This window comes from Peromyscus leucopus, chromosome 3 (genome assembly GCF_004664715.2).
Source record: "Peromyscus leucopus breed LL Stock chromosome 3, UCI_PerLeu_2.1, whole genome shotgun sequence".
NCBI lineage: Eukaryota > Metazoa > Chordata > Mammalia > Rodentia > Cricetidae > Peromyscus > Peromyscus leucopus.
In genome coordinates, this window is record NC_051065.1 from 33,892,467 (window position 1) to 34,036,645 (window position 144,179).

The 144,179-nt window shown below is 37.1% G+C and overlaps 1 protein-coding gene and 1 pseudogene across 1 annotated transcript; both read left to right on the forward strand.

Moving 5' to 3' along the window:
* Positions 1-14,901: 14,901 nt before the first annotated feature.
* On the forward strand, positions 14,902-103,741 carry LOC119087687 (cadherin-related family member 3-like). The gene is made up of 20 exons (XM_037204289.1): positions 14,902-14,963; positions 15,885-16,052; positions 22,384-22,554; positions 31,536-31,630; positions 33,129-33,251; positions 34,876-34,979; positions 36,725-36,870; positions 39,287-39,469; positions 44,011-44,102; positions 49,141-49,253; positions 50,131-50,276; positions 52,774-52,954; positions 55,584-55,740; positions 64,285-64,390; positions 64,951-65,172; positions 66,320-66,465; positions 81,528-81,669; positions 81,850-82,103; positions 102,234-102,364; positions 103,648-103,741. Exons 1-20 carry the CDS (start codon positions 14,930-14,932, stop codon positions 103,739-103,741), a joined length of 2,808 nt encoding a protein of 935 aa, XP_037060184.1. The 5' UTR covers positions 14,902-14,929.
* On the forward strand, positions 46,745-46,853 carry LOC114688371 (annotated as a pseudogene).
* Positions 103,742-144,179: the final 40,438 nt, after the last annotated feature.

The following is a 144,179-nucleotide window of genomic DNA, read 5'->3' on the forward strand; positions in this document are numbered from 1 at the left end:
ATCTCCCCTCACTATCTACCACTCCCTTACATGTCTATCCTCTCTGCTTTTGGGATGTCTGCAATGTACGACTGTGCACATTCCAAGGTGAGAAAGGATACACCTTTGAGATGCTAAGTAGTGCTGCCAAACTGGGACATACCCATGAGATCTAATAGGGAATGCTACTCTTGTGTTCCCTAATGTCTTAGACTTTCTCAAAACTTCATCACCCTGTGCCTATAGGCCCTGTTCTTGTAGGTCATAAGAACTTGTCTCAGGGTATTAAAAATGTCTATGCATATGTAGACATGTCTAAATCCTTTTATTCCACTAAGCCTCATATAAATTGTATGTAATCATTACAATAAATGCAAGGGTTGGATCCATATTATTATAACTGTTATTGTTCCTGTTTCTCCAGTGAGAGGACTTAGCTCCTGTGTTCCAGCAGTTTCCAGAGTCTAGTGAAATTCTGCCTCAGATCTCTGAACCCAGAGTTCCCATACACACTCAATGTACTGCAGAACTTCTTTAAAGCCTAGATAAGAACAACTATGTACTGTCTGGTTTGTGTGTCGACTTCATAAAAGCTATAGAGTCATCAGAGAAAGAAGCCCCAGCTGACAAAATGCCTCCTTGAGATCCAGCTGTAAGACATTTTCTCATTTAGTGATCAGTGGGGGAAAGCCTAGTCATGGTGGGTGGTGCCATCCCTGGCCTGCTGGTCCTGGGTTCTAAAAGAAGATGGGCCGAACAAACCAGGGGAAGCAAACCAGTAAGCAGCTCTCCTCTATGGCCTCTGCATCAGCTCCTGCTTCCGGGATCCTGCCCTGTTTGAGTTCCTGTCCTGACTTCCTTCAGTGATGAACAGCAATGTTGAAGTGTAAACCTAATAAACCCTTTCCTCCCCAACTTGTGTTTTGGTTATGGTGTTTTCCTTACAGCAATAAAACACTAACTAAGACAAACTACATTCTTATTTTTTCTAAATATGTCTTATTTTTACATAATTCCCCACTCCTTCCCTTTATGTTGAAATGTCTACATTTCTTTTCACTAAGACTTTCAGCACAGTACCAGGGTGGGTTCTCATAGAACTTGCTGAATTGAGGGTCAACTTCATGCATTGGAAATGAATGGTACATTGTACAGGTAAGAAAATAAAGCTGAGACTGTAGTGTCTTGATTAGAAGATGCCACTAGCTGTAGGGATGAGAACTGTATTGCTGAATTTTAGGATTTTATGAGGGAGGCGTGGTTTTAGATTGGTATGTGCAATTAATTACTACCATTTAACTCACTTTTCTTTAAGAAAATGGACTTCTCATATGTAATGCTTGAATGTTATCTCTTTTGCCATTTGATTATTTATGGTAGAAAAATTAAGGACTGCTTTATTCACAACTGGTTATCTGACTTTCAAGGCATTTGTAACTTGAGACAGAAAAGAAAAATATCAATATACAATCAATTTTTTAATAAATGTAATGTACTAGTCATGTAAAAGGCAAAATTAGAATAAACTGAAAGGTGAAGTGTGTTCCTTTTCAAACTCACCAAATAACTTAAGGACTTGAAATGGGGCCCCAAAGAAAGCAGAGGACAAGTATTACCAACTTTGATTTTTTTCATAAATGTCTGTATCAATTTGAATTCCAGCCAAATGTTCCTCTCTCTCTTCTGGGACACATTAATTAGATGTAATATGTAGAGTAATTGGTAGCATGAGGAATTCAAGATCTGAATGACGAGACTTTCAAAAGAGCATGTAAGAAAAGCAGAGAGAAGAAAAATATCATCTGCCTTCGTTCCTCTCCTAATTCATACTTGCCAACATGAACAATATTAAGGAAATATAAGAACACAGAATGCCCATAGACTGGATCTATCAGAGCTAAGTTAGCAGGTTTTTTTTACAGTGAAAGATTTTTGTACATTTAAGAATAAAAGGTAACTAAAAACACATTGAACAACTAAATAACCAGTATATATCTGAAAGATCTCATAATCCTGCTAAAGTAAATTTAGTGGTCCTAAATAAACACATCAAGCAAGAAATGGGATGCTTCTTATTAAACATATCTTTTAGTCCAATATCTTATATGAGAGGATTCATATGATGGATGGGAATTTGTCTCAGTTGTGAGATTAAATAGTAATCCAAAACTAATTATAAACTGTCATTTCCTCCAAGGGTTACTAAAGCCCTTGGTTCAAGGGGCTTGTGTTCTTCACCAAGCTCTCTATTTTTTCAGGCATGCAACCAACGACTCAGGACTGATAGCAGAGCCTTCATGATATAAACCTCTTCCCCTTCCCTGCGTTCCCTGCTTTCCTCAGCTTCTCTAGAGAACAGACTAATTGGCTGTTTTTTAACATGCCCTTCTGTTGCTTATCTTAATTTTTGACTTTTAAAGATGATTTTAAAATATTATATTCAAAGGAATTAACAGATATTTTATATTATACTAATATAATGTTATATTCCAAATGAACTAAACTCATTTCTCATTTCCCCATATCCCCACTTTGCCCTTGCAGTGTGGCTCCCTAAAGAAAATTAGAAAATTAAAACCGTACCAAATCAACCAACCAAACAAACAACAACAACAAAACCCTCTTACATCCTGTCTTTCCTGTCTCTACAACACCTCCTCATTTGTCTCAGTGGCATTCAGAGCGAGGTGGGACGCCACCATGGCCCTGGGTGGCAGGACAGGCCACTCAGATAAGCATAGCTCTGACAGCAGCATGGCCCTTGGACATCCACAAGGCTACAGGTAGCAGCTGAGACCCTGGGCTACCATGTGGCCTTTGGTGGCAAGACAGCCCTTAGACTTCAACACTTGACCCCAGCTGAGGTAGGGCGACAGACCCAGATACATTCTTCAGCAGCAGCCAGGCCTGGATGTCACCATGGCCCCAGGTGGCAGAGCTGGCCACTCTGATCAGCATGGTCTCATTGGCAATGTAGCCTTGGACCCCAATATGGCCCCAGGTGTGTAGCTGAAGTTTTCCTGTGTTCTGGCCTGTCAGCAGTCAGGACAAATCTCTCCCATTCGTGTCCCCCAAGTAAGCACACAGAGAATTATATTACTTATAAACTATATGGCCATGGCAGGATTCTTGCTATCTATTCTTATATCTTAAATTAACCCATTTCTATAAATCTATACCTTGCCACGTGGTTCGTGGCTTACCAGTATCTTACATCATGCTTCTCCTCATGGCCACTGGCAGCGACTCCTGACTCAGCCTTCTTCCCCCCAGCCTTCTCCTCTCTCTTGTCCCACCTACACTATACTTCCTGCCTGGCTACTAGCCAATCAGCATTTTATTTATCGATCAATCATAGCAACATATATTCACAGCATACAGGACATCCCACAGCACAGGTGGTAGCCCAGAACTTGGGCATCCATGTGGCTTTTGATGGTAACAGGAGCCATGGATATCAACACAGACCCTGGCTTCAGTAGGGCCATGGGCATAATTTATTTACTTACTAATACTTCACATTTAAAATATTGAGGAGTTCATATATTTTTCTACTTGGTGCAAATGCTCAAAATTATAATTTTTTTCCAAAAAAGTATTTAATTCATTATTTTATGGGGTATACAAGTAAAATTTCTACAAAACTCCAGTTTAGTTCTCTGAGTTATTTAAAGATGTATCCTAAGAAACTTTTATGCCATTGCAAATTTTTGTTGAGTACTTTTCAGAAACCCACACACATGCATAAACACAATGTGTGTGTCACAGTTTGAGGATAAAAGATCTTCCTGGGCTCTCATGGGTTGAATTTTTTTATCCCCAGCTGGTAGCACTATTTGGGGAAGTTTGGGAAACTTTAGGAGATAGGTTCTTGTCTATTGAAAGTGAACCATGATAGCAGAACCTTGAGCACAACTCTTCATGTCTTGTCCTTTTTTTTCACTGTGTCTGTAAGCATTGCAGCTCAAATGGACAGGTATCACAAACTCACTCTAAGCATAGCAGTTACAGCCCTGCTCCACAGAAAGGTTTCCCCAGAGCCAGTGTAACAACTCTGCTCTAGCAGGGGTGGTGGGTGGGGGTGGTGGGTGGTGGGGTGGGTGGGTGGTGAGGGGTCAGGTGGGGATAGGGGCGTGTTCCCCCTCAAAGTTGTTATAGCTCTGGTCCACTCTGCTCTAGAGAAGACTTACAGCTCTGCTCTACTAGGGGAAAGTTCCCCCAGCAAAAGTGTTACAGTTCTGCTCTGCTCTGCTCTGGCTACAGTGAAAGTTGTTACAGTTGAGATCCATGCTGGTGACAGTGTCATGTTGTAGAATATTACTTTAAGGTGTGTTACTTTTGTTTATGTTGCATTTTGTTTAACTCCATGAAGCTGTGTTACAGTATATGTTTAAAACACCTGATGGTCTAATAAAGAACTCAACTGTCAATAGTAAGGCAGGAGAAAAGATAGGTGGGGCTGGCAGGCAGAGAAAATACATAGAAGGAGAAATCTGGGAAGAGAGAAGTAGCCAGAGAAAGAGGAAGACTCCAGGGGCCAGCCACTCAGCTACACAGCAAGCCACAGAGTAAGAGTAAGATTTACAGAAGTAAGAGAACAGGGAAAGCCCAGAGGCAAAAGGCAGATGGGATAATTTAAAATTAGGAAAAGCTGGCAAGAAACAAGCCAAGCTAAGGCCAGGCATTTGTAAGTAAGAATAAGCTTCTGTGTGTAATTTATTTGGGAGCTGGGTGGCAGGTCCTCCAAAAGAGTAAAAAACAACCAGCAACAGTGTCACATCACATGATAAACCTCACTAGAGAGGTTTACTAAGAAGGAAGAATCCAGGAGGGTGACTGCCTAAGCAGCAAACTGAACAGAGTACACACCTTATATAGGATTTCTTTGGAGGAGCGGCAAAGCTTTCCTGGGTGGCTTGGAATTGGTGCATTTTTTGTGGTCTTATTCTGGGGCAAGCTCAGAGATTGACATTTCATGCTTTGGGATTGGTGTTATTTCAAGCTCAGGGACCTCAGGGATTGGTGGGATTCTGTGTTCAGGGATTGGTGGGATTTCAAGCCCTGGTCCTGGGGTCATCAGGGTCAGGGTGTTTGTCCTTGACCCTTTTCACCCTACAGCGTCTCTTGTTTGGTATGAGAACCCCAATCTGTCACATGCTTTCTTGGCCATGATGTTTTTCATGAGTGCATAGGGTCACATTATCATTAACTGAATCTTCTAAGACTGGGAGAGAGAGGAATGTGTTCATTTGAAGCTGTTCTTCTAAGTGTTTTGTTCAAAGTGATACAAGGTATCACTATATATTAATATAATATAAAGATAAAATATCCATGATACAAACCTATGGTTAACCTATCTATCTACTTTGTCTAGCAACTATCACCTAGCTAGGTGCAGGGCATGCTGAATACATTTCAGCATCATAAATCAATTTCTTTCATATTTTACTCAATCCATTTTTATATGTGACACTGAATGCAAAAGATTATGCTGTGAAAATCATTTCTCTGGTTTTTACCCCAGTGATTATTTTAAATGACTGTACAGCCTGGGGTACTTTCAGTTCCTAATGATGATTTCTTGAAGAGAAGAAAAAATATCCCTTCTTTAAAATGGTTTACATAATAATGATTACTAACAGATCATAGATGCAATACTTTAAACAGTCAATAGTATGTTCAAGGATGGTGAGTACCATGAAAAAAATCAGACAGTGAGATCAAAATAGGAAGACGAAATCACATGGTCTAGAATAAACTTAAGAAAGGAATAAATGACTCAATCCTGAAGGAGTTCAGGAATTAGGACTTGGGAATATCCAAGATGAAAATGTTCCATGAAGAGAAAATATTCAGTTTCAAAGAACTAAGGCAATAATTTTTTGATGTGATTTCCAGGCAGTTGGAGATTTTAATATATTTATTGCCATAGAATTTAATTCACAGTATCGTGATAAACACAATTTTGTTGTTGTTCATTAAAGACAAAACAAATAGAAAGCAAACCTTTCCCTTTACTGAGACTTGAGGGAAAATATGTTGAACAATAAAGACTCATGTATGTTTCTCATTACACTCTACTTATATGTGCTCTCATGCGTGATAGGAGGAAGACATTGTCACTACTGCTGAAATCATAAATAGTTTCATGAATAAAGTGACATTTGATCTTGTTTCTGAAAAGATGAGTAAATTTCACAGGAGAGAAATGAAAGAGAAGAGTAGCATTTCTAGAAAATGAACCATATTTGTGATTGAGTGAAAAAAATATTCAAAAGCCCAGATTTTACTGGATACATTATGCCTGGGAAGTATAGTAGAATATTATGTTAAGGTGTGTTACTTTAGTTTTTGTTGCATTTATTTAACTCTGTGAAGCTGTGTTACTGTGCCTGTCTAAACACCTGATGGTCCAATAAAGAACTGGCCAACAGCAAAACATGAGAAAGGATAGGTGGGGCTGGCAGGCAGAGAGAATATATAGAGGGAGAAATCTGGGAGGAAAAAAGGAGAGTAGCCAGAGAAGGAGGAGGACTCCAGTGGCCAGCCACCTAGCTACACAGCAAGCCATGGAGTAAGAGTGAGATTTACAGAAGCAAAAGAATGGGAAAATCCCAGAGGCAAAAGATAGATGGGATAATTTAAGTTAAGGAAAGCTGGCAAGAAACAAGCCAAGCTAAGGCTGGGCATTCATAGTAAGAATAAGCCTCCGTGCATGATTTATTTGGGAGCTGAGTGGTGCCCCCCCCACCCAAAAGAGAAAAAAACAACCAACAACAGGGAAGGGAAAAGAAGAAACAAGTAAAGCGTAGGCTTCTACATTCTGAGTTGTTTGCAGTATTTTGTAGAAAGAAGATTTTAATGGAAAAGTAACATAGTCAGGTTTTCAAATTAGAACTATTTGATGGTGGGTATAGAGGGTAGATTGTACTCAGTCCATAAGAGGTCCCTGCAGACACATGTATAAAGAGCTGTTCATTCTTTAGGGAAGCTTTATAGCATTACATAGAAATCTCACTGCTATTGTTGATATAAAACAGAGCTTACAATAGGGTAGGTTACTTCTGAAAATATTTAAATCATGATCTCATGGGGTATATAGTATGAAGGAATACAAAATCCCACTGCAGAACTCGAGGTATTTAATGAGATACCCTAAGTTGCTCTAAAGCAACAGCAAATGTTTGTGGAGTCCCTTCACTGGCTGTGCTAGCTTCTTTTATGTATGACCTCATATTTTCTTCATAACAGCTCTGAGGTCATTGTTTTAAGTTACCATATATTATAAAGAGAGAAATTGATGTCTAGGGAGATTAGGCAATAAGGTCATAGATGAAACACTGTTTTAGACTCAGGTATTTTTAATTGCATATATGATGCTATGCTACTTCTATGAAAATTGAGCACATACTGGTGTTTATAGTATTTCACCATGAAGGCATGGTACACATCTGATATTTTCCTTTCTACATTTAATTTTTTTTCTTTTGTTTTTGAGGTTATAATATAATTTCTTCCTTTCCTCTTCTCTTTCCTCCCTCCAAAGTCCCCCCCTACATACCTTTCTGTCTTTCAAATTTGTGGATTTTTTCCATTAATTGTGGTTACCTACCTACCTACTTACCTACCTACCTACATACATAAACACATACATATTCCTAAATACATATGCACAACCTGATCATTCTGTATAATGTTACTTTTATGTTTGTTTTCAGGGTTGGCCCTTGTATTGAATAATCAAATGGCATTCACCACCAGCTCTCTAATTGCAATTACAGACTGATAAACAAGAAGGAAATTGTGCCTGGTACTGGAAACCCAGCCAACTACCCATGACTATTGAAATCATGGATCTCATGTTACTAAATTAGCATAATCCCTAACTACATTCTAAATATTTCTACAAGTTTTGGCCTGGATTATATGTGTTTATTATGTGTATTACTAGTATTACTAATATTTTGTGTATTATTATTTGTATTATGTACTGAGATAAAAGGTTCTCATGGCTAGAAACATACATTGGTATCTTCATAGTGAAATCCACAAAGGGTGTGATATTTTGTCCTGTTTTCCAGCTCAGAACTTGAATTTCCTTAGTTATTAGGAGACTCTTAAGTCATGCACAAAGGACATTGTTTATTATGGAAACTTCAGAAGTGATAATATCAGAATGTATGTTGATTCCCATGTTTAGTCCCATATCCTTGAAAATAAGACAAAGAAGGCCAAGTGATGCACACACTTGCTGTGGGGTAAGTATTGGGAACCTGAACTTTTTTTTTTTTAATTTTATTTTACAATACCATTCAGTTCTACATATCAGCCACGGGTTCCCCTATTCTCCCCCCTCCCACCCCCTCCCCTTACCCCCAGCCTACCCCCCATTCCCACCTCCTCCAGGGCAAATCCTCCCGTGAGGACTGTGATCAACCTGGTAGACTCAGTCCAGGCAAGTCCAGTCCCTTCCTCCCAGACTGAGCCAAGTGTCCCTGCATAAGCTCCAGGTTTCAAACAGTGAACTCATGCAATGAGCACAGGACTTGGTCCCACTGCCTAGTTGCCTCCCAAACTGATCAAGCCAATCAACTGTCTCACCTATTCAGAGGGTATTCAGAGGGCCTGATCCAGCTGGGGGCTGCTCAGCCTTTGGGAACCTGAACTTTTACAAAGGACCCAAGTGTGACTGACTATAACATATGTTGGAGCCTTTCTTATTCTGACTGATGAACAACCCCACCTCCCACCCCAGCCCATCCAGGGGATAACACTGCATCTTTTAAGACTGTCCTACAAGACTGTCTTCAAAGAGAACTAACAACCAGTGTGGTCAGGTACTAAGTTAACAAGATTAGTAGAGATAATAGAAGTCTATGAAAGACTGCCTTCCAGCATCTCACTCAAAGTGAATCTGTACAGAATAATGGGCCTAGAAGCTTACTTAACTGACCTAATATTATGCACCCCAAATCCCACAGAAGACTTCTTATACAAACATTTTCGGGAACTACTCTTGGATAGCTAATCAAAAGCCAAGCTTCAGCTCATTGCCAGTGCCATATGTAGGTTTGTTGGCTTTATTCTTTCATGATTTTGTTACATGTATTAATTAATATTTTATTTTATCAGAAATTTTTATATCCTGGTCAAAGTATGACTGTTTTCCAAAGTATTTCTAACAGTGTGACAAGCTGAGTTCTAGCACGAATTTTAAAAGTTCTTATTAATAAAATCAAACCCAGGCCAGATAATGGGGTGAATGATGAAGGATCAGAGAAGCAGAACAAGCCACAGCCACCTCACCTTGCCAATTCCTCAGCTGATCCTGTTTCCTCAGACTGGAAGCCTCTGAATCCTCATCCATAATGAATCTCAGCTGAACTGCTACACAAAAGCCTAAAAGTTTAACCAGCTCTAGTTCCTGGTTTTCACGCCTTATATACCTTTCTGCTTCCTGCCATCACTTCCTGGGATTAAAGTCTCTTGTTACCACCCCTGGCTGTTTCCAGTGTGGCTTTGAACTCACAGAGATCCAGATGATCTCTGCCTCTGGAATGCTAGGATTAAAGGTGTGAGTGCCACCGTTTTCTGGCCTCTATATCTAGTGGCTGTTCTGTTTTCTGACCCCAGATAAGTTTATTAGGGTGCACAATATTTTGGGGAATAGAATATCACCACACTGAGTCATCTATATCCTTCTTAGTCTCAATGGAAGACTGAATCAGCAAATTATTTAAAGTATCAAAGAACCTTTCTGTTCATTCTGAAGTTCTAAGGGTCTTGAATGGGAACACCATCTTTATTAAATTATCCAGGAAATCAAGAAATTATTTCAACTCAGTGTTGATAACCTTAGATGAAGTTTCAGTTTGGAGTGGCAGAGCAGGAGGAAATATCCCCTTGATAGGGAACAGGGTGTAGACTCCTAATCAAGGTTGTCATGAAAAAATCCAATACTCAATAGAAAAAAACAAATCCTTCATACTTACACCAGAGCCCATCAATGGGGCTTTTTGGAGGTGCTACAACTTCACTTGGAAACCTGTACATTGATAAAAATTGGTTACAGTTGTAGCCTGAATCAGTTTTTTCGTTGGAGTAGGCTTGTAACACATCTATCCCCCTTCAAGAATGGGCAGTTCCCAGAGACTCTGAGAATCATGTACCATCTAGCTGAGGGTTTGTTACAGTGACCGCGAGGCTGTTTCTATTTCTTCTTATCCACCTTTGAGCAGCACAGCTGCCATCCTAACAGTGAATGTACATAGAGTTCTAAAACTGGCCGGCCAAAGGCGGAGAGATCGGTGCCCCAGTCGGATGGATTTACGTTTGGGCCCGCCACTTTAGTTACTGTGTGGGTTTTGCATACCACTGAAAACATGCGCGCCTTTTTTGCTTGTAAGATTCAGGATAACAAAAGTCTGTGTGGCAACGGACAGTCTGAATCAACACTACCCAAACCTCTGGCAGCATAGTAGCATACTAGGACCCATTCATAGAGGGTAGGACAAATTTCTAAACACAAGACTTCAAGCTGGAATGTAGTGCTAATTCAGTAAATAAACCTTACTGTGCGCAGATCCTGACAGTGACCCCTGTGGGGTAGGCTGAGCACAGGGCCTCAAGCACAGCTCAGGGGCCTGTGGAAGGCATACAGCTTCCGCTGATGGAATTTCTACCCCAGCCAGCTACATTGTGCTTGGGTTCAGTAGTATTGCAGAAAATTCCATTTCAGCGGGAAGGTTTTAGTATGACTCCAGTGCCATGTTCTTCTTTATAGGTTGTTGGCCCAAAGTAAGACACAGCACAGGGACACTAGTAACCACAGTCATGATGCTGGAGCCTGGGGTTAGTTTATCACTGTCTAAAGGAAGGCAGAAACTTACACTGTGAACACAGGCCAGGAAATGCATGAGGCATCCGGGTTACTCACTCCTCAAGGTGAGGCTTGTAAGAACAGAACATCCTCTGTAGGCACTTTCCTGGTTCTTTCCGGAATAAGCACCAATAGTGCAGACCAGAGAAACTTGAACTTGGATTGCCCTCTAGTTCTGAAACAGTGATACTGCACCTCCAGAAGACACCCAGCAAATCTGAACCCAGAACCAGTGCTGAAGCAAAGGGAGCAAAAGCTCAGAGAAAATTAGCCACCTGCTTAGCATTTGTGCCAAGTAAGACAGAAACACACATAAACAACACACCAACAGCCAAAGAGAAATATTAGAATAAACAGCTAATTCTTCAATGCCCATACAATGTCAAGTCTTGTATTGATTTATTATTAACCACTATGCTTAAATATGAATTTAAATTATATTTTATTATTTTCCATAATATGCAAGCATCTTGTGTGTAATTATAAGAAACTGTACTATATCAGTCCTTTAAAGATAAATGTGTCATTTCAGGAGGAATAAGAGAGTCGCTAGCACTTAGGCATCTGTACTAGCCTTCTGTTATGGTCCTGACAGGATACATCCTCAGCTGCAGCCACTAAGAGGGCCCCTCTTTCCTTGCCCACCTCCTGTCTCTTTCCGGTCTTTGCCCCTTCTCTTCCCTCCCCTCAATAAACCTCCCATGTGGGCTCTGATGTATGGCGTGACTCCTTCCCACCATTTAAAAACACAGCAAAAGCAACTGCTTTTGTTATTATGAAACTCACATGACAGAAAGGCATTTTTGAAAAAGACATATATAACCATTCTATTTTTAATTTTTTAGTTTGTTTGTTTTGTTTTTCGAGACAGGGTTTCTCTGTGTAGTTTTGGTACCTGTCCTGGAACTCACTCTGTAGAACAGAGTGGCCTCGAACTCAGAGATCTGCCTGGCTCTACCTCCTGAGTGCTGGGATTAAATGTTTTACATACAATGTATTTTGGCCATATTCCTTCCCTCCCCCAAGTCTTCCCAGGTGCTCCCCACCTCCCTACCCACCCAAGTTCATGTTCCTGCCTTTCTTCCCCTCCTTCAAACAACAAACTTATAACAAAAAATGACCAAAAGAAACAAAAGCAACTAGTCAAAAGATACAAAAGGTGACAAGAAAATCATGGATTCGTTTTGTGTTGGCCAATTACTTCCTGGTCACAGAGTCTGCCCTGTAGTGGAGGTGACTACCCAGTGACACTCCATTGGAGAAAACTGATTTCCTTTCTCCATCAGGTATTAATCACAGAAAGCTTCTCAGTTGTTGTAGGACTTTGAGTCTACCTTCCCTCATTCATCACAGGAAATCCGAACTCTAAACAAGCTCTCATAGCACACCAGGGAGGGGGATTTTGAATGAAGCATGTCAGTAAGTTTTAAACCTCATCACTGTGGATATTACAACTTTTGATACTAAGTGCTTCTGAGTATTTGTTATGTGTCAGACATCACACTTCTTCTATTATGCCCTATTTCTGAGACATGTTTGGCACTCTTTCCAACAGTAGTAACCTCCAAGTATATACATAATCTGAATTTTTAAATATTAATTAGTATCTGTGTGAGTGTACATGTGTGTGCACATGTGGTTATGTCTGTGTTTGCCAACGGAGGCCAGAAGAAAGCATTGCATGGCTCCTTTATGACTCCCTGCCTAGTCTTTGAAATAAGGTCTCTGCCTGAACCCAGGGCTCTCCTTTTCTAGGCTAGGCTGAAAGCCTGAAAACTCCAGTGATCACACAGTGTCTGTCCTCTGCTTGGAGTTGAAGACATCAGTGTGCACACATCTGGCTTGCTATGTGCGTAGGGATCCAAGCTGTAGTACTCATTACTGCACAGCGAGTATTCTTTTTTTGAGGTTGCTGATTCTCTTTCTTCATTAAGAAATTTTTATTCATTTTTCATACCAACCACAGATCCCCCTCTCATCCCTCGTCCTGCTCCCTCCCACAGCAGCTTTCTTCCCCGAATCCAACCCCCCCATCCCCGAAAAGGTAAGGCCTCCCATAGGGAGCCAGTAAAGCCTGGTACATTCAGTTGAGGCAGGTCCAAACCTCCCCCGCCCCCAATCCAGGCTGTACCTTTTTTGTGCCCCATCATAGGTAATGGGCTCAAAAAAGCCAGCTCATGCACCAGGGATGGATCCTGATCCCACTTCCAGGGGCTCCTCAAACAAACCAAGCTACACAATTGTCTCCGACATTCAAAAGATCTAGTCCCGTCCCATGGAGGCTCCACAGCTGTTGGTCTAAAGTGTGTGAGTTCCCATCAGCTTGGTTCTGTTGTCTCTGTAGATTTCCCTGTCATGATCTTGATGCCCCTTGCTTATAGAATCCCTCTTCCCTCTCTTCAGCTGGATGCCCCGAGCTAGGCCATGCGCACAGCAAGCAGTCTTAACCACCAAGCCATCTCTCTAGCTCCATTATATGGACTTTGACCTCAGATACGAATATATAAAACCATTAAATAATTAAAATAACAGTCACTTACACAGAGAATAAGTGGCTATTGTGCATTCAGCCCCAAATGATCATTGATATCATCATCCCCTCCGTAACACAAGGCTCAGAGAGAATCATGGAAGAACTAATGAGACATTAAGCACTGGATGATGTGGAAGACAGCCACAATTTGCTGTCTTCTGGACATGGCCACTGCACTCATGACCTTGCAGCTATTGTTACCTGCACAAGATCAAGCTAATGAGACCAATCAACATTCCAACAGGCAGCATTAATTGAATTCAGTGAGAAATGAAAAAATTAGAGGCCATGAGGGAAAGGGGATATACAAGATTTGTTTTGGGTAAACCAGTCAGAAGTAGAGATTCAGTGTTCATATATTCAAAGTAAATTGTTTACATGTATTACATTGTTAAATGTATTATGCTAAACATATAAATCATACTTTAATTGGAATGTTTATTAATTTTTCAATATAAGCATTTTAAGGCATATAATGAGCTGTATTATCTCTGTATTCTATATGACATAAATACATGTACCTAATAAAATGTTTAGTAAGTAAATTCCTCTTTAAACAGTTAATGGGCAAAATAGAAATTAGTTTTTACAGAAATATTATTTGATTTTTATTTACTTCACTCTTCATCTCACTATTATTGCAAAATAATAATAATTCATATTATAAAATACATCATTTACAATAGCTGAGAGACAGAAAACATTTTAGTGTGCCATGTTTACATCATTTTCAATGTATTTATGAACATTGTTACACATTTAATTGGTACCGTTGGCTTGATCATTCTTTTATATTTATTCTAGCTTGTGTGAATAATTCTAAGTTATGCCAAATTACATATGAATAATTAAAAATATGTAAATGCATAAATACTGGGAAGAATAAGCAATCCTTTTTCTAACAGGATGTCAGGAAATTGTTGCTATAAAGTAGTGCCACCTCTCTGAGTATTTTTCTCTTTTTAAAAGTGTTTCTTTCTGATCTAAACTTTCATGCTTTTTGTTGACTCCTGCTTCTCCTCTGGGAGGTACAGTTACTTTTATCCATTCTTTATGCTTGCTAGGTTTTGAGCTGCCTAGGTGTGGGTCTTGTTGCTCCTGGCAATACTAAGCAGCCATAAGTACAGAGGTGATCACACAGCCGGTGTCAGCTGCAGTGTCTCAGGCAGGGTTTGAAAAAATGCATGGGGTTTCTAGATCAAGGAGAATTAAAGAAGAGATTGCCTGGCTTCTTGCCAAAAATTCTCCATAGGAAACCACCCATCAACTGGAAAAGTGTGAATTAAATGGGTGGCACATAGTGATCCTGGCTTTGCAGATAATCTTACCAGATTTGTGTGGGAACAAACACAGGAGCTGAAATATGACCTGTGCACATAATCACTCGGATAAACAGAGTAAATCTACTGTCATCATAGTTGAGTAACAGCTGACTGACCTGCTGGCTTAACTTGTATGAAGACTGAATTTATATAAGTATCCACAGTTGTTCATTTGTTAGGGGCCTTGGTGTGGACATTGGAGAAGGCAGCCTGAGTATGAATATCTTCAAGATTTTGTTAACGTGCGAAGGTGAGTTTAAGTTTGCAAATTGTTTGCCTTTAGAAGACTATGGGTATTGAAGAATTGGATCTGTGCTGGGATCCTTTTAGTTTCTGTTAATATTCCTCCACTTCTTGCTTATTCTTGTGTACATGTAGGTGTGTGTGAATAAGGAGAAAAACTTAATATGCCCTTAGGTTATTTCAAGCAAAACTCCACTTGATATTTCCAGAGTCCTCTTTTTGTAGCGCTATTTGCTTTTAACTCTTGTCTACTACATATTATCATATGATGCATTTCTGAAATTTATGGCTAATTTTCACACTAGGCTATTTCTTTGGATACTGTATATGCTCACATATTATCCTTTTGTTGTATTTCACAGTCTGGGAGAGAGTTTCACAATATTTTATTTCTGCTTTTTGCTGAGGAGACGTGGACTTATGAATCTATAATGAGTCACATATAAAGCAAAGCAGAGTCTTTTTTCATGATGGTGGAAAATAAAAAAGCAAATAAAATCAGAAAAGACAATGCATTGATGTTTTGAAGTGGTGCTTCAATTAAAAATGTGGTAAACTTTCTAATTAAGATGTAGTTTAAGTGAACACACATAATTCCTTGATTGAATGGTCAATGACAAGGAGGAAATTAGGGAAATTTCCTTTGAACAGGCATAGTCATTGTACTTGGTAATAGTTCAACAGCCAGACTGAATGAAGAAATAAAGATAGAATAATGATTGGATCTCAACTTGTTCTTTAGTCAAAATTCATATGTAAGGCCCAACAGAAAACATGTATTAAAATCTCATTTAAAGAGAAAACCAGTGCTAGTTTTGTTTTACATGAAGCCTTTTCATCAGCTACAGTCACTAATGAGCACAAGCCTACAGAATGATCATTTCATTGCTCTTGGTTTTACTTAAGTCTTTCTGTGTTACAGCTCTAGTGTTTTCCAATATTGTGGCAGAAATTCAGATATTAATCAACCCTGTGAATTTGCCTGAAAATAAGCTTCCTGGAACAGAGCTAAGCCGTGCTTATGACAAAGATGTGGCTGGAAAACCAAATGCCTACCACTTTTTGAATAAAACAAAAGATTTTGTCATCGATGCAAGTAAATTAATTTTAGCATTTATATATTTTTATTTATTTTGTAACTGTTACATTAAAGTGAGACTCTGAAGATAATGATGTAGTTACACTACAATGGTACATTAGAATATTTGCTCAAACTTTGCTTCAGATAATTTCAGTTTCTGAAGTTTCCTTTCTGTCTTGCTCCTCTTTCAGAATAAGCCTCATATTGCTGCAAGTGTTCTTTCCTGAGTAAATTAAGTTCTGTCCAATAACTAGCTTGAGAATTGTTTCTGCTTCTTCCTTTTCCAAGCAAAAAGTAGCCCTTGAATAAAAGATGATTTGGGATATATATATTGAGACCATTTCAAGGAAAACCATTTTGAAATTGTTTTGATTAATAAATTGAAAGTGTATTCATGAGGATTAGCAAAGCATCAGTTAAGGCAGGGAGCACACTTCTGGCACTGCCCAGCCAGGTAGTTTATGTGCTTGGAACTTGATAAAAAGTAGGAAGAGGTTCTCAGGTAAATCATTGAAGAAGCAGACAAAATTCACTCTTTCCCTCAATTAGCATGCAATCCAGGCCCACTTGAAAATACAGGTGATGCTAGTGAAAGATCATCAGCTTGTTTTTATCCATATGTTCTTTGTTCAAAGTGTGATTTTTTCATAACTTTATAATTTTACAATTACATATGAAGCTAAGGTAGTGTTAACTGTAAACTGAGTTGTGCCCTAGCATGGCTCCTTTTTATATTTCAGACACCTGTTAAAATGCATGTGCACATTTATTTGCATATTATACTCAAATGTGTCAAAGCACTGCCTGGTATAATGATGATAAATGTAAGAAAATAGGTTTTAAAAATAGAAATGGCTTTGTGTCTCAGCTACCGGGCATGTGTCTTCTTTAGAATGCTCTATTGAGAGCAGAGCATGCTCTACATTCTACAACAGCCCCATTTCCACAGAAGTCATTTCCAGCTTCTGATCATCAGACCCTCTCTTTCCACCCAGTCTCTGAGAATCTACATTAAACCTCAAATTTGCAATTAATTTATCCTGACTATAGTGTGATACTAGAAATCTTTCTGTGGCAATAGTGCCTCTGATTATTTTATTTACTTATTTATTATCTGTGTGTGGTGTTTGCAAATGTATGTAAATCAGAGATTGACAGCAGGGGTCCTTTTCAACTGCTCTTGGCCTTATTTTTTGAGATAGGCTCGTTCACTAAGTCTGGAGCCCATCAATTTGGCTAGGATGCCTGGCCAGAAAACTCCAGGAATCCTCCTGTCTGCCTTTCCATCTCTGGGATTAGAGGATATAAGGCTGTGCTCATCTTTTATGCTGATCTTAATCCAGATCCTCAGGCTTGTGCAGAAAGCACTCTGTCTGCTGAACCATTTTCCCAGATGGTCTTTAACTTTTCCTAGTCAGGTTGCCGCAAGACCCTCTCCTAAGTCTCAACTGTCTGCTACTCTTTTTTTATTTGACCTCTGACATCTGACCAAAGACATTCTTTTTTTCTATTTGACCTCTGCTGAAGCTACAGTGTTAATCTTGGCTTTCATCCCTGATGAGATAAGTACTCCATATTACTTCCTCACCATTTCTTTATAATACGAGTATATCTGAATCTAATTATGGAAAACATATGCACACCTAATCTTTCATTTCCTGTGGCCCTTGCAATTGCCTAAGATGGAAGCTTTTGCAAACAAGTATTATCCTCTCCTCTGTGCTCATCAGCATCCTACTCAGCTTCTTCCCTAAGGTAATCCCACATAGTCTTGTGTACCCAGATCTTTCCATCCTGTCCCCAATATGCTCCCAATATGATTTATGAAAAAATCATTTTTTAAAAAAGAATTCTTTTCTTAACCTATCTTGTGACATTTTTCTATCTCTTGGCTTAACCAAAACTTTTCATCTTCAGGAACAAATGTAGCATGTCTCCTGTCGATATTACTCACACTCCCACACATCTCATATCTCTGGGTCAGGAAGTGGGGAGTCAGCAAGCTTCTCCATCTGTAAAACTGATTCTTGAGTGTGGTTATGGTCCTCTTTGGAATTTCCCCTGCTTATTTTCAGCTCCAGATATTTTGCTTCTTCCCACACCCTAGTAGTCATTTCTCTGGGGGCTTGATTATGTCACTCATACTGTTTCTTCCTACTTCATGTTCTGCCACAGTGTTTCTTCTGTTTCTTTGATCCTCACACTATATCATATTCAGTGTCCCAAATGCTCCATCCCTTTTGTGAGCCAGTGTAAAACTTTGTACTCAAATCTCTATAACTTTAAAATAAATTGTCATTCATATATCCCTGTGGTTGTAGCCAGAGCTTTATCAACACCCAGTACAGTTTTGTTTCTGAGTATATATGTGCTCACAAATTTATAGCTGCGTGTTTATGTACAGACACTTGCAGCACGAATCTTAGAAGATCTTATTAATAAAATCAGACCTGAAGCCAGGTATTGAGGTGAATGCTGGAAGATCAGAGAAGCAGAATAAGCCATAGCCATCTCACCTTGCCAATTCCTCAGCTGATCCTGTTTCCTCAGACTGGAAGCTTCTGAGTTCTCATCCAAATGGATCTCAGCTGAACTGTGCTGCTCAAAGCCTAAAAGCTTAACCAGCTCTAGTTCCTGGTCCTCGGGCCTTATATACCTTTCTGCTTTCTGCCGTCACTTCCTGGGATTAAAGGCTCACCTCCTGGGATTAAAGGCATGAGTCTCCATGCCTGGTGTTTCCAGTGTGGCTTTAAACTCACAGAGATCCGGATGGATCTCTGCCTCCCAAGTGATAGGATTAAAGGAGCGTGTGCCACCATTTTCTGGCCTCTATGTCTATCTAGTGGCTGTTCTGTCCTCTGATCCCAGATAAGTTTATTAGGGTGCATGATGTATTGGGGAACACAACATCACCACAGACACTCATGCGCCAGTGCTGGTGGGGGGCCAGAGTTGACACTGAGTGTCTTCCTTCCCTGCTTTTGACCTATGTATTGAAGCAGGGTCTTTCACTTGAACTCATAGCTAATCAGTCTTGCTTATCTAGCTAACCAAGGTCTGCCAGGAATCCCTTGTATTTACCTTCCAAGGCTGGGAACACAGGTTGGCTATGTCTACCTAGATTTTATGTGGTTTCTGGGGGTCTGAACTCTGATCCTTGAAATTGAACAGGTTCTTTAACCACTGAAAAATCTCCCAGTCCCTTTTATTTTCCTCTTAATTTCAGAATCTCAAACAAAGAGTTTACTTTTTAAATTCTTTAAACAGAATTACTAATCACAAATGTCAAGGTCCATTGTTTTGTTTTCTTTCTTTTTGTAAATTACCTCTATACTTTCTGCAGTCATTGAAATTCCTCTATCCATCCCTTCCTGATAATGTGGTCAGGGAGTTTGCTATATGGTTCTTGGACATTTTACTTGAGAGAACTCATTCATTTGACTGCCCAATTGTTGTTGTTCTGCTATTCCTGGGCCAAGGAATATTTGGGAAAAATCACATGAACCATCATATCGATCCTAATTTATCCTTAGCTCAAAGGGTGTTTGAGTCACCCTTAAAGTGGCTGTAGTCAGATCTACTTTCATTGGCTAACGTGTTTATTTCTCAGTATTTCAAACCTCTGATACACCTAAAATCTTCTTTATTGTCAACTGAAATCACATCACATATTGGGAAATGACTATAAATCATCAGTAGACTTCTTTGGGTTCCTTATAGACAGTTGCTTTGCCTTTCTACCCTCTTGTCACAAGAGATGTGCTTTCTTTTACCTATTCCCAGCCCTTTCAAATTACTATGAATTCCCTTGTATTTTTATCCCCTCTCAGTGATCATGCTGAACTAGTTAATTATTAAACATTTCTTATATTTTCTTCATCTTCACTTTGGCAATGTTAAGCCATCATTTAAGCCATTCTTATCTTAGTAAAACTCATGTGTCACCCCAAAACATCTCACTTCTCATTAAATTGGTCAGTGTCTGTAAAGAATTCTCTTCAGTGTTGTTTTTAATTCTTGCCTCTGTCATATATTCTTGTGTAAAGTTCAGGATGAACTGTGATTTCACCAAGACATATCATTCTACTTTAATGATAGATTCAAGGATATAGTTTGGTCCTTGCTTCATATAATCTTATTTTTGTTGTTGTAAGTAAAAATTACCCTTTGCTTTTTAAAACACACTTATCTTTTTTTAAGTTGCATTTATTTTTATTTTATGTGTATGGGTACTTTGCCTACACATATGTCTATGCACCACATGTGTGTGCTGCTTCTAGAATCCAGAAGGTGTTGAATCCTCTAGAACTAGAGTTGCTACCTCTAAGACATGGTAGGGATGCATGGCAAGAAAAAGCAGCCCCCTTCATGGACAGAGAAAGAAAAAGAAAGGTAGAGAGAGAAGAGAGAAAAGAAGAAAAGAAAAGCTGGGCTCACACAATTCCCTTCTAGGACACTCTCTAATAACATGAAGATCTGCCACTAGTTCCCATCTTTTGAAGAATTCACCACCTCACAATATCACCAAGATGGAACTTAGCCATGAAAACATGAAACTGTACAGAACATTCTAGATTCAAAGTAAATGAGATGCTAAATCTCTATTACTGGTGACTCATCAACAAACATCTGGGACTATGCTAGTACCAAAGTATGAGCTATTATAAATCTACTTCTTTTTGTAGTTGGATCTTTAAACTCCAGATATAGCTAGATTTTATATGTTATCTGCACAGATACAGGCAATCTTGCATTATATCCTTAGCACCAAAATCATTATAAGGAATTAGAAGAAGACCCATAGAAGACCCAATTTCGTCAAGTTGGTTCAGTCTGATAAGAAAAGACCCATTAAGAGACACCATAGTAAATAAATCCTATCAATGATGTTACTGATAGTCTCTCAAGGTTGGATCTAGCACCACACTTTGAAATTATTTCTTGACTACTTAGGAATAATACATAAACTCCATTTCAATTTGAGTGATGTTCAAGTAGGGTTATGTGTATCTCCTGCTATGACCTGAGTTTATCTGGCACACAGAATTCCATAAAATTAAAAGGGAAATCTCTAAGAACTTATAGGAAGTTTGTTTCAGCAAACTTACCATTTGTCATTTTTAAATTCATAAGCTAGTATCAGTAAGTGCATATGTTTTAAATGATTATAAAAGATAGTCTATTGATAATAGCCAATTTCTCAGAATGTATTGTAGTTTTTCTCTCTATTCAGTAGATTTCTTCCTAAGATAGTATTATATTTAGTTTCAAGTAACTTATTTGTTGAAACATGTTTCTAGTTTCTTTCAAAATATCCAGACTTAATAAAACTGATATGCCTAATAATAAAAATATGTTTGAACTGTCTATATTTTTCTTCATTTCATCTATACTAGCTCTTCTTTCCTTGATTTAACTGATTACTTTAATGCTGAGAATTAGACTAGTCTAGCAGGAGCAACATATCTCCTTCCACAACATAGAATTCGTGGTAACAAATTTTATCTCAGTTTCAGGTCAAAATCTGCAAAACCCAGACCCCAGGGACAGGAGAGTTGGCTCTGTTGATAAAGTACTTGATATATAAATGTAAATATTTTGAGATCAGATTCTTAGCACCAAGTAAAAGCTGGGCATAGCAATGGTCATCTGTAATCCAGTGCAGGTGGGAAGGGGTAATGACAAAGAGATCCATGATGCTTTCTGGTCAAGCAGTGAATCCAGTCAGTTAACTCAAATGATGAGAATTCTATACAAGGCAATAAATGATCTAGGACAACATCAACATCAACCTCATGTAGCATACCACCAACAAACATGTATATACCACTGCCCCATACCCATATTATCAAACACATAAAAACTTTATGTCATGATTTTAGAGTCAACTTATTATAACTAGTGAAGCTTGATATAAATAAACTTTTTCCTTGTTTATATCAAGTGAGCATGAGGACAATGAAATCTCTGTCACTAATAGCCTCTGTGATTTCAGAAATGATTTTCAATGAAAATGTTTCAAGGAAAACACAGTTTACTAGATCAAAATGTGTGAATTACTTATATCTACTTGCCTGTATTTTTTCTTTGTAAATAATTTATTTTCATACCTATTTTCTTTTCTGTCCTATGAATCATAAAAGATTCATAGAATGACAGATAATTGTGCTACTTTGAATAGATCATGTCATTTCCAATTTAATTCATTTACATATCAATTATAATTTCTAATACTAGCACATTTCTAGACATTTAAGGTATATTTTTGTAGATAGAAAGATACTTAGGTATCTTACTAGCTAGATTGATAGACAGTATTTATGATTTTTAATTGTCTCTTTGTTAGATTCTGGTGTCATCACGGCTACAAAAATCTTTAATTATGAAACTGATCCAACCAGGTTTCTACTTATAGTTGATACTGGAGGGGTCATGAGACATGTTTTGACCATTAATATAATAGATGTTCCAGAACCTCCAGACTGTACTGCTGACCCCCTCTTTTCTTCGGGTTCAGGTATGATTCTTATTTTTTCCTGTTGTTTAGTTTCAATAGAAATATACAGTGAAAGAGATGAGACATACTGTTTAATATGGAACTATTTGGTGGTATTATTAAACAAAGTATGTAGTATATACAAATATAAAAAAACTATATCCCATTATACATATGTATAAGAAAACAAACCATTTCTCAATAGAATAGATTGAAAGTACATTTGCTAGGTAGAAAATTTCACTTATATATTGGGAGGTCAGAAAGCAAACACATTAAAATTAGAAAATAATTCTTTTTTTTAAGATTTTTTTTTATTATTATAAAGACAGATTCATTAAGATGTTTGAGCATGTTTGCTGAATTGAATCAGATCTAAGAGCATCGTGCTTAACCTAATTCTAGAAAAATAATTCTTAAGGACATTTATAAAAGAAGTAAGATATGATTGAGCGTTCTGTGGATATATGCCCAAGAATGGTATAGCTGGGTCTTAAGGAAGATTGATTCCAAATTTTCTGAGAAACTGCCATACTGAGTTCCAAAGTGGCTGTACAAGTTTGCACTCCCACCAACAATGGAGGAATGTTCCCCTGGCTCCATATCCTCTCAAGTATAAGCTGTCTTCAGAGTTTTTTTTTTTTTTTTTTAAATCTTAGCCATTCTGACAGGTGTAAGATGGTATCTCAGAGTCATTTTGATTTGCATTTCCCTGATGACTAAGAATGTTGAACTATTTCTTAAATGTCTTTTGGCCACTTGAGATTCTTCCTTTGAGAATTCTCTGTTTAGCTCTGTAGCCCATTTTTAAATTGGATTGTTGTTATTTTGATGTCTAGTTTCTTGAGTTCTTTATATATTCTGGAGATCAGCCCTCTGTCAGATGTGGGGTTGGTGAAGATCCTTTCCCATTCTGTAGGCTGTTGTTTTGTGTTATTTACTTTGTTCTTTGTTTATAGAAGCTTCTCAGTTTCAAGAGGTCCCATTTATTAATTGTTGCTCTCAGTGTCTGTGCTACTGATGTTATATTTAATAAGTGGTCTTTTGTGCCAATGAGTTCAAGACTGCTTCCTACTTTCTTTTCTATCAGGTTCAGTGTTACTGGTTTTATATTGAGGTCTTTGATCCAGTTGGACTTGAGTTTTGTGCATGGTGATAGATATGGATCTATTTGCAATCTTCTACATGTTGACATCAAGTTATGCCAGCACCATTTATTGAAGATGCTTTCTTTTTCCAGTAGGATCAGAATCTATCCCTGGTGCATGAGCAGGATTTTGGGACACCTCGTGCAACCTTGAGGCAGAGGGAAGGGCTTGAATTTGCCTCTACTGGATGTGCCTCCCCATGGGAGGCCTTCCCTTCTTGTGGGGAGTAGTGGGATGGGTTGGGAGGAGGTGTCTGGGGGGAGTGAGAAGAGGGAAAAGGGGGATCTTTGATTGGTGTGTAAAATGAATGGAAAAATGTTCTAAAGAAAAAAAAAGAAGTAAGATACGAAGGTAGGAGGGAGATATAAGTAAATGTATTAGTGAATTACTCCTTTCTTGGCTAACAAGTGAAATTTTCAGAATCCTGCTTTGGTTATATTATTTTTTTTCTTTTTATAAATAAAATCTGAGATCATGAAATGTTTCATCTAAAGTATTCTACTTTTTCTGATAACAATTTTCCAATTGTTAAGTGATCAGAGCTTAGTCTGTGTTTTCTGTCATGTGTCGGATTCTTTTAACTAAAGAGCTATTGTCTAATAAATACCTTTTTATTCAAAAATTTCAACAACAAAATAGTTCACATTCCTTAAAGGTGTGTCAGACATTCTACCTTCTCATTTTCTGATTGTAAGGAAGAGATGTGGGAATTAAAAATAGTAAGTTATTGAGAACTGAGTGCCCGGGATTCATGATTTGAATGATGAGTTCACTATCACTCAACTCTGCTCCTGTAGCAGATGCAGCAGTGCATAACTGACAGCAAGCAGGTGCATTGCTGGCATCATGAATACTGAAACATCAGTTTCATACAGCATTTTTGTGTCACAGAATATCTGTCTTTGTATATTTAAATAATTTTATTTTATAGAAACTTTTAACTTTGTTTTAGTTTAGATCATAGAAACACCAACACAATTACAGATGTAACTTATTTGAATAAGTTTAAAGATATTGAGAACAGATAGAGGAAGGCCAGACAGCAGTTTATTTTTCAGTAATCCAGGGTGCATTTTAGCTAGGGATGTGGTAGAAATAATTGGGAAGACTTGTCTTGTTATGCTTAAGTGCTAAGTGAATCCAATAACAAACAAACTAAAAAGGAAGAAAGAAAGCACTCAGGTTTCTGATTTGCAAAACTGAGACAGAGATCCTCAAGCATAAAAGGGAAACTGAGGAATAGACATCATTTGAAGAGAATTCTGAGCTGTTTGAACATGCTATTTGATTGTTTGTTTGGGGATTAGGTAATAAATAAGGACTCCAAGCAAAACAGGCAAGCAATCTTCCATAAATGGCACCCCCAGAACAACATATCATATTTGACATGCCTTTGGTACATGTATCAAAGCAGGGATTTTAGTTAGCAGTTGAGCTCAGAGGGCTTGCATAGGGCTATGAATGTTTTGTAATTGAAACCATGGATTTGGATGAAATTACTCAATCACAGTCGGGAATTAGAGGAAAGGAAGGCAGAGGGCCAAACCTTGAAGAACAACATTTAATGACATGGGGAAGAAAGCTAGCCTGCCAAGGAAAGAGAGGACACAAAGTGGTGGTAGACAAAGGAGGAGCTATTCCATAAACGACAGGGAAAAGAACATTCCAGGAGAACACTAGGTGCTTGCTGAGTAGAACTGCCTTCTACAATGAGCTGAATTTGGGAATTACAACGTCCATTGCTTCCCCCAGACAATATAAGGAAACATAACCAATGAGTCTAGGAGCTAGTTTACCATGTCATGGTGTGGAAGCCAGACTGTAGCAGGTTGGTTTGGCTAGTGAGTCCGAGAAAAGAAAACATATCTTTAAACATCTCAATATGAAACTGAAGAGAAGGCAGAGGCTGGGTTGTCTGGGATTGCAAGACTCTTGTCTGGTTCATTTCTTTTTAAAAGAAGACATTGGGGTAATTTCAGAAACAAGCAGAGAGGATTCATTTGAATGGGAGGTTGAGCACACGAGGAGGGAAGGACAAACGGATGGGATAAAATGCACAGCTGTGATTAATGAAGCCTCTATCACTGTTTGTATCTCCCTTTTGAACAGTTATATGTCTTTATTTATCATTTTAATTTATTTTCTGTTTATCAAATTAAAAGATGCCTTGAAATTTTATATTTTTTCATTTCAAATTATGCTTGTATTCTACATTCTGAGAACATACTAGTGACCCAAGTGTGTCAGCTTGAGTATCTACTTGAAAGACATTTTTATCACTGTAATTAAAATGTAGTTCTATAAAAATATAATTTACCTCAATTTTGAAGATGATGAATTTGAACTATAAATTTCTTTTGAAAACATAAAGTAATTTTTAATATACCATTTTAAAGTTTAAAATGTACAAAGCAAAATCCAGTGTTCAATTTACTAAATTAGTCATATTATTTTTTTAAATGATCACTAAAATAAATTAGAATTTTTGTATATGAAAATATCTTTTATATTTTCCTCAACTACTGCCTTTACTTCTTTCAAAATCTTGGTTGCATATATAAATGTAATGTATATTCCATAAACTCGATACAAAAGTAGTCTTTTACTTCTTTTTACTATTGTGAAAAATATTCTCTGACAATCATGTGCAGTTTGTTTTGTTTTCAATAGGAACAAGCACATGCACACACACTTTCAATGGTATTGGCTGTATATTTAACTAAATAACTGTGTTCTTGTCATGTTTTATTTTCCCTTCCTATCGTAGTAAAGAAGTGAGGTATCAGATTATCCCTCCTGATCCCCCCGACCCCTGAGTTCTTGTACCCTATCTGGATCTGAAACTCCTATGACTCTTGAGTATGATGACTACCCTCTTCTTGCTTTGAATTCCTTCTTGCCTATGAGGGGATAATAAATGTGTGCTCAATGAGGACAGAATAAGGGAGATAGTTACTGGACATCTAGAATTGCTAAGACACTGTTGGACATGATCTGAAATTCTGTACCAGCATTTTGTCGTATCAAAGAACTTAATAGCTATTCAGGAGATTGCCAACAGGAGATTTTTTCCATAGATGCTGGAAGTTTTAGATCAATTCCTTCTTAGTGGTGCTCTTTTGTCTGCCAAGTGATGAAAGAAGTATTACTTGTATAAATGTTGATGGGAAATCAATAACATGAACACCAAGTTTGGTCCATTCATCAGGCAAGCATGGATGTACAAATAAGTTTTGTGAAACTGTTTCTGCTGTAGAATGGATTTAAGATTGAGTAAGAGGTGAAAAGATAACATAAACCCTGACAATGAAGGGTAGCAAAGAATTGGGGCCAGAGGTAATCAGTGTTTTACAGAAATGAGTGTGTTTATATGCTAAAGAGTAGTAGGCAGAAGTGAAAGAGTGACTGAAAATGTAGGATAACCCAGTCAGAGCAAGGGAAGATCAAGGGAGGTGCCAGACAGTGAGCAGGTTTGTCCCTTGTGGAGAAATGCTTCCATTTCCCCAATACAAGGACAGAACACGCAGTTAGTGGTGGTGCAGAGCCTCTGGGGAAAGTTCAGCTCTTACTAGCCTAAGCGGTTGTTTACTTTGTGATAGGTTGATAGCTCCACTCTGGACTTCAAAATAGATGAGAAGGGGTGAAGGCTTTTGGGGGGAAAAACAAAGTTTGAAGAACATAGAAAGTTAAAAGAGTGCACTAATGAACAATTGCTTCGGAGCTTTGAGGGTTCAGTACAGTTAAACCTTTAATAATTCTCTTTGTAGATAAAAGCTTGAGCTAATAAAGACTCAGAAAAACCTGACAGTTGGCCAACATTTGGACAATTCAAAAGGACATTAAGTCCAATGTTCTGATCATTTGATTCAAGCTGAAGTCTAGATGCCTGCATCTGTCTAGTTATGCTTTACTTCATCTATTTTAAATTTTGATTATTATCTTAGAGTAATTTTGTTTTGGTGAAATTATTAAGGCCACTCCACATAGTTAAAAGGGAGGTTTATTTAGTGGGGAACTCACAAGTGAAGGGATAGGTTGCAGGGTCTGCGAAAAGTGTAGCGCAGTCCGGTGATGTTCTCTGGAGAATTCTATTCAGTCTACCTCTAGTGTCCAGGGTCCAGGAACCAAGAGGGCCGGCACATCTGGATCTCAGGTCTTCAGGGTCCTCTCTTGGCCCTGCCTTGTAGGCATGACAGTTACTGAAGCCTCAATGGGGGTTGGAACTTCCAGATCAAAGCTGGAATGGCTACCCACTACATCCCCTCTTTTGTCTAAATAAGAAGGTTCTAATGTAATACAAGATTATATACAAAGGAATGGCTATAAATATTGTTCAGGAGTAATGAGGGATAATGACCTAGATAAGATGGAACTACTACCAATGCAAACAATATCAAGCAAGAAACACATACAAAAATCCAGAGATGTCAGAGCGTAGGTACATGCATGTTACAAAGATCATTCCAAAAGGTGTCCTCTCCTAAAGAACTTGAATCTAATACTTAATATGTTCTATCTAAGATTATATATATATATATATATATTATATATATATATATATATATATATATATATATATATATATATATATATATATAAAGTTGTAACTATAACTGCTAGTCTTCAATCCCATCAAAGACCTGAGAAAATATAATGGTACCTGAGAAATGGAAGATGGTTGCAAGCAACTTTTGGGAATCTTGCAAGAGTAGACCAAGACAGCTGGCAGCCTGGACAGTCACCTAATGTTTCTCAGTATTGTGGGTGCATTCAAATTGGCTACAGGCCTAGAGTATCTGACGGACCATTTTCAGAAGCAGGAATTCTGAAAGACCCTCTTACCCTGTCTTGGCAGAGTTCAGAAGTCACTTTTCCTTGTGTCCTGCTTATCCAGAAGGATAGCATTCATCTGTCAGCAGTTGAGGCAAGGGCATTTCTTTGCCCAATAGGCTATTTTGTGCCAAGAAGACAGACTTCCAAATGGAAATGTCTTAGAAGCCCAACATTCTCTCAGGATCAAATTGGTGCTGCCAGGAGCAATTGTGTCCCACGTCAACAGAATTCTAAGTTATTTAAATGCCATATTCTCTAGGTCCATGAAGTGTTTGAAGACTACCTGTCCATCCGACCTATGTTATCTGTGAATCTGGATAACCTAACTAATATAACTATAGAGATGACAAGCATAGGTAACTATAAATCTATAAGTCTTATCTACCTAAATCATCTAAGGACTAAGGCTTCCCATAAACATGGTAAACAGTCTATAAGCAAATGTATGGTAAAGGACGATGTCTTCAAAATTGTGACAATACACAGGATATTTATAACAGAGGTAGGAATGTATAGTGCAATATGCAATATGACAATAATCTTAAATGGTAAACAGTCTATAAGCAAATGTACGGTAAAGGACTATGTCTTCAAAATTGTGACAATACACAGGATATTTATAACAGAGGTAGGAATGTATAGTGCAATATGCAATATGACAATAATCTTAAATGTATATCAATATACATAATATCCTAAACAGAAGTAGAACATACATACTGTATGACAGATATAAATTTACATTTGTATCAATATATAAATATTTGAAATAAGAGTAGAAATATATGTACATTATAACAAATATAGTTCTGTATTTGTATCAATATACAAATTATCTTAAACAGAAATATACAAATAGTTTACATTTGTATCAACATATAAGAATCCATAACAGTGCAAATTACAGTGCAAATTATCTAAGGTTGCTATTTTACTAAATTCCTTTACTAGTATATACAATAATCTACCATAATATCTTATACCTATTCATTCCATTTCTTCTTTTCCTTTTTTTGAGACACTTTTTCTTTTCTTAAGGAGAGTACTCGGTCTAATATTTTCTTTCACCCCCAACCCTATAACCATCATCCATAAACCTGAGAAATATGAAACCTTAGGTAGAAGGGGCGTCATTTTCTTAGAATTGCTTCCTGCTGTTTAGGGGATGATGGTATCTCTGTTGGGTACTGTAAGAAAGCTCAGATAGTTACATCTCAGTTAGACTAACTGTAGATTCTGGAGCAATGGGTAAGATTGAAATTCTGGCAAGAAGTGAAGTATGATGATGATTACCACGGCATCATTCTGGATTGGGAAGAGTTGCTGTTGTTGGGGCCCCATTTTCCTTCTGGAGACTTCAGAGATTGCTATTGGAAAACTTCCAGATCAAAGCTGGAAATGCTACCCACTACAATTTTGTTATCATTTATTTGACTTTAATGAAAAAACAAGTTTTCAGGTGTGTTTTTAAGCATTTCTGTCCCTCCCTGCACTACTGTATACCCATGAGGCTTTGAACAGAATTTTCTGGTTTTGTACTTCCAATAGATTTGATTTTTCTGGTAAGAGTTTCACAGCATAATTAGACCTGGTATTTGCATTTTTTCTCTTACTGACAGTTTTTCTGTGTGATTTTTTTTTTTTTGCTTGACACATGGCATCAGAGTGAAATGAAAGCTTAAGACATCAATTCCTAAGTTTAATAAGATTTTATTCTTCATATTATTAATTCACCTAAGTTTCTTTAAAATTGGATGATGATATGTATTCAAACCATGCTAAAGTGTATTTGTGTGTGTTGGTAATTATTCTCTTCTTTCTTCTTGTATTATTTCTAAAGAAAATATGGGAGACATGATCCTGAGTACCAGCATTACCCTCCACTATGCCAAAATCTCTTACATTAAATGTTACAAAAATTTTAATTTAGTTGGGAAGTTTGGGAAAGTTTGGTTTTATTATAAGTTGAATTTAGTCTACTTATATAAGAAATAGGAAATTTAAAAATGCCTTGTCACTGATCATGAGTTCAAGTTTCAATAAGGTCTAAAGGAGCAATGCACAGGCACACATACCCTCATAACGCACACAACACGTGCACATACACACAGACACACACATATAGATGTAACTAACCATCTTATTAAATAAGAAACACAGAAACAATGTAAAGGAGAAAGCCGAGAGGTCAGAGCTCAGAGCTAAAATCTTACCCTTCCGCCTGCGGTGTCCCAGCTTCCCGAAAGAGACCTACTTCCTGTCTGTTCGTTTTTTTTATAGTATGTTGTTCTGCCTTCTCATTGGTTGTAAACCCAAACACATGACTGCCTCGTCACTGTCTGAATGTACAGCCCCCTAGGTCTTAAAGGCATATGTCTCCAATGCTGGCTATATCCCTGAACACACAGAGATCTATGGGATTAAAGGCGTGTGCCACCACAGCCACACTCTTGCTATGGCTCTAATAGCTCTGACCCCTGGACAACTTTATTTATTAACATACAATCAAAATCACATTTCAGTACAATTAGATTACCACACACACACACACACACACACACACACACACACACACACACACAGATGCACACATACACATGCAGACACTCATTTCAGAAATAAAGAAAACAATTTATTTAACAAATTTTTCCTGAGCCCACACAATTCATCCATGCCGTATTTTATATAAGTTTATGCATTTTTTAAAAACCTGTGTTTTAAAGAGATGTCATAAAGTATGTGAAACAGACCCTAGCAGATGTAGAAATACTTTGTGGCACCTTACTGGATCCTCATGTCGTGTTCTTTCTTACTAAGCTATAGTTGCTGACAATAATGCTACAGAGTAAGGAAAAGCACTCTGTGGGCCAGGAAAGATGATAAGAAGCCAAAGAGGGAAAGACTAAAAGGAGAAAAGGAAGACTAGCTGTCTTAAATTGTTAGTCCACCCCCACAATAATCCAAAATCCACATAAACATAACAAATATTTTGATATAATGTTCTTGATTTTTGCTTCACAGCTACATTTGAAATTGCTGAGGACTATCCACTCTTTCAATCCATCTATAAAGCGACTGTTACAGATGAGGACATTGCCCATGGTGACAGGCTAACAGTAGGTGGCCAATATTGTGGGAGATGCGTATATTTCTGAAGCTGGTACACAAGGCAAAGTACCTGAGTCTGTTTAGAAGAATAGACAACATAATTTAATGAATGAATAAAGTTAATTATTCAGTGCAATATTTGTGTTAAAGTTGAAAAAACATTTTAGAAGATTATTTTTAATGTGATTATACAATAAAATGTGAATATATGTATACAAACCCTACTGTAAACCAGTCTATACATATGTATGTTTGTGTTGTTGTGTGTGTGTATGTGTGTTTCTGTGTCTGTGTCTCTGTGACTCATAAGTATCTAACCTATAGAGATTTGTTTTCTAATAATTGATTCATGGTTAGACAGTTTCTCATAGACTTGGCAAGGAAGGAAACCTTCTAAAGTTCTATCTAGGGAGTGTGCTGGCATTTAAACTCTGAGAGTCAACATGCTATCCTAACAGCTGTTCCTTTTGAACACATACTGACATCCCTTACTACTAATTCAGTGACTCTCACTGTGAGCTAATGGAGCAGCAATGGCTGCTGGGCTGTCAGCTGACCTGGGCTGCTCTTGCTTTATCCCAGACCAGTGTCGTGATGTTGGCACAGTCATATAAAATCTCCTGCCTGTGCTTTGCACAATTAGAAGATATTTATTTCTTTCCCTACCACTCATTGATATTGTTGTCAAAGTAGTAAAATTCCTTATAGAATAGTCAAGATTATATTGTTGTAGACAAGCCAATATGAAATTGTTAAGAAATCTGAGATATTTCCCCATTAGATAATGTCTTTTCTGTAGATTAAAGAAAACTAACCTATGGTACAGCTGAAAATAGTATTGCCAGTCTGCCATTTGTAGGAACATGAGAGGAACCAGTGGGTGATAGTTTCAAAATATCGTGTTTTGAGAATTAGTTATATTGCTAGAGTAAAGGATTCATATCAGTTTAAAAATAAGTTCATAACGGTAACTGGAGCTTCCCCTAGCAAATTATTAACTTCTTTCACTTTATTGCCAGATACTTTTGAGAACAGATTTATCTAATTTAACCTCTCCTCAAATTACTGGAGAACTTTCAGTAAAGTTTTAAAACCTGCATATCCAGCTAGCTGTATTAATATTTGAAATTTTAACATGTGTGTGTAAATCTTGATTTCTTTTTGGAATTTAAAAAGTGGCAATAAATTTATTCTGTATGTATATCCTTTCACATATAAAATCATTTGTAGAATCAGAATTAGACATTTTCAAATTCTTGTAGGAAAATATGGCTGTGTAACTCCATTAAAAATTAGCAAAGGGAGTGTAGAATATTGCAAGCAAATGAGTTGATTTTCTTCTACTGCAAATGACAACATCCCAGTGATTTTAGAGCAGCTAGTCTGTAAGAGTGATTATGAAAAAATAAGGAACTTTCTGTATGTTTGTCCCATTGTTGTACATTAATAACTTTTCTGTACCTTTTGATTCATTTTGGAGTGAATAATATACATTTTATTTCCCAGTACAGCATCGAGACAGAGTTATCTGGACCAGAGAGGGGAGCACACACTTTTGGAGTAGATCCTGTAAATGGTGTCGTTAGTTTAAGAGGTGAAGATGCCTTGGACTTTGATGCTGGATATCATGTAATTTAATTTTACTTATTTCTCTATGAAGAATGGAAAAGAATTCTAAAAAAGTTTTGAACTCCTCATGAAAAATTAGAGACAATGTAACATTACAGAAAGGGTAACATTTTACAAGATTCATTTGCAAGGATTTGTGTAGTTAACTAAATGTCTAGACCAAACCCTTACAATTACCAAAGTGTACGGTTTGTACTTTAACTACATAAAAATTTCTAAAGACATTTAAGGCCAAATGACTACAGTTATCCCAGGCAAATGACCATTGGAATAACTGAGTGTGAAGGGTAGATAATTGTAAGTTATTACTGTTAGTACTACCATTGCAAAACTGCTCCTGTTCTAGAGATGATTCCAAATATGCTAACTCATGATGCAGTTGAAAAAAGACTGAGTAAGAAAATGCAAGACTCTAGAACAGAGGTTCTCAATCTTCCTAATGCTGCAACCATTTAATACAGTTTATTGTGTTGTGGGGACCCCCAACCATAAAATTGTTTCCTTGCTACTTCATTGCTGTAATTTTGCTACAGTTATGAATCATACTATAAATATCTGATATGTGCCATCAGGGGTCAAGAGCCACAGGTTGAGAATACCTGCTCTAGAACAAAAATAAAGAAGTTGCTGGTGACTTTTAGGAAGTAGATTTAGTAGGTGTAGATGACTTCAACTTTATAATCTGAAGAAAAAAATAAAAGGATGAGTAATGCAAATGAATCTTACTTAAACTTCAGTTTGGAAACGTTGAGTGTTGCAGAATAGTAGAGTAGGCAATTACAGATTTTATGAGTACTGTATGAGATTAAAGTTAGATGGGAAAGAGTGGAAGTTAGGTATATTTCGATGTGCATGTAACCAGTTCAGACCTAACATTCTGGTGCTCTCCTGCCTCTCTTGTCTTTACTCATACTCAACCCAACACATTCAGACTTCTACAATTCTTTCTTCTTTATCCCCACTATACACTTCATCAACTAATTTATGAGATTACACATATAGTCACCCACACAAATCACTGTCTTTTATTCAGCATGGAAGCTTGTATGATGTAGGTATGAATGTTTGTTCAAAGTTTCTTAAAGACCTTTTACTCTGTGTGTAGTGCTTGGTTTGTGTTCTGAAAGTGACACTTGATGATAGGAATGCATGACATCTAAGCAGTGAGAGGAGGGACAGGCTTGACTAGGAGCATACTCAAGTCTGATGACATCCTCAGCTTTCAGAAACTGCACATTGTTCTTATCCTGAAGAATAAGCTTGAAGTCCTGTGTCTCAGGATCAGCTCCAAACAGTTAAGAGCTTCAATTCACTATATTTTGTGTTTATGGTTAAATATAGATTTCATTCATGCTTTTGTTTCAATTGCCTCTATATTTAGGCCAGCAACCAAGCTACAAAGACCTCTGAGTGAAACTTTATGGGATATAAAATGAAGCTTTTTGAAATTTATTGCAAGTGTAGTTAAGGAAGTAATTATGCTTACTCTGAATAGTAACTCAGAATAGTATTTTTCTTCATATATACCCATGTGTGTTGTATACATCGCAGGAAATGTATAAACTATATAGGTATACCAGTTATCAAATGATATATTATAATTTTTCAAAAACCTCTCTTCCAGACTTTCCAGCTTTCAGTGAGAGCAACAGATTCTGCGGGTTTGTTCTGTCAAGGGACAATAATTATCAATATTCGAAACATAAATGATGAGACGCCTCAATTTGAGTAAGCACATTCATTTCAAAGTGTTAGCAGAGGGAAGTTGTTAAAGAAAACCTTTTGTATATTTTACAAATGACAATAAATAGTCTGTGATAATGGAAAAAAAATGATACCATGGTCTGTCAAAAACTGAGTAGCACATACCCACAACTCATGCATGCATGGATACAAAGAGCAATGTGTATGAGAAAATACTCAAAACAAGTTTAAAAGTGATCAACCTGCAATGAAATGGAAAGATTTGGTTGTGTTTTTGTTTTCATTCTCAAGATTTTCTACGCTATAATGCTAATTTTTAATAATTACACTAACTTTAAAAAGTTTAAAATATTTAAGTATTTCATTTTTATATTCCCAAGTACAATGTAACAGGAAATATTTGCAGATTGTGAATACATAGCTTTCAAAGTTCAAAATGTAGTAATTAAATGGTCTACTATAGTAGGAAAGTAACTAAATATTTCTTAGATTAGTAAAGAGAAAAAAGTAATTGTGTTATGGTCACTTTCCTTTTGTTACTAAGTTGTGTCTCAACAAATAGATAACTATAAGAAGAAATTTATTGAGTTCCTGAATTCACCTGGCTACAGTATCTGAGAAACTGAAGCAAATTTAGAGGCTCAGTAATCTCTTATTTTTAAAAATAATCATTCTTCAGGTCTACCTGTATTTAGTAAAAGCACCATCATTATTTTTCCCTATTTAATAAACATGAATTTATTATCCATTTAACAGAATTTATTACTAAGCACACATGAGCCATAACCAAATTATTATATAGTTTCTAAATATTTTTTTCATATCTGAAGAGACACAGAATACTAAGGAATAGGGAAACAGAAAAGGAAGGGACTTAAAGTGTTCCAGAATATAATTACTATAGGGACATTATGTTTATTATATTGGATGTGAAAGAGGAGCCAAGTGAGATGTAATCAGAATGTTGCTTGGAGGCACAGCATCATACACTCAACCCTCTTGTCCTTGGACCTCACATGACACACAAGTTATCAGCTAGATATGATTCCTTAAAGTATGCCAGATAAAGAGACTTACATTTCAGAAATGTTCTGGAGATGATCAGAGCCATTGTGTGAGATTAATGTTACAGAAATTGACTTAATGCCTTGCTCTAAGTTATAGCTTTAGCCAGCCCCTCATCCTAGAGATTATAAGATAAATGGATGCATTCAGTACCTTATGTTCATTTGTCAACTATTCCATGCATTGGCTATCTGGAACAATGGAGATGTATTATTCCATGCTGTTTTTCATTTTCCATCTCTCTTATTCCATGGTGTTCTTGACAATCTGGCTTAATAGCAGAAATTATATAAAAGGAAATCATATTAAAAAATCTGTGTAACTTTGCTCCACAAACAAATTTTCTCAAAATTTGAATACACTAGGAGCTCTTAAATTCTTGGGTTTTTGTTTGTTTGATTATTATTATTATTATTATTATTATTATTATTATTATTATTATTATTTTGGTTTTGCGAGACAGGGTTGTGCCTTTACTGGAACTAGCTTTATAGACCAGGCTGGCCTCGAACTCACAGAGATCCACCTGCCTCTGCCTCCCGAGTTCTGGTATTAAATGCTATGCCACCACTGCCTGGCTTGGAGCTCTTAAATTCTTGACAAAAGGTAATGGTTTCATAAATCCAGAAGTTTCTTTAGTTATAATTCAGTAATTACATTGTAAGAGTTGTTCCCAAAAATTTTCTTTACAATTTTATTCCTAGGCCATTTCCTATGGATTCAATTAATGTGACTGAAAAGAAACCCATTGGAGATTTTGTAGCAAGAGTCAAAGCAACAGACCGTGATCAAGACAGCAGCATCATATATTCCTTTAAAACCCACCAGGAAATGTTTGCTTTAGATCCTTGTAAGTTTTAGATAAATACTTTTAGACTACTTTAGCTAAACATACACTTACCTCTACACTTCCTTTAGAGCTTGGGCTGGTAAATTACTCTTCTAAAATTAAACACTGAGTAGGAAACAGCAGAAACATGTGACATTATACTTATGACTTTCCTACTTGTTAAAAGAGAGCTTCATGAAATAGAGAGTTAGCTAAAACTTTGCCTCTACTATGAGCATTATCTTTCAGAGATAATTAGCATTAATGTGTCTGTGGAACACATAGCTATCTCTTTGGTCATATTTGTAAAAATTGAGACTTTAACCAGGTAATTTAATGTTAAATATTTGATTGGGGATAGATTTTTGTCTACGTGGACAGCATAGTTGCTCTGAAATACTCTTCTTGTGGGGTTTTGTTAGACCTGGTATCATCAAATATAGTAACTTAACAACAAACCAGAAGCACCAAGAACATATTGCAGAAGCTGACTGTGTAGTTTCCTATAGGCTGCAGTCATTATCTAATTCTAGAATTTGAGTCAGGGAAGGAAGGTGGACATAAAGTGGGGAAATTTAAGATAGATTAGAACACAAGAGGATGAGGATTCCATTAGCATGACTTGGCCTGTGAGAGTTCTTCTTGCCTCTGACTGTGATGGTGTTAGTGTCCTACAGAAGGTGGGTCCTTCCATCTCAGATTTAGTACACACACCTATTCTAGAAGTCAGAGAAGCTGAAAGATCTCCCAGATATGTCCAATTGGAGGCTGAGTATAGCTATGAATATGACAACACAAAATTATAAACCTACTTAAAACATTATGGGACTCTCTCTCTCTCTCTCTCTCTCTCTCTCTCTCTCTCTCTCTCTCTCTCTCTGTGTGTGTGTTTCAATTTTAATATAACTCAACTGCATAATTTTTAACCTGAACTTTATAGAATACAGTGTGTTGCAACAATGTGCAAAAATTGGAAAGGCTGAGGGGAAGATAAGGTAGTTACAGATTCAGTAGTAGCCCGTTCATTTCAGCAGCAATGCAGTAGATCAGCCAAAATTTATATAAGAAGCTAAACTTCCACAAAATAAGGTAAAAGCCTACTGCTACCATTCCAGCCTCCAAACTGACCAAGTATCTCCCTGTGGGGCCACTAAAATGAGAAGCCCATGAGTATAGACCAATCAAGTTGGCACATTACAAAACCATAGTACTGATCAGCTATTATTTGAGAAGATTTATTTGAATCCATAGTTTTCAATTTGTTCACAAATCTTCAAATTCAGATATTGGTTGAAGAATGTAAAGGGATGTTAGTAGAATTCTAAATCTTGTGAAAGTGCTGAAGATGTTCAGAATAAGGTCAAAGTAAATCATTCTAGAGCAAAAAGAGGAAAGTCTTAGAGCGAAAGCAGGTGGTGGCACCAGGGATGAGCAGTTACCTTATTTCAGCAAACTTCCCTTAGTTTGATCTCCTTCCATCTTTATGTGTAACAAGATGGCTGAAGCTTAGTATTAGAAGCAATAAATGATAAGGATGAGTTTTCACACTCACTACTACAATATATTATTATAATCAATATCAAATGTGACCCCTAAAATTTAGCAATTTAGAGTAGGAATGCTACTTACTGTGTTTGGTAAACAAATATATGATAATTTAGATATTTAGAGGAAATATGATGACATAATTTTAACATATAATTACTTAAAATAAACATGTAGTAATAAAAAGGATGTTGTAGAATATTATTTTAACTATGTAAAGACATGTTACACTTGTTTATGCTGAGGAATATTAATTTCACAGTCTAAAGGTGTATTACTTTGTTTATGCTGCATTTGCTTAATTATGTAAAGATGTGCAGCATTTGCTTCACCTTGCCTGTCTAGGATACCTGATTGGTATAATAAAAAGTTGAACAGCCAATAGACAGGCAGAGAAAGGGATAGACAGGACTGGTAATCAGAAAGAATAACTAAGGGTAGAGATCTAGGTTCAAGAAGAATAAGAGAAGATGGAGAAGAGAACATTAGAAATAGAGAGGGACACACCCCAGCAGGAAACCAGGCAGCCATCAGATAGCCAGACACAAGAAAGAGTGTAAATAAGACATACAGAAGGAAAGAAAGGTAAAAAGTCCAGAGGCAAAAGGTAGATAAAGAGAAACAGGTTAATTTAAGTTAAAAGAGCTAAGCCGAGAATTCTTAACTACTAAGAAGTCTTTGTGTCATGATTTGGGAGCTTGTTGGTGACCCCAAAAGAAAAAGCCTGGTATGAAAAGCTTTAAATATAAGCAATGGATATATACTTGGTAAATATCACCTTTCTTAAAAATGAAAATTGTATCTTTATATAAGTTTAAAAATCACCAGTATAAACTATCAGGAATAAATATTTGAGTTTAATAGTTTTTATTTATTTTATTTCCTTCCTTAGTCACAGGTATAATCACTGTTCTTCAGTCTTTGAATCTTGACAACCCAAGTAACTCCAGAATCTACTCGTTAGAAATTGAGGCCAGGGATGATGGCAATAACACCAACTCGTATATGTTCACAGTTTTTGTGGAGAATGTTGATGATCCAATCTCCTGTGATCCAAATTTTTCAACGGGTGCAGGTATATGACGAGTCAATTTCATTTTTCAGATTCAGGAAACACTGTTCTATAAGAAGTATTACAGCAACACAGCTGAGTTTACTTGTTGAATTGACTTAGTGTGAAGGGTGCTAAGGATTGAACGTAGTCTGATGTATGTAGTGGCATGTTCCATCATTGAGCGAGAGTTGTAGTTCTCAGGTTTTTTGAGACAAAGGCTCACTTCATAACTCAGGCTGGACTTGAATTTGTGTCATTCTCCCTGTGTGTGTTACCAGGTCATTCTCCCTGTGTGTGTTACCAGGTCATTCTCCCTGTGTGTTACCAGGTCATTCTCCCTGTGTGTGTACCAGGTCATTCTCCCTGTGTGTGTTACCAGGTCATTCTCCCTGTGTGTTACCAGGTCATTCTCCTTGTGTGTGTTACCAGGCCATTCTCCCTGTGTGTGTTACCAGGCCATTCGCCCTGTGTGTTACCAGGCATTCTCTCTGTGTGTTACCAGGTCATTCTCCTTGTGTGTGTTACCAGGCCATTCTCCCTGTGTGTTACCAGGTCATTCTCCTTGTGTGTGCTACCAGGTCATTCTCCCTGTGTGTGTTACCAGGTCATTCTCCCTGTGTGTGTTACCAGGTCATTCTCTCTGTGTGTTACCAGGTCATTCTCCCTGTGTGTGTTACCAGGTCATTCTCCCTGTGTGTGTTACCAGGTCATTCTCCCTGTGTGTGTTACCAGGTCATTCTCCCTGTGTGTGTTACCAGGTCATTCTCCCTGTGTGTGTTACCAGGTCATTCTCCCTGTGTGTGTTACCAGGTCATTCTCCCTGTGTGTGTTACCAGGTCATTCTCCCTGTGTGTGTTACTCATTCTCCTGTGTGTTACCAGGTCATTCTCCCTGTGTGTGTTACCAGGTCATTCTCCCTGTGTGTTACCAGGTCATTCTCCCTGTGTGTGTTACCAGGTCATTCTCCCTGTGTGTGTTACCAGGTCATTCTCCCTGTGTGTGTTACCAGGTCATTCTCCCTGTGTGTTACCAGGTCATTCTCCCTGTGTGTGTTACCAGGTCATTCTCTCTGTGTGTTACCAGGTCATTCTCCCTGTGTGTGTTACCAGGTCATTCACTCTGTGTGTTACCAGGGCATTCACTCTGTGTGTGTTACCAGACCATTCTCCCTGTGTGTTATCAGGTCATTCTCCCTGTGTGTGTTACCAGGCCATTCTCCCTGTGTGTGTTACCAGGTCATTCTCCTTGTGTGTTACCAGACCATTCTCCCTGTGTGTTATCAGGTCATTCTCCCTGTGTGTGCTACCAGACCATTCTCCCTGTGTGTTATCAGGTCATTCTCTCTGTGTGCTACCAGGTCATTCTCCCTGTGTGTTACCAGGTCATTCTCCCTGTGTGTGTTACCAGGCCATTCTCCCTGTGTGCAAATGCATCACTCTCTCACTGTATGCTACTAAGCTTGAAAAACGTTATTAACAGGAATCATTGGAAAAAGAAGCTGTGAACTTAAAAATAAGCAAGGATAGGCACACAGCAGGGTTTGAAAAGAGGAAAGGGAATATGGTTTCAAAAGAAATAAAAAGCTGAAAAAATGTAGAGTTAGGCTAAAAAGTAAAAAAATAAAAATAAAACAGTATCTGTGTAGTTTGAATTCCAATTATGGTTATTAGTTTTTATGGTACACAAATGAGAATAGTAATGGAAATAGTATTCCAAATGAATCTGTAACATATGGGTTAGTATGTCCCTCACAGGTTGTCACACTCATAAATATCTAAACAATAAGATATGACTTATATGTCTGGGTTATAGGGCAAACCGTGAGTTTTGCAAGAATGAGGACATGTATTAAAGCCCCCAGAACCCATGAAAAACAATGAACAAACAAAAAACCAGCTGGTGCTTGTGTCTGTAATGTTAATGCTGGTGAGTCAGAGATAGGTGGATCTCTGGAGTAGCTTGGCCTGTCAGCCTAGGCAATAGGCACACTCAAACTTAGACAAAGAGTGCATGACACCTAAGAAATACTGAGGGCAGGAGAGATAGTCTTTTCCGAGGAGAAAGCACACAAATTGGTTAGCCCATACTATGTGGTCATCACCAAAAGCATATATGTACAGGCAACATTACATAGACTGTGAATTTGTATTTATGTATTTAGCAACACACACACACACACACACACACACACACACACACAATCAATAAAAAAGAGGCCATAAAATTGATAGAGAGCAAGGGGGTAGAGATATATGGAAGTAGTTGGAAGGAGGGAAAAAGAAGAAGGAAAATGATGTTATTAGAGTATAATCTCAATTTTTAAAAAATATAGTTAAAACACAAAGCAAATCTTAGATGGATCCTGGTGTAGACTGGATTTCTAGTTTAGTGTTCATGAAGATATTATCTTTTGGATGACTATGAAACGATTTGATGTTCTTGGTAATTTCATTTTAGTGTTTCCACATTATAGTAAATTCTTAAAAGATGCACATGAATCTCAAGGTCATTATGACCTGATTTCCACCATAGACTTGGCTGAACTGCTAAGGCACACTTAAGATCTGGAAGACTTTGTCCCATCAGATCACTGGTATCCTTGCAACTGAGGCAAAGCATGAAGAACTCACTTTGAATTAAATAAAGGGTAAAATCCTGTGAATTTACCCAAAAAGGCATTAATACAATTTTCCTGCTGTGGATTTGACATACTGTATAATCAATTCACTTACTGCTTCTAGTTTCGTAGAGGTGACAGTTCCCCAGAGTGAATCACTAAATCAGAACATCTGTTCACATACATCCAGTGTAGAGCAAAGGTTCAAAATGAACTGGTCCTAATTTATCCAAAAGATGTTCTGTTAATATTCCTAGAAATATCAAAAAACATGAGGATTCTGTGGGACTACTAAAATAGATTATAAACAATAGCCACAGAACCAGAGAGATTGCTCAGTGGTTAAGAGCACCTGCTGCTGTTGCATTTTGATTTCTAGAACCCATATAGTGGCTCAAAACCACCTTCGACTTCTGTTTCAGAGCATCTGGCCCTCTTTCTGGCATTCTCAGGTCCAGGCATACATGTGGCACATACACCTATATTCAGGTACTTGCATATAAACATGAAGTATATCTTTCAAAAATCCACCAGACTTGGTGTTAAACTGATGTGCACAGTAAGCAAATTCTCAAGTAGAGGATTCTACAAAATATTTGAATGTATTAAGGCCTTGCACATAAGTAGCCCTTAGCAACATAGACTAATTCATTTCATTATGACTGATCAATTGGATGTCAGCAATTATACCTTCTCACTTGTTTCTGCATTCTTTTCTCACTGTGTTTCCTTTTTGTTCCTTCTGTTCATGTTTATGCATATGGTGTGACTATGTGTATGCATGCATGCATGTATGTATCACGCTTTTAAATATGGGTCAGTTTTTCATCATATGAAGAAACTACCAATGGTTTACATACTCGTGTGTGCATCTTTCTTATTTTATTTAGGGATGAAACCCAATCATACTTGATTACATCAGAAACAAGATAAAGAGCAGTGAAGACAGCAGCATTTGTTGAGATGTGTGAGACATGTACATATTATACTTAATTATCAGAACCACACTAAGGTTGAAAATTTACTTTATCTCTGTTGTACACATAAAAAATGCAGCATAAATTAAAACACATTTTTCTTTATTTCACTGTTTGCAACTATTTTTATGCTTTACTGGGAAAAAAACTTCAATATTCTAGCATATGTGAGTGGAAGTGGAAGTATTCTTGTAAACATTAATGTTTCAGACACTTGAGCAGTTATATCTCATTCTTCACATCAACCAAATATTTAAATTTAAAAACAAAAACCTGAATTATATTGACTCTTTTAAATATCAAAATTTAAAAGCAATTATCTGGGCTGGGTGTTCTCATGTTAGATTCAAGGTACTCATGAAGTTGAGGCAGGAGGATTGCCTCAACTCATGCAGTGGAGACCAGACTAGAAAGCTTAGTGAGGCTTCATGTCCTTCTATGTAAAATATGGCGGGGAAGGTGGCTCCGTGCTTAAGTGCTGGGTCTTGCAAGCATGAAGACCTGAGCTTATTTCTCTAGCATATAAAAGTTGGGTGTAACAATGCCCATCAATGAACCCATTACTGGTAAGATAAAATTAAATCCCAGCAGCTCATAGGCCAGAGAGTACAACTGAAAGTGAGAGCTCCAGTTAAGTGAGGATACTTGTCTCAAAAAATAAGGAAAAACTATGACTGAATAACACACAAACCTCAATCTCCTGCTTTCACATGTGTCTGCGTGGGCAATTGTACCAGTAAACACACATACGCCCCCACCCCCAAGACATAAATAAAGTTGAAGAAAAAGATCAATATTGATGTTCATATGAATAAACATTTGTAGTGTTTTCTAGAGAAAGTATCCTTAAGGAATTACTCAATATAGACTTTTTACACAGCCTGATGACTTACATCAGTCACATGAAGCAAGGCAGGACAGACACATGTGCCATTTAATTATTGTTGATTACTTGTGTGATTGTATAGGTGTTTCAGTGTCTGTTGACGAAAATATCCCCCCCTCTGCTTTTATATATGCAATTCTTTCAAGAGATCCAGATCTGGGACAAGAAGTTGAAGTAAGTTTTTAATTGCCATTTATGTTTTTCCCAAAAATAAAAACAGAATGCATTGCTTAACTTTCAGTGAGCAAAAATTGTTTCGTTAGGCTTGAATTAAACTAGGCTTTGTATCTTATGATGTTTACTGAAGTGAGAGAGTGACTTTAAGCTTTTGAATACAGTAGCAAAATGAAAATGATAAGACAGAAAATGGAAGACATAGAACTAAAAGGATCTGAAAAGACTGTAAGTGAAGAGTATACTATTATTACCATTGATGATGCTGATTCACTCTAGAATGTTCTCTTCTGGTTTACTTCCTTTTATTTATATTTTCTTTATTAGACTCAGAATTCCATAAATGATATTTTAGATCTTCATACTATTTTGGTTTCAGCAATAATTTGCAAATGAGAATTAATGAATAATAGATGATGGAAAAGTTACAACTTAGTTGGGGAAGAAATTTATCATTGCATTTTCTCAAAAATTTTATAGTGTAATATAACCCATAGCATAATTATGTTTCTAAAAAGCAAGTTTAGTTTCTTGATAGTGTAATAAATCATATTAATAGATTGGAATATTCTTTTCTAATTTTAATGGTTTAGTCAATGTCTTGATAGGATGGGTAAGAGTTTTCTATGTGCTTATGCTGCTAACAACTAATAAACTTGGGCATGTGACTAAAGCTAAAGCTTGAGAGGGTAGCTCTTGGGAGACTTTATGGAGTTTTTTAAATTCTGATTTGATTATGAAGCATCGGTTAGTATACTCAGAGTTACTCATTTTTTCTATATCAAGATTTAGACTAAGAAAACCACACAGGAAAATATAATTCCTTCTTGTTGGACTCACAAGTCCCATTTGTGAGATTATATTGTGTTGGTGGAGGGAAGAATGTAAGAACATAGTCTTGTGTGCTTGAAGCTGTGGGATATCCATTTATGTATGTATTAATATATCTGTGTATATATAAACATGTATTATTTTCTGTAAATGAAGTTATTGTAATATTTGTGTTATGAGTCATTAAAATAAGAAAAAACAAAGATTTTGAACATAATTATTTTTAGCAAACCCAAAATCATCATAATAATAGAAGAAATAAATAATTTTTACCCATAAAAATGTTTAGTGGGTTCTAATCTATAGCAAGCCAACTTTGTTTGTTCAGAAACAGCCAAGGACAGTACCTCCATGTGTCCACCAACAAAGTAACTCAAAGGGTCCATCAATATGGCTGTCTTGTCTCTTTTGACACATTAATCATTGCACCACCCAGGTTTTGTTGTTTTTTTGAACCAAAATCAGGATGTAAATTTTTTGTCTTTGTATAGTTTAGTCTCTTAATAAAATTTTTTGCATCCTGTAGTATTTTTCCAAAGTCTGGACCCCATTACCCTGTTGCAAGTATTATAATAACAGTGGAGAATACTATGTCCTTACTCATGAAAACAATTTATTTGTTTAAAGTATTATTTCTTTTTTTTTCATGCCTAAAGTCAATACTGGGATGAGACCGAATGCTGTTTTGTGTACCTCTTTAGATACACTTCTTCAGTGTACAAAAGGGAATGAAGTTTTATATTGAAAAAAGCTGTGAATGTAACACTAGAAAGTAAACTAATTGTGAAACCAGTGACAGCTACTTACCAAAAATGCCCTAGTTCTGAAGTACAAATCAAAATATGGAAAAAGTGCAGCTGAAAATGTGAAGGAATGTTTGCATTGTTTTTGAAGTCTGGATACAAAAGCAAGTTCAGATTTTATTTATAGGCACCGTCTTCACAAATGAAGCTGAGTGTAGTTTTTGCCAAATAATAGCATCAAAAAATGTCAGTTCAAAATTCATGCTCTTACAATAATATGTCAGCCATGTCTGTGGTTTTTGTTCCTAGTTTTTGATATTAAATTCTTCAACCAACACCACTGCTTACTTTGCTTTGGATTCACATAGTGGTGTCATTTCCAAAACCTTGGAACCTCTTTTGGATTATGAAACAGATCCTAAGGTGAGAACAACCAGTATTTTAAAATAACAAATGCCTTTATTTACCCTTTAATCAAAATGTTTGAAATTTACTTAAAATGAAATAAAGCATAAAAAGCCATCTAAGTCATCTAGCTCAATAGAAATACGTTTAAAAACATATTGAGAAAGAAGCACGTTTGATGCATTTTATGGGGTCTTGGGCTGAGGCATGGTCATCTAGTGGTACCATCTAGTGCACTCCGTAGGATGGACAAAGACAGAAGACCAATGGACAGGAAGTGAAAGTGACAGAAGAATGGGAAAGCTGTGGACACCAGGGAAGTGAAGGGGACAGGTGCAGCTAGAGGGACGAGAGTTGCTTGTCTGCCCTAGTGATGTTTGTCTTTCCTTCTCCTTTCTCTCTATGGCTGCTGTTTTTCTCTACCATCCTTAAGGCCCTCTAGTGAAATTGCAGTTATGAAGTAGCAATGAGAACAATTATATGTTTGGGGTTGAACACAACACGAGGAACTGTATTAAAGGGCTGTAGCATTAGGAATGCTGAGGACCACTGGTCTATGAGGAGGGCCCTGTGAGATTTTCCCTTTCATGTTAGCATGTGTACCGGTGGTGTCATTATTCAGGTCTTGTTTAGGCAGCCAGATTGCTGAGGCATTATGGGTGAATTTCTTAGCCTTTTGGTTAAGATCAAGTATAATATCTGTTCTGATCAGTTTGCCAAGATTTTTTAACTGGAATTTGATTTGACATAGATATTTTCCCCTCCATCTGTTCAGATAATTGTATGGCTTTCTTCTTCCTTAATTTATTAATTTATTAATAGTCTGTGTTACTTAATTTTCCTGTTATTATGCCATCTTTGTTTTCCAAGTGATAACCAACCCTATATGAGACAATTTGCAATATAGCTTGCCAAATTAAATTTACTAATGTTTTAATTTATATCCATATTTTAAGCCTAATTATTTTTATTATGGTTGGCGAGCCAAAGTTCATGGTGATTTCTATATTCATTTGTCTATTTCTTAAAATAATCTTTAGGAGTTAATCTTTAGGAGGGATAGTCATTTACAACATCTACTTGGGCAATGTTGATGAGTCATGCCTTGAAAGGAACCTTTGGCAGCTTCTTAGACCGAATGTTTGATGTAACCATGACTTCTTCCCTGCCTTTAACCCCTGCCCTCCTGCCCCTCTCCATTATTTTACTCTGTATCCATATGTAATCTAACAATCAAACCACCACTTGATAAAATTTCATCTTTCTTTGTTTTATATGACCATCTTTCCCATTAGGATATGATGTCTATCATAGTAAATGCATTCTTACTACGTGAAATATAAAGAAACAATAGGTTTCTTTATCACAAAAACACTTTATTATATTTTTAATTTATTTTTATTTTTGAGACTTTTGTATGTGAATATGTATTTACATCATTTCTCTATCCCTACACCTCTCTCCTCTAGCTTCTCCCATGTCCTATTCACCTGCTCACTCTCAAATTCATGAATCCTTCTGTAATCACACACAGAGACTCATGCCCACGTGTGCATGCACACACATGCTCTCTCTCTCTCTCTCTCTCTCTCTCTCTCTCTCTCTCTCTCTCTCACACACACACACACACACACACACACATGCACACACACACACACACACACACAGAGAGTGAGAGAGAGAGAGAGAGAGGCATGCATGCATACACACTCACACATGCACACAAAAGCATGTACATCATTACTGTAGCTCACAGGCTTCACAACTGGGGAGGATGGTGATTACTTTTCCCCTCAGAGCATCTTGTAACACTATGAAAACAGCCAGTAAGGGTAACAGTTCTACATCAGTGCCTGCTTGATGTACACAGGTTTTATAACTCAAGTATGTGATGTCTTAAGCAATAGGGTTCTGTATCAAATTCTGTCAGGTAAACAATTGAAATGACAATATTCCATAATGTTTGAAAACCTATGGAACCCTACTTGACTCAGAAAGAGGTAACCCATTCCTGATACTGAGGTGTTTTTTGTTTTTTGCTTTTTTATTTTTAGCATATGCTGTCTAATTAAGGTACTTAAACTATTTTTATATATGGATTTATTTTACAAAACTTCTTTTTTGCTGTTCTTTTGATATACAGTCTCTCTATGTATTCCTGGATCTCCTAGCACCCACTATGTAGACCAGGCTGGCCTGGAACTCAAAGGTATCTGCCTGCCTCTGCCTCTCTAGTGATCGAATTAAAGACTTGTACCAACACACTCAGTAGAAGAGTCCATAGGGGCTTCCCTAAGAGTGTTTCAGAAGGCCCCTAGTTCTGGTTATCTTTCCTTACATTCTCTCCTATATTCTGTGCTCCATCCCTCAGTCCATTTAGTCTTTGACAGAAGGGGAGATAAAAGACAATGCTACAAATGAGAAAAGGGAAATAGTCAGATGAGCATTTAATGGGATGAGCTCCAATTTCTGCTTGCTCATGTGAAATATTCCTAGAGTAGAAGTTTCAATAAGGGATGTTCTCATTGGATTTAGTGTATTTTAATAATACTTTTGCAGATATATTTAATCTGCTTGATTACAGAATTAACTTTAATAAATAAAAACTAAAAACAGACTTTATCAGACTTATTATTATCTTGTAAGACTTTATTTCCCAATTGTTTGGTTGGCTAGAAATCACATTTTAAAGAAATCTTACATATTTGAAATTGATAAAAAATTATTTTTCTCTAAACAATGAGATTTAATTTACCATTTTATTTTAGTACTTCAATAAATTTAACTTGGATATGTTTTCTACAATGTAATAAAGTGATGTTTAAAATTGCAACCTAAAATCTATGATAATTGGAAGGTAGCATTTATTGAAGAAATACATATATAAAAATAGGAGATAATCCTTTCAACAAATGTTAAGATAATTAGGAATGGTAAAAGTATTGTTTCTAGTCTTTTTTTCATTTAACTTTTAAAACATTATTTTTAACGTAAGAGGAAATTGTATGTGCTCTGCATTCAAAGTGAAAAAACTAAAACATTCTGTCTTTTGCTCTTAGTTTTTTCATTTAGTAATCGCTGTGAGAAATAGGGACAGCCTGTCTCTGGAGTCATGTGTGGGCACCATCACTATAAACATCCGAAATGTTAATGATGAAATTCCTGTTCTGATGTAAGCATTGCTTAATCTAAATATTTAAGTGCTTGATTTAACCATTGGAACGTTTTTATTGCAAGATAAATATCACTGTTTTATTATTTTTTACATTGCAAAATTTCTTACAATATCTAGAAAGCAAACTTCTATGAGCTTGATAGCATTGAGCTTTGCTTTTCTCACGTGCACTAAACAAAATCACTCCACTTATATTTTTCTATTGAAACTACAGAAAATGATCATTTCTTTTTTTTTTTTTTTTTTTTTTTTTTTGGTTTTTCGAGACAGGGTTTCTCTGTGTAGCATTGCGCCTTTCCTGGAACTCGCTTTGGAGACCAGGCTGGCCTCGAACTCACAGAGATGCGCCTGGCTCTGCCTCCCGAGTGCTGGGATTAAAGGCGTGTGCCACCACCACCCGGCCAAATGACATTTCTTAATGAAACAGAATTCAAAATTCCACGTTTTTGCTATTTATGATTAATAAGAAAAGTAGTATAGAAATGAACATTGATATATTCGTACTGTGAGATCAGTGTAGCTACTTAGGAGAGTTGGGGCAGTAAATAGTTCTGACATAGATATCTGTCCAAATATATATATAAAGAAAAATTATTTCTAAAGTGTTTATAGTATTTTCTTATCTGTTATAGTTTATAATTTCTCAATCAGGTGAAAGCCTAAAGGAAGAGAATGGATAAAATAATAAGTTCACTATTAAATACATCAATAACAGCTAATGTATATACAGCTATTTTAAAGCTATTTGAACTTAGAGAATATAAATTGTCACAAAAGATGTACCACATGAAATTTTAAATATTTTCTATGTGACTTAGATGGAAAGAGACATTTGTTTACACCAAGTACTAAAAACTTCTCCTTTGTCCTATAGATACAAACCAGATGCACCTATAAATATTAATGAAAATCTGCCTGTTGGAACAAAGTTGGCCAAGTTCACAGCAACAGATAGAGATATAGAAGATGCCATACATTATGAATTTATAGGTACACAGAAAGTGTTTGCTATAAATGAAGGTATAATAATTTTCTTGGTCAACCATTTCAGAAAGCATACTGTAAAGTATTTTATTCATTAAACTAAGCTCTGAAGTCATTATATCTGAATAGAATGATATTTAAAATATGTAAGAGAGCACTTAGCATACTTTTATGAAGGAACTACTAATCCTTCCTTCCTTGTTAGAAGTATGGAGGGTTCTGTGTTCGTCTGCTCTGGCAGACTTTTCAACAATTCACATATGTAAGTTTGCACTGGAAACTTATTTTATTACCTTTCTCTGAGAAATCAATTTTCCCATGGAAACCAGAACATTAGTTATCATAAACAGAATATTCATTTTATGTCAAACATTCCTGTAAGTACATTACATACATAAAAGCAAGTTTGAATTATTACTGAACCAGTCTCCATCTGAAATGTACTGGGGAGGAGTTTTGTTTCCTTCTCTTACCACCATGGAGGGTATCAGAGGAAGGGCCTTATAAGTGCTAAGTAAGTGCTGCTCTATCCCTGAGCTACTGAATTCCTGGGCCTAAACACACTCAGTGAATTTCTGTGACATGGATAAATTTGAGTTCAGCCTGTTTGAGAAGCACACTTCTGGCTTTAAGTGCATCTCAGCTGCTCAGACGTTAAGAGGCTGTGTCCCTGACAATTTAGGCATAAAGTTAGAACATGTAGGAAAGAAATATTCCTCCTTGTTTTAGGAGGGAACATACCCATTCACATATGAATAGAGTATGATTAAACATGCATTCCCATCATCTCAATGCAAAGATTACCATGCACAGAATGTAGGATGGATAAGAAGGCAGGTGGCCTGTAGAAGAGACGCAAGCATGGCAGGGCAGAGCTTATGCAGAGAGGGAGGATGTGCAAAGGCTGCCTCTTCTGCCTGAGATATGCCTCATAAAAGTGGAAAGTGGGAAATCTGGATGAAACATACAGCAACAAACTAAAAGTGATAGTGTCAGAATGAACCTAAGTTTTTAATACATGTATTTAGGAAACTCAAGGGATAAATTATTTTTTTTAATCCAGGTAGACTAAAGAGACATGACAAAGAGTGCTTCTAAACTGTCTTTTTTATGAAAACGTGGAGCCAATCAGTGCAATTTGAAAAAGACTTTTGATATCGGGATGTTTGCTTCAGGACTTATTTTGTAGCTGTGTTAGAGAATATTTTGGTTTGGAAAATGCAAATTCTAGTGAAAGGAAATAATGAGGTCATATACTTAATCTCTTGCTGTTAGAAAAAGAGCATTCCCACAAACTTCTGGTTATTAAAAAAAAAAAACAAAACCAGTCACCATAACAACAATCACGAGGGAGAGGCATAATGGCTATCAAAGAAATGCAGAGAAGGTACTTGGATAATACCTCAAAATTCCTGAAGAAGTCAACAAGAAACACAAATATGACTAGTATTCAAATTTCCTTCAAGAAAATAGGCCTACAATAAAACATAAGAAGTTAGGCCTTTTCTAAAGGTAAGGTTCCAGTTTTAGTCAGTGCAGACGTTTTAGTAAACCATTACAAGTTAATTTTTTAAAAATATAGTTATGTTGGTCTTGGTAAAACATCGTATTTACTGTGGGAGTATTAATTAGATTATAAACAGATTTTCCTCCAGCACCTATTATGTAAGATCAAAATGTAAGATATTTAGGAAAATTGAAAACAGAAATGTGAATTCAAAAGTTTATATGTGGTATCTGGAGAGATGACAAAGTAGTTCAGAGTATTTTCTGGTCTTACAGAGCATCCAAGTTTCACTCCAGTGCCCATACTGGCTGGCTAACAGCCATCTATAACTCCAGCTCCAGGGGACTCATGTCCTCTTCTGGCCTACTTGGACACTTGTCCTTATATGCACTTCATCCCTACCTCCTTCCCTACAACTTCACATAATTACAAACAAACAAATACATTTTTAACAAAGTTTACATCTGGGAAAATAATAACTCCACAGAGAAGGAGAAAAGACGCGCAAGAGATGTAAGGGATAGAGAAGCAATCCTGCTGGAGATTTACCAGCATGATAATGAAATACATCAGTTATTTACATACCTATAGTTTGTAAAGCAGTGTATACCTTTAAAGCTTGCATGCTCTGCAAGTGCAGATGCAATACAAATACTTAGGAAGTTAATTCCCACTTGAAATATTCTTTTTCCTTTTGTTGTTTTTTGCTGCATGCTATCCCAAAACCACACTTCTTCAGAATCCCAGGTTTCTCCCTGCCTGCCCCGTGTTCACCATCCCACACTCATTTCCCACTGCAGCTGCCATGACTTTCCCGTGAGAGGACCTCTGTAATACAGGCAGCTTCTGGCTTCTGTCATACATTTAACCCATATTTCTCATATGTCACAATTGTGACGTGTTGATGACTTCATTAGGTCAGCAGCTGACCTTTATCCCTAGGAGTACTCTATTCATATCATGATTTAAGTGCACATCTTCTTTATCTTGTGGATGCAAACACATCTTAATCTGCTTGCCTTTTAGACTTGGGAGATGTCACTGTTGCCTATCCTTTAGACTATGAAGATGAAACAACCCCAAAATCTTGGGTATTATACATTAGAGTTTATGACAATGAGCGAACACATTCAACAACAGGGACACTCACAGTGATTCTACATGATGTCAATGACAACCCTCCGCAATGCTCCCAGGAAATTTATGTGTAAGTTATGTCAGCGATTGTTGGCTCTTCAGATATATGTATAGAGAAAGCAGCACCTATGAATGAGTGGGCATCAGTTATCCTTGAGCAGGCAAGGACCTTTCCCTTCATCTCTTACTTTATCCTTACACAGCACAGCTTCTGCTTTCAACTGCCCAGGACAAGTTGACTTGCTTTGTCACAAAAGGTAAAAATCAATCTTGAAATTTCCCCAAATCTAGAATGTTTAGAAAGCCAACATAATTCCAGACAAGGAATGTTCCATTTGTATGCAGAAAACCCAAGTGAAAGTTCAAAATCCTATTCACAGCATCCAAACATCAAGTACAGGAGAATCATGCCAGTTACTTACAGTGAAGTGCAAATGGTCTTGCAGGCTGGAAAATGAACACTCCCGATTACTGGAAATTTTCAGTCTGATTGCACAGACAACGTTTTCACACCTTGCAATGGGATTAGGGTAGTCTTCTCTTGAATAATTTGTCACTGCCTTAAAAGAACACCTTCCATATAAATAATACTGGCATGCCTTGATCACTTAAGGGACACAGTGCCAGCCTCCACATAAAACAAATAGGTCTACTCTGTTGAGTTTTAGAAACCAATGCTTGTGATCTGACAGATGTGAATAACTGATTGTAGCTGGAGGCCTGGGAGAGTGACATGACAGAAATAAAGAGTCCGAGTGCTAATGCACAGTTAATGCACAGTCGAGTGACTCTAGATAACCATAATGCAGTGTGTCTTGCCACAACTTAAAAGAATGCAACTTAAAAGTCTTCACCCTGAATAAATGGTAAATGTTTACCAAAGCAGATGTGTTCAACTCGATGAAAGCACAGCTTTCTAGAACATTCTTTATCTTAGCAAATTAGAAAATTTATCTTTCATTTCATTATTTTTCATGCTAAAGTGATTATTTTACTTTTCTTTGATTTGAGGGATTGTACTTACTACATTTCCCCCTTCCATTTCCTCCCTCCAATATACTCTTACTTGCTCTTTTTTAAATTCATGGCCTTACTTTTCATTGTTTTCATATGCATATATATGTATACACACACACACACATACACACACACACACACACACACACACACACACACACACACACACACATACATACATACATATATATTCCTAAGTACAATATGCTTGGTCTGTATCGGGTTATGTGTATCTATGTTTTTCGTGGATGACCACCCAGTATAATTAATTGGTGTGCTCTTACCTATGGTAGACTATTTCTCCCATTCTCCGTGTTCCTTAGTTGCCTGTAGTTCTTTATGTAGGGTTGGGGCTTTCTCCTCATCAACTTTGGCATGTCTACTGGTGTCATCCACATTCAGCTCAAGTTTGAGTTTCCTGCTAAAATGTAATCTAATGTTAAGTTAGTAACATCCTCCCAAAACTCATGGGAAACATCATTGTAGCTGTTTGCATTAGCCAGACAACTTACCACTGAATTACCATCAACAATGTAACTTTAACCCAATGAGCTTTTCTTTGCATTGATGAAAAGTACAGTAAAAATTTGTTGACTCTATTCTGATCCATGCATTGATGCAGGTATTCCTGCATATTTAGGTGTCTGGCATCTTGTTAATGTTCTGCTTCTAACCACAAGGAGAGAAGAGAGCTAAACATATAGATGACATTTCACATTCTAGTCATCTTAATCATTTTACTAGGAACTGTAATTTAACCTATCAATTTCCATTTCATTTGCCAGTACACCCCTACAAGCCACATGCAGAGGCTGTGGGGAAACTGGGATATATAGAGGAAAATGCAAAATTGGTAAGTGGAATAGTTAATATTGACTGTCAGCTTTACCAGATCTAGAATCACCTTGGATACAGTCCCTGGGCATGTCTGACAAGGAGTTTCTACCATAGGATAACTGACATGGACATATCTGCTCACTCTACCTCTAAAAAAATGTAAAAGAATGGGATTTTGGACTGAAGAGAAAAGAGAAGATGTGCTGGGCACTAGCACTCTTGGCTCTCTCTGACTCACTCCAAATGAAATAGGACCAGATGCATCACACTCCTGTTCCCATGACTTCTATGTCATAATGGGCTAGATTCCCATGAATTTAATCCAAAGCCAAAATAAACCCTCTCTCTTAAGTTGCTTCTTATCAAGTATTTTTCATCATAGTAAATAGAAAGTATTTAATACAAAATCAACAGTTCCAGCTCTCTCCTAAGTAAATCTAAGTAGTCAATAGTTCTCAGTTTCTTTATTTTTAAGGTTGGGAGAATGATATAGTACAAGTTTAAAGGAACAAGCATGGCCATTTCATGAGATCAGGTAGAACTATATGAACTGCAAATATAAAGTTACCAACCTGAGGAGGAACAAATTATCATTTGTTCAGTAATATTTGACTTGTTGAATTTGCTGTCCAGAAATCTAGCATAAGAGCAATGCCATCCATTTCCCTTGGTCTCCTCATGGATGCTAAGTCATGTCTTAGGCAATCTTTCATGGATACTATAAAATACTTATTGTCAAAGGGCTATTTAAATTATGAACACAACATTTCAAATGATCTAATCTATTAACTGTAATCATCTGCCTAAATCAAGTTCAATACATAACACTTTTTTTCTCATTGCAGAATTGAACTTCCTGAGAACATCCCAGTTGACACCCCTTTAGTGTCCCTAAGTTGTACAGATCGGGATGGAACTATTCCCAACAATAATATAACTTATCATTTGATTAAAGACACCTTTTCAAATAAAACATTTACTCTTACCAACAATGAACTGAAAGTAAGTATCATAAGTCACTCTCTGACTGTGGCTCTGTGATTAACCTGAGATAGAAAAAAAATTGTTTTTATTAGTATAAAATTGTTAATGAACTGCAGTAGTTCAAATAGCTGATGGCAGAATTTGTTCCTGGATTTCCAGCTGAACCTTAAATTGCTGAAAGCCTCACTTGCTTCAGCATGAAGGCTGGAATGTAGTTTTGATCATCAGGACTGAACTCAGAAGGTTATGAATTTCTTAGAACAATAGTTTTAGGATAAAATATTGTGAATTCATTGGAAATGTGTTGACATTCCTTTGACAAATATGTTAAACATGTTTTTAACAGAGACTATAAATAAAATAAGCATGCATACTTTATTATTGTATCCTATGTTATGCAGCAGCTCAAATATTTTGATCAGTTAGAAGTGTGTGTGTATGTAGATAGGTAGATAGATAGACAGACAGACACATAGATATAGATATGTTTTATTTCCAATACATTTTGAAATATAAGTCATGCTAAATGTAGTTATATTCATACAGTTTAAAAGTAGATAAACTTCTATCCAGGATACATTTTATGCAAACTTCTATTATCCTTGTTCCTTCACGTTCTGTGAGTGAAATGTAGAGAATCACATTCATGATCTAAATCAGATATCTTTCAGTTTTGTGTACTGTACATCAAACTAGAACATCCACCCCTTATTTTTTATGCCTCCATTACCTATGTACTTTTGTATAGTAAAAAGTTTCTGTAGACATTTCTCATATGAATCCATTCCTGACATTTCTTATATCTTGTGTCAATGTCACACATTTCTCCTTGGTTCTCTCAACATTTCTTGTCTGTGCCTCTGTAGCACTGGTTAAACATTTCATATGTCCCTAGTTAGGAAGTAAAAGAAAACAATGCAATATCAAATGAATGTCTGGAACATGTCTAGGGCTTGTTAGATATCTATTGATTATTGACTGAATTCATGATGGATAATAAGGGAAAACTGTAGGTGTTTGTTGGGTATAGCAACTCACTACTTCCAAAAATTGCAATGTGGTATGTTCATACCTGGAAATACTGAAGTGATCACAATATGAAAATAGATCTTTGAAATCTAAATATCTATAATAATATCTAGATAATGCTAGAAAATACAATATCAATATTCTTGAAGTAGGAAATATGAAAATGATGGAAATGTTTATAATTATTTGAATTATTTCTCTTCAAGGAATTCTAATGGGATACAAAATATATGAACAAACAACAAAATTATTGTTTTGAACCTATTCTAATGTTTACTAATTTCCTGGAAAAAAAATCACATACAATTTACAGGATCAAAACGATTTAACCAAATATAACAAGCTAGACACACGGATTAATTACACAATTCTTTTTTCTTTTTCTTCTATTTGCTATATGATTGGAATAAGAACAATAGTACTTTCCTCAAAGGATATTTAGGTTTGAAAGGTTATTAAAATGCCATGATCATTTTCCAAGGCAGGGAAGAGAAGCCAGTTCAAGAAAATGACACAAATTTAACACTTAATGAATTAAATAATATTATAGAACTATAGAAAGAAAATATACATGATTTCAAACAATACTCAACTCTTTACTACAAGATCATAATTTACATATAAAGTTTTTAAATGTAAAACTAAAATGGATTAGCTCTTAGTTAACCGAAAGGGTATATATATATTACAGAAAATGGAAAACAGAGTTTTATCAGTTATTCAAAACTCAGACTAAGAGAAATCATTAAAAATTCATCTTAAAATAATAAGAAAGGTTTTTAGTAGGAGCCAGCGGGATTGAGGACACCAGGAAAACACAGCCACAGAATCATCTAAGCAGTGATCTTAGGGGCTCACAGAGACTGACCCGGCAATCATGGAGCCTGTATGGGTCTGCCCTAAGTCTTCTACATATGTATGTTGTAATTATTTGGCTTTGGGCTCTTCTGGGACTCCTAACAGTGGGAGTTGGCTCTTGGTATCTTTTCTCTAGTGGGTTGCCATGTCCAGCCTTGATATGAGGGTTTGTGCCTTGTCTTATAGCGTCTTGTTATTCCATGTTTAGTTGATATACGAGGGAGGATTGCTCTTTTCTGAAGGAAAATGAAAGAGGAGTGGATCTGGGGAAGAGGGGAGGGGAGCCTGGGAGGAATGGAGGGAGTGGAGACTTCAGTCAGGATGTGTTGTATGAGAGAAGAATAAAGAAAAAGAAAAGAAATTCATACAATATATTTTGATCAAATTATTTCCTTTCTTCTAACTTCCCATATCCTTCCCTTCCCCACTCACCCAATTTCAAGGTCTTTGTCTTTCTCAACAAAAATCAAACAAAACAAAGTAAAAACAAACCAACAAAAATCGTATCAAAGAGACAATAAGACTAAAGAAAACACAAAACAAACAAAAAAAGAAACAAAAAGTTGACCTCCCCTCTTCCCGCCACATAAACAAAACCAAATGAAACATAGCATGAATTCGGTTTTGTGTAGGCCAAAGACTCCTTTGTCAAGGCCCATCCCTGGAGTGCAATTGATATACCCAGTGACATCACATAGGAGAAAACTGTTTTTTCCCCTTTCCCAGCACATATTAATTGCAATAGCTTGTTGGTTAGCATGGAACTTTGTATTTACTTGCCCTTCTCAATGCTGAGATTTTGTTTGCATCCTTAGTTGCTATCTAAACTCTGGTTATTTAGCTGGAAACACACATGTCTAAAGCTTAAAAGCCACATCCACAGGTAAGGGAAACATTCAATATTTGGCTTTCAGTGTCTTCTTGGTTACCTCAGTCACAATGACTGTTTTTAGCTCTATGTATTTACCTTCAAATTTCATAATTTAAATTTTCTTAGTAGGTGAATAATATTCCATAGTATAAATGTACAACATTTTTATTATCTATCCTTCAGTTGTTGGAAATTTAGGCTCTTTGCAATTTCTGGCTATTATGAAGAGAATAGCAATGAGCATGGATGAACAAGTATCTTTGTAGGAGGATGCACAGTCCATTGAATATATGACCAAGAGTGGTACAGCAGGATCTAGTGGTGGATTTATTTACAGTGTTTTGAAGAACCTCTACACTGATTCCTATAGTGCCTGTACAATTTTGTATTCCCACAGCAATGACTAAGTGCTACCCTATGCTTGCGTGCTTCTCAGTGTGTGCTGTCACTAGTTTGATTGATTCTGGCCATTGTGACTGAGAGAAAATGAGATAACAATGGAGTTTTAATTTGCATTTCCATTATAGCTAAAAATGCTGAACATTTAAAAAATCTGTCTCAGCCATTTGTATTTCATCTTTTGAGAACTCTCTGTTTAGTTCTCTAACTCATTTTTAATTGAATTATTTTCTTGATGGTCAGTTTTAAAAATTCTTTATATATTCTAGATACTAATCTCTCAGATGTACAATTGGTAAAGATTTATTCGCAGTCTATAGGCTGCCACATTGCTTAAATAATGGTACCTTTGCTATAAATAAGCCTTTGTATTTGAAATAAATATTTTAGCAATTGATCTTTCTTTTTAATAAATTTATCTATTTATTTATCTATTTATTTATTTAATTTGTTTGTTTGTTTGTTTCACATTCCAACCATAGTTTTCCCTCACTCCTCTCCTCCCAGTCCTCCCCCCAACCCCTCTGTCTTCACCCCCAAATCCACTCCTCCATTTCTGTTTAGGAAAGGGCAGATCTCCCATGTTTGTTGTGGGATAGTGCTTCTGTACACTGGTTTAATAAAACACTGATTGGCCAATAGCCAGGCAGGAAATATAGGTGGGATAAGCAAACAAGGAGAATTCTCAGAAGAGGAAGGCTGAGTCAGGAGACTCCTACCTGCCGTCCAGGGAGCAGCATGTAATGGCACACGGGTAAAGCCATGGAACACATGGCAACATAGATTAACAGAAATGGTCTAAGTTTTAAGTGTAAGAGCTAGTCAGTCATTAGCCCGAGCTAATAGCCGAACAGTTTTAATTAATATAAGCCTCTGTGTGCTTACTTGGGGGATGCGAGTGGAAAAGATTTGTCTCCACTGCAGGCTAGGGGGGACACAGGAAAACTTACAGCTACACATGATTATCAACAAAACGTGGCATATCAAGCTGCAGTAAGATTAAGCACCTTGGGCTGGAGAGATGGCTCAGCAGTTAAGATCACTGGCTGCTCTTCCAGAGGTCCTGAGTTCAGTTCCCAGCACCCACACGGTGGCTCACAACCATCCATAGTCATATTTGATGCCCTCATCTTCTGATATGAAGGCTTACATTTAATAGAGTAATCATATACATATATAAATAAATAAGTCTTAAAAATGATAGTTTCTCATATTAAATATCAAATAGTAAAAGACCTTAAAAAATGACTAAGCACATCCCCACGTATTAAGACTGGGCAAGGTGACTCAGTATGAGGAGTGGGGTGCCAAAAGCCTGTAAAAGAGTCCGAGTCAGCTCCTTCTCCCGCTGGTAGGAGTCCCACAAGAGGAGCAAGCTACACTACTGTAATATATATGCAGATGCCTGCGACAGTCCACTCAGGCTCCCTGGTTGCCGTTCAGTCTCCGTAAGCCCCTGTGAGCCCAGATTAGTTGGTTCTGTGAGTTTCCTGTGGTGTCCTTGACCCCCTTAGCTCCTATGATCCTTTCTCCCCTCTTCTGCAGGATTCCCTGAGCTCCACCTAATATTTGGCTGTGGGTCTGAATCTGTTTCCACCAAGCGCTGGAAACCTCTCCCATGACACCTGGGCTAGGCACCAATCTATGTTTAAAACAAAATGTCACTAGGCATCATTACACTGACATTTTTTTTTACTTCTCTTCATGTTTGGTTCTATCCTATGTCTCTGGGTCATCCAGCCTGTGGGTCCTGGTGCTCCATGCAGTGTCAGGGGTGGGCTTACCAGCCTGGCATAGGCTTTAGGCTAGACTATTCGTTGACCACTCCCTCAATCTTTAGGCCACCCTTACCCCAGCACATCCCATCAGCACGACAGACTGTAGGTCGAAGATTATGGCTGGGTTGGTTTCTCAATCCCTGCACTGGAAGTCTTGCCTGGTCACAGGAGAGGCTATGTATCTGCAATTGCTAGGAATATTAGCTGGGGTCATCCTTGTAGATTCCTGGGAGTTCCCCTTGTACCAAGTCTTTATCTGACCCCCAAATGCCCCCTCCTTTCCAGTAGTCTCTTTCAATACTCTCCCCCTCCAGCCTCCCTCCAGCCTGATCACTCATGTTTCCATTCCCACCTGCCTGCAGTCCACTCACAAAATCTCTTCTATTTTTCCTTCCTAGGTGCTCCCCCGCCCATGAACCCTCCTTGTTACCTAGTCTCTCTTTGTATTGTAGCACAGTTATCTTTTAGTTTATAGCTAATATCCACTTATGAATGAGTACATACCATGTTTTTCTCTTTTAGTTTGGGTTACCTCACACAGGATGATTTTTTTTCTAGTTTCATCCATTTGCTTGCAAATTCCCTGGTGTCAATGTTTTTAACAGCTGAGTAATACTCCATTATGTAAATGTTTCACATTTTCTTTGTCCATTCCTTGGTTGAGGGACATCAGGTTGTTTCCAGGTTCTGGCTATTAAAAATGAAGCTTCTATGAACGTAATCATGTGTCTTTGTGGTCTGACTGAGCATTCTTTGTGTATATGCCCAAGAGTGGAATAGCTGGGTCTTGTGGTAGATTGATTACCAGTTTTCTGAGAAACTGCCACACTGACTTACAAAGTATCTATACAAGTTTGCTCTCCCACCAGTAATGGAAATGTGTTTCCCTTACTCCACATCCTCTCCAGCATGAGTGGTTGCTTGTGTTTTTGATCTTAGCCATTAAGACTGGACTAAGATAAATTTCAGAGTCATTTTGATTTTTGCATTTCCCTGAGGGCTAAAGATGTTGAACATCTCCTTAAGTGTTCTTAGTCATTTGACATTCTTCTCTTGGAAATTCTCTGTTTAGATCTGTACCCCATTTTTAATTGGATTATTTGGTTTGTTAATATCTGGTTTCTTGAGTTCTTTATATATTGGAAATCAGCCCTCTGTCAAATGTGAGGTTGGTGAAAATCTTTTCCCTTTTGGCAGGCTGCCATTTTGTTCTATTGATGGTGTCCTTTGCTTTACAGAAACTTTTAGTTTCATGATGTCCCATTCTTTAATTGTGGATTTTAGTGCCTGTACTATTGGTGTCCTGTTCAGAAAGTTGTTTAGAAATAAAAAACACATGGTCTTGGTATAAAAACACACAGGTGGATCAATGGAATCAAATCAAAGACCCAGACATAAATCCACACATCTATGGACACCTGATTTTCAACAAAGAAACCAAAATTATACAATGGAATAAAATAAAGCATCTTCAACAAATGGTTCTGGTCTAACTGGAGGTCATCATGTAAAGAATGTAAATAGATCCATATCAATCCTCCTGCACAAAACTCAAATCCAGGTGGATCAGAGAGCTCAACATAAATCTGAATACACTGAACCTGATAGAAGAGAAAGTGGGAAAGAGCCTTGGGCACATTGGCACAGGAAACAATTGGTCTTTCAATTTTACATTGTTCAAAATGTAAAGAAATTGATTTTGTACTTTGGAGGAAAATAAAATTTCTATTTTACTTCTTGTCATTTAGAATATCAAAATCTCAAGCCTTGAATCTGAGAATCATAATTCCACAATGGCCTTCAACGCTATTGCTGTCATGCACAGAATTCCTATAATGTTTGTTCCAGCCTTGGTTATTTTCTTACAGTATCTGTAATTCCTTTCAACATTCATTTTTATTTTTACTTTTTGTATGATCAAACACAAATAGGGTTAGCATAGGCAGGAATTTTAGTGGAGCACTACCATCATGAACTAACTGAGTTATTGATGTTAGTGCCATTGCCAATATTTATTTCACCTCTCTTTATCTACTTAGAAGGCAGACTATCGAATTTTAACAGTGGCCTAAGTTCAGAAACCACCTAATATTTTTTTATTAATTCCTAAAGAAACTACCTCTCTAGTTGGTTAATATCCATGGTCTTTCATTGCTGTAAGTCTTGGAAAAAAAATTATAGAATCTTTAAAAAGCAACATATTTCTGTGCTAACTAATCATCTGATTGTTATACATAATTTCCCTGAATAGTGAATGTTGACTTTTAGGAAAAATAGCTAACATGGACACAGATAGCTATGGCATGGAAAAGACCTCAGGTAAGCTGGAGAAGCGAGCAGCAATCATGTGCTTTCCTTACATTTCTTGGAATGTCTCAGATGAAATCTAGGCTGTGAGCACTGTAAGGATTGTATCATTATGCAAGAGATGTGGACAAAAGACTCTTAGATTGCTTTACTTGTGTATTTAATGCTATTAAACATCCTGATGACATCATGTCTGCCCTATATATCCATCCTAGGAGAGTAAAACTAAAGAACAAAAGTATGAGGCACTTAGACCCTTAGTACAGGTGACCTCACATCTTATAGTAGCCTGATTTTGAAGCTTGCAGTTTAGTTTTGTTTTTGGGAGATTACTCTCATTAATTCTAATCCAGATTTAATTCAGTTTTGTAAAAAGGGAAATAAGTTTATTATAATGTCACTGCAAATATCTTAAATACAAAACAGTAATTTCAGATGTCCCTCAACTTAATATCGATATGTTCCAATTAGACAATTCTTTTTTTTTTTTTTTTTTTTTTTTTTTTTTTTGGTTTTTCGAGACAGGGTTTCTCTGTGTAGCTTTGCGCCTTTCCTGGAGCTCACTTGGTAGCCCAGGCTGGCCTCGAACTCACAGAGATCTGCCTGGCTCTGCCTCCCGAGTGCTGGGATTAAAGGCATGCGCCACCACCGCCCGGCTCCAATTAGACAATTCTTAAACTGAACATTTCATAAGCTGCAAATCCATTTTTCTGTAACGTGTGAATCATCATACTGCATCACCATGGTGTGCTGCAGAAAAGTAGCCATTTTCTCTCACGATGCTATGGCTGATGGAGGACTGGGTGCACGCCACTGTGCTGGTTCATAGAGATAGCTAGCCAGGAAGAGTTCAAACTGTCCTGTGGAAGCCAGTGGCTAAGCACACCCTTGAAAACCTGCAATACAACTTTTCTGGGTTGCACTGCAACTGTGAAGTAAGAGATGACCTCAATGAGATTCTTATTAACAAATAAATGTATGCACCTCCAGTATTTTCCATTTGTTACTTTTTGAAATACTATCACTTAAAATATGTTTGCCTGAATAAAGTATTTGTCTAAAATAAAGTATTGCCTGAATGAAATAAAAAATAATTTTATTAAAATTAATTACATGTTTTTAATTTTTAGTGTCGTTACTTTGTAAGCTAAAATTACATACATGACTTGTTCTTGTGGTTCTTAGGATATTCAACTGGACAGTAGTATTGTAAAGTAACAATTTTATTTACTGGTTTACTGTCTTCACTTTGGACCCATAATTGACAAACTTGGCATGTAATTCAAACAAAACTAATGATGTATTATTTTTCATTTACAGATTGGACCTATGCATCTAGATTATGATAATCCCATTTTTTCAGGAATGGACTTTAAATATATATTGTTTATAAGAGTCTCTGATGAAGGAATTCCTGTGCTCTCAAGTAAGAAGTCATAACTTCAGTATCTTAATATAGTTTTAATTAAGTAAGACACACCGTATTTTAAACATTAGTTCCTAGATTTTGTTATAGTAAAAAAAAGTTACAATTATAAGTTATAATAATGAATTAAATAGTTATAATTAAATTAACTTTTTAGCCAATATATATTACTATTTAAAAACTGAAAGCCAACATAGAACTAAAAATCAGTTGAAATAATGCTTCATAAACACGGAATACAGAACTTTGCAGTCACTTGAAAACTGTTGAATATAATCTTTCTATAATATTTTCATGTTTAAAATATTGAACAAGGAACCAGTTTATTCTACATTGGATAATATTAAAAATTTGTCAATAAAGCATTTTTATGCTAAACTTAGTTTTGAGCAATCTATAACCAGAAGTAAATAATTTACTAATAGAATATCAACATAAACATATTTATAAAGCCTATGCATATAAAATGTAGAATGTGATTGTTATAAAGTAAAAATAAGAATTGTTGAAGAAGACATATCATTGCTCTATCTGCACTCATGAATTTTTTTTCTCCATAGCCATCATTAGAATCATATTAAGGGTGATCCGTATAAATGAACTTAATCCTCTTGGGACTATGATGGCATTTACCTTCAGTATATTTGAAAACAGTCCAGTTGATACACTAGTTGGAAAAATTATGTATACAGATGGAGACTGGCCATTTAACAATGTACAATATGCCATTGTTGGAGGCAACTTTGGAATACCACCCACATTTTACATTGAATCAGATACAGGTAATGTAAAAGCACTGATATTAGTTAATAATAAAAGGGAGAATTGACTTTCCCCAAGGATGAGCCCCTGATAGGTTTCCTGCTGTGGGACATTCTATATGTTAAATGTGTTGCTCTGATTGGTTAATAAATAAAAGACTGATTAGCCAGTAGCCAGGCAGAAAGTATAGGCAGGACAAGGAGAGAGGAGAATTCTGGAAAGTAAAAGACTGAGTGAGGGAGACGCTGCCAGCTGTCGCCATGAAAAGCAAGATGTAAGGTACCAGTGAGCCATGAGTCATGTGACAACATATAGACTAATAGATATGGGTTAATTTAATATATAAGAACTAGATAACAAGAAGCCTGCTGTGGCCATACAGTTTATAAACAATATAAGTCTCTGCGTGTTTACTCGGTTGGGTCTAAGTGCCTGCAGGACTGGTGAGTGAGAGAGATTTGTCCTGATCATGGGCCAGGCAGGACTGGAGAAAACTCCAGCTACAGTTTCCCAATCCTAAGTGATCAACTTTAAAAACATATACATGCAGGTAACCCTAATTGGATTCAGTACATTATGTATATAATATATATGTCTGTATAAATATAATATATATGCATGTATTTATGTGCAACAATGATAGGTATAAAAGAAGAGGTTATAAGCTCAAAAAGGATATGGAAGGAGTTAGAGGGGGAATAGTTAAATTATGCTAACACAGTGTACTCATGTATGAAATTCTCAAAAATTAAAATGAAAAATAAATATCTAATTTTGAATGTAGCATTTTTGGAAACAATGGGAATGAAAACTTTTCATCAGAAGCCTTCCCTTGAACTCTATAGCATTCACCTTGCTTTGTTAGCTACATCCATAATTCTTAGCAACCACAGGAAGAGCAGTGAGGCTTTGATCTTTGATATACTGAAGTTCAGAAAGCCTTTGCACACATGTTCTTCCAAATGCCTGAGAATGTACAGTAGGTGACTGATGCATGAATTAGCATCCAGAATGATTTAACTGTACAAACAATGATACAAAAATGTAACAAAAGCTTATTATATCATGTAAATTATATTTGCTACTGTAACAAAGACTTCATTTCTGTAGATTATAATATGGCAATTGACTGTTTGAAGACAATAACTTTCCACTGTTTTGTGTTAGGAATGATAAAGCTGTTGAATTCCCTGGACAGAGAAGCAGTTTCTCAGTATAAGATAGCTGTGAGAATCACAGATGTGGCCAATGATGCTCTCCCTGACCCTCTCAGACAGAGAAGTGCTATTGCTCAGGTGACCATCCATGTTCTGGTAAGAATGCATCAATGTTCGAGGTATTTTTATCACTTAAGAGACAGGCATACTCTCAGAAAATGAAAATAAAGGGTAGATGGGAATGGGGTAGTAGAGTCTTTCAGCATTGACCTAAGGTCACAGTGATATGTGTGGTCTCACTACTTTTTAACTTCAATGAACAATGATAAAATTGTCAGTACATGCAAAATACTCTGTGGTTTTTGAATCACACAATCAGAATTTGTGTGAAGAGACAGCCTGGTATCACAAGTTGTACTTAATTTATTAGAAATATCATTCTAATAACCAAACATGTTTTTGTAAACAATCACACACACATTAATGATTTTGCAGGCTACTCTGATGCATTTTAATTTGTGTATTTGTTCATCTTAATGTTCTTTCCATATCTTACTTTCAGTGAGGCAATACCTTCATATTTTAAGTAGTAAAGACTATTGTATCAGTCAGAGGTTCATAGCATGAAGTGTAGACACAAAGACTTTTAAATATTCAATGCAAGAGTACATTTGACCTGACTTGTTTGAGCTTTACATCAATGTAATCAAATGCATCACTTTCATTGGTGGAAATGTGCAGAAAAATGAATTCCTTTTTTATAGATAGAGCCAAACTCCCTTTATCAAGTGCATTTTTTCTTTTTCCTTTTTCTTTCTATCTTTCTTTCTATCTTTCTTTCCTTCCTTCCTTCCTTCCTTCTTTCTTTCTTTCTTTCTTTCTTTCTTTCTTTCTTTCTTTCTTTCTTTCTTTCTTTCTTTCTTTCTTTCTTTCTTTCTTTCTCTCTCTCTCTTTCTTTCTTTCTTTCTTTCATCTTTTCTTTTTTGCTGCTTTGAGAACTGTAAGATATTCAACCCTGGATCCCAGACAAAAGGCAGTAATCTCTAAAGAAATGGTGATTTAAAGCTGCAGACCTTGAGTAGAGCCTTTGCATAATGCTTCATGTGAAGATTTTCATATGTGCTGGGGTGAGCTAACCTCTCAGTGCTGTGTCTGGCTTTGTGCTGTGATTCCCCCCACTACAGCCTCGTCATGTCTGGAAAGTGCAATAAACCAGGCTGAAATCTTTTTAGAGAGAAATTTAACAAAGTAACTTTCATTGTTTTTACCATGACTCAGGATGTCATAAGTTAATGAAACTTCTTGAATGTGCAAGGTTCCAGCAATATACCTTAACACACTCATATTAACAGTTTCTCTACTGGGAGGGCCTAAGTGTGAAGACTTCTGAACCTATTACTGTCATTGCATTCTACATGGAATGCCTAAGATCCAGTAGGTAGAGTGAGAAGAGTTTGCTGTCTTCTTCATTGATGAAGCATTCATTTATCTTTCTTTTTTGGAAATAGAAAGATACCATCGAGAAAAAAATACTTGATATCTTGAAATCAGGCAAAGTTTTTACATTTCTTAGAATTGCAAACCCTTTACTCTAAAAATATTTCAGAGAAAACTTTGTTTGAAGGTTACCAATGCTTTATTCAGAAAGTATAGGTTTTGAAAATAGTACCTTATTTTAACAGAGACTAAAACCCATAATGAAGGTAAATGTAGTAGTGTTCTATTACTTAAGTCAGAAGCATAAGAATGCATTTATACTTTATCTGTCAAAATGAACTAACAAAATTTATGCTTTATATAAACTGAAAAATTAGTGTTCTTTTGGACTGAATGATCATACACACCCAAGTTTCTATGTTGAGTCTTTATCTCCAGTGTGAATTTGTTTGGAGTTATTGGCATGTGTGGAACGTGGGGCCCTAGTCTGAATGGATTAGTATACTCAGAGAATAACAAGCAAACTCTCCAGGGAGTATCCTCTTCCCACTGTGTAGACATTCTGAGAAAAACTGACTGCAGTAACCATTCACTGGAACAAAAGTCAACTTCTGTTATTTCACCCATGCAAACTTTGTGTTTTGTTATGGCAGCCCATGGAGGCTTGAAGAAAATATTTGAAAGATACAATATTAAATCTATATCCATAGCAAACATATGGATAGATAAATGGTAGAAGGTTAAATGATGAATTAGTACATTAATGGGTAGAATAACTCAATAACTCATTTTGGAAAATGACAACCAGAGAAGGAGCCTGTCTTATGAATAAAGAGATCATTACAAGGCATTGTGCTCCTGTCCAGCCAAAGAAAAAACTTTCGTGTCCATAGCACTCAAGGTGAGCAAATCAATCTTTATACCAATAGTGTGCCTGCCAGAGTCTGAAGCAAAACAAAGCCGATGTTTTGACTCAAATAAAAACAAAACAAAGTGAAAAAATTCCCCAGGCAAAAATCATCTCATAGCATGATCATATATTGTATATTACCCCATAACGTACTTGCTGACAAGAATTTGCATACAAAACTGAAAGCTGTTTTGTCTCCTGCAAAGGGAATGATCAATTTCCTCAGAGGACAGTTTCTAAATCATCACTGTCTTTTTTGTGATTCCTTTTGAAGGAATTGTTACCAAACATATGCCCTTTGTTTCTAGACTGAAGTACGGCGGCTCTCACATGCCAGATGCATGCTCCATTTCTGGAACATGGAAAGATTTGCCATTCTCTTTACATCGCAAATAATAATTGAATAATGGCTAAAAAATGAGTGCCTTTCCTTCCTTGAAAGTGCCTTTCAGAGTAGTCACAGTCTCAAAATTCATTCCTGAAAGAAACCATTTTTCTGAAAGCATGCGATGTCCACATGAAATTGGTCTGGCTTTAGGGGGAATTACTTGTTTAGAAAGGGAGATTTAGTAACTTTCTTTGTAGCAGAAATGACCCTCTGAAGTGTGAAGGTTTGCACATGTATTTTACCTTCCTGCTAGTAAAATACGTACAAAGATCTTTAGGTTGGCTCTGTTAGCTCCAGAACTTGTGAACCTGAATGGTGTGAACTGTATGCCTTCCTAATACTATTGTGAAAACAGGACAGGTTATTGAGATATTTTAAATGGTTTCTCCATCACAAAATGCTGATGGCACACCATGTAATCCTGAAGTATAACTGAATTTTAAACTCAACTCTATGTAAAGCACTCAGAGGCTCATAGTGAATGTTTTACACATCTTTCATAAGCAAAGTAGGGTTACTGCACAGAATGAGAAAAACCCGATTGATATTGCTGTTCTGTTTTATTAGGATAAGGTTTCATCATTTCTTCCACAAAAATAAAAGCTAGACACTAGTTAACTACTACTGATAAACATGTTTAAAATGTTCTTGTTTTTATATATTATGGAATTAAAGCTGGAGCCTAAATGCTCCCCATCTTGGATATTTTTTAAAGCAAAATGTTCCTTGAACTGTTTATGTTAATATGAAACTTAAACTGTAAAAACTGTAAATCAGTTTCTTTCATGCACTAAGTATGGCAGAGTTTAGGGAATTTTAAAATATAGCATAAAGAGCTAACCTACTACAGATTTTATTTAAGTTGTGTAAGATCACATTTGGAGGAAAAAAGGAATGCAAGCTGAAGGAGGCAACAGAAATACCAAACACAGTTTGGTAGATGCCAAGTTGGATGTTAATCATTTTTTTCAGTGTCCCCAGGTTTCTTCATATCTACATTTTGCCATTTAAATCTTTCTGAACTAAATTATAAAATAATACTTTTAGTATATTATATTCCTAAGCCCTTGAAGACAGAATTCTTTCTCATGTATCTTTTCTTATTATCTCATTATCTCATAATCAAAGGATTTCCTTAAATATTTACTTAGCATAGTATATATTGGAAGTGTGGCAAGAAAGTTTGAGTAGAAAAATAAAAGCACTGAGTTCTAAATGCTATCACAAAGAAGGAGAATGTTAGAACTAGAGAAAATTGAATGGAAACATATTTATCCTACCATTCACATAATAGGAACTAAGACCCACCTCATCACTACTCAAAACCAATAGGTTTTTTATGGATTCCTGAGTGTTTATTATAATGTAGAGGCAATGGCATATAGTACTGTCTTCTGATCAGAAGATGTTTTATTTTCTACATGTACAGCTTTTCACATTTCCTGTCTACTTTTAAGCAAGAATATGGTTAGGGTGAATAGGTTATGCAATGAAGAAGTTTGCTAAACCTATTACCAACAAACAACTTTGCCCAGTTTGCCTTTTAACAATAGTTTTGAAAGACTGTGTGTAGCATGTGTGTGTGTGTGTGTGTGTGTGTGTGTGTGTGTGTGTGTGTGTGTGTATGTGTGTGGGTGTGTTGGTGAACCTTATTATATGTGCACCTCTGTGTTAAGACCAGCAGTCAACATGAGTATTGACTCATGGAACTTCCTGCCTTGTGTGTTATGACAGTATCTCACTGGCTTGGAATTCTCCCTGTAAGGGTAAACCTCCTGGCCATCCTGCCCCAGAGTCTTAGCTGTCTCGACATCCCCAGTGCTGGGATGAGCAACAGAAACCACCAAACCTTCCCTTTGGAGAGCAAACTTGTTCTTCACGTTTACAGGCAAGCACTTCGGCCACTCAACTGCCTTCCCAACTCCTGAAACAAAGCCTGTAAAGAAGGAAAATTTATGATACAAAGAACACAGATCTCTAAGTTAATACTTGGAAAGCAGCCTCCAAAAATACCTAACATATCTGATTGTGACACAGGTGAAATTAGGCATGTTCCACGTACAGTGAGGCAAGTTTCATGCTTACTTGTGACATTAAATTGTCTACTCCATTTTACATACTGCAGACCTTTTCTTGGTATGGTATTCCTCCAAATGGTTAGAATTCTCACACACTTATTCCTATCTTTCTATTCCCTTGCTTTGAGAGTAAACAGCCATCCTTTGTTGCCATGGTTTGTCACAGCATGGGTGTGTGGGTTCACACGGATCCATGGAAAGAAGACACAGAGGCATCTTAAGAATGAATCTAGTCTTTCATAGCTGTAGGGGGGTCCAGCCTCAAAGGACTGAAGTCCTTTCCCTTCACCTGGGGCATTTTTATTTTCTCCCTATTTACAGTTTAGCCAGTTAATTTCCATACCTTCAAAGCAACCAAAAAGGAGCTCCCAAAGACAAAATGCCAAGTGTAAATTCCTTGATTTCTTAGGTACGACGGTTTTCTGGGTTTCTAGAACTAAGTTTTTGATCCTTGGGAGACTCTCAGACAAGATTCACATAGGGCAATAAGAGAAACAAGAGATATAAGAGAAACAAAAGGTGTCCATGTTTAAACAAAGGATGGAATAGGGCTAGGTGATACTCTCTGGACCCAGGCCGGGAGTAGCTCAGCAGGAAAACAGCCACACTTTATTTGTGTAGCTTACATAAAAATGAAAATATTCATTTAAGACAAACAAACAAACAAAAACTATTGTTACCCCTTTTTTACCATCTAACTTTTTGTGGTGAGAGAATGTGATTTTTGTAATTATTTGATAATTTTCCAGTATTGCTGAGTAATACAACACAGAGCTATAGAGAATATTTCTAATAAAATTTAATATGATTTTAACAAATAAAACACAAGTTTAATAATAATAAAAAATAATGTTCTTAGAAAGTCACAAAAATGTTGCTGAAATATCTGTGTAGTTCTAAAATATTTCCATGTTGGTATTTTTACACCAGTATGAGTGATATATGAAAACAACTGCCTCTGATGAACATTCTTTCTGATTTTCATCTTTTATTTTTACTGAAAGACTTCTCCAAGTTATGATAACTCAGGTTTATCATATATAATTATAATAAGATGATGGATTACATATAAAAATCAAATGCACAAATATGTATGGGGAGATGTATGCATATACATTTGTATCCCTGTACGACTATCAAGTAAGACAGAATTTGCTGATTACTTAAAACCATGATAAAAAGATGAACATAAAATGATATTTCCTGGCTGACATTTAAAATTCGGCCCAGAATTATTCCATCAGCACATGGAGGTAGAACTAATCACAAACCCGATTCCCCATAGAATGTTATAGAAAGAAGTGAAGGATCTCTTCATTAACTTACTCTTTGGTAATTCAGATAACACGCCTGCCTCCATTGTTTCTTTCCCTTTCTGTATTCATTTCTTCCACCCGCTGAACTCTCTTCCTTCCATCTTAATGTCATTTGGTCAGTTGGTTTGTTTGATTGATTTTGTTTTGTTTTGTTTGCTTGCTTGCTTTGTGACCCATTGGGTTTAACCAGGGCTGCTCATGTAGGTGTTACTATGAATGTACCCCCTGGGGCCTGAGTAACACAGCACAGGACAGGGACTTATAATCCCTCCTTTATCTATGACTGAATGTTTGCTGGCTCAGTCTCGTGAAGGCTGTTTGTAGCAACTGCACTATTGTAAGTTTTGCATGTTCAGCCATATCATACTCATAAACCAGCATCTGCAGCTATACTCTCCATCATTTTGGTCTCCATGCTTTCTGTGCCTTTTCCCAAGATGCTCCCTGAGCTTGTGAGGGGGCTATTTGGGTCTCCTATGGAGCACACAATGCTCACTTCTTCTGTGCACCCTGCACAACCATGAGCCTTTGCATTATTGACATCCTCTGCAAAGGAAAAGTTTCTTTGATCAAGGCACAGGAAAGCTGTGTGTGTGTGTGTGTGTGTGCGTATCCACTTAACAAAACAAAAACATTTAGTTCACCTCTAGTTTTTATGTTGTCTCTAACCATGGGCCCTTAACCAGGTTCACAGTAACAGATATAAACATATTCCTAGAGAGAATGCTCAACATCCAATCAGAAATTGTTATTCCTAAAACAGTCATGTGACTATTGTGTTAGTAAATATCTTTTGCTTAGCAAATTAATATTGTAGTATGGAATGTCTAAAGCTGGGGAAGACCTTTCTCTCTCTCTCTGTCTCTCTCTCTTGCAATCAAAGTATGTGATGTCTTCATCAGTAGGCTCTTATCATCCAGTTCTGATGGGAAACAAATGGAAATGGCCATAATTTGTATAGTTTTGGGGAGTCTGTGCACCTACCTGGACAACTCCTTCTAGGGAGGCATGTCACACTTGCCACTAGGATTTTCCATCTAATAGCTCATGGCTTCTCAGGTCAGCATTATCTACTCGTGCACAGGGTATCTGTTTACAGTCTTTCTATTAAATTCTATAATTTTCAATTAGATTATTAAGTGATGAGTTTCCATGTGGCTTCCTGATTTGACTAAGCCTCTCCATATATAACTCATTTTCTTCCCTACCTTTTCCTTTCCAAGAGCATGTGTTCTACCACCAATATTTATTTATTAAATTTAAATTTCAGCAAAATCAACAAAATGTAAACATATGTAATGTTTGAAAATATCAACTTGGATATTTGTTTCCTAAATAGAATTTATAGAATGCTAGTTTTATAAATGCTAATTTTAATTCTTTCAATTACATGGTGAGCTTCAGTTATTGAGTTTATTTTTATATTAACTATTCAGTAATAATTCCTTGGCATTTCTATAGCTATATTGAGTTTATGCACTAATTAACTCTGACACTAAATTAATTGATGACTTACTAGTTTTCTAGGGCTTCAAAAACAAAGTGACAGGAACCAGGTATATTAAAACAGAAATGCATTATTAGGAGATAAACATTTCAAATTAAGGTGATAGCAAGCAGTGTTTCCTGAGAATGTTTTAGGGAATACTCTCTTCTAAATTTTCTTCTAACTTCTACTGAAAGACATTAAAACTCAGTGCTGTTGAGCTTTGAGACATACCATTCTAATGTCTCTCTTTTTAATCTGTGTTCTGTCTTTTCATATTTAAATTTTTTATACAATATATTTTGAGCATGATTTTTCCATTTCCCAACTCTTCCTCTTCCTGGATCCTATCTACCCATCAAATTTATGTTCTTCCCACTCCATCACACCCTCTCTCTAAAAAAAAAAAAAAAGCCAAGAACCAAAAACCAAATTCATGAAAAAATAAAATAAAAACAACAACAACAACAACAACAAATTTTCTTCTAAAAAGGAGGGACATATTGGACTAAGTTCTTATATTAATCTGACATGACATCGTTAAATTATTTAAGTGCGCAAAACGAAATGTCTTCTGAGGGACAGAATTTGGCCTCTATATGACATATGCCATCTTAGTGAACTGCTGCATCAGGAGGGAGTTTAAAATAAAACCCAGAGACATGACTGTGGCTTCAGATACATTAAAAAAAAAGTCTATGAACACTTTCAAAAGGCAAAGTTTGGAGAACTTGTAAAACTAGATGAATACCAATGTCCAAAGAAAATGATAATATGTTCAAGTTAATATGAGATGTTGAAGAGGACCCAGAATGAAGATCAAAAGGATTTAAACAATGATCTCTAGAACTTGGTGGGATATCAAAGAAATAATTCTATAAACCAGGATGACTAGGTCTTGTTTATCCATCACTAATATTTAGATCTTACAAAGGAAAGAATATTGTAAAAATTTGCAAAGTTAAAAAGGGAGAGAGAGGGATGCTTGGTGCAGTAGAGCATGCCTGCAACTCCAGATGAGGTAGGCAGAGCTCTGAGATCAACTCTACACCCACCATCCAAGGCTACACAGTGAGCTCAGGGCTACAAAAAGAAAAGGGCAAACAGAAATAAACCAAACAATAACATTCAAATGGTTTTTGTTTATTTTGGTTGTCTTCATCAAACAGTATTTTGAAACTGAGCATTAACTTAGAGATGAGATAAATAATTCAGATTTCTCTTATAAGTGAAAAATCAATATCTTTCAATCTTGAAAGCATATGCTGAAAGTATTATACTCTCAACCAAATGTCTTTTTCTGAAGAGAAGATGTTTTTGACCCTTTTTGTAACCTGCAATTCCAAAAGTGATATACAGAAATATCGTCCATCCTTAAAACCATTGCTTTCCTTGCATTTAGGGCATGTAAAGGCCCCTGTCTTGTTTGTTAGAGAAAAGATCATCAGCATGCTCGCCTACTTTTTGTATAACAGTGTCAGAAGCACTTCATAGGAATTATTTGTTCTATTTATGGAAATGAAAAAATGACCTTTTTGATCAAGATAACAAAATTAAATGCTGGATACAGATGAAAATATCATAAGAAAATGACAGACCACTGCTTCTCATGAATGTACATGCAAATATCTCCAATAAAATATAGCAAATCATATCTCAAATGTACACAGATACCAGTATATCATGATCACATAATTATTCCTGGTATTCAAGGATAATTGAATATTTTTATAATCTATTAATATACTCAGCATTCTACCAGGTTAAAAGAGAAAACTGGCCGGGCGTTGGTGGCGCACGCCTTTAATCCCAGCACTCGGGAGGCAGAGCCAGGCAGATCTCTGTGAGTTCGAGGCCAACCTGGGCTACCAAGTGAGCTCCAGGAAAGGCGCAAAGCTACACAGAGAAACCCTGTCTCGAAAAACCAAAAAAAAAAAAAAAAAAAAAAAAAAGAGAGAAAATTGGTACAATTACACCAATAGATAGTATAGGGGTTTGAATAAGTATGGCCCCCATAAACTCTGTGTTTGAATGCTTGGCCAATAGACAGTGGCACTATTAGGAGGTGTGGCCATGTTGGAGAAAGTATATCATTGTGGAGGCAGGCTTTGCAGTCTCATATATGCTCAAGCCACACCCAGCATGACACAGTCTTCATTTCTGCTGCCTGTGGATCAATAGAACTCTCAGCTCCTTCTCCAGCACCATGTCTGTCTGTACATTGTCATGTCCCATCATGGTGATAATGAACTAAACCTCTGAAACTGTAAGCCAGCCCCAATTAAATATTTTCTCTTATAATAGTTACCATGATCATGGTGTCTCTCCATAGCAATTGAAACCCTAATTAAGACAGACAGTAAACAACATTTGATAAAATCAAACACTATTTCATGATGCATATTCTAAACAAAATAGGAATAGGGAATTTCTTGACTTGATAGAATACATCTAAAAAACAAAAAATTCAAACTAATATTCTACTTAATGGCATGAGGATGTACATTCTCATCTTTGTTTGGACATTATAGCAGAAATTCTACTTAATGCAAGGAGAGATGACAGGAGATTTATTTATTTGAAACAAAGAAATAACAAAATTGTTTTTGTTTGTGTGAGATATTTTTATATTTGGAATATACATAAGAATAAATAAGAATCCTGGAATTGTGAAGATATTATTAAAAGTTTACCAGATATTAGTATAATATTCTAAAGGTTATTTTTTCTAATAATCCACAATGAGCAAGTGGAATTTGAAATCATAAATATAATATTATTCACATAAAATGTCAAGAAAATGAAACATTAGGTATAAAGATAACAAAATAGGTCCAATGTCTATATGAAGAAAACTGTAAAATTCAAATGAAGGAAATAAAAGAACTACAGGAGAGCTATTTCCTGTTCACAGAGAGAAGACTCAATATTGTTAACATACCACTTATTTACAACTTGCTCTAAAGAATAATTGCAATCCAATAAAAATTCCACATATTCACTTTATGGATATTGTCAGGCAATTTGGAAGAGTCAAATACTATGAATGAAATATTGAAGACTATGAACAAAATCTTTAAGATGATAGAGCAGGCTGTAGTGGCTGGGAGGCCCAGCGAGGTGAATTTCCATGAATTTGGGCCTGGTTTGGTCTACAGAGCTACAGTGTGAAGTGATGGCTCAAAAAGGTATAAATGCATACCAATTAAGATGGTGTCATATTAATGAAAGAACAGAGAAACAAATTAATAGAACAAAGCCAAATCAGTCATCAAAGACAGTGTCTCCAGTGAGTGGTGCTGGAGGCTGATGGGGCAAAGACCTCACACACTTGGGAGACTTTATTCAGTATGGTTTTACATCTAAATATAAAAGGGAAACTGTAAAACTAGAAAATATAGAAGAATTCTGCGCTACTTTTAGTACCAATCTTAATGGACACAGGACACATGAAAGATCTGACCAACTGGGCTTCACCAAAATTCATTATTTTTTATTTCTGAAAGATGATGTCCAAAAACTTGAAGACAAGCTACAGTGTGAGAGAAAATACTTGTAAGAGATGTGCCTACTTTAAGACCATTGTCCAAAGTATTCCAAAAATGCAAAAAAAAAAAAGATCAGTAGTAAGAAAAGATAGTTTAGCAAGGTGTGAATGACAATAGCAACAAAAAAATGAGCAGATATTTTACTAAAGATTTGTAGGTGGAAGCAAGCATACTAAAACCTGACCAACAGTGTGATAAAAAGGGGAAATATTAAAACTATAATGAAAGACTAATAGAAATGCATTTAAATGGTAAAAATAAAAACACTGACACCATCAAATGCCGAGAAAGCTGTGGGGCAACAGGCACTTGTGTTCCCTACAAGCAGTAAAGAACCGTGGGTCTACTCTAGACTAGTTCAACATTTTCTAACAAAGTAAAAATACTCAATGACACCATCTGGAAGTAAAGGTCAATAACATTTAGTTTAGTTAACTTTCCACCCCAAAGCTGGTCCTCGGATGTCTATAGCATCTGTTTATAACTGCTCAAATTTAGAAGTAAGTGGGATGCTCTTTAGTAGGGTGAGTGGATAAGACTTACTTGAGAAATCATGATTTAGATAAGATGTAATAGATACATATTACTGAAATTTTATTTTAGGGCTAAAATCTGAGGAACTTATACTTGAAAACCCTGGATGAGTTCATTAAAGTAGACGGGTCTATATACTATGTTCTGAAAGTAAAGGAAAAAAAAAAAACACTTTTCTTTTGGAAAGCTAAGGGACCTGGAAAAGATGGGGACAAATGACTGCTGAAGAATCCCCAGTAGTGATACTATTTTTACTCCAGTTTGATCCTTGGGAGTGTGCCAGACCATAACAAGGCAAGTTCCAGATTCTGATGAGCAGATACTCTTGTGTTGGCTGCAGTACCATTTGCTGTCTGTCAACATCCATACCATCTTGTATTAGAGCAGCGTGTCAGACGTATAACTGCACTTGCCATGGAAACCAAGATTCCTCAGGAGATTCTCAACAGTGGGATGAAAACAACCTTGGATAGTCTACCCACATGAGAACTTTTCTTTCTGAGTCTTCTCTTTCTTCTTTGGCCAAAACAAGAAAATGCAGAAATAAACCCTGAGGGGGGCTGCTTTTTATTTTTGTTATTTTTTTTACACTGTATATGAGCTTGACTCCATTTTCAATGTTGCTGTTGTTTAATACAAACTACTCTGTTTGTCATTTTTCCAACCAAGCAAATAACCACAGCAACAATAAAAGGAGGGGTAGGAAGCATATTAATACATTTTTTTTTGTTATTTGGCTCAAGGATAGTTAGAATGAGTTTAAAAAAAAAGACAAGGAGAAGATTAGGTCTGTGCCCACCCAGAACTGAAAGGCCTTCCTGAGTAATGCAAGCCCAGACTGAGGCTAGAGGCTGTATGAGCTTAAACCCCAGAGATAACATGAAAATGGCCCCTGGGTGTCCTCTGAGACTGAGGATGTTCACTCAGAGTCCAAAAACTTAAGAACATATGTTTTACACGGGAGAAAGCCAACACACAAACTTTCCGGTAAGTACTACGAATACCATATGGAAAACTGATCCCATAAACTAAGAAGAAAAACATAATAAAGGAATGAGTTTTGAATCCCACTGTGCCAGTTAAAGGATATATTCCAGTCTTTTATCCTAACTTCCAGAAAATATGAGTCAATTGGAGTGAGGGGTCTGACAAGTATTTCAAGGACCTTTTCTAACTTTCTTTGCAAATCTTACACAACTGCCTGCATTGTCTTGTTACTTGAAAAAAAAAAAAAGGTTCCTCCTTTCCCAGCAGCTATCAGTTACAAATAGCTTCTTGGTTAGGGATGGAACCCTGTCTCCAATTCCCCTTTCAGTGCTGGGACTGACAAAATAAACTCCCAAACCAACTCTAATCAAGAAGAGGTAGGGAAGGATGTTACATCCTCATCGAAGGAAAATCCACAAAAGGAACATCAAAATTCTAAACATCTATGCACCAAACACAAGGACACACAACTTCATAACTATCCACTTAGTCCTTCCGTTTTACTTTAAAATCAGAGTCTAAATCACATTAAATAAATGGTCCACAGTTTATCAAGTTCTCCAAACGTACTATATTTGTATTAAAAAACTTAAAACAGATTTACTTATTTGCCTTTTCTAGTGTATGTGTATTCATGTTTGCCTGTATGGATACACACTACATGTATGCCTGGTGTCCCAGTAGGTCAGAAGAATGTGCTTGATTTGCTGGAAATCCAGTTACAGATGGGGGTGATCTGCCATATAGGTGCTGGGAACTGAACCTGGGTCCTCTACAAAAACAGTGAATGCTCGTAACTGCTGAGCCATGTCTCCAACTCTTGCACTTTAAAGCTTGATGAATTTCTGTATGTAAAGACAATCTATTCTAATCCAAATGAAATAAAAAATGATAAATATTGCTGAATTATGATTTATGTATTGGGAATACATTTTATTTATTAGGAATTAAGAAAATTTAAATAGTACGTTTTATTTAATAACCACCTTAGGTAATCATAAAACAACACAGGGATTGAAAATGCCTTTCCAGATTACCCAAAGATAATTGCAACCTAATTTATTTCTCTTTAATTGGGAACAGGTTTTAAAGAATTTACTAAATGAACTGGCTGTTTGTTTTTATTTATTGAAATTTAGTTAATAAATACATATAATAACATTTCAGAGTATGTTTGTTCCAGAATTATGGTGATTTTAAGGTGTATGAACAACTAAAACCATAGTTTTGCTTTCTTGTGTACTTTGTATTGGTCAAATTTCCATAAAGAATAATAACTTAGTAACACGAATATGCTATGTTCTAGTGTAATTGGAGATCCAGTTACTTAAGAAAATGATGGTCTTTTGCCAAAATTAATTCTGGCAAGCAAGATTGGAATGATATATTAAATTCCAAGCCATAGAAACAGCACCTCAAAATAAGAAACTGATGATTCAAGGTTGGCAGGATCCCCTTTGCTTAATTTAAGAACAAGCTTAAAAGCTGGCCATGATGTTGGAGCACTAAGAATTCCTTCTTCCAGAATTTTCCCAGAGCTTCAAAATGTAATGGGAATATCAAAATGGTTGAGGAGAATTGCAATCTTGGGAGGTTGTTCAGAGATGCACTCCGAGTCCACCAATGAATGTGAACTGTACACGAAAAAAACAGCAATTGTAAAAACATTTAGATAATTTATTTCTGAAAAATATTTTCTTGGCTCTTTCTTAAGTTTTAAAATGGCATGTTTACTTTTTTATACCTGTTAATTATTTTATACTTGTTTATACTATGTTAAGTACATAGATGAATTTTTAAAGATAACCACAATCCTTCGAAATTTGTGAATTCAAATAATTTATTGATTCTTGTCCCTGTCACTTCACTCTTCTCCTGGTAACTTAGATGATGCTGGTTATCAGTTCATAATGTGAAATTGTAAGCCCCCTTAATAAGACAGCAGTGCTCCTCGGCACAGTTCTAGGCTTTTAGGCATGAGGCACTTGAAAATTAAGTAGTACTGTTTCCTATGTGTTGTACATGAAGGGGCAACTATGGTTTCCAATTGGTAACATCAGCTGTCTACTATATCTATTTTATTTCACAAGTTAGTAACTCAAGGGAAAATAAAAAGGTGAATGAGTAAGTCAGCAGGAAAAAATGGTGAAATAATGTTTCTGTGAAGAGACACATTGGGAAAAATTGCAAAAGTGAGGAATCTTGTGGACATTAGCTTTGAGCATTTAAATGACCATCATTATTCTGCAATCATAGAATCTGAGTCACTGTAAGTCTCTCTCTGTCTCTGTCTCTGTGTGTGTGTGTGTGTGTGTGTGTGTGTGTGTGTGTGTGTGTGTGAGAGAGAGAGAGAGAGAGAGAGAGAGAGAGAGAGAGAGAGAGAGAGAGAGAGAGAGAGAGAGATGTATTTCTATAGTTTACTGCAAATTATCTAGGCCAACACTATATGCGATAAAAATTTAAAAAGTGACTAATTGTATATGGTGAGATTTTTTAAATATGATTTAACCTAAGAAAATGTTCTTTTGTTGTAGAATGTGAATGATGAGCCTCCTGTATGCACACCACCACATTTAGAAATTCGGATTTATGCCACCTTTAGGGGTCCTTTCACTCGCCTCAATTGCTTAGACAAGGATTCTCCACAGGATCATCTAAGCTATTCAATCATAGGAGGTAAAGCATGTGAATTCAAATTGGTTACTTCCATGCTGTTCCATGAGATTCTCATGTCAGATACTTTGTAACTGTTGGGAACATTTCACAAAATATATTTTAAACAAAAACTTAAGCAAGCAAATGGAAATAAGCATTCATAATAGAGTTTCCATTATTTTATTACCTCATCCTTCTTAGGAAACTCAAATAATCAATTCACACTTTGGAGAGAAGGTGCTGAGTCTCCATTTCTGGCCACTGGGCAGAATTTCCAGTATGATCTATTTCAAGGAATTCAAGATGTAGTGACGTTCCAGTTACTTATTGAAGTCACTGATGAATTGGGTGAGAATGCAGCCACTCAGCTGACGGCCACTACTACAGTCATAATTCATGTGCTTCCCTGGACCACAACACAGCCAACTTCTTCCAGAAAAACAGTTCCAACTTCAGTAAGTAACAATGATAACCTGTAATTCTGAAGGAGTTTGAATTAGTCACACTCACAGAAAGTTCTTGAGAACTCTCACAGTAATTACCCCATTGTTTTGGCACTGAAAGACATTAAATGAAAGTTACTTTAATATAGTTGAATTCTCAACAGCACAATAAGAGGTAACTATTGTAGCTGTTAGCTAGCAGTGTCGAAGTGAAACAATCATATCAACCATAATCATTTTTTGTTTTCTTTGCTATTTAGAATTCCTAGTAATTCTGTTCATTTTAAAAAAGATTTATTTATTTATTTTGGGTACATTGGGGTTTTTCCTGCATGTATATCTGTATGAGTGTGTCAGATCCCCTGGCACTGACAGTTGTGAGCTGCCATGTCGATGCTGGGAATTGAACCCTTGTCCTTTTGAAAGATCACCCAGTGCTCCTAACCACTGAGCTATCTCTCCAGCCCCAGTTCTGTTCATTCTTATCATAGTGTGTTTTTTCTTTTTAAATTAATACTCAGGAATAATTTATTATGTAAAATGTTATTTTATACTTAGAAAACATATTTGGCTGCTTTCTATTTTAAGAACCATTATTGGTTAGGATTGGAACACATGAATTTTGAAGAAACATAAGCATTCATTCCTTAACACATTTGACTTAGTAAGTTTAGTATAGTTTATAACTACTATACAGTGTCAAATTATGGTACACTTTTTTCAATAGTTGTGGCTGAAAATAAGGTGAAGTCTTCCTCCATTGTAGAGGAAAATAAAAATGCAGTTTTTAAGAAAAATTATTCATATGTTCATGTAGAGAAGAGAGAACTTTTCAAGGAATAGGTATCAATTTTCACAGGAAGAATATAGTAAACTACAAGAAAGTGATTGTATAAGCTCTTTTCTCTTTCAGGACAAAAAGGGTTGGAGGTATAGCTTTGTGAGAAAGAAGAAGTTTGTACTTAGTAGATATAGAAACTATTGGAACATGGGATATCTTGAGACTGAATGGGCTGGAATTAGGAAAGACCTGAATTTACAATCATTTCACAGCAAACAAGACAAATCCAGAGTGTTTGGTAGATTTTAATAATATTCAAGCAAAGAAAAAATGATGGTGTAGTAAAACTGATTTTTGTATGACTTAAGACAAGTCAAGTTTAAGCAACCAAGTCCCTATGCAGATCTATGACATCACTAACATATCTTTGTTGCTTTCTATTCACTATGTAACAATGCTAATCCAAAGAGACATACTTGAAATAAAATAGTCATTTGCTGAATAAGTTACAGAAAATATCCCATTTCTTGACTTCATGGTTAAGTTTTTGCCTTAGATAGAGAAAAACATAATAATACAAATTTTAATATTCTAAATCTAAAGAAAATAAATGGAATTTTGATGCTACAGTACTTAACTTCTCCCAATTGTTTAATGAAGTGATGTGCTTTATTAAAGCATTAGTGTTTAACAGCCTGAATTTTCCCTCCCATACAACTGTCATAAATGAACTGGTTTTGCTTGCTTTGTCTTCGGCTTCAGGGATTCTAGTCATACATTTGATTCAGTCAAACTCCATCATTTATGATTTTAAATATGAATATTCTTCTGGTCATCAGCAATTAGTTTTTAACCTCTCTACTCATCTCAGGGTATATATTCATAGATTTCCACATTTAGGGAGTCCTTTTTGTCAGGCAAACAATACAAAAGACCCATCTTGTTGGTAATGTGGCCAGATGTCAGAGTCACATTCCAAAGAATTAAGATGCATTGTTTCTCCTTCCTGGGTCAATGTGAACCTCACTTGTGCATTCTGAGTCCTTCTCCTCTAATGGATCCTGCTCCTCTGTGAGAGATTATTTTAGCCTACATTGTTATTGGGGGTAAATACATCCCTCACAACTTACACCCAAATTTCTGCCATCCAAATGGCTGAAAGCAAAATCTAGCAAAGCAGAAGCCATTATAGTAGAGTGTAATAGGGAAAATAAACAAGTTCTGCACCAAAATGTACAAGGATTTTTTTTTATTTATAGTAGAACTAAGTAGTATTGTAATCCATATACTTTGCTTGGCAATGCACATTAGGCTTTCTAAACGAGGCAGGATGATTAAAGCTGTCTGGAAATGATTTGTGACCTGCAAAGTCATTTCCACTAAGTAAGTGATTTTCCCTACAAGCCATATCAGTGTTAATGTTTGTATGTGTACTTACACAATACACAGACTCCACAGGGAGATATGTGTACTTCTCTTTACAGAAAAAATGTTACCAAACCAGAAATGACCTTATGAGCTCTGTAGTTCATCGTGTTTATTATGGAGGAAGAAAAAATGCTCCTCAGACAATTCTAACTTTCTGGTGATATTTTATCTGTGTACCCCAATAAAACTTATGAATTCCTGAATAGCCTTGTAAATAAAAAACCCAGAACCAGATATTGGGGTTAAAACCTGAGATATCAGAGGAATATGAAAAGCCATAGCCAACGTCAACTTACCAGATGCCCCAGTCTCCAAAAAGACCTACTTTCTGTATACCATGTCTATATGCCTTTCTGTTCTGCCATATCATTTCCTCTCTCTGCACAACTGTTCTGCCATATCATTTCCTCTCTCTCACTTCCTGTCTGTCTGTAGAGACATCCAGACCTCTATGGTTAGTGCAGGGATTAAAGGCATGTAAAGGTGCAGGTCCTTGCTCAAGTAGTCTATGAGGCTGGATCATCTCAGCCAGCCATCTTAAATTATCCTGAGCAGTTTGTATTCCAAAGCAGATCTTTGGGTGGTGTTTGGAAGCTTAGTGGTATTTTCATTGTCCATGTGAAATTGTCAGTTGTGGGGCCCAATCATCTTTTTTGATTTTTTCAAATTTGCTGTTATGCAAGGTCATGATTCCCTGCAGAAAACTGATAGAGACTAAAACACAAAAACATGTACGGGCAGGTAGATGAAGCCTTTTTTTTCTAGAATTATTTAGTACTCTATATGACCATTAATATCATGACAAAAGTTTAAAATATATATATTAATCTTATAAATTTTGATATAAAATTCATACCTTAAGTAAAGTTTTAAAGAATCAAAATAGAACCAAAGAATTGAGATTAGTGGCAATAGAATATCCCTTAAATTTGGTTTTCTTCTGTCCCATATCAGATGGCTCTTCTGACATGATACAGAAATTTTGCTTTTTCTTTTAACAAGCCTGCTTGAGTTTAGAGGAGAGAGCAATTTTCCAACTTCGAAGCCAGCTTTAATTTTTAGTTGAACTGGGACTACATAAAGACCATTTGTGTTAAGTGTCTGTAGAGAAGAGCAGAAACAAACATTTAGGAAGACATATGAAATTTTATAAGTGATATACCAGTAGGCCAATTTACTCTTTTTCTTGGGACATTTTTTTTCTAGATGATTTGTCCTTTTTCTTCAGATGTATCATTTGTCCAGTGTTCTTTAGATCCTTAGCCTTCATTCTCCTAAAAGACAAAAACAAAAACCCTTCCCCAACCCTAACTTTTGGGAGGTGCCCCTTTGACAAGTTATATCTGACCAAATGAAGAGCATTTTTTAGTTGTATAAATCAATTTAAATTGAATAGTCATGCCCGTTGATGAACTATCATCTCTTCTCATTAAGAGGTCTCTCTTGTTCATATCAATTTTGATGGTATCCATAGCTTTTCTTCTCCTGTAGAAACAAAAGTAAAACCTCATCCTTACTGTAATATATATCCTGTTTTCCATTCTGAGGTCAGCACATCTTTGAAGTATATAGGCATTTTAATTCTGTAGTGTTTTCTATTATCCAATATCTCACCACAGCTGTTGTTCCTTTCTTATTAGCATTGAGAAAATTCAAAGTTAATGCAACATTATGTAATCTATTTCTAGGGGTTTTTCTTACCCCTTTCTGTTTTATTTAGCATATCCTTTAGAGTTCTGTTTGATCTTTCTATGACTGCTTGGCCTATAGGATTGTGTGGTATACCTGTAATATGCTTTATATTGTAAAAAACAAAAAAAAAACTATTTCATTTTACCAGAGACACATGCTGGAGCATTGTCAGTTTTAATTTGTGCAGATATACCCACGATGGCCATGACTTCTAGCAAACACACGATTACAGAATCAGCCTTTTTGGAACTCAGAGCAGTTGTCCACTGAAATCCTGAATACATATTAATGGTGTGTTTTACATATTTCAATTTTCCAAATTCTGCAAAATGATACACATCCATCTGCCACATTTCATTGCTCTGAGTACCCTTTGGGTTACATCCTGCTGGTAGTAGAGTATGATTGTAAAAAGAACAAGTAGGACATTTCCTTATAATTTTTTTGGCTTATTGCCAGGTTATGGAAAAATCCTTTTTTAAACCTTCACTGTTAACATGATGGGTTTTGTTTTTTTTTAAATCTGAGACCTCCAGCACATTTCCTATCAATAGTTTATTGATCTCATCATTACTTTGTGCTAGAGGTCCTGGCAGAACCATATGAAATTGGATGTGAGTTATATATAAGAGATGATTCCTATTTCTGATTATATCTTGTAACTGAATAAATAACAAGGTTAATTCTGACTCCTCAGGGATAAATTCTGCAGTTTTATTATATAAGACCACTCTTATAGCATACTGAGAATCAGTAATTATGTTGAGTGATTCTGAAAAAATCCATTAGTACCTTTAGGATAGCATATAATACAAATTTTGAACTGAATTATAAGGACTTTGAACCACTTTACTTAAATTTTCTGACTTGTAGCCTGCCTTTTCTTGTTTGTTTGCATCTGTATAAAATGTACAGGCTCCAGATATTAGTGTTCCCAAACAACGCAGGGCAGGATCCAATCAGTTCTCTTTATAAGTTGAATTCTATCGCTTTTGGGATATTTGCTGTTAATCTCTCATAAAAAAAATTACTGTAAGCTCTTTGCCAAGGTTCACTTTCTCCCCATAATTTGTCAATGTCATCCTTATTTAAAAGTACTACAATTTCTGTTGGGTCTAGTCCTGCTAATTGACAAAGTCTCAATTATTCTTTTACAATCAACTCAGGATCTTTTCCACATAAGTTTTTAATTTTTTACTCTTTTTATTTGGTAGAAATATCTTTTCCAATATAATATCTTCCCTCTGCATTGAAATTCCTGTAGGAGAATGCTTAGAGGGTAAAATAACCAAAGTGCAATCAAACTTTGGATCCACACGATCCACATGTATTTTCTTTCCACCAAAGCCAATTCTCTCTAGCTTCCACTGATAATTATCTTGGACTATTTAAGTCCTTGTCACCCTCTCAGGTTTTGAAAAAAATTACTCAGTTTTACCCCAACAATAATCCATAGATGGGAAATGTCTCCGAATAATCTTTGAAAATCATTAAGAGTTTGTAATCGATTTCTCCTAATTTGCACCTTTGGGGGTCTAATTTTTTTGTAGAACTATTTTATATACTAAATAATTAACAGAATATTCTCCTTGCATTTTTTCAGGAGCAATTTGTAATCCCCAACAAGGCAAAATTTTCTTTACTTCTTCAAACATTCTTTCTAAGGTATTTGCATTTCAATCAGCTAGTAAAATATCATCCATGCAATGATAAATTATAGATCCAGGAAATTTTTTTTGTGTATTTTTTCCAATGGCTGTCATCCAAAATGTTGGCACAGGGATGGGCTATTTAACATTCCCTCTGGAAGAACCCTCCATTGATATCTCTTAACCAGCTGAGAATTATTTATGGTAGGCACCATGAAGGCAAATCTTTCTCTGTCTTTTTCTTGTAAGGGTATTGAAAAGAAACAGTCTTTTAAATTGACAACTATAAGAGGCCATCCTTTAGGTAACAGAGTAGGCAAAGGAATTTCAGATTGTAGAGAGCCCATTGGCTGAATTGCCTTGTCAATTGCTCTTAGGTCTGTTACCATTCTCCACTTATCAGATTTCTTTTTGGTAACAAATACAGGAGAATTTGAAGGGCTGGTTGATTCTTCAATATGTTGAGCATTTAACTGTTCTTGTACCAGCTCTCCTAAAGCTTGGAATTTCTCTGTTGTTAAAGGCCATTAATGAACCCATACAGGCTTATCTATCAACAATTTTAGAGTAGAGCTGTTGGTGGAGTTCTTGTGCCCTGTTCTTGTACAATCTGGATGGCTGATGACTGTTCTTTATAATATCTTCTAATATTTCTCTCAGAAACATGTTAGTTTATGGTTTATTTCTGAGGTTGGTGGAATGTTAATCTGGGTATTCCATTGTTGTAATAGATCATGGTTCCATAAATTCATAGCTATATTAACCACATATGGCTTTAATTTTCTTCTTTGTCCTTATGGCTCTATAAATTTGACCCATTTGGAACTTTGTTTCACCTTAGATAATGTTCCAATCCCTAACAGCTGAACATTTACCTCCTAAAGAGGTCAGTTTGGATGCCAAGATTTTGGTGCAATTATTGTGATGTCTGCACCTGTATTTACAAGAGCCTCCATGAGAATGTCATTTATTTATATTTCTAAATTTGTCCCTTGTTCACTTATAGAAGTTTGCCAAAAAATGCTTTATGGTTTCTACTGAATTTTCTGTTCTCTTTGCTATAGCTGTTCTATCACCCTGAGCAGCATGGTTTATGACAATAGGCATTTGGTTATTTAATTGCTCTGAGAAGGGGTTGCTTCTATGATGGCAGGAAAGGACTGAACTGAATTTGCCATGAGGGCCTGTGAGAGGCCCCTCAGGGAGTTTCCTGATGGCAAAGGCAAAGTATTATTTTGTCTTTTGTTGATCTACATTCATTAGTCCAATGTTTGCCTTTCTCACACCTTCTGCATAATCCAGAAGGGAAGGGTGCTCTGATGCCAATGTTCCATGAAGAAACATTGTTTCTATGAATGCTCTGTTTATAGTCCCTCTTTAGGTGCCTTGTTTACCACAATTAAAGCATCTGACATTATTTTTCTTCAATCCTCTTGAAATTACCTTTCCTATTCACATATTATCATGGTTTTCTTCCCTGCTTTTTCAGTTATGCCCCACACATTCATGGCTACCATGCAGCATAGAATTAGAATGTGGTCATCATGTAAAGATTTTATTTGTATATCAGTGTAATTACCTTCTCCAATAATTTGATCCTGGGAAATTTCCACACCTCTAGGCCTACATCATTGTTCTATAGTTTTAGCCTCCTCTTTCTACCCAGTTATCCACTGTAATTGTGGCCCAGCCTCTAGGACTGCTGTAGCCAAATCTTTTCAGTCCTGAAGGATAATTCTATTACAACTTGACCAAGGGTTTAACATCTGCTTTACAAATGGAGAATGCATACCATATGATACTATAGCTTCTTTAAGTCTCCTCAAATCTAACATTTCCACAGGAGTCCAGTTAGCTCGTACACAGCCTTGAGCATTTGGCTGTCCCTGTAAGGTTACGAGGTAGATTAATGTTTGCTGTCTGGTAACCTTAGTCTGTGTCTCTGTCTCTGTAACTGTATAATTCAGTGCTGAGATAAGTTCACCTTTAAATTCTTCTGTGGGTATCTTAATTCCTCTATAATTTGTTTAAACAAGTTTTTCTAAAACTTTTATCTTGGCACTCAAATTGACCAAACTTTTTAATACTAAAATAAAAATGATAAAACAATTAAAATTCATAATTGATGTTATGTAAATCCCATCAACATTAATTATCCTCTCATTTAATTGTTCCTTTTTCAGACCGCCTAATATTTATCAAACAGAGACCAAGTTCCCTCCATTGTAAAAATGTTTACCATTTTTTAACGTGGAAAAAAAATTCTCTTTTAACTCATTTCTCTCTTTAAGATATCTTAATTGACTCACCAAGTCTGCCTACTGAGTGGAACAGTAGAAGTTTGAGGGAGTTTCAACTATCTAGTGTGTGGTAGTAGTCTGAGATGGGAATCCAGAGAGAACCTACCACCCACCAGGAGAGAAAAAAAAAAAAAAAAAAAACAAAGAGACTCTGGCCCATGTCAGGTGGAGATTCAGCTGTGTGAAGCTCTAGCCTGAGCTGGGGGCCTTTAAGGCCACAAGGGGCTTTTCATCCAGCTGTGTACAGCTCAAGCCTGAGCCCCAGACAAGTGACATTTTAGTGAATTCTTGCCACGAATGTTGGGCTGCTAGATATAACATGAATTGCTAAATGGTCATATTAATGAAAAACCTGGAGCCAGGTATTGGAGTTAATACCTGAGAAATCAGAGGAATAGGAAAAGGCACAGCCAACTTCACCCTACCAGTCCAAAAAGACTTACTTCCTGTATACCCACTCCTATATGTCTTTCTGTTCTGCCATCTCATTAATGTAGTGCTATTTTATCTGTGTACCCCAATAAAGCTTATCTGAGGATCAGAGGAAAAAGCCAGCGACTATGTTAAATATAGAAGTCAAGCAATGGTAGCACATGCCTTTAATCCTAGCATTTGGGAGGCAGAGATCCATCTAGATCTCTGTGAGTTCAAAGCCACAATGGGGAACAGAGCCAGGGTGACACACATCTTTAATTTGAGCACTAACCATAGAGGTCTGGAAGTCTGTACAGATAGGAAGTGATGTAGCTGGGTGAAGAGAGGAAATGAGATGGCAGAACAGAAAGGCATATAGGAGTGGGTATACAGGAAGTAAGTCTTTTCGGAGACTGAGGCATCTGGTAAGGTGATGTTGGCTGTGGCTTTTCATATTCCTCTGAACTCTAAGGTTTTGACTCCAGAATCTGTCTCTAGGTTTTTTTATTTAAAAGACCGGTTAGCAATTTGTGTTACATAACTTCAATATGCTTGCTTCAGAGTGAGTAGGCATATATGCAAAAGAATTCATGTTATAAAATAGTTTTTAAAAATAGAGTAGCTACTATTTAATTTAAAGGTATGATATAATTATTAGAAAAAATTCACCCACATCTTTATCTGTTTATTCACTCAAGCAAACTTTGGGCTGTTAACATACAATATTGAATGCTTTAAAGAAAAATAGATAAAGATTTGACTAGAAATGACTACAATAATAGAAAGTTTTAGTTGTGTTCAGAATTGTAGCAGGCTCTTAAGGAAACATTTTGAAACATGTGCCAACCTAAGGAATATTGACATTTTTTTCCTTTATGGATAGTCTACAGAGGAGTGATAAGATACTTGTACCATGCACAATGTTTCTACGTTTGGTAGTTTTAATAAAGACACACACAATATTATATAAATATTGGCAGATTATGGAAGAAATGCCCACAATTACAATTAGTCACTTATAGTAAAAATCTAGATAAAGGAGACTGGAAGATAAGACCTTTGTGTAGAAATGCTTTGCCATATCTGAAATATATTTATGAAATAATTTTTTCATGCATTTACTAGAAACAGGTCAAAGAATATGAATATAATATATCATTGGGAAAACAATTTCTTTTAGGACTTAGCATTTATTGTTATAAGCTATATCTTATTATTATTATTATGAAGCAGATCTTTCTACTTAGGGACTTGTATTAGATATGAAAACTTAAAAACATTTCTAAGTGGTCAAAGTATACTGCCAGAATTTTATCTGCTTCTAAAATACAACTACTAAAACCCATTATAAAAATAGAACATTCTTAAAACCAAATTGCTAACAATGTCTGCCTGGGAGTTTTAGAGAAATGAAGTTAATGATAAAAAGCTTAAAACAATTAAATTTTATTCAATTATATTATAAATACTATAGGGTACATATTTAGCCTAAAACATTGTAAATGCAGAGAGAGAGAGAGAGAGAGAGAGAGAGAGATCAGCAGAAGTTCCTTGTAATTTTTGTAAAAATATATAGGGTATCTCAGAAATCACAATCTCCTGAAGACATTCCACAGACTTTTGCATATTTTACAGTGCCAAGTATGGTACAAGTATGGTCAAAGGACCACTGCCATATGTTATAGGGAAAGTATGTGACACTTTTTAGCTGAGAAAGGTGGGGGTTTGTTAACTGTTTCAGGATCTGATGCAATCTCTCTTCCCTCTAATGCAGAACAATGCATGCATGTGCACAATTTTATATTTCATTTCAGAGACTTGTAAAAAAAAAACAACAAAACACCCATGGAATCCAGAATAAAAAAACCATGACTAAAAGCAGGAGTAGATCCCTGCCTGTGAATTTGTAAAAAGAAAAAAAAATGTTTTCATACACAAATCTATGCCCCTTGTACAAAGTGAACAAAGAAGCCACTGAGAACGCTATAAATACACCTGAAATGTGGTGACACTTGGCAAGATAGACATCAAAATAAGAAGACAATTCCTGAAAGAAATGAAGTAAGATGGGATTGCTTTAACTACAGAACAGCTTAGTTAAAAGGCTAGTAACAAAGCAGCCCAACTATGGACTGATGAAAATAAACAGAACTGTTGTAAAGACTCTGGTGATCACCCTGTACCTCCTCAATCAGAGCCTTCTCAGAGCAGGTAGAGAAGAAGAGAGACACTAAGTCATCTTTCAAGAAATGAATTAAATTCTTCAACTTAAGTGTATGTTGTCTAAAGAGACAATGAGGTAACTGGCTAGACACTGTTTCCTGCAAATACAATTCCCCAGAGGAATCATGAATCAAAATTCCAGAGACTGTGTGCAGCAAATTGAGACCATAATAAAAATTCCAGGACTAATGTCTATTTTGACAGTAGGAATGATGGAAGAAACTTTAAATCGTCCTCATTTGTAACTATAGTTTTTATTCTTATTTCAACATAGAGCATGGAAAGGAGAATGTCTGTAAATAACTCTGTCCAGCCTTTCATCAGTTCTTCTGGGTAGCACATCCATATTTCCTGGTGCATATCAATATAATGAAAGGCTTTTATCCTATCAGTAGAGAACTGAGAAAAGACATTAGTGTACGGAGTCACAAAAATTGTAATTCTTTCTTGCCTTTCCTGAATCTGAACTTTAAAAATGAATACTGTGACTGTCTGTTGACATCCAGCTCTGTTCTTGCTTCTCTACTGTGCTCACTGACATACTACTTTTCCAAGAACTGAATTAAATTCTTGAAATTGAAAAGCAATTCTTATTAATATGGATCTCATAAATTAATTAATGTCCTTTTCCTGGTAAGTTTCTGACATATTGAAGTTAGTAAACTAATCACAGCAGAGATGCTTATACTGCAGCAGCAGCAGACAGATGCCACACCCCAGGATTTTGCTTCCTTTTGTCATTTTTAAGTTGTTCTAACAGCATCCTCTCAGACCCATTCATCGTATTCTTGTTTGTTTGTTTGGTTTCCAAGATAGGGTTTCTCCATGTAGCTCTAGCTGTCCAGGAACTTGCTCTGTAGACAAGGCTAGCCTGGAACTTACAGAGTTTTGCCTGCCTCTGCCTCCCAAGTACTGGGATTAAAAGTGTGAGCCAGCCGGGCGGTGGTGGCGCACGCCTTTAATCCCAGCACTCGGGAGGCAGAGGCAGGCGGATCTCTGTGAGTTCGAGGCCAGCCTGGTCTCCAACGCGAGTTCCAGGAAAGGCGCAAAGCTACACAGAGAAACCCTGTCTTGAAAAAACCAAAAAAAAAAAAAAAAAGTGTGAGCCACCACTGCCTGGCTTATTCTTTGGGGAATTAAAATATAGAAAACATTTCAAAGCAAGTGGGAGTTGTGCTTCCATAAGCAAAGTACCATTAAGCCACCAAAATAGATGAGAGCTTGTACTTTTTTTTTTTTTTTTTTTTTTTTTTTTGGTTTTTCGAGACAGGGTTTCTCTGTGTAGCTTTGTGCCTTTTCCTGGAACTCACTTGGTAGCCCAGGCTGGCCTCGAACTCACAGAGATCTGCCTGCCTCTGCCTCCCGAGTGCTGGGATTAAAGGCGTACGCCACCACCGCCCGGCAAGCTTGTACTTTTTACATTCTTAGTCCTTCTTTTAAATAATAATGCATCACTAATGACAATTTTGAAAGGACAGTGAATGCATAGAAGCCACTGGTAACCTAACTAATCATTTTCCTTTTATGGTTTTTGGTTTGTTTGATTTTTCATACAGAGTCTCATATAACTCTCCTGACCTTGACCTCTGTATGTGGCTGAATCTTGCCTTCCACTTGCCATCTTTCTGTTTCTACTTCATAAATGCTGGAATTACAGACCAGGCATGTGGCACTGTATCCTGCCTTTTTGTTTTTATTTTAAACAGGGTCTTACTAAATGGTGCTGGCACACTCGTCCCTGCCTCCAAGGGTGGAGTACTGGGGTTACAAGTGTGTGCTCAAGGATAAATCTCATCTTTACTTTTATAAAGCAAAAGCAGCGGTAAGAGAAATGCAGGACTCACTGTGAACTGTGTCTTAACCCTAACCCTGCCTTAGCTTAGGAAGTGGTATTTTCTGAGGTGTTTGTTTGATCACTGGCTATTTCTACCTCTTGAACTAAATTTTCCCTGTTCTTTCTATTTTCCTAATTTGAAGGCTGAGCTATAAACATAAGAAATATAGTAATAAATGGTCATAAACTGATTGCTCAGGAAATGTGACAAACTCATGTAGAGTACTTATATTCTTTATTGCATCCTTACTAATATGTATCATTTCCTAAACTGAGACTGGTTTACCCAAGATAGGCATAACTCCAGTTCATATCTTGTTCCAGAGACCTTGTCTGTTTGATTTTTTTTGCTAATTTTGCCTTTCTTACACTTCATTAGTTCATGCACACTTAAGAACCATCTTCTAAACACCAAGCATTGATAAATGAAAATATATTTATGAAAATAAATATATGGGATTACAATGTATTTTTGTGGCATGGGAAATTGATCCTTTGGCATCACAACTGCCAGGCCATTGTTCTGCCAATATGTAACACCCTTAGATTTCCTTTACAATGTATTTTGTATCATGGTCTCACTAACTTTCTAAGGCTGGTATGAACCTGAGGTCTTCCAGCCTAGATTTTTGATAGCTAGGACTACAAGCCTAAACCAAGAGGCTTGGAAAATTTTAATTTCTTAGTAAAGAGGCAGAATTGTAAACATGTCCCTTCCTTATGAAATTAAATGTTGAAATGGTGAACTGATAACAATAACTATAGAACTTTCGTTGTTGGGTAGAAATCCAAGAGCCTGTGAAGAAGCACTTTGAAGAGAATAGTGTCTGTTTTATTGACTCAGGATGCAGGACACATGCATAATGGACATGATGGTAGTGTCCTCTCTGCATAAACTAATAATAACAGGTCCCTTGAACATATAGGGGGTGAAACTGTTTACTACATAGCTTGAGCCTTCCAGTGTGGGTCCATGTATTACTCTTAACTTTCAGACATGAGGACTGTGAGAAAGTCATCATTTTTTTCTCAGGTGTGCCTGGTGATTAAGGCTCTTAGTGACCCTAAAAACATTTCATTTTCTGGTGTGTTGGGAAGTTAGATGCTAGACCAGTGTCTGAGCATTGATGTGTATAATGCCACAATAACCATTCCTCAAAAAATAAGATGCCTAGATGGGCAATGGTGGTGCACGCCTTTAATCCCAGCATTTGGGAGCAGAGGCAGGTGGATCTCCGAGTAAGAGGCCAGCCTGGTCTATAGAGTGAGTTCTAGGATAGTGAGGGCTACAAAGAGAAACCCTACCTTGAAAAACAAAAACAAACGACAAAAGATGTGTGCACAAGTGGTGCATTGTCAGCCCTTTCCTGCTTTCAGTGCTCATCCAACTCTCTTAAGAAATAAACAGAGTCACGGAAAAGATGTTTGGAAGGTTCTCTTTGGAAAGCAATGGCAACATTGAAGAAAAACAACCAGGTATATAGCTCCCTGTTTTTTGATAAGTGGACTACATCTAGACAAGATATATAATCTCCTTATAAAAAAAATGTACTACTCCTTTGCCTAAAAGTACAAATTCAACCTCATTGGGCTTCTCATTAAAAAAAAAAAAAAAAATCCAGCTAGTTTTTTAAGGAAAGTAGAGTCTTCCCTAGCCCCCCCCCCAAAAAAAAAACAGAGAAAGAAAGAAGAAAGGAGACAGACAGACAGACAGACGACAGACAGAGACTTCATTATATTAGTCTCTTATTTGTTGGTTTATGTGCTTTAGAGAATAGTTTTGAATTTGAAAGAAATTGGTGTTGGGATACATAGGAGGAGTTGTATGTGAGAAAGTAAAGGAGAAAATGATATAATAATATTATAATCTCAAAACAAAAAGAATAATAAAAAATAATATATTGAAGAAAATTTAAAAAAGTCTCCTCACCTAGTAAAATTGTGTATGGTTACATCTACTGAACTCAATAGTGTTTAATATTGTACAAAGTGCACAGGGAAAAGTCACATGATCTTCAGTGAGGATTATGTGAGTAACTGTGGGGATTTAAATAAGAATGGCCTCCTCAGGCTCATGTATTTGAATTCTTAGTAATCAAAAAGTTGCAGTATTTGAGAAGGATTAGGTGGTGTGGCCTCATTGGAGTAGTTGTAGCCTTTTGAAGTGTCTCTGGAGATGGGCTTTGAGGTTTCAAAAGCCCATGACAGGCCCAGTCTCTCTCTCTCTCTCTCTCTCTCTCTCTCTCTCTCTCTCTCTCTCTCTCTCTCTCTCTCTTCCCCCCTCTCTCTCCCTCCCTTCCTCCCTCCCTCTTTCTCTCCCTCTCTCTCTTTGTCATGTCTTTGCCTTTATCTCTGTTTCAGTGTTTATCCCTCTTTCTTTCTCCTGCTGCCTGTGGATCAGGATACAGCTCCTAACTACTTCTCTAGCACCCTGTCTGCCATGCTTGCCACCTTGCTCCTCTCCGTGATGGTAATCCACTAAATCTCTGAAACTGTAAAGAAGCCCCGATTAAGTATTTTCTTTCTTTCTTGTTTTTTGTTTTTTTGTTTTTCGAGACAGGGTTTCTCTGTGTAGCTTTGTGCCTTTCCTGGAATTCGCTTTGGAGACCAGGCTGGCCTCAAACTCACAGAGATCTGCCTGCCTCTGCCTCCCGAGTGCTGGGATTAAAGGCATGTGCCACCACCGCCCGGCTTAAATTGAAGTATTTTAGGTGAGAAGCATCATTTCTTGAATTACATAAAAAGAAACTATTAAACTGGGCGGTGGTGGTGCACGCCTTTAATCCCAGCACTCGCGAGGCAGAGACAGGCAGATCTTTGTGAGTTCGAGGCCAGCCTGGTCTACAGAGCGAGCTCCAGGAAAGGCACAAAGTTGCACAGAGAAACCCTGTCTTGAAAAACCAAACCAAAATAAATAAATAAATATTTTCTTTTATAAGCGTTGCCTTGGCCATGTCTCTTCACAGCAATAGACTAAGACAACAACCAAAGTAAGACAAATCAGTGACCAGGGAAATATAAGAAATTAATTCATTTTACATCATTTTGATTGTCTTTCTTATCATTATCTTCTTGTCTTTTTTTCCTCATTGTAGAAAAAGAATACAGGTGATGAATTGCTTTAAACCTTTGTTCTGTGTTTTATTTTAGATAGTCTTTCTATTGTAGTCCAGGCTTGCTTCAAATTCCTTTTTTTAAGATTTAGTTCTTGTGTGTGACAGGGTGTTTTGGCTGCATGTATATATATGGAACACATATATGCCTGGTACCCACAGAGGTCAGAGAAGGACATTGGATCTCCTGGAACTGGATTTAGGGTGATTGTGAGATATCATGTGATTGCTGAGAAATGAACCCAGGTCTTGCAAGAGAACAAGTGTTCTAAATGGCTACAAACTCTCTATGTAAGGTGGATTACCTTGAATCCATTTTAGTCTCCCAAGTGCTAGGATTACAGGTATGCATCACCACATCTGGAAGAAGTGTCTGTCTTTGTTTTAAAACACTTTATTTCCTTCCTTTCCGGAAGTTATTTTTGTTTAATGTAATACATTAATTAAATTAGTACCCAAGATATAAGGATAGAAAAGAAACTTAAAGACTATTATTATCATTGAAAACACAGAATCCATTAGGCAGATCTCTTTTAATTATAAGAATTCCTGGCAAACACCTTTAACTTTACACTTAAAAATGTTCTACATAGTCATTCATTCATAATATGACCAGGCCCCATACTAAAATAAAATAAAGTTTGAAGTGAAAGAATTTATAATGATCTCAGGTCATGTAGATTCTGCTAAAACAGTTTCACACTGCCGGGTAAACAATCTTAGGTCCAAATGGAGCGGCAGAGGGTAGCCTTAGTAATGAGGCAGGTTCTGGCTTGAGTCTTAGCTTTTTCTCTCTGTCACTATGTAAACCTGTGCTGAGTTATTTACCATGTGGAGCCTCAGTTTCCAGTCTGTCAATAGGGAATACTAACAGATATTTCATCAACCTTTCATAGTGCATTGGCCAGAACATGAGATGTAATTAATACATGGCGTGCTTTACTTTTTTTTTTTATTAACTGAAAACATACAGATATAGATTGTTTCTTATTTTGAAGTATTGGTCACAAACCACTTAGTTCTCATCTACAGCTCCTACTCAGGGAAAGAAGTTTCCATGTTTTCTTTATAATACTAATATTTTCTAATATTAATTTCATAACTTTTACTATTTGTGGTAAGTTTCTAAGGAAGTGGAAAAAAAACATTGTTTCTGCTAAAATCAGTAGTTTTACTTTTAAAAGTTATTTGACATTTTCAGTAGCCATCTAGACTGTATTTAATAAAATACTTGAGAATAAAAATTTAATGACAAATTTCTTATTGACATCTTTTCTAAAATGTCTTATTTAGAGAGAGTTAAATGGAATAATATGAAAGGCAGTACAACAGGCAGCCTTGGACATCTGCTATGACTCTGATTCTGAACACTGGCAGAAGATCCATGACAGGGAAGATTATTATTATTGTCCTTTCTGTAAAGTACAGCCAGTTAAGTAATTAAGGTTATGAATCAAAATGAATCAGCTGCATGCAGCAGTGGGAAGCTTAGAGCGTGGCCGAGTGACAGATGGGATTCTTCTGCTCTCACCAGTGATTTCCCCAACGGTGAGATAAATGTTTGGTGACACATAGTCGGCCAGTGCTGAGCAGTTCCTTTCCTCACTCCTGTGTTCTTCACTGGGAGGAGACGCCACTCCAGTGTCTGAGTCCATGGGTGTCTTTGAGTTGTCTGCTTAGGCAAGCATGAGAGCATTCGAAATGTCTCACCCGAACTTTCTAAGCAAATATAAAAAGTATGCACTTTGCACAACAAATGTACAATTTAAAATGAATTCTATGAAGTTTTGGATTTAATAATTTAATAATTTCCATAAGATAACACTGTGCAACTAATATTTGAACAAAACTTCTTATCTAGTAGTGAGATTTATGTTTCTATGTACATCCATGTTTGAGTTTTCACATTTAATAAATGATTTGATTTAATCAAATTCAAAGATTTGGTTTTGTCTTTTTTACAAATTTTACAAAGTTAAAAATTGAAATATTGGAAGTCCTAATTTTTTTTTTCTTGAGGTCAAATTATTTTTTAAAGGTCACAGACTTACTACATGATAGGGCCAGGGAGATCAGAAGCAAACCTTGAAGAGACAGCAAGGCTTGAAGTTTAAGGAATCATGTGACTAGTATAGTAGCTGAGGTATAAAATACAAGAAAGGGGCCTTAGCATACAATGTCTGAGAAGTTCCAGTGAGTACAGAGGTTGATTTCCAGTAAATTAAGTGACAAGTCATTTTGACAAGTGCTATAAACAAATGTAGGGCAGACATCATATCAAATTCTGGCCTGATGGAGCTGAGAAAGTCCCAGAAGAGCTGGAGGAATTTTAGGTGGGTTTTGATGGACAGAATGTGCAGAGCAGACATTAAGCAACAGCCACAGTTGAAGAAAGGTAGATGCGAGAGAACATGGTTTATTCATAAAAGGAGAACGACCAAATGTGTCCTGAGACAGAAAGTGAGGCTGGCCTGATACAGGGAGAGTGAAGAAATTAAGTAGATTTTACATAGATTGACAAAGCTTGGAGAGCTGCAAAATGCAAAATGCAAAAAGAAAGAGGGGGAAAAAGATGAGAGGCAAGAAAGTTAGACAGGTGGGTGCTACCACGAAGTTCAGGCAAGCGCTGGTCTCTGTTGTGACTTCTGTGCCCTGGGTCACCAACAGACTTGAAAACATTTAAACATAAACTGATAGCTTACTGAGCCTTGTGAAAGACAAATGAGAATATAAAATCCCACATTCAGTCCTTTCAAGTTTGGTCTGAATCACACAGTGGGAAGTGTGTAGCAAGGGAGTCCAGCCAACACAAAATACACATTTAAATATTTACTCAGTGTACAAGGATTACTAGATGGATTAGAATAATTCTATGTGCTGTACAAAAGGCTTTATACGTATCAAATGAAGCAAAGGACATGAAAGGTCTTGTAATAAACATGCTATGTAAATGCAATCCATTAACATGGTATTAATACCCGTAGAAAGATTTTGCTCTTTTTATATCACATCTCAGTATTATCCTGACTTAACTTAGAAGACTGACATATTTCCCAATTAAGTATGACTTTTTACAAACAAAAAGCATTAGGTAAATCTTATGTGAGTACATGAGAAAACCAAAGAGAAAACACTTCAAAAAATCTTTGCTTGTCAAATAAGTGAAGGGGTGAGTGTCCAGCGCTGTCAGCTTCCTGCAGGTGGTTGTGTGTCTGTGGGAGCTACAATGGCTGTTGGAGATTTTGTGTTTTGGTGTCTTGCTATAAATCGGATGTTTTAAACTTAAAATTGTTACAATACTCTAAATTGGAGAGTATGTAGTACAGGGCACTGAAAGGAACGTGGTCTTTGGAGACACACAGATATATGTGTGAACTCCATTTCTGGCATCTTGGACTTGGCACTGTACAGGATGCCCTCTACCATTTATCTCAGATCCTCCCTTAAAGATTGGCATTGGTGACTCTCTCCTTTGAGATGGGAATTAGGAGAAAAAACTAACTGAAGTGCTTTGATGAATAATGGCCCACAGTGGATGGTAAATAAATGCTGTGCCTAGGATTCAAGATTATATATGTTGAGTCCCAGAACAAAACAAATACTCAATAAATACTTGTAGAAGGAAAGATAGGGAGAGATGGCAGTAGGAGGAAGACAGATAAACAAGCACAGTTTAGAATCCATTTCCTTAGATTGTGGCAAATGTACTTGAGAGAGTGTTATTATTCCAAACTCAAACTCCTTGGCTTTAGTAATTCTCCAGCCTCAGCGTCCAGAGAAGCTGGAACTCCTATGGTGTGCCACCACATCCAGCTATTTCTTACTAATCTGAAAATAAAGCTGTATGTCTAAGTGACAAATTGTTAACCTTTTGATCTATTATTTAGAAATACAGCACAACATTATTTATTCATGAAAATTAGATCACAGCACTTTAACAGGCCTCTGTTAAGCTTAATCTGATTTCCCCATCTTCCTTTGTTCAGACATGCCCACACTTGTGTATTATAAAGCAGAGTGGCTAGTCATATAATGCTTAATCTTAACAACTACCCGCACTTAACCCGGCTGGGATTCCTTTTGCTGGATTGCATAAGCAATGAGATTTCTTCCACCACCCCTGTTGACAGGCTCTTTTTTTGCAAAGGTCTCTCTTCACCTCCATTTTCGATGTTCCCTATTTCCATGTCATCTCTGTGAAACTAGCTTTATAGATTACGTTACCTTAAATGTCACACCTAAACATGTACTTACGGACTTATCCTATCGTATGCTGCCATCTGCTGGATGCCACTGTTCCTTAGGTAAGGACAACAGTCAAAAGCCACTGAAAACCTTGTATTCCTTACTAGTTTCTTAATGGTCACAGTTGAGATAGTAATGGGGATTTATATGCTGGGGGGAAAACGTTCTGAGATTTTTGGCAGGAGACAGAAAAGGCCAATAATACTGTAGTTCATTTTGAAATAATACTTGCTGAGTCACTCTTTATTTCATTTAGCCAACATTCATTATTTGCCCCTGCCAAGATCATCACAGAATCTACAAAGATACATAAGATATATTTTAGTTCAATAAGAGTTTATTCCCTAGCGGGAATAATCATAAAGAAAATGAATATAAAAACATCCTCCCAGTATATTCTTATTTCATGTTTTTTGTCAATTGCACTGCTAATGCTTAGTACGTACTTATTGCACTTTCTCAGATGACTACCTCTGTCTTAAGGAAGATCTCATACTACTGGAGGCCTGACAGCTGGTTTCCTGCAGCCCTCACTATAACAGGGGCTCTCCTTGGGATGTGTCTGTATGCAGTTGCATGGTGCCTCTTCAAAGAGTAAGATTTCGGTTGTTGCTTCCCTTTGAATTTGTTCATAATGAAATCTATCAGGGTGCCATCAGAAACAGGATGGAAATGGAGACAGAAATGGAGACAAAAACTTTGGGGGAAATTTCTTCGTTGTTTTTCATGATGACTGTTTTACATGTGGACTTTGAATATTAAGGAAAACCTTCTGGCCTGCAAGCCAATAACTTTTAGCAAAAGTTTTGATTGAATGATTCTAACTTAAAGCCATTCATTTTTTTAAGTGTTCATAAATGAGATTTTAAGTGTCCATATGCATAATCAAGATCAGCATCTCTAATTATTTTTGCTTATCAAAGGATAGACAGAAGTCACAAAGTAAGAGACTAAAGAGCCTGAAGAGTAATCAGAGAAGGGCTGAAATAATCTAGTAATTACCTTGTGATCTCTCAGAGTTGGGCTATTGGTAGGTGAGCAGAACACAGGGACAGTAACAGACAGTGTGTGACCTGCAGGAACACATCCTTTAGTAGACAAGGAATTAGATCACAGGGCATCATGATAAGGAGGTGACTGAAATGCAAGCATCTTTCTTTGGTTTCTAGTTTTGTCCAGAGAGTCTGGCCAGAGAAACTGAGAAAGTGCCACTGCAGTGGTCCTTTGGAGAGTAAATGGAAGCAGAAATAAAGGGAAGATGCTAAAAATACTTTATTTACACCAAAGGCAATTTATTCTCCTTTTCATAAGCATAACAATAGAAGTGGGTTTATACGAATCTATTATACTTTCCAACCTTGACTCTTATCCTGGACAATGGAATAGACTCTGAGCGACAAAGTGACATGATCCAAAGGTAAAGGAAGGGTTAACAAGAAGTCTAGGAAAAAGAAAGGAAAAAGGGGGACAGCTAAAAGGGCCGTGGAGTCATTTGATGGGCGTGCCATGGCCACACACACATGAGCTCACATGCGGGACTGCACGCACAAGACCTGCTCAGGATCAAGCCAGCCAGAATCCCCACAGGGACAGAGGGGGGACTTCCCTTTCCTAGCTGATAAACTATGGGCAATTGACTGCTGCTGGAGGCTGGGGTGGGGGAGCTGAGTTCTTCACAGATGCAGCGCTTGAAAGGCTACACATGTTCCAGTAGATTTTCCTGTACTCTTACACATGCAAGTAAGACTAAGTGGACTGAAGGAGTCTAAGAAGAAGAGAACTCAAAGCTGGGAAGGAAAGCACAGGGGCAGGAAAGAGAAGTGAGTACTAAGTCCCACTTGCACAGACACACCCTGTATTGGATTCCTTCCTTCCAGTGTTCCGGCCTGCTCAAGACTGTTTCCTCGCTGTCACCGACAGCAGAATCAACCAAGTCCCGCTGTGAAGGAAGCTGCACAGGGACCGAGGTAAAGCAAATCCAGTACTTTAGAAAAAGAAGTTTGAGGGTGTACATTTGAGTCCTAAGTGATTGGATGTATTTCAAATTTAGACATATGTAATGGCAGGTGGTGCTTTGAAATGTTAACCCTTACCTTTAAATTCTACATCAATTTTTAAAGTAGCCTTATTCAATCAATGTCTCTTGACCACACAATACACTTTTAGGTCTGGGATCACAGCAGAGAGCAAAGTCAGATTTGAAATGAGAATTATAATCTAGCCTGGTATTTTTGCTACTGGTAACATTATTGCACTTTATAACTCATTTTGTTTATTTAATGACAAGAGGCATACAGGCTAGAAGAATAAGAAGAAATAGAGCACTTTTTAGAAATTTTACTTAGCATAGCATCAAAACACATTATTTCTATAAGATAATAGAAAATACCAATAATAGACGCTATCAATCTGAACTTTAAACTATAACCAGTTATGCATTATAAAATGTCAGAGGCTACTTTTTAGTACTGTCTAACTATGTAGGGTAGGTATACCTACTGATTTATAGTCATAAACTGTTATATCATTCATTATTTTCTCATATTAACACTGAAATACATATTTTGGCTAAGAATTAAAATAAATGTTTCAAATATGTTCTATAATAGGTATGAAAATTCACTGAGTGCTGTCACCAAACTGAACACAAGACCAAACTTGCTGCCTGGAAATGATAAAGTAAGGGCAAAGGAGAAAAAAAAAACCATGCTGTAGAGTCCAGAATGCTTATTCTATTTCATAGAATCTAGACAACAAAAAAGTACTTGTAAGTAAGTGATGGTGAATAAGACCTCATAAAAAAGAATAGAGATTTTTTTCAATTAAATTCAAGTGTAAGCAAGACTTAAAGCAAGTAAAGTTCCTATCACTTTTCAATTATTTGATGCTGATAATGTCAATGAGGAGGCACGGACAGTGCTGATATATTTGTAGAGGTCGAATTGATGGTGGGTATTGCTGAGATAGCTTTTAAGTCTCCTTTGTTCATTCTTCAGATGAAATTAAATTACATAGATAATCTAGTGGGGTCATTGCTAAGGGTAACTGTGATGTCTATTCATCTTCATGCAACTCAATTATTCAGTGAATACTTGTCACATGTCAAACTGTCTCATGAGAGGGTTTCTATTGGATATTCATTGAGTGTATGTTCTTTTTTATTGTGTAAGTAAGAATTTTATACTTGCATGCAATGTGATTTTATCAATCCCATCCTTCCCATTCCTCCTGATACAAATCTTCCTCTAGGTCCTTCCCCCAGGAATATCAATATTTCTTCTCAACGTATGGTGATTTTTCCCTCACTGACCCTACATAGTGCTGCCAGGATGTGTATGGAGACAGGGTCATCTACTGGAGCATAAGTGGCCTCCACAAGAGCTGTGTCCATAGAGAAAACTGACTTTTCCTCTCCTCGAAACCCCTGATTGCCAGTAGCTCCTCAGCCGGGGTGGCACTGTCTGACCACCTTCGCTGTCCATGCTGGGCTTTGGTCTGGCTTTCTCTTGTGCAGGTCTTGTGTGTGCTTTTCCAGTTACTGTTACTTTATATGTGAAGTTGTTCTGCTGTGTCCTATAAACACTGTCTAGTAGTAGTCATCCACTGGCTCTTTCCAGCCCTCTTCTCCTTGGGAAGAGAAGTTACAATACAGAGTGCAATTAAAACAGTAATTTCAAATCATGATGCTACAGAAACAGATTTTGTCTAAAACTACACATGGCTCAGTGTCTTTAACAAGTAAAATATTTTTGCGTCAACACCAAGGCAATTAGAACTTATATAAGTTTAATCAATAATGTTAGTTCAATTGATAGTTATTCAATATCTAACTATAAAGGCCATTTTGTAAAGTATTTGAAAGTATTTAAGGAGGTATTAAACATGGATTTCACTATTCATAAAGCCATATTTCAGCTTGGAGAAATACAAGTAAAATATTAGAAGGAATAGTACTGGTACTTGATAAATTCTCAAAATGTGAAGTTCATGTAGTAAGCTCCAGAGGATTTCAGAGATCTACAAAGCTCCTGTAGAACACTTAGGAAAACTGCAAAGGAATGAACATGGATGGTCACACAAAGTAGTTGTATTGTTTTATCGATGGGAAATGGAGAGACATCATACATGTTTATCTTGGCACTGACCATGGTTTACAAACTCTGAGATGTTTCACAACCTTTCCTTCCACTTGGACCAGAATTCCTCTCTTTTGCCTTTCTCACAATCTAGGACTCTGCTGATATATTCACAGTGCTATGGTGCCACTGTCTCTCACTCTCCCTCCTAGTCTAAGTTAAACACATGCACAGAAGTATACACATGCCTCACCCCTGCTCTGTCATGTAGTGTGCATGGGCATGTGTGCATCTCCCAGAACATGATTTCTTTTACCTTCTTCACTGATGCAAGGTTTTTGTTGTTGTTGTTTGTTTTCACTTGAGGAACACTACCACTGAAGTTATATTTGCACACACTTCCTAATATCTCAAAGATTATGGAGGCAATAAGTAACTCACTTTTTAATCCTTTTTCCTCTTCCTGTGCACATTCTTTCCTCCTTCAAGTTATTATATTTTGACATAGGTACCACGATATGTTTTACAAACACTATCCATGTTCAAGTTACCACTGAACTAATTGGACGCTTTGCTCTCTGACCCAAGGGGTCTTTCCCAGTGTGTCTTCTGGCATCTTTCATGGAATACTAAACTTTCTCGAAAATGGTCAACATGTATCATGACCAGTCAGTCCCTTAACTCCCCTGTCCCCGTCTTCAGTCCTCCCCATTCTAGACACGGTTTCCAAGGCTACCCTCTTGATGTCATGAAGATTTTATCACTTTCAAAACTATAGATTGAAAATATGTCCCCCTGGTTATTTTCCAATTTGATTAAAAATATTCAGCTATTTATCAATTTATACCATCTCCTTCATGTTGATTATCAGGCTTCTTTTTAATTTCTTTTGTTGTATGCAGTGCATTTCTCTCTTCCCTCCTCTCTGTCTGCCTCTCCCCTACCCCCACCCCTGTGTGTGTGTGTGTGTGTGTGTGTGTGTGTGTGTGTGTGTGTGTGTCTAAGCATATGAAAGACAGAGGTCATCATTAGATATCTTCTGAGTCACAGTTTTTCTTGTTTTTGGAGATTGGTACTCATTCATTGACTAGACTGGCTGGCTAATGAACTCTGGGATTCTTTTGAGCTATATGTTCCCAATCCCATGATGAGGGTTATAGACATGCTTGACCATGACCAGCATTTGACTGGGTACTAGTGGGTACTAGAGACGCAAACGTGGGTCCTCACAAGTGTACAGTAGCCCCTTACCCATGGAGCCATCTCCAGAACCTCGTGCATTTTCTTTTTCTTTCTTTCTTTCTTTCTTTCTTTCTTTCTTTCTTTCTTTCTTTCTTTCTTTCTTTCTTTCTTTCTTTCCTTCCTTCCTTCCTTCCTTCCTTCCTTCCTTCCTTCCTTTCTTTCTTTCTTTCTTTCTTTCTTTCTTTCTTTCTTTCTTTCTTTCTTCCTTTCTCACCTAACGCTGCACTCTGCTCATGTCTAACATCACAGCATCACAAACATTTCACTTTTGGAACATGTCTAACATCACAGCATCACAAACATTTCACTTTTTCCTCTCACCATCTTGTTTAAACTTATTTTGGGGAACTCTCCAATCCTGATGCAACCTGCATACCAACTATTGGATGGCAATATTAAGCTGTAATGTGTTTCCTAGGAAAATAACATAGTTCTGTCTTCTGGACTCACTACAGATTATGACAATGCTTTCAAATGTCAGCTCAACATATCCATACTAACTATAGATTCATAATAAATTAACTTTCCCACTTTGAATAATGATACTTCCCAGGTCTTCCATTTCTCCCTAATTTCTAACACATCTCTGTCTTCTCACTTTGAACTGTGATATCTCTGCACATTTTACAAAGAAAAAACAAGATTAGATTTAAAACTGTCTCAGATGTGCTTAGAGAGATGCCTCAGTAGTTTATAGCATATGCTGCTCTTGAAGAGGATCCAAGTTTGGTTCCCAATACCTACAACTATTGGCTTACAATTGCCTGTAACTCTGGCTCTAGAGAATCAGATGCCTTGGTCTTTATGGACACCTGCATACACATGCACACACTTGCATGCATGCATTCACACACATGCAATATAAATAAATGGATCTTTTAAAAGCTCTCCTGGGCTCTTAAAAAGCCACCACAGAAACTTTCTATTCTATCTGCTAGGTGCTGAGATGTCCCTGATCCTATATCTCTGTTCATCAGTTCCTGTTATGCTAAGTACGCCCCTCTCTGATCTTTTCACCGAAAACATTTCTTTGCTCTGTTTCTATTGACTAAAATTGCATTGCCTGAGGTGGTAAGTTACTATTACTTTGCTTTTCTCAAATTCTCACTATTATTCTTTCAAGATACTTCTCCCAACTCCATTCACCCTTTTAGGAACCATCCAGCTTTTAATAAGGAGATTGACTGGCTGTATACAACAGCTAACCTCTAAATATCTATTCAACTCAAAAAGGGGTCTTCATATAATTACTATTCTATTTATAGTCCCCTTACCCAGGTTCTTATGACACACAAATTAGCAGAGAATTGGCCTAATTTTGATTTCTCTAAACCTATTGTTATAAATCCAACAGGAAGGCAACACTACAAGCTCCTTCTAGGAATCCTGAAGATACTGTGTAATAGTGAGTAGTGGCTTAAGTGATGTTTTAATATCACCAGTAAATTGCTTTGAAACTGTAAGGAAGCCTTATCAATGTAATAATAAATAATAATAAATAAATAATTTGGAATAAAATAATTGTAAATTTATTTTTTCCAGCCATCAGTAGTTTATGATGGACACACAATGGATCCTGGTAAGAAGCATATCAATGCTCCCGATTTTATAACGTGGAAAGCTACATAACACTGAAGAGAAGCATTATGGGTGACTAATACTATACTGTTAAGTTTTCCTTATGTTAAAGATACTGACTAATGGAATTGTGATGCTCATTTATGCTGAAAGATCTATGTACATTAAAAGTTATTATACCCTTAAAATAGCCATTGTTTCCTTTTTGTGATCACAATGATTCATACACTTTGGGGGTATTCTTTCTTGAAATGTATATCCCAAAAATTCACAGACCTCATTCTTGATTTAAGTAGTTTCAAGTTCTTCTATTATCTCCCCTTAATCTCCATTTTTACCTGACAGTCTTAATTATTTTTTCAGGCCAGGAAATTAACCCCTAATTTGCCTTACTTTTTCTTTTCTGTATTTTTTAACAGTTCAAATACTGTATCCATTGCTATTGAATAATGACCCCAGCCACTTCTGAATAACACTGGAGGAACCTGTTCCAAGTCCAAGCCTACACGAGCAAAAAGCATTCTAATGTTCATTCCCCATCAGTTTATAAGGATAGAAATAATTGTATTCCAGTTTTTTCCTACAGGACATAAAGCTTTGAGGCAAAGATCATATTGTCAAAACTTCAAATCACTAGATGACAAAGATAAGAATATATTCACTTAAACATAGAGAGCCCAAGATACATTTCATTCCTCCTGATACTGTAGTGCCCTTTGCAGTTCGTAATTCTGTCACAAAGCGTCAGGTCTTTGTTCTTTGGTAAAGGACATTTTTAAATATATGCTGGTTATGTAGTTTTCAATATGTAGGTCACTTCCGACCCATTTAACTCTTTCTCAACTTGCTCATCCCTATTTGCAAGGAGGGTAGAATTCACATTCTCTGGATAAACTCTGCTGAGGGTACATATCTCTATTGTGCTTAGAAAATAATTACCAGCATATATAATAACACTGATCTCTCCTAACCTTATTATAAATGTCTTTGAAGACAGTATGAGATGCTAGTTAAACTATTATCCCTCATGCTAAATAAATACTAGACATTCAAACTGTGTTTGATTAAAGAGAGTTTTCTATTTAAGGTATTATTCGGAACCTTTAAGATGGTAAATATCACAGTTCAAGGGATTAATCACAGTAATATGTGCAATCAGGTATAACCTGTTTTTCCATCTTTTTTTTAAATAGCAGAATTGAGGAGAGAGGACAGTTACACAACAGAGAGGGCTTCACATGATAACTTATCTTCGCCTAAGATAGTATAAGGCTTTGCATCTGGACTCTATCTCTGTGTGTCTTTGTATCTCTGTCTCATGTGTGCAGTGATAAGCTATGGAGATATTTTACTGAAATAGTAAAATAGTGAGGTAAACAATACATATTGTTTGATTTTGATGTGGAAGGTATAGAGAGACTGGAGTTAGGGAATATTTTGGAATCATAATTTCATTGCCTAATTTCCATAAATTCCATGTATAATTTCCATATTCCTGGTCTGTTCCTTCATCCATACTCTATAACTGTCATTATTGTCAAGAGTTACTGACACTTGTGCCCAAAACAAAAGTTTGGGTTGACAAGGATGATATAGGAACAACCAGTTTACACCTCAAAGGACTCAAATGTGTATTATAATCTTTACTCTCTGTCTCCAGAAGCAATCATGATTTTATCCTGCAAGTTAATAAATTACCATCATAATACATTGTTATGGTTAGATAAATAAGTGATGAGTGAAAGAAGCCCTGAGTAAATATGTAAGGAACAGATGAAGTCTTAAGTGAATGCATATTATTGACAAGGACCTCAATGTTATACACCAAAGGGAATTTGCAAAGCCTTTATAGGGTCAAGTTTGACGACTTCCAAAGCCTTTCCTTGGTCAAAATACAAGGGTTTGCCAATGGCCAGTGTGTACCAAACCTAGCATACAGCTTCCTTCTTCCGGTTGACTGAAACCTGAGACTGTGCCCCTATGGAGACTAGCTAACTCCTCTCCTCTGTGCTGTACATAATAAATGTGCTGGAGTATCAGGTTGATGTATAGTCAGTGTCACTCCAACAGAGCTCACACAGCCTACCTGGTCCCAGCTTTTCTGTATGTGTGCCTGTGGGTCTGGCATTTCTTTACTCCTGAATCACCTCAGTCAGACTTCCAGAACTAAGATATGAAGCATGTGATATGAATACACTTTGCTAAAGGGATAAATGATATCCAAGCATGACATTTTATTTGTTTTCTTGTTATGTTCCACACATTTCCCATTTTGTTATGAAATATATACATTTCCAGGAAGAAATTTGATGTCTGTTTGCAGTACATGAGTCTTTATGTGTGAACTACTATGCCATTTTAACTTATACATCGAAGTATAAGATGAGATATAAACTTTAAAATTGTTAAAAATAATCCTAACAAATTTCCTATGACCATTGAATTATCAAGTGCATGCATCTTTGGAAGCCACTATTCTACAGATACAGGGTGACAGACCCCAGGAAGGAGTACATGGTTGTAGCTGGAAGTTTGCCTGTGTCCCACCAAGGCCTACAGCCACTCAGCCACTTACAAAATAATCACTCAAGCTTATATTAGTTATAACTGCTTGGCCATTAGCTCAGGCTTATTACTGACTAGCTCTTACACTTAAATTAACCCATAATTCTTACCTATGTTTAGCCACATGGCATGGTACCTTTTCTCAGTTCTGTCTTGTTTCCTCTGTGTCTGGCTGGCGACTCCTGACTCTGTCCTTCCTCTTTCTGACTCTCTCCTGGATTTCCTGCCTGGCTGTAACCTGACTTGCTTTAGTAACCAAACACAGCAACACATATTCACAGCATACAGAAAGACATCCCACAGCACTTCCCCTTTTCTGTCTAATCAAAATGGAAGATTTTAACTTTAACATAGTAGAATTACATATAATAGAATAGTTACCAAGCAAGAATTACAGTTACAATATCTAGTCTATTTGTATTTTGCAAAATTAAAGAAAATATTCTATCATCTATCCTGTATTTGTGAGTTTAAAGTTTCATATCTAATTTATCTTTTATAATAAACAAGGAAAACCATAATTATAACTATTTAGTCTTCAACTACATCAAAGACCTCAGAAGGATATAACATTACCTAATTAAACAGGAAATGCATTTTAAGCAACTTCCAAAATTCTGGAAATGACAGAGACAGCTGCCTGCCTGGATGGCCAACCAAAGTTCCTCTGCAATGTTGAGGCATCCATCTTCAGCCAATAGTTTACACCTCAAATGACTCAAATGTGTGCTATAGTCTCTCGGTTGCTTCTCTGTGTCCTGTAGAATGTCTGACAGTCTCCTCTGCAAAGCAGGAACCCGAAGAACCATCTCATCTTGCAAAGTTCAGTGGTCGCCTTCCTATATGTATGTCCTATATGTACAGTTGATACAACATTTTGTTAAGCAGTCCAGGCAAGAACAGTTTCTTGCCCAAATGGCTAACTTTTGCCATAAGGAAAGCAAATTCCATAATGAGTTCCTTCAATGCACATCATTTTCCTTGAAGTAATTGGTGCTGCCAGGAGCAGATGTGTCTCACTGTCCAGAAAAGTCTAAATTCTTAAAACATTTCAAATGCCATATTATGTAGGTCTTTTAAGTGTTTTAAGATTACCTACCTAATTGAAATATATCTTTGTATACCTAGAAAACTTAACTAACATGAGTATAAGTGTGATTGTCATAGATGGTTAATTATTAATCTGTATGTCTTAATTATACATTACAATTTCAAATGAGCTGTACAAGCATAATACCTTAAATGAGAGTAGAAATATACAGAGTATAACAAAATTAACTTTACATTTGAATCACTAAACTAAAATCCATAGCAATGTAAAACATTTCAAATAAGTTGTAAATCTACCCTTTTATCCTATCATATCTATAATATTCACTTTTCTTTTTTAGAAAGAGATTACATTTATAATCAAACCCCTTTAAATAAAAATAAACATTTATAAACAATATTTTGGGAATTTGGGTATAGCTTCTCATACTACTTTCTGCTGGATGGTGGTGCTGGCAATCTTATGGGGATCCTGAGAAAATTAAGTATTATGGTCAAGTCCTGACTGTAATAGTCTGTGGGGCTGCATTGTCTGAGCCAGTTGCCTTGAAGCTGATTTTGGATATTGGATCATCTGGGCCATAGTGTTATCGGAGACCTTTCAGGGGGTCTTGGCTGATCAAACCATAGGAGCCTAGAAGCAATCCACAGGTTCTCACCTTCTGTGAAAACAAAAGCAGAACCTCTTTTCCAAAGCAATGTATCCTTAGTCACAAATTTTGAAGTCAAGATACCTTTAAAATATGTATATTGGCTTAACTCAACAGTCTTTGTAATCAAATGTATTTCTGCAGCTAAAAATTCCAAAGACAATATAATGCAGACTTTGTGTGTGATTTCCATTTTTACGTGGCTTTTTTTATATTACTTTTACTGTCTCTTTAGAATACTTTATTTTTTAAAGCTATTTCTCTATATAACTGTCTATCCTCCTTTTCCTCTCTCTTCCAAGACTATGTACATTTTTACACACACTGTAAACCATTTAGAGGCTTATTCAATTTGAATCTGACTTATTGTGAATCTATAATCCTTCTCTGACCAGAAAAGATTTTAAACTGCTAAACTGCATGGCTAGGACCAGCTGCCTTGGCTGCTGACTCTGCCCACCTCAGCTTTTCAACATGGCAGAGGTAATTCACCAGCTCTGGGAGCCATGCTCTCTGCTCTCTCTGAGAGCCAGTGGGTCCATGCTTCCATGCAGCAGTGCATATCCCATAAACCGCTGTTTTTCCCCCTGCACTAGCAAAAGCTAAATCTAGCACACAGTACAATGTGTGGCTTAGAGATGCCACTGTGTACTGTGGCAGGAATCTGCCACGCTGCTTAGCTTATGGTGACTGGCAGCCAGTTCCATGTTATAGGCAACTGCTGGAAGATGAGTCTCTCCGCTGCTACTGGCATGAGACTGTGAGACTAGGAAGCCTAGTGTGGCTCTGTTTCTGTGAGTTCAGAATCTTCATGCTTTTTTTAGGTCTATGTGGATTAATGCCAAATGGTGAGCACCAAATGTAGTCAAAGTTTTCCTGGGTCCTGTTGGAGAATCTCTCCCACCTGTGTCCCACAACTGCTTGGTCCCAAATAAACACACAGAGGCTTATATTATTTCAAACTACATGGTGTAGGGCAAACTTCTTGCTAACTAGCTCTTATAACTTAAATTAACCCATTTCTATTAACCTATGTTTTGCCACATGTTCTGTGGCTTACTGGTCTGCTGGCATGCTGTTCATTGGGCAGCAGGCTGGTGTCTCTCTCTGCCTTCTTCCTGTTTCTCTATTTGGATTTCATGCCTGCCTGAAAACTGCCCCACCATAGGCCAAATGGTTTTATTTAATCAACCAATCAGAGCAACACATATTCACAGCATACAGAAAGATATCTCACAGCACATGGCTATTATCAACATCAAATTATTTGTTTTGTGCTTTTTATTTGTTTTTATATTTAAGGAATGATTTGATATGCTTCTTATCTGAAATAGAGTAATTTTTAAGTTAATTTCCTCTTTTTCTTTATTAAGAAATTTTTTATTTATATTACATACCAACCATAGATCCCCTTCTCATTCCTCCTGCTCCTCCCCCCAACCCTCTCCCATCCCCTCTTCCAAAAAGGTAAGGCCTCCCATGAGGAGTCAGCAAAGCCTGGTACATTCAGTTGAGGCAGGTCCAAGCCACTCCCCCTGCATCAAGGCTATGCAAGGTGTCCAACCATTGGTAACCGGCTCCAGAAAGCCAGCTCATGCACCAGGGATGGATCCTGATCCCACTGCTGACTAAAAGATAATACAGTTTTGCAAATTTCTCAGGTTAATTTTGTTTCAAATTGTTTGTTATATGGAATCCAAGTTCCATGCCATTACTTCCCTCTTCCATCAAAGATTTTCCTTCAAAAGCTCTTCCTTATCACTCTGTGCAACTTGGAACAAGTGTTGCAAGAATGCCTTCTTCACCATGCATTCCACGTGGAGTGCCACTGCTCCATCAAAGGTCAATGTGATGCATATGTGTTTCCACATGCAAACATGACTGCAAAGTTTACATCGAGTTTGTTTTTGTTTGTTTGTTTTATAATCAGTATTGAATGTTCTGCACCAGTCAGGGTCAGTTCTACACACTGTCTTTTCCATGGGTAGAAAATAGCTCACTTATACATATTTATTCACCAAGGTCTCCCTTCCATTGCTTCATGATTTTGTAAATGATTATGATGTTTATCTTGAGAACAAGATGAGATGAAGCGAAATAACATTAGGCAAATGAGTCTCCTACCAAAATGTACCATTCAGGTACAATTCCAAAGAACATTTCACATGTCAACTGAGCCACCTCAACCCCAACCTCATAGAGTGCCTATTTGATAACTACATAAATATCTTTGATTCTAGAACTGCATCTCCCATACTATATCCTAAATTCATCATTAGAGAGGACAATAAGGGAAAACTTCCCACCCTTCTATCAGGAGTGATAAAAGTCCCCAGAGTTTTCAGTAACCTTTATAAAAGGCGTACATGCATAAACTCATTAAAGGTTCATAGCCATCCTCGGAGCTGAGTACTGCTTTACCTGCTCTACTTTGAAGTTCTGATACAGAGAAAAGTCAAGAAATTTAGACAGGGGCCTGGAGAGATGGCTCAGTGGTTAGGAGCACTGCTGCTCTTCCAGAGGACCTGGATTCAATTCCCAGCACCCACATGGCAGCTCACAACTGTCTATAACTCCAGCTCCAGGGAATCTGACACCCTCATACAGATGTACATGCAGACAAACACCAATGCACATAAAATAAATAATAAATAAAGTCACTTAAAAATCTTATATAAAATTCATAGCTGGCAAATATGGAAATAGGATTCACAGCTGAGTAGTTTGGCTTCAGAATCTGCATTTCCACCTTCAAACCCTGCACAAACTATATTCAACAGGGTATTTTGGTTTAATGAGTGGCTTGGGGTTAGACTATTTTAAATGATTTATCATACCATTTGGGTTTGCATATGTGTGTACCTACCATGTGTACAGTGGACATTATCTTAAGGATTTCTTCTCTGTGTGGGTTTTTATAACACATTAATGATTAACTCCAAGATGGCAATAATGCAGCTGTGTCACATTAAGGAAAAAAAAAATAAAAGCACATTCCCTTGGAGTCATTTAAGCAACTAGAGTCAGATTTGAATTCCCTACTAATTTTTTTTTTTTTTTTTTTGAGACAGGTTTTCTCTGTGTAGCCTTGGCTGTCCTGGAACTCACTCTGTAGAACAGGCTGGCCTCGAACTCACAGAGCCCCTCCTGCTTCTGCCTCCCGAGTGCTGGGATTAAAGGCATGTGCCACCACCACCTGGCCCTACTTCTTTTTCATGCTCCCTGAGTCTTTTGTCCTCTGTCTATTTGTTATCCGAGTCTGAGTCTGTCTGGCTGAAGGCTGTCATGTAAATCTGTTTGTCCCTATGTCTGTGTATGGCTATCTCTATGTGTGTCTGTCTGTTGTATAGGCTGTGTGAATGTGTGTGTGCTGTCTGTGAGTGGCATGATTATCTATCTCTGACAAAGAACTTCACTCTGTATTTATTGAACAGCAAAGAAAACATCATATGGCATAAGAAATGGGACACTTTACAGAAATCTTTAACAGCTTCTTACAAATGATTAAATTACTCGCTCCAACTGATCCCAACTGACCCAGATAACAAATATCATTGTTTATCAACCAACAGCAATAAACGGTTGCTCTCAACTTTTATGGTAGATTTGGGGAAGTTGCTTAAAACTTCTGTATTTGCTGCTTTCAGTAAATGATAAACATGTAGCGCTCTGGTTCTGGGGCATGGAAGACTATATGACTAAAGATTGGGGCTATACCTTAGATTAGGTTGTAAAAGTTGATTACATGGGCTGTTCAAAGCAAGTAAAGTTGGCTGTTGCAATGTTCTCTTAAAGGCAGGTTAAGCAAACAGTTTGAGTACCCAGTAGGCTGGCAGTCCTAAATCTTAAGTGACTTCAAGGTATATTATTAACTCCGGCTGTGAGCTCTAGCAATGGTTGTGGTGTCTTAGAATGTACAAGAGATTTTCAGAATGTTGTATTGTTAATTCTCACTGTTAATCTCTCAATGAGAATACTCCTTGGGGCCTAGAAAAATGGAATCAGCAACACGTTAGTGGCAGTGGAGGACAGGTTTCCTCAGGATCACAAGTGGCTGCATGCAGCTTCTAGAGAGTGGAGGATTTCATTGGCAAGATGCCAGGGTAAGAAGAAACAAATATAGCCTCGTTATGATGGTGTAAGGTAATTCAACTTAATCTAAATCCTTCATCTTCATTCTTTCTGCATATATTATACATAATCCAGTGAACATACACTTGAGAATATTTGGTTAATTATTGGTGAACCTGATATCATGGGGTGCACTATTATTTTCACTAAAATCAGTAAGTTTAGGACCATGTGTGGCAATAGAAGCAATAATAAAAATCTTAACATTGTATAATATTTCATTGGTATTATTTTTATTAATAAAGCTATATTTTAATATTTAATATTAATCAAATTTTTACTGAGAGTTTTAATCGAGTGTTTTTCTTTTCATCAGTGACAGAAATGCAATATCTATTCAACAGCCAGCCAGAGATGTCAAGATGTTGAACTATTAAGAAAAGAAACTGATTTTAATGGAAGATATTTTGACTTTAACCAGAAGAAAGGTCACTATATCTTCATGTCACTTGCTTTATTTGAAAAGGTCTTTGAAAACACAGCTTTTTCACAGCATCAGGCTTTTCAATGTAGCCCGGTGCTTTTGTGTAAGCTGTCACATGCTTTGATGGGCCTGGATTTTATTGCTGCATGTAGGTTTATATGCCATAAAGACCTTCTTGTGTACAGTTAAGAAATCTACTGTGACATCCAAATCACCAGTCAAAAATAGATTGAAATTGTGCTCAGGTTGTGATGACATCTCAATATCTTTTAAATGTATTTAAAAGTGAAGTAATTTAGAAAATAAAATAAATGTTATAAAACTAAATTCTTCATTAGGCCACTAAGAAACATTTATACTTTTGAAAGACAAGGTCAAACGTGTGATAATTTCATATCCTGTCAACAATGCTCTTTTCTGATTGATTTGTTTTTATTTATGTGTGTGGGTGTTGTCTACTTGTCTGTGTGTGTACACAGGCAGGTGTGAGCCACCTGATTTGTGTGCTGAGAAGGAAGTCTGAGTCCTCCACAAGGTCAGCAAGCACCCTCAACTGTTGAGCCATCTTCCCAGCCCCTATTTCAGAACTTGCCCATGGGGCCTAGTTAATCCTGCATGCTAACAAACTTCAAAATCTTTGCAGTTCTGAAAGTTTGTGCCTTTTTTTTATCAGTTGCAATGCAGAGAAAAAGCAATTTCCACTTACTTGGGTTTTGTGTAAATAGGTATAACTTAAGTCAAATAGGATTATTCTAGGTCAAATTCTCTGAAAATGTAATTTCTTTTATATTTTCCTTTTTTAAAAATGAAAAATCAAATATTATTTTCTGATTATGGTTTCACTACACATAATTCTTTCCAGATCCTTCCTACCTCCCAATCCACCCAACTTTATTCTCTCTTTCTTTCTCGTAAGCAACAGGCAAACAAATCAACAAATCAGAATTTTTAAGAAAAGAAGCAAGAAACCAAACAAACACACATACATATATTCTACTTATAGGAATCCATCCCTGACATTGCTCAAGTGCCATGAACCTTAGACTGGACAGCCCACAGGCCTAGGAGAAAATAAAATACCATTATTCTTCCAAAGGGATGTAGCAATAAAATGAGCCCCAAGAACATTCTGCTATACTCAGATCAGTGCCTTGCTCAGCCATCATCAGAGATGCTTCCTCTTGCAGTAATGGGAAATTGCAATTCTTTAGCATACATTCAGCTGTTTACTGACTGGTACTTGGAGGATAAATATTGAAAACAGTGATAAAATTGTGGGATGGGAATAGAACTTCAAAAAGTTACAACAGAACTTCTCTGCCACAGAAAAAATAATGTAAAATGGATAGCAAGAAAGAGAAATACCTAGTTGTGGCTCTCCAATGAGCTGCTCCAGCAATGGTCAATTTTCTGCTGGCATCCACATATCAAGAAAGATCAGTTGATAAACAGACTTAAGCTTTTCTCTCTTCTTATACCTGGGATGCCTCATGGAACTGAAGACAGATATTAGTGTGTAGTGTACAGGCCTGGGTCACCAAAGCGTGTAGCTAACTTGGGTCCTCTGACACTAACATGGCTGATCTTGACATAGTTATACTTTTGGTTTGCCTTGCATTATTGTTAGCCTCACCCAGTTTTTGCTTTGGTTGGTCTATTAGAACCAACATGATATGGCCACATAACCACTTAATAAATTCCATATCCACATACTTTATTATTGGCCCTTTAGAAATAGCATTTTGGATTTGTTTTCTGTCTTTTAATGTTGTAGAACTCTCTGCTGAAGACATCTTGGATTTGCAATTCAGCCCCATGCATGCATCTAGAAAACAGGTCAGTCTAGTGTTTAAAGATGCTGGTTTTTTTTTTTTTTTTTTTTTTTTTTTTTTTTTAATTTTCTTCGTAGATAGGGAATACACAGTAGAATAGTTTTCCTTGGCCATTTCAAGGTAGCATCACAATATACCAAAATGCAAGGGAACTAAACCGAAAGCACCCAAGGTAATTGTTCTCAGAAGTGTGGGGGTTTTACTCCACCCGAGCTTTTATGCATGTACCTTATCAAACCCTGTAACTTCCTTACCTTGTACATCTGCATGGTCAGTGTGACACTGCAGATACAATAGAACAATGTGACTCTATATCCCAACAGTCATGGTTCCTTTGGACTTACTATGACAGAAGTGTAAGGATTAGTTAAACCCAAACAAGACCACAAACATTTACTATTGTCTGTTTTTTCTTTAAAATTTTTTTTATTAATTAAATATTTTCATTTATTTCACATACTGACCACAGTTTCCCCTTCCTCTTCTCCTCCTGTACCCTCCCCCTGCCTTCCATCTACCCCCATTCACTCCTCCTCCAGTCTCTGTTCAGGAAGGGGCAGGCCTCCTGTGGGAGTCAACAAAAGGTTCATTAAGTTGAGGCAGGATCAAGCTCCTCTATTGATGTAACCAACCGTCTTATTAAATAAGAAACACAGAAACAATGTAAAAGAGAAAGCCAAGAGGTCAGAGCTCAGAGCTAAAATCTCACCCTTCCTCCTGCTGTCCCAGCTTCGCGAAAAGAGACCCACTTCCTGTCGGTTCGTTTTTTTTATAGTATGTCGTTCTGCCTTCTCATTGGTTGTAAACCCAAACACATGACTGCCTCGTCACTGTCTGAATGTACAGCCCCCTAGGTCTTAAAGGCATATGTCTCCAATGCTGACTGTATCCCTGAACACACAGAGATCTTATGGGATTAAAGGCGTGTGCCACCACCGCCACACTCTTGCTATGGCTCTAATAGCTCTGACCCTGAACACACAGATATCTGTGGGATTAAAGGCGTGTGCCACCACCGCCACACTCTTGCTATGGCTCTAATAGCTCTGACCCCCGGACAACTTTATTTATTAACATACAATCAAAATAATATTTCAGTACAATTAGATTACCACCACATTTCCCCTTTTCTATTTTAATAAAAAGAAAAAAAGCAAAAGGTTATAACTAACAAAAGAAAAACTATATACAAAAGTACAATAACTATATACAATATATACAAGATAAATACCTAAACAGGTATTTGACAAATCAGAGAAAATAATTCCATTATCTATCCTATTTTGGTAAATCCAAGATGTATCTAATGCACTTTCTATCCTAATTAATTTTCAACTATAACTAACTAATCTTCAACCATAACTAACTAATCTTCAACTCCCTCAGAGACCCAAGAAGGGAATAATATTAGCTAACAAAAATAAAAACAGGAAGTGCATGCAAGCAACTTCCAAAAAATTTTGTGAGTTGACAGAAACAGCCAGCTGCCTGGGCAGTCACCTGAGGTTTCTCTGCAGTGTTGGGGCATCATCTTCAGCCTATAGGCTTAGTGTATCTGACAGACTCATTTGTGAAGTAGGATGTACACAAGGTCAACAGTTCAACCTCACATTGGGTGAGAGCAGTCCACGTACCAGAAACACCTGAATTCCACTAGTGTCCTGTCATGATTCAGGATTTTAAATTCTGGAAATTGTTGACAGTTTTTAAATTCAGCTGTCCATTCTTCTTGGCTGTGTATATATGGCTTCATCTCAGCATCCCCTTTTTCTCCACATCCCTCTATTAAATGCCAGTCTACTTTCGAGAGGCATGAGCTTTCAGCTGCTGTTCCATTGTACAACAGAATCCATCGGCCCTCTGCCTGTTAAGCTGCTTTGAAGAAAAGGGCACCGTACCTTTTCCGGATGCGAAGGCCACTTCAGGGATGGGGCCGTATTGTCCTGGCCTCAGAAGATGCCTTTTGATAAAGCCATCACCACACTTGTTTTGGCAAGAATCAGTAGTCCCTTGTTTCGTGTTCTGTCTGTCCATTTTGTCCTGTTGATTCGAGGATACTTTGTTGTCCAGTGGCTAACTTTTGCCACAAGGAAAGTTGACTCCATATGCAGTTTCTTCAATGCCCATATTTTCTCTGAAGTAGATTAGTACTGCCAGGAGCTGACATGTCTCAAAAAAGAAAAATTTTCTAAGTTATTAAAACATTTTAAATGCCATATTCTGTAGATCTCTGAAGGGTTTGAAGATGACCTGTCTAAAACATCTCTGCTTAATTTTTAAAACATATCTAATCTGACTACAAGTTCTATGATAATGTCTAACTACTAGCTTTCATTTCTTTATATCCTAATAGTTGATAATAATAACATTCAAGGATCAGAAATTTGCATTACATTGTTAAATGGATGGAATAAATACAATTAGAAATATACATATAGCATTTTCTAACAATATCAGTTTCAAATTTGTATACAATATAAAACAATCCAATCCAATGTAAAGTATTTAAAATTAGTAATTGTCTTTTTCTTTTCTTTCTTTCTTTTTTTTTTTTTAAACAAGAACCTTAAATCTAATCTCCTTTGCTTAGCCTTTTCCTAACCCTTGACAATAACTTGTAACCAACCAGCCTAAATACTGAAAATTATCCCAGACCCAAAACCCATTAAAAAGACCAAAAAACCACCCGCCCCACACCACCTCTTTGGGAATGTGGGCGTCGTATTCTTAAAATTGCTTCCTGCTGGGTATGGGCGAAGTTTTCTTTATCCTGAAAGAAAAATTTTAGGTTAATTGTCAAATTCTAGGAGAGGTAACTATATCCTTCATTATCCAGTCTGTGTATAATGCCAAAGTTCAGGGTTTATCTCAAGTCCTTATTCAAGTAGTCTTTGAGACTGGATCATCTCAGCTAGTCATCTCAAATTTGCTCTGAGCACCTTGTCGTTCAAAGCTGATCTGTGGATGATGTTTGTCAGCTTAATGATATTATTATTGTCCACGTGGAATTGTTGTTGTTGTGGGGCCCATCTTCTTTCTGGAGACTTCAGTTGATGTTAGGCCTGGCCGTGATTTCCTGCAGAAAACTGATAAGAGACTCGAACACAAAAACATATATATGCAGCTAGCCTATTTTCTAGAATTAGTTAGTACTCTATGTGACCATTCATATCTTAACAAAGTTTAAAATGTATATATATATATTAATCTTGTAAATTTTGATATAAAATTTATACTTTGAGAAAAGTTTAAAGAATCAGAATAGAATCAAAGAGTTGAGATTAGTAATAGAATAGTCCCTTAATTAATTTTGCTTTTGTCCTGTACCATAGCAGAAGATGGCTCTTATTCTGGCATGATACAGGGAGTTTGCATTTTCCTTTTAACAACATGCTTGAGTTTAAAGAAGGAGAGAGCCATTCTCCAACTCCAAAGTCAGCTTTAAATTTTAATTGAACTGGGACTATTAGAAAACCAATAATGTTAAATCTTTAGAGAAAAGCAGAAACAAACATTTAGGAAGACATAAAAATTTTTTAGATAATATATACCCATACACCGTTTCACTCTGTTTCTTGGGATAGATGATTTGTCCCTTTTCTTCAGTTGTCTCATTTGTCCAGTGTTCTTCAGATTCCTTAACCTTCATTCTCCTAAAAGACAAAAACAAAAACCTTTCCCCAAGACTAATTTTGGGGATGTTTCCTTTTGACAAGTTATTATCTGATTAAATGAAAAGGCATGTGTTATTGATACAAGTTAGTTTAAATTGGATGTTCATGCTGGTTGATGAACTATCACCTCCTCAATTAAGAGGTCTCTCTTGTTCAAATCGAACCTTTATCAATTTTGATGGTACCCACAGCTTATCTTCTCCTGTAGAAACAAAAGCAAAACCACGTCCCCAATGTAATACATACCCTGGTTTCCATTCTGAGGTCAGCACATCCTTAAAGTATATAGGCTGATTTAATTCTGTAGTTTTTTCTATTATCCAATGTCTCTCTGCAGCTGTTGTTCCTTTCTCATTGGCATTCAGAAAATTCAAAGTTAGAAGAGCATTATGCAGTCTATTTCTGGGGGTTTTTGTTACCCATTTCTGTTTGTTTAGCATATCCTTTAGAGTTCTGTTTGATCTTTCTATAACTGCTTGACCTGTAGGATTATGTGGTATGCCTGTAATATGCTTTATATTGTAATAAGCAAAAAACTGTTTCATTTTAACAGAGACATATGATGGAGCATTGTCAGTTTTGATTTGTGCAGGTATACCCATGATGGCCATAACTTCTAGCAAATGAGTGATTACAGAATCAGCTTTTTCAGAACTCAAAGCAGTTGCCCATTGAAATCCTGAATAAGTATCGATAGTGTGGTGTACATATTTCAATTTTCCAAATTCTGCAAAGTGAAACACATCCATCTGCCAGATCTCATTTCTCTGAGTACCCTTTGGGTTACATCCTGCTGGTAATGGCGTCTGATTGTAGAAGGAACAAGTAGGACATTTCTTTACTATTTCTTTGGCTTGTTGCCAGGTTATGGAAAAATCCTTTTTTAAACCTTTACTATTGACGTGATGTTTTTTATGAAATTCTGAGGCCTCCAGCACATTTCCTATCAATAATTTATCAATCTCATCATTGCCTTGTGCTAGAGGGCCTGGCAGACCAGTATGGGATCGAATGTGAGTTATATATAAAGGATGATTCCTTTTCCTGATTGTATCTTGTAATTGAATAAATAGTGAAGTTAATTCTGAAGCATCAGGGATAAATTCTGCAGTCTCAATATGTAACACCACTCTTTCAGCATACTGAGAGTCAGTTACTATGTTGAGAGGTTCTGAAAAATCCATTAATACCAACAGAATAGCATACAATTCTGATTTTTGAACTGAATTATACGGACTTTGAACCACTTTACTTAAATTTTCTGATTTGTAACCTGCCTTTCCTTCTTTGTTGGCATCTGTATAAAATGTACGAACTCCAGATATGGGTTTTTGCCGTACAATTCGAGGCAAGATCCATTCAGCTCTCTTTATAAGATCAATTCTATTGCTTTTGGGATATTTACTGTTAATTTCTCCCAAAAATTACTGCAAGCTCTTTGCCAAGGTTCACTTTCTGTCCATAATTTTTCAATGTCCTCCTTAGTTAATGGTACGACAATTTCTGCTGGGTCTATGCCTGCTAATTGACGAAGTCTCAGTTTTCCTTTGTAAATCAAGTCAGAGATTTTTTCCACATAAGTTTTTAATTTTTTATTTGGTTTATTTGGTAAAAATATCCATTCCAATATAATATCTTCCCTCTGCATTAATATTCCAGTAGGAGAACGCCTAGAAGGTAAAATAACCAAAATGCAATCCAGCTTTGGATCAATACGATTCACGTGTCCTTCATGCACTTTCTTTTCTACCAAGGCTAATTCTTTCTCAGCTTCAGGTGATAATTCTCTTGGACTATTTAAGTCCTTGTCACCTTCTAAGGTTTTGAACAAATTAGTCAGTTCATCATTTTTTACCCCAACAATAGTTCGTAGATGAGAAATATCTCCAAATAATCTTTGAAAGTCATTAAGAGTCTGTAGTCTATCTCTCCGAATTTGCACCTTTTGGGGTCTAATTTTTTGTAGCTCTATTTTATATCCTAAATAATTAATAGAATCTCCTCTTTGTATCTTTTCAGGAGCAATTTGTAATCCCCAGCAAGGCAAAATTTTCTTTACTTCTTCAAACATTATTTCTAAAGTATCTGCATTATAGTCAGCTAGTAAAATATCGTCCATATAATGATAAATTATAGATTTAGGAAATTTTTTACGTATCACTTCCAATGGCTGTTGTACAAAATATTGGCACAGAGTTGGGCTATTCAACATTCCTGTGGGAGGACCCTCCATTGAAATCTTTTAACCGGTTGAGAATTATTATAAGTAGGCACTGTAAAAGCAAATCTTTCTTTGTCTTTTTCTTGTAAGGGTATTGAAAAGAAACAGTCTTTTAAATCAATAACTATGAGAGGCCATCCTTTTGGTAACAGAGTAGGCAAAGGCATCCCAGATTGTAGAGAGCCCATTGGCTGAATTACTTTGTTAATTGCTCTAAGGTCTGTTACCATTCTCCATTTACCAGATTTCTTTTTAATAACAAATACAGGAGAATTCCAAGGGCTGGTTGATTCTTCAATATGCTGAGCATTTAACTGTTCTTCTACCAGCTCTTCTAAAGCCTGGAGTTTCTCTGTTGTTAAAGGCCATTGCTGGACCCATACAGGCTTGTCTGTTAACCATTTTAAAGGTAGAGCTGTTGGTGTCTTTGGAAGATCATCAGTTATTGTGCCCTGTTCTTGTATAATATGGATGGCTGGTGACCACTCATTAGAACAATATCTTCTAATATTTCTCTCAGTAACATGTGCTGGTTTATGATTTGTTTCTGAGATTGGAGGGATGTTAATCTGAGTATTCCATTGTTGCAACAAGTCTCGACCCCACAGGTTCATAGTTATGTTAGCCACATATGGTTTTAATTTTCTTCTCTGTCCTTCTGGACCTATACATTCGAGCCATCTTGCACTCTGTTTCACCTGAGATAATGTCCCAATTCCTAACAGTTGAACGTTTACCTCCTGAAGAGGCCAAGTTGGATGCCAAAATTCTGGTGCAATTATGGTAATGTCCGCACCTGTGTCTACCAGACCAGACAACAAAACACCATTTATTTTTATTGTTAATTTTGGTCTTTGTTCATTAATAGAAGTTTGCCAAAAAATTTTCTTTATGTTTTCTCCTGAATTTTCTATTCTCTCTGTTTCATCATCCTGACCAGCATGATTTATTCCAATAGGCATTTGGTTATTTAATCGCTCTCCAGAGCAGGCATTTCCTCTATGGCTGCAGGAAAGGTTTGAACTGGATTTGCACTGGGGGCCTGCGCGAGGCCCCTCTGGGAGTTTCCCGAAGACTGAGGCAAAGGATTACCCTGTCTGTCCTTTGTTGATCTACATTCGTTGGTCCAGTGTTTTCCCTTACCACACCTTCTGCATACTCCAGAAGGAAGGGGCCTTCTGTTGCCATTGTTCCTTGAAGAAACATTGTTTCTGGGAATGACCTGTCTACAGTCCCTTTTCAAATGTCCTTGCTTTCCACATCCAAAACATCTAACACTCCTCAAACCTTTTGAAATTACTTCTCCTACCCATGTATCATCATGCTCATCAGCTTCAACATTAATTGTTTCTCTAATCCAATCTTCCATAGGTGCAGATCTTGCCTTAATGGCCTGATTATTCTTTTGCATGCTGCATTCGCATTCTCAAAGGCCAAAGATTCAATTATTGCCTTACTAGCTTCTGAATCCGAGACCATTCTCTTTACTTTTGGGCCTTGCTTCACCTTTGTAAATGACTCAGATTTTTTTCCTGGTTCCTCAACTTTGTCCCATGCATTCAAGGCTGCCGTTCGACATAAAATTAGGGTTTGGACATCATATAAACATTGTGTTTGTGCTGAAGCATATTGGCCTTCGCCCATAAGTTGATCCTGGCAAACTTGTATTCCTTTATCCCTCCATTGTTTTTCTATGTTTTTAGCCTCCTCCTTAAACCAAGTCAGAAATTGAAGTCTCTGGCTGGGTTCCAGAACACCTTGTGCGAGGTCCCGCCAGTCCTGTGGTACTATCCTATTATATGTTGACCAAGAGTTTAACATTTGCTTTACATATGGGGAATGCATGCCATAAGATACTATTGCCTCCTTAAACCTTTTTAAATCCAACATTTTAATTGGAGCCCAAGTATTTTGTGTAGCCATTTGATCAGGCATCTGCTGTACGGTTACAGGATAAATTAAGGGTGACTGTGTGAAAACAGGCTTTCTTTCTGCAACCTTATGATCCCGACTTGAAACAACTTCACTGTTAATTTCTTCTGTCTGAATTTTTACAGGTTTAACAAGTTCTTCTAAAGCTGTTATCCTGGCACTTAAATTGACTATCTTTTTAAATATTAAAATGTGGATTATTATAGTGATAAGGTGCATAATTCCACCAATACTAATATTATATAGTTGTTCCATTGCCAGACTGCCTAAAATTTCGAACAAAAACCAATTTTCTTCCAATGTACACATAAAACCCATTTGTTTTTTAATGTGGAAAAAAATTCTCTTTTAGATAGTTTCCTTTAAAATATCTGATATATTATGACTTACCAAATCTGCGTAGAACAGTAGAAATCCGAGGGGATTTTCAAAGCAGCCACCTAGTGTCCCAGGTGTAAATCCAAAGAGAAAGAGAGAGAGAGAGAGAGAGAGAGAGAGAGAGAGAGAGAGAGAGCAAGAAAGCGTAGCTGGCTAAAGTTTAAATGCAGCCACGTGTTCCCTCTTGTGCCGAGTCAAGGCTTGGGTCTGGCTTCCTTAAGCTCCGACCACGTGCGTTGGCTTTACAGGCAGGGCCCTGTTCGGCAGGGCAGGTCTGAGTTGTTTGTAGCACCGGCTTTAAGCAAGCAGGATTTAAGCAAGCAGCTCACCGATAGTCCAGCCTGCTAAGAAGCCGATCGCCGCCGGCCGCCGCGTGCCGCCGCCGCCGCGGGCCGCCTGCCGCCCTTGCGGGAAAGCGGACCTGCCGCCAAGCCAAGCAGTTTTTAATGGATTCTTGTCACGTTGGGCGCCAGATATTGATGTAACCAACCGTCTTATTAAATAAGAAACACAGAAACAATGTAAAAGAGAAAGCCAAGAGGTCAGAGCTCAGAGCTAAAATCTCACCCTTCCTCCTGCTGTCCCAGCTTCGCGAAAAGAGACCCACTTCCTGTCGGTTCGTTTTTTTTATAGTATGTCGTTCTGCCTTCTCATTGGTTGTAAACCCAAACACATGACTGCCTCGTCACTGTCTGAATGTACAGCCCCTAGGTCTTAAAGGCATATGTCTCCAATGCTGACTGTATCCCTGAACACACAGAGATCTTATGGGATTAAAGGCGTGTGCCACCACCGCCACACTCTTGCTATGGCTCTAATAGCTCTGACCCTGAACACACAGATATCTGTGGGATTAAAGGCGTGTGCCACCACCGCCACACTCTTGCTATGGCTCTAATAGCTCTGACCCCCGGACAACTTTATTTATTAACATACAATCAAAATAATATTTCAGTACAATTAGATTACCACCACATTCCTCCCTGCTGCATCAAGACTGGGCAAGGTAATCTAGCAAGGGAAATATGTTCCCCAAAGCCAGTTCGAGCACAAGGGATAGGTCCTGATCCCAACCATTGTCTATTTTTGAGCAAGAACCTTTTCTCAGACGGATACAAAGAACACTGTTGAAATCATCATTCTCATAATATGCAGCTAAGGCAGAGCTGCTCAGAGTGGAAAGTCTTATGATGGGAACCACACCACCCTTTAAGTATGTTGAGCAGAACTAACCAAGGTCATGCTTCATCTATCCCCAAATTGTGATGTCTTTAATATACTGTTTTTGCCATGGAGAAGGTAACTTCAAAGCCATGCATTTGGCCTTTGTTGCAAGCTAAGAAACTAACACTGTTTTGTGTTCAGAATTATGCTACCTCACATTATATGTGATTGTGTGTCTGAGCACTAGAAATGTTTAGCAAGTAGAATATAAACCGGGAAACTCACCAATGACTTAGATTTAACTAAGCTGGACTTGGCCAGAGATTGTTTATTTGACCTGACCTCCAGGATCAGATTTCTAAAGTAGGGTGATGCCACAGACTCTATGAACTAAAGTCAACTTAAACCCTGTGTTCAGTGATAGTTAGACTGACTGATATTCCTCATTTAAAATCATCACATCTAGGGAAAAAAACTGACCTGATTTTCCACTGGAGAAAGGCCTATGGGAAGGTATTAGTGAAGTATGTTTCCTTATAATGAGATCTGAGCTGCACTTCTAGTTGATGAATTCAGCAAATTACCTCAGTCCTGGGTCCTCGGCTTGAGTGCATGACTTCTTACTGGAGTATCTGCCTTAAACTTCAAGTTGAGAGGTCTTACATTTATTTCATTGTAGAAATATCCAGCTGGTTAAGTCGCAAACTTCTGTGTAGAACAGTGTGTCCTATTCTAGTAAGAATGCTCATCCTGTGTTGGGACAGTCTCTTCAGCTGTCAGTGTCTGCATCCTGCTCACATGGTGTTTCTGGATCTTTACTCTCTAAGTGGATGCTTCCTTTCTTGTTGGTATGCTCTCATACCAACTGTGATGCTTGTGCCAAATTTCTGATACCAGCCTTGGCTTGAAGAAGACAGCTCCCACTGGGATTCTCAGTGGGGACATTGTTCATTAGGAAGTCCCTTACTGATTGACTGAATAATGCAGTATTTTGGGTCTCCCTTGCAGAGCATGGGCAGCAGGTAACTTGTCTTTTTTACTTTGTTTATTTATAATCACTTTTTAAAGAATAATTGTGTTCTTTTTGACTGTTTTCTGTTAAAAAAATATTTTTATTTTATTTCATGTAGCCCTTTCATTTTTCTACCTTAAAGGGAAATTTATTAATAATGTGTTGTCCTTTGTGATTTGTACTATCATACTGATGAATTCTCTCATCAGTTTTATGTAACAGGACTCTGTATCTGTCAAACATCCTCAGCATCCTCAGGAGTTAACCTCATGTGTCCCCTTGAAGCTCCTGCTAGTCTGTGCTCAATCCATTTTGCAACTTAACTGAAATACAGTTCTTCTTCCATGGCAAAATCAACTTTACCCCCTGAGGATATATGTTGACTTGACCTTAGTTAATAGTTTGGTAGCCAGGACAGAAAGTGAAAGTCAGTTGTGACTTTTCTGCAAAATAAGTTTCAAAGCACTGCCTTCCAGTTAATGGAGAAGGCTAGTCAGTTGTAGGGTGAGATGGACCACTTCCATAGGGCCAAAGGAGTTTAGAAAAGACCATGTTTCAAGCTGAATGCCTTCTTCTACATGTCTTGATTCCAAGTTTCACTTCTTTCCAAGTAAGGTCTTGACCTTAGTAGAAGAAATTTGTCAAAGCTGAGAACTGAAGTTTTACTGGAACCCCACACCCCATAGAGTCATATCCTGAGCCAGTTGTTTTTTTCTTGGCCTTTAGAGGCTAGAGACCAGAGCTCAAGTCTCATAGAAATGCATGCCCCTGGCTTACTTCCTTTTGTCTTTCTTCTTGCTCTCAGTGAGGATGAGACCACCTCCTTGCTACAGGAATTAGTGCTAGTATTCCTTATTGAGAGAGTCCCCTCTAAGACACAGTGGTTTTGCAATTGTGCTGTCCTACAGAAAAGAAGTTCATTCAAAGTCAATACTCGTGAAGATTTATTGTTGATTAATAACCAAGTAACTGTTTTTCAATCATTTATTTCCTCACAGTATCACACTGCTCTTTTGGAGGAATGCCTATTAAAATCATTAGCCTGCGTTTTAGCTGGGCTATTCATTTTTTTTTTTTTTTTTTTTTTGTATTTGAGTTATAGGTACTTCTTTCTAAGTTATTTTCAGGGTTAGCAGTTTACTCCCCCACCCCCACCCCTGCCCAGGTCTGTAGGTTGATGTTTCATTCTGTTGATTGCTGTACTGAATTTTTTAGTTTGATGTAGTTCTATTTATATATTTTTGCTTTATTTTATTGTTATTAATTTTTGACACAAAATCGCTGTATACTGTAGTGGGTAGCCATTCCAGCTTGGATCTAGAAGTTCCAACCCCCATTGAGACTCTGGCAACTGTCACGCCTACAAGGCGGGGCAAGGGGAGGCGCCAGGGGACCCGAGAGCTGGATGGGCCAGCGCTCGCTCTGGGCGCTCTCTCGGTGCCGGGACGCTGACCAGTGCAGATTGACTGTGTAGAGCTCAGGAGAACACCGCTGGACTGCATTACACCTTCCCCAAGCCCCGCAGTCCCACAATCCACTTATAAAATAATCACTCAGACGCTTATATCACTTATAAACTGTATGGCCGTGGCAGGCTTCTTGCTAACTGCTCTTTTATCTTAAATTAACCCATTTCTATAAATCTATACCTTGCCACGTGGCTGGTGGCTTACCAGAGTCTCTACATGCTGCTTGTCCTGGCGGTGGCTGCAGTCTCTCTCTCCCTTCTTCCTGTTTCCCCAATTCTCCTCTCTCTTTGTCCCGCCTATACTTCCTGCCTGGTCACTGGCCATCAGTGTTTTATTTATATAGAGTGATATCCACAGCACTTCCCCTTTCTTCTTTTTTTAAAAAGGAAGGTTTTAATTTTAACATGGTAAAATTACATATAACAAAACAATTACCGAGCAAGAATTATAGTTACAACATTAAAGAAGATGTCCTATCTATCTTATATTTGTGAGTTTAAGGTTTTATAGCTAACTTATCTTTTATCATAACTGAGGAAATTACGACTATCTAGTCTTCAACCACATCAAAGACCTGAGAAGGAACATAATGGTACCTGAGAAATGGTAGATGGATGCAAGCAACTTTCGGGAATCTTGCAAGAGTAGACCAAGACAGTTGGCAGCCTGGACAGTCACCTAATGTTTCTCAGCATTGTTGGTGCATTCAAATTGGCTACAGGCCTAGAGTATCTGACAGACCATTTTCAGAAGCAGGATTTCTGAAAGACCATCTTACCCTGTCTTGGCAGAGTACAGTGGTCGCTTTCCTTGTGTCCCGCTTGTCCAGAAAGGAGAGCATTGCATTTGTACTGTCAGCCATCAAGGCAAGGGCAGTTCTTTGCCCAGTAGGCCATTTTGTGCCAAAAGACAAACTTCCAAATGGAAATGTCTTAGAAGCCCAACATTCTCTCGGGATCAATTGGTGCAGCCAGGAGCAATTGTGTCTCACGTCAACAGAATTCTAAGTTATTTAAATGCCATATTCTCCAGGTCTCTGAAGTGTTTGAAGATTACCTGCCCATCTAACCTATATATCTGTAAATCTGGATAACCTAACTAACGTAACTATAGAGATGACAAGCATAGGCGACTATAAATCTATAAATCTTATCTATCGAAATAACCTAAGGACTAAGGCTTCACGTAAATAAGGTAAACAGTCTATAAGCAAATGTATGGTGAAGAACGATGACTTCAAAATTGTGACAATACACAAGATATTTATAACAGAGGTAGGAATATATAGTGCGATATGCAATATGACAATAATATTAAATATATATCAATATACCGAATATCCTAAACAGAAGTAGAACATATATAAAGTATGACAGATATAAATTTACATTTGTATCAATATAAAAATGTTTCAAATAAGAGTAGAAATATATGTACATTATAACAAATATAGTTCTGTATTTGTATCAATATACAAATTATCTTAAACAGGAGTATAAAAATAGTCTACATTTGTATCAACATATAAGATTCTATAACAGTACAAATTACAGTGCAAATTATCTAAGGTTGCTATTTTACTAAGTTTGTTTACTAGTATATACAATGGTTTACCATCATATCTTATACCTATCAGTTCCATTTCTTCTTCCCCCACCCCCCCCCTTTTTTTTTTTTTTACAATCCTGAGTTAATATTTTCTTCCACCCCCAACCCTATAACCAACATCCATAACCCTGAGAATTATGAAACCTAAGGAGAAGGGGCGTCGTTTTCTTAGAATTGCTTCCTGCCGTTTAGGGGGTGGTGTTATCTCTGTTGGGTACTGTGAGAAAGCTCAGATAGTTAAATCTCAGTTAGACTAACTGTAGGTTCTGCAGCAAGTTTTAGAGTAATGGGTAAGATTGTCTGAAATTCTGGCAAGAAGTGTAGTATGATGATGATTACCATGGCATCATTCTGGATTGGGTAGAGTTGTTGTTGTTGGGGCCCCATCTTCCTTCTGGTGACTTCTGAGATTGCTATTGGAAAAACTTATTTGTTATCAAAAATGGGAGGTTTGGATTTAAAGAGGACATAGCATGTAAGAAAGGACTCTGAGGATATCACTCTATATAAATAAAACACTGATGGCCAGTGACCAGGCAGGAAGTATAGGCGGGACAAAGAGAGAGGAGAATTGGGGAAACAGGAAGAAGGGAGAGAGAGACTGCAGCCACCGCCAGGACAAGCAGCATGTAGAGACTCTGGTAAGCCACCAGCCACGTGGCAAGGTATAGATTTATAGAAATGGGTTAATTTAAGATAAAAGAGCAGTTAGCAAGAAGCCTGCCACGGCCATACAGTTTATAAGTGATATAAGTGTCTGAGTGATTATTTTATAAGTGGATTGTGGGACTGCGGGGCTTGGGGAAGGTGTAATGCAGTCCAGCGGTGTTCTCCTGAGCTCTACACAGTCAATCTGCACTGGTCAGCGTCCCGGCACCGAGAGAGCGCCCAGAGCGAGCGCTGGCCCATCCAGCTCTCGGGTCCCCTGGCGCCTCCCCTCGCCCCGCCTTGTAGGCGTGACAGTTGCCAGAGTCTCAATGGGGGTTGGAACTTCCAGATCCAAGCTGAAATGGCTACCCACTACAGTATACCAATGGTTGGTCTGGAAATAGTTATCTAGATCAGGTGTGCCTTGAACTCACAGAGTTCCACTTGAATCTTTCTCCTAAGTGTTGGAACTAAAGGTGTGTGTCACCAAGCCCAGATCTCTATTTCTTGCTATAATCATGTGTGCTTTGGGTATAGAGTACTGTTAAAAGAAATTTTGGGGAGTCTCAGCAGAGTTGCCATATAATACCTGGAAAACTGATATCCACTCTTGGATTATTAGTCTCATTAAGAAAAATAATTTAAGGAGCTGGAAAGACAGCTCAGTGTTTAAGGGCATTTGCTGATCTTCCAAGGGATCCAGGTTCAATTCTCAGCCCTTGTACAGGGATAACAATCTTCAGTAACTCCAGTTCCAGGGGATCTAATACTGTCATCTGGCTTCTGTGGGCACCAGGCATAAACATGGTATACAGACATGCATGCAGCAAAACACTCACACACAAAAATAAAAATAAATAAATCTAAAATAATGTAAAAGAATTTAAGAGAGGAATCAGAAACTCAAAGGCAATTTCATTAGTGTTCAAAGAAAAACCTTAGGGAAGATAAACTATATTCTTGGCAGTTGCCTAGAGGAGAATGGAGAAGAGAAAGGGGAAAAAAAGCTATGCAAAGAAACCATATGATATCAAGGGAGATTTAGAGAAACAGCAAGTGTTTTGGTGGGAGCTCCACCTCAGCCCCTGGCACCCTGGCATCCCTACACCAGAGTCTGGAACGTTCTGGTGGAAGATCCATCTCAACTCCCTTCCCCCATCTCTTTCCCCAAACCTGCCCCTGCAAAGCCCGCCAAACACGGCTCCTCCCCCAGCGATGCTCAAGACCACTCCCACAGGGTATTTAAGCTGCATCCCAGAAACCAGTCACATGGTTTTCTGTCTCTCGCCCCTTCTCCTCTTTGAGGAGCCAGGGAATCACCCTGGAATGCTTTACCCATTAAACTGGGTCTTTTATAATTCGGTCTGATTTGATCTGATTTGGATTGATGCATCAGCAGAGACTTATCAAAGTGCAAAAACGTTTCAGCAAGAAAGTCCAAAGACTCAGGGAACACATACTCAGGCTTCAGCTGCCATCTGAAAGGAGAGGAAAAGGGAGACTAGGTACACCTTCATGAGTCAGGACTCAGGAAGGTAGGCAGACACAGCTGACTCTCAGGATCGCTCTCAGGAGCACTCGTGAGAGGGGCAGGAACCTTCAGGAGAAAAAGTGCATTATCTCTAGGATGAACTAACCTTCCTAAGGGTAGCCCCACCTTCCTGTGTTATAGCATCTTAGCCAGGTCCTTGACCAGTCAGACCATCTTACCCTGAGGCCTAGCAAGGACATGTCTCCACCTAAAGGTAGACTCCATTCTTTACTGTAACTGAACTAGAATCCTATCCTGAAAAATACTGTAATAAAGAAAAAAATGTAGTAATCAGATCAGAAGGAAAGATGGTAAATGAAGGCTTTCATTCTTCCTATTGCTGTCATTAGTTGCAATGTGTCTTTATTTCCTTATTTGGTAGTTGTGTGTGCACAGAAATGCAACTGATTTTTTATGTTAATTTTCTACCCTAACATTTTATTAAATGAATTTATTTTTAACAACAGTTTTGTGGAGTCTTGTTATCTTTAGGACTTGTTCTTAATGATCATGTCATTTGAAATCAGTACATAAATAAACAAAACCAACATTTGTCTTTCTGAAGGATAAACAAAATTGACAAAACTTTAGTCTGATAAAGAAAACTGGAAAGTTCATGTAAACTCAAAAATGAAAGAGAAGACATTATCACTGATAAAAGTCAAAAGCATCGTAAGAAACTATGAACAATTACCACAAATTATGTAACTTAGAAGAAATGGGCAAGTTCCCAGAAACATAAAATCTACCAAGATTTTTAGTCACAAAGAGAAAACCTATGCTGTTCAGTATCAAGTAAAAGACGGGATCCAAGGAAAAACAAAACAAAACAAAACAACTTCATATCAAAGAAGAGCCAAGGATCAAATGGCTTACTGCTGAATTCTACCAAACATTTAATGCAATTCCTTCAAACTCCCCCAAAACACTGATGAGGCAAACCTCTTCAGAGTTCTGGGAGCAGCATTGCATTGACTCTGAAGCCACTCAAAGATACTGTGAGCTGTGAAAACCCCAGGCTGATCCATGAAAACTTTCATGCAAAAATCCTCAGTAGGGACCAGAATCATGTTCCAATGGTTAGGAACACTTACTGTGTAATCGTGAGAACACATGGAACCCCAGTTCTAAGGGAGACAGAGACGGGAATATAGCTGGGGCTTACTGGTTTCCAGCTTAACCTAGTAAATCTGAGCCCCAGGTTTAGGGAGGCTCAAAGGAGTAGAGGGAGACTGATAAAAGAGGCTGCCAAATACCCCTCCTGCCCCCCAAATCCAAACACCTGTATATATTATGCATGTGCCACTTACACACACACACACACACACACACACACACACACACACACACACACACACTTAATAAATCTTTAAGAACCTTAATAAAAAATAACAGGAAACAGAAATAAATTACACATAAAAAGGACATTAAAATAAAATGGAGTTTAGCATGATTCAAGCAATGTTCAACATCTGTAAATCAATTAATAAAATGAATTACACCAACAAAATTGAGGATGAAAATTGCAGACTCATCTGAAAAGATGCAGAGAAAGATGGTAATCTATTGCTTGAAAAAAATGTTCTTTACAAACTAGATGTAGAAAGAATTGACCTCAGCATAATAAAGAGTGTAGATAGTGTATTTGAAGGTTAAAATCCAAAAGCTTTTATTCTAAGATTTGGAGCAAAACAAGGTCACTGGCTTTTACTACTTCTACCTAATGTAGTACTAGAATTGCTATCCAGAGAAATAAGATAAGAAAAATACCTAAAATGTGCCCAAATTAGAAGAAGGATGGAAAATTACTTATGAATAAAATGAACCCTAATTATTTTAACTCAATATAGAAATAATCTATATTATTACTATGTAATTTTATTTCACTTTAAAAATAATTTTAGTTTAATCTGCCATCTTTGAGAAAATATTTAAATTTTGTTAATATTTAAAACAATGAAACAATTAGGAAGAAATGTAAACTATTGAGGGAACACATTTGATATGTTGGAGAAACAGTATATCTTTTCTTTTATTTATTACTGTGTGTTTATTGAGCACTATGCTGGGAAGTCACTGAACATGCCAGAAAAAATGTTGTAGACAGGATCAGGTATTAATGATTTTACCATTTTATTTTTTTCTCTTTTGAAAATATTTGTTTTGAATTTATACATATATTCGTGTGTGTTCTTTTAATTAGTAATATTTTGTGATTTTTTGAGATGGAATGAATCAAGGACATTGTTCAATATCAGATTCTCAGAGCATGTCTGCCATCTAGTGGCATCAGACAATGTTTCATGTATAAACTTAAATATATTTCATTTTCTGAGGTTATGACTACATAACTTTCTCCTTCCCTTTCTTTCATCCAAAGCCTCTCATATACCCCTTTCTCTTTTTAATATTCATCTTTTATCATCAGTTCTAGTATGGTACACACACACATACATCCTGAATACATAATTACAACATGCTCAGTCTGTATGTTACTTGTATATAGATTTCAAGGCTGACCATTTGGTAATTGATAACAAATTGGTGTGCTCTTCCTTAGGACAGAGCATTTTTACTTCTCTCAGCACTCCTTACCTGCCTGTAGGTTTGTGTGTGTGTGTTTTCTTTTTTGCATTAAGACCTCCTGGGCTCCCCTTATGTTTCTCCAACATGCATAAAACCCTAACTGTATTCTAAATATTTGTCATTATATCCACATGTAAGTGTAGTCCTCACCTGGAATAAAGAGCTCTTCTCACTTCAACAGAGACTATTACAGATAACCACAGCTAACCAGCTACAAAGTGTCAGTCACAATGGATACACCTACAAAACACTGCAACTGAGGCTCAGGGATCATTGAAGAAGAGGGTGTGGGGGGTGCGTTTACCCACCAACTCCACAGCTCCCCAGAGTTTTCTTGAGTGTGAGCAGCAGGAAATATTAGATAGAAGGATTTATTGCAGAGAATATTGTGGAGATAAACAGTTAGAAAATAAAGGATAGCCTCGAGAGGGCCTGGAACCTTTTCCAACGGTCCCCGACTGTCTCTGCCCAGGGTATTTATAGAGATGCCAAGGGGTGGAGCAAAAGACCTCCCCCCCCCAGCACAGACAAGGATAGACCATCTCAGACACCTGCACTCAGGCCTGTGGTCCTAATCATCCTCTATGCGGCCCTGCTGGGTAAAGCCAGGAGGAACCTGAAAACCGGCTCCCACAGGTCCCCCTTTCTTAATATATAAAAAATAACTAGCCGGGCGGTGGTGGCGCACGCCTTTAATCCCAGCACTCAGGAGGCAGAGGCAGGTGGATCTCTGTGAGTTCGAGGCCAGCCTGGTCTACCAAGTGAGTTCCAGGAAAGGCGCAAAGCTACACAGAGAAACCCTGTCTCGAAAAACCAAAAAAAAAAAAAAAAAAAAAAAAAAAAAAAAAAAAAAAACCAAAAAACAAAAAAACAAAAAACCAACCAAACAAAAAAAAAACCAAAAAACCTAATTATTAATGGCTTACAGCAATCTTCATAGCTGTTACACCTCCCAGTATGGGAGTAGAGGATGATATAGATGGCATTTTTCTTTTGAATTATGTCGAAGGTGACTACAGCAGTCTTAGCTGCCTCAAGCCCTTTCTAAACCAAAAACTCTTATGGCAACTACAAACTTAAAGAATCCCTTAGCTTCATCATTACCATTAACAGGGTAACATAAATATTGCTACACATAGTCACAATTCTCCCAATCTTACAACACAAACTCTTAACAGAACCATTTGAATAAGCATATATGGTGCTATATATAGTTAACAATTTTCTCTGACTTACAACTTTAAGTCTTAATCATTTGAATTTTCTTGCTAACAGAACATAGGAAAAACTTCGATGTATTCACATCAAACTTAAATATTTCCTTAATTCCACAAAACCAGGGTGCATTAATATCAATAGGTTAAACATAATTTCTGCAAACATAATTCAACCTCATAACTCCTCCTTTTCCTTATAATTTTTTAAACAAAGTCCAAAGGCTAGTTAGAAAACCCAAACTTTTCTGTTTAAACAGTTCCATTTGTAACACAAAATCAGTTGTTCCATAAGTAATTCCATTTTTACATAAATAGTTCTATAAAACAATTCATGAATCACCAGTTAATAAAGCATATATGCATCCACAAAATTGCAGCTTATATCACTTATAAACTGTATGGCCGTGGCAGGCTTCTTGCTAACTGTTCTTTTATCTTAAATTAACCCATTTTTATAAATCTATACCTTGCCACGTGGCTGGTGGCTTACCAGAGTCTTTACATGCTGCTTGTCCTGGCAGTGGCTGCAGTGTCTCCCCTCCTTCTTCCTGTTTCCCCAATTCTCCTCTCTCTTTGTCCTGCCTATACTTCCTGCCTGGTCACTGGCCATCAGTGTTTTATTTATATAGAGTGATATCCACAGCACAATCAACTTGCTGCTTTGTAAAAGGAACATTAATTACCATAGGTTCTTTACCAAAATAACGTCTAGACTCAATTCTGCTTTTTTGTACCAAGCAAGCTACAGACTCATAGTATGGATTTAATGCTTTGGCTGGTGAAACAGGAAGATGTAGACATAAGAGAGGCTTGTTTTGCCATAGTACTGCTATAGGAGTATGTCTAGTGGGCAAAACATGTGCATACCAAGGTAGGGCGTAATTAATGTAATGTACTTGCTGGTTTTGAATAGCCTTTCAATCTTGCAGAAGAACTTGTCTACCTTTTTCAGTTAACTCTCTAGGTGAATTAGGGTCACTATCTCCTTTTAAAATATCACTTAAAGGTTTCAAATCACCAGTAAATACTTTTAAATAAGGGTGCAACCATTGAATCTCCACCAATAATTTTTGAAATTATTTAAAGTTTTTAACTCATCCTTTCTTATTTCCAATTTTTGAGGCTTTATCACCTTAGGGTATAATACATAATACTGAAAAGGTGAGTGTCTTTACACTTTCTCTGGAGTGATAATTAATAATAATAATTACCTGCATGGGTAAGACAGTGCTGAAGCTGTCCAAAAATGTCAAGCAAAATTTCTTCATCTTTATGCGCAAGCAAATATCATCCATGTAATGAATAATATAAGTTTGTTGAACTTGCTCTCTAACTCTTTGGATAGCTTGAGCTATGAATTTCTGACACAGTGTTGGGCTCTTGACCATTCCTTGGGGCAAAACCTTCCAGTGGAATCTTTTCATGGGTTCTTTAAAGTTGACTGAGGGAACACTAATGCAAATCTTTGAAAGTCTTGGGGAGCTAAAGGAATGGTATGAAAACAATCATTCAAATCCAAAATAATTTTATACATATTTTCTGGTATAGCAGTAGGGATAGGCAATCCAGACTGCAAAGCGTCAAGGCAATGACAGTACAAATGCAATGCTGTCCTTTCTGGACAAGCGGGACACAAGGAAAGCGACCACTGTACTCTGCCAAGACAGGGTAAGATGGTCTTTCAGAAATCCTGCTTCTGAAAATGGTCTGTCAGATACTCTAGGGCTGTAGCCAATTTGAATGCACCAACAATGCTGAGAAACATTAGGTGACTGTCCAGGCTGCCAGCTGTCTTGGTTTACTTTTGCAAGATTCCCGAAAGTTGCTTGCATCCATCTACCATTTCTCAGGTACCATTATGTTCCTTCTCAGGTCTTTGATGTGGTTGAAAACTAGATAGTTGTAATTTCCTCAGTTATGATAAAAGATAAGTTAGATATAAAACCTTAAACTCACAAATATAAGATAGATAGGACATCTTCTTTAATATTGTAACTATAATTCTTGCTCGGTAATTGTTTTGTTATCTGTAATTTTACCATGTTAAAATTAAAACCTTACTTTTTAAAAAAAGAAGAAAAGGGGAAATGATGTGGATATTGTTCTATATAAATAAAACACTGATGGCCAGTGACCAGGCAGGACGTAGGTGGCCAGGCAGGAAGTAGGTGGGACAAGGAGAGAGGAGAATTCTGGGAAGCGGAAGGCTGAGGGGAGAGACACTGCAGCCACCGCCAGGACAAGCAGCATGTGAAGACGCCGGTAAGCCACCAGCCACGTGGCAAGGTATAGATTTATAGAAATGGGTTAATTTAAGATAAAAGAACAATTAGCAAGAAGCCTGCCACGGCCATACAGTTTATAAGTGATATAAGCGTCTGAGTGATTATTTTATAAGTGGGTTGTGGGACTGCGGGGCTTGGGGAACCTGGAGAGAACCCTCCAGCAACAGCAAAGCTCCCATAGGTTGTATGGTTTCATTAATCCTTCTCAAATCCTGTAATAATCTCCATTTCCCTAACTTCTTTTTGATGAGGAAACTAGGAGAATTCCAGGGAGAATTAGAAGGTTCAATATGACCACTATCCAGCTGCTCCTGTACTAACTGCTGGACAGCTTGTATTTTTTTCTTCTGTTAGGGGCCATTGATCTATCCACACAGGCTGATCGGATTTCCAGGTTATAGGATCTGCATGGAGTACAGGCTGCTCAATGACCCTTCCTAAAAATACTCCATAATGTCCTTATTAGTTTTTTCTATGAGTTAAAGATGACATTTCCATGAACTTTTGGTCAGGAACTTCTTGTTCATCGACAGTTGTATTGGGACTATATAAGTATACTCCCATACGGCTCATAACATCTCGACCCCACAAATTTACCGGCAAGTGAGGGACAATGTATGGCCAAAACGTCCCTTCATGACCCTCCTCATCTCTCCAGGAGAGCTCATCGCTGCTCTGCTCGGGACACTGAGTTTGACCAATCCCTTGCAGCTGTGTAATAGTCTCCATTTTTGGCCACATAGCAGGCCATTGACTAGCAGATATAACAGATAAATCTGCGCCTGTATCTAAAAGACCTGAGAAACTTTTCCCATTTATGACTAATGTAAGTTCTGGGCATTGTGGTCCTATGGCTTGTAGCCAATAGGCATCTGATGAACCGAATCCAGCCTCTCCTCTCTTATCTCTTTTGATTGGATTTTTTGTTTGTATTTGAGGAAGTAAGATTAACTGTGCAAGTCTCTGACCGATCTTTATTACTGAAATTCTCATGGGTGAATGAATGAGTCATCACCTTTATTTCTCCCATATAGTCAGCATAAATCACTCCAGGGACAACTAGAATTTCTTGCATGGTATTACTACTTCTGACCAACAATAACCCCACAGAGCCCTGTGGCAAAGGCCCATAAACACCTGTAGGGAGGGCTTGCATTCCCATTTTAGGGGTCAAAACTATATAGATGGAAGAACTGAGGTCTAATCCAGCATTACCTGATGTTGCTCTATGGGGGTCTTGAATATATTTCTTTGCCAGAGGATTGACTGTTGAATTAAGGTCTATTTTGTCGGGTCCTGTGGCAGGCCCTTTAGTCTGTTTCCCTGAAACGAACTCTTTTGGGTATTTGCCCTTGATGTGCATTCACTAGCCTGGTGTTTCCCTCTCTTACATCTTGGGCATAACCCAGGCTCTCTATTTGATCCGAAGCCCCTTCTCTTGCTAGGGCAGCTTCTAATATAATGTCCCATCTGTCCACACCCAAAACAACTTCCAGGAGGTTCAATATCTTTCCCTTGTCTGGAATTAGGGTGTCTTTGCTGGTACAGAACATCCCTAACCATTTTTCCTTGTAATGCTGTGGCCATGACTATCCCTTGATTGTATAATGGTCCTATATCAGAACAAAGTCAGATATAGTCAGAAATGTTGCCCTTTTTTCTAAAAGGGCATATCATGGCCTGACATGCTGCATTGGCATTTTCATATGCAAGTTGTTTTACAAGTAAAAGTCCAGTTTCTGAATTGTTAATTAATCTGCTAGCCCTTTGCATTAATCTGGAAACAAAATCTTGAAATAACTCATCAGGCCCTTGCCTTATCTTAGACAGATCCTCAGTTTGTCTTCCTGATGATGCAAGTGTATTCCAAGCCCTTTTGGCAGCAGCCTGAACCTGAGCATACACCACTATATCAAAGTTTAACTGTTGACCTGTCTCTCGATAAGGGCCTTCCCCAGCAAGCATATCAAAGGTGATAGGAATCTGTTGTGCCCAATTAATTTCAGCTGTGGCCTGACACTGTTCCACGAACTCACTTTTCCACAGCAGATAGTCACCTCCAGATAGACATGCTTGAGCCATTTGTTTCCAATTGCCCGGGGACAAAACTTCTAAAGCCAGGCTTTCTAACAATGCTGTTGTGAAAGGAGCAGTCGGGCCATATTGACTACATGCTGTTCTTAACTCCTTAAGCTGTTTGAAAGGAATGGGAACATGCACTCTTATGATATTACCCTGGTGGTCCCGCTCTTCCAGGACAGAGAACATTTGAAAGTCTTGAATTTCTTCCCCCTTACTAGCAGCTTCCCCGAGGCTGGCTTGAAGAGGAGATGTAACTTTGACAGAGAGGGTTCCCATTGCCTCAGAGGAACTCTGTGCTATGGCAATTACAGGTGGCTTTTCCATTCTGAAAGTCGCCTCCCCAGGTGAGTCTAGTTCCACCCCTACAGAGGGAAGAGGAGAGACTTGGAGAGTTTCTATTTTTTGAGTGAGAGAAGTTACTAGGCTTTTCAGGTTTTTCAGTTCCTCCCTTGTCTTATTCCAAGATTTTTTGTTCCTTAAACTTAGCGTCATGGCCAAGAGAAACCGGACCCTGTTTAAATGGTGTTGTACAGGGTTTTCAGGTTCTGCTGGTGGAGCAGAGGGTTTTATCTCTGCCTCATCTGCCTTAGGGAATGATCCCTCCTGCTTTTCAGGGTTAGGATCTAAATTATTCCAGATTAATGCCCACAGGCCAGGGGCTTCAACGGGAATAGTTTCTGGCCTGTGTTTTTCATAGTATTTTTGTATTTCAACACCAATTCTCTCCCAGGAATCCTCATTCAGCTTCCCATAATCAGGAAACCAGGGACACAATTCCTCTACAAACTGTAAGGACCTCTGTACTTGTAGTTCCACCTTAACACCTTTGTTTTTTAGTCTTTCTACAAGTGACTCTTTAAAGATTTGCTTACTATTTTCCTGCCCCATTTTGATCAAGAGGTCTTTGTTTTTTCTTAAAGTGACTCACAGGTAATTCTCACACTAATATCTCCAGGTGATTCTAATCTCGTCCTTCTGAGAGAGAAAGTTAGAGGCTTTAGTTTTTAAGTTTTTTAAGAGAGAAAGATTAAGGCTTTTTAAAGAAATTTCCCCA

Excerpts from the sequence above, each read along its gene's own strand:
- LOC119087687 (XM_037204289.1), top strand. The coding sequence starts at position 14,930 with ATGAATATCTTCAAGATTTTGTTAACGTGCGAAG. Across the intron at positions 36,871-39,286 it reads AATGTTTGCTTTAGATCCTT|TCACAGGTATAATCACTGTT; the intron begins GTAAGTTTTAGA and ends TTCCTTCCTTAG. Across the intron at positions 50,277-52,773 it reads AGTGTTTGCTATAAATGAAG|ACTTGGGAGATGTCACTGTT; the intron begins GTATAATAATTT and ends CTTGCCTTTTAG.